The sequence below is a fragment of the Canis lupus genome, chromosome 17 (assembly GCF_003254725.2).
Source record: "Canis lupus dingo isolate Sandy chromosome 17, ASM325472v2, whole genome shotgun sequence".
In the NCBI taxonomy this organism is placed as follows: domain Eukaryota; kingdom Metazoa; phylum Chordata; class Mammalia; order Carnivora; family Canidae; genus Canis; species Canis lupus.
Genome location: NC_064259.1, coordinates 25,000,540 through 25,106,017, shown reverse-complemented (window position 1 = coordinate 25,106,017; position 105,478 = coordinate 25,000,540). Strand labels below are relative to the sequence as shown.

At 39.2% G+C, this 105,478-nt stretch overlaps 1 protein-coding gene and 1 long non-coding RNA gene across 3 annotated transcripts; one reads left to right on the top strand and one right to left on the bottom strand.

Annotated features, from left to right (window-relative positions):
- The first annotated feature begins 19,792 nt into the window (after window positions 1–19,792).
- On the top strand, window positions 19,793–60,143 carry SRD5A2 (steroid 5 alpha-reductase 2). Of its 2 annotated transcripts, none has more exons than XM_035700776.2 (5): window positions 19,793–20,136; window positions 48,460–48,623; window positions 53,218–53,319; window positions 55,691–55,729; window positions 58,319–60,143. In XM_035700776.2, exons 1-5 carry the CDS (start codon window positions 19,856–19,858, stop codon window positions 58,396–58,398), a joined length of 666 nt encoding a protein of 221 aa, XP_035556669.1. In that variant the 5' UTR covers window positions 19,793–19,855; the 3' UTR covers window positions 58,399–60,143. The 2 variants fall into 2 exon arrangements, with proteins under 2 accessions (XP_035556669.1, XP_025310034.1); XM_025454249.3 differs by having other exon boundaries at window positions 55,691–55,841.
- LOC118351207 (uncharacterized) lies at window positions 26,297–33,111 on the bottom strand. Its single transcript, XR_004806268.2, has 3 exons — window positions 31,591–33,111; window positions 27,495–27,531; window positions 26,297–26,517 (listed from the first exon to the last, which is right to left on the bottom strand). It is a non-coding gene; the product is annotated as an uncharacterized LOC118351207 (long non-coding RNA).
- Window positions 60,144–105,478: the final 45,335 nt, after the last annotated feature.

Here is a 105,478-nt window from a genome sequence, read left to right as displayed (position 1 = left end):
TGAAATTGAGGCACCTGTTTATTTAGAGGGCTGTGAATTCCAGTTCCTGGTGAAAGTGGAAAACCCGAGAAAGAAAAGTATATCTAAGAGAACCTTCAAGGGCATTTCATTTTCTACTAGTCTTTCCTAAGAATGTAGGTGCCATGTCAACTGACACATGTAAAACTGTATTAAAAAATTACAAATAAATGTTCAATAATGCTACCCAGAGAGTGAAGCATATTTTCATATTGTAAATTATAAGTTCCAAATAGAATTGAAGCTCAGGAAAGTTTATATGAGGACAGGAAGGAATAGGAAAGGAGTGTATATTCCTAATGATGTTTAGGTTCAAGTTCATACATGTTCAAACCAAAAATGGCTGTAAAGCATCCAGTTGTTAAGCTGCCCTCTTTTGAGGAAAGTGAACTGGAGCAGTCTTTTTCTTTTTTAAAAAAAAATTTATTTATTTATTCATAAGAGACAGAGAGAGAGAGAAGCAGAGACACAGGCAGAGGAAGAAGCAGGCTCCATGCAGGGAGCCTGATACGGGACTTGATCCCAAGTCTCCAGGATCACACCCTGGGCTGAAGGTGGCGTTAAACCACTGAACTACCCAGGCTGCCCAGTCTTTTTCTTTTTAAGAAGGTGTGACTCTGGACTCACTGTTGGTCCAACGACAAATATATGTTTTATTTTTATTTTTTTATTTTTTTATTTTTTTATTTTTATTTTTATTTTTTTTTATTTTTTTTTTCAAATATATGTTTTAAAGAGAACTCACATAATGGGTTGAAACTAATGGAGTCTGACTACCTTTAATGTGGCCTGGCATGAAATTTAGGTCCATAACGAGCAACAGAAACCAATTCTGGCTAGCTCAATCTTCAAACTGTAGATGTTATTGCTATATTAAAATGTGGTTTCTGGGTTGCTTACTAGGGTCACTTACTTACTAAGGGAATCACCCACACATACATGGTTAAACTGACCTTTACTGGCTTAACCATTGAAATATATTATGCCTCCTCATACATGTAATTCAAATAGAAAACCGTCCTAAATCACAAAATCAGTAAGGTTTTTATTTTTTCCAAGATGACTATTTTAATTCTTCTTTTGAAAATCCACATAGCAAATTTCTAAAACATTCTTTCTCACCTTTAAATGCCTTTACTATGCTGGTGCATTTGGCACATGCTGAATTTACATATTGGGCAATTCAGCCATCCTTACATGGTAGTTTCACAGTGAACAATCCTCCTATGTTGCTGAGAATGGGATGTAAATTGTTAAAAACCTGTAACATGTATGATTTGGTACTGTTAGCAAAACAAAATAGGCATGCACTCTTTGGCTGAATTCTACTTCTGGGAATTTATCCTACAAACACACTCATACTTCTGCAAGATAATATGTACACATTAATACACAATGTTATTTATAATAGCAAAATGGCAAAAATGGTCTTCATGTACATAAAAAATTAGGCACATCCATAAAATAAACCCTTATGTATTTGTTAGAAAGAATGAACTAATCCTAGAGTGACATTAGTAGGATGGCCAAGTAAGATGTCCCTTACTCATATTCTCCCTCAACAAAATAATTTAGCATCCATCCATCGACAAGTATGCCTTTGTGGGAGCTTTGGGTTCCAGGTAGGAGATCACAAAACCACAGGGCAGTCTAAGGCTAAGGAGAGTAATTTTGAGAAGCCAGGCACATACCCAAGTGACTGACTTGGCAACGATGGTGCTGGCTGCAGATTCAGAACACCTCTATACCCCCTGAGAACTCAGCTACGGCCACATTTGGCTTTGGTTCTGGCACCAGCACCATGATCTAGGGACTTGGGAGGAGTCATGCCCAACTGTGTATCAGGTAATATAGGTATGGGCCTTGGTGCCAGCTATGAATCCTGAAATGGCCCATGAACCAGCTTTAGTCCTCTTGGCCATAGTCTGGGAAACCCTGGAGGTCAGTCGGCCAAACTTGGTCAGACTGTAGATTCTGGAAGAGCCCTATACTTAGCTCTAGCCGCTCCTAGCCACAGTCCATGAGCAGTCCTGCTGGCATGGACCTAGTGGGAGACACTTGCGTCTGTACCTCATGAGATCCTGTAACATCTCTATACATAGCTCCATCCAAGTCAACCACTTCACCCATGATCAGGGAGCAAGCAGTCAAGTCTTTCCAGGGACCTGGTGGGAGACACACCTATCCATGCCTCCAGAGTTGGGTTTTGCAGACCTCAGTTTTGGCTATGAGATCTGAACCATCCCTAAGGCTTGATTCCAGCTCCTCTCAGCCTTGATTTAGAGTCAGTCTTTCCCATCCAGGGACTCATCCATTGACCAGGTAATAGCTATTCTAGGGACCTGGTTGCAAACACACTTGTCTGCACCTAAAAATAGGCCCACTGTGTGAGGATCCAATTGTGGACCTTTATCCCAATACGACTCTACTGAACAAGGTACTGGAGGCAGTCTCATTCACCCAGGGACAGACAGAGTCCATGCTTCCCCAAGCCCCTTGTAATGATCGTATCACCCATAGACCTCATTGCAGATCCAGTGAAAGCCTCAAAACTGGCTCCACCCTAGCATGACTGTGATTCTGGAGGCAATCCCATTGGCCTAGGGAATAGAAAGGAGACAGTAAATAAAGACTGGAAGAGGTGTTTGCTCCTTCAAATATAGACATCAATGCAAGTCTACATGGATCATGATGAATCAGATAAATATGACACCAACAGAAGAAATTAATAAAACTCCAATAACTTACTCCAAAGAAATGGAGATATATGATTTTCCTGACAAATAGTTAAAAATAAAAATCTTAAAGAAGTCAGTGAAATACAAGACAACAGATAATGAAATGAAATAGGAAAACAATGCATGAACAAAATTAGAAATTTAATGAAGCAGAAACCATAAAAATGAATCAAATGGAAATCCTGGAGCTGAAGAATACAATGATAGGACTGAAGAATTTAATAGATTGCTTCAGTGACAGACTTGATCATGCAGAAGAAAAAGTTCACAAGCTCAAAGCCAGATCATTTGAAAATAGCCACTTAAAGGAACAAAAAGAAAAAGGAATGAAAAAGAGTGAAGAAGGCCTATGTTAATTATGGGACATCATTAAGCAAATGAACATTTGCATCATGAAAACCCCAGTAAGAGAAGAGAAATCATAAATCTTAGAAGAGTTACCCAGGTACAGGAAATGCAAAGGACTCTGAGCAAGATCAACCCAAAGATGATTACTCTGAGACACATTATAATAAAAAAATGTTAAAAGTCGAAGCACACAGGGGTGCTTGGGTGGCTCAGTTGGTTGAGCATCCGACTCTTGATTTCAGCTGATTGTGATCTGAGCCCTGAGTTGGGGAGTTGGAGTCTGCTTGGGATTCTGTCTCTCCCTTTGTTCCTCCCTCTACTCACACACACTCTCTTCTCTCAAAGAAATAAATAAAAAAATAAAATAAGTAAATAAATAAATAAATAAAATCTAAAAAAAAAACATGTATCAAAGACAGAGAATTTTGAAAAAGGAGAAAAATGTCTCATCACATACAGGGAACCCCTATAAGGCTATTTATGAATTTCTCTGCAGAAACCTTGCAGGCCATGTGGGAAGGAATGATATATTCAAAGTGCTGAAAGTAAAAAACCTGCCAGCCAAGAATACTGTACCTGATAGAATGGTGCTTCACAAATAATGGAAGAATAAAGACATTCCCAAACAAACTAAGGGAGTCCATTGCCACTACACCTGCCTTACAAGAAATGCTACAAGGATTTCTTCAATTTGGAGCAAAAGGACACTAAGTGACAACATGAAAACATATAAAAGTGTAAAATTCTTTGACTGGTAAAGGTAAATATATAGTCAAATTTGGAATACTTTAATACTGTACTGATGGTATGTAAATCACTTTTATCTCTAGATATTTGTTTTTCTAGTATTATTTATCTCTAATATATATATTATAGTATAAAAAGTAACTATAACTGCAGTAACTTGTGAATGGATGCACAATATAAAAAGACAAAGTGTGACATCAGGAGCATAAAGTGTGGGAGGAGGAGAAGTAACAGTGTATGTATGTTTTGTATGTGATGGAAGAAAAATTGTTATCAGCTTAAAATAGGCTGTTAAAACTATGTTTATGTAAGCCTATCTCCAAGCTCAATAATTTTTTTTCTTGGAATCCAGTCTACAAATAAGCCTATCAAAATAGTTCTTCATTTCTATTTTCATATGTTTTATTTGTAGCATTCCATTTAACTTCTTGTAGTTTCCATGACTCTTCTGAAAATTTCCTGTTCATTTGTACTGTTCACCTTTTCCACTATAGACTAGCATATTAATTATACTTACACTAACTTGTCTGCCTGATACAGTCAACATCTGAGTTATCCCTGTGTCTGTCTCTGTTGATTGCACTATGTCTTCTCAGGGGTTGTTTATTTCTTCCTTTTTTTGTATCTCAGATTTCTTGGTTGAATGTTTGACATTATATGGAGAACACTAGAATCTGAGGTAAATAACATTTATGCCTGGAAATGAGAACATATCTTATTCTGCTTGGCTGTTCATGTTTGTGAGTTGAGTCATTTTATTCAGAAAATGAGGCTTGGCTATTGTTGCTGCTATGGTTACCTTTACTGTATCACTGTTTTCAAATTCCTCTGTGTTACCCTGTGTGTTGGGTGAGGGCTAAGATGTGGGTAAGTTTATACCAATGCTTCTGATCCAGTCTCAGATTCTTGCTTTTTCTATATGTCTACACTGTTGCCCTTTCCCCATTTGGTAGACTGCTATTACTTATAATTCAGTGTTTGCTAGATTGGCGTTGAGGTAGTGTTTTCTGTTGTCCTGCCCCCAAACCAGTCTAGTGTAAATAGTTTCACCAGTAAGGCTTATATTTTTTATTTTTATCTATTTATTTTTAAAGATTTTATTTATTTGAGAGAGAGAAAGAGAGAATGTGTGTGTGGAGGAGGAGGGAGGAGAGCACAAAGCAGGGGGGAGGGGCAGAGGGAGAGGGACAAGTAGACTCCCTGCTGAGCAGGGACCTGACTCAGGGCTCCATCCCAGGACCCTGGGATCATGACATGAGTGGAAGGCAGATGCTTGACCAACTGAGTTAGCAGGCGCCTCCACCAGTAAGGCTTTTAATTTGGATTTTTCAAGGATAGACTTAGCTTACACAATTTTCATTTAAGGACCTTGGGATACTGTTGAAAACACAGACTACTTTTTGGATAATTTTTTGTATACATTTCCATCATGAGGCACACTAAGTAAATGCTGAGAAGTAATATTTCAATATTATGATTTTAGGCAAAGATTCATCAATGTACTTGACGACAGTTTCTAGTCAGGAAATAGAATGCAGAACAGATTTGAATTTTACATGTTTGGATGAGCCCCAGACATTTTGCTTTTAGTGTATATGCTAAGCAAGAAGGGTGAAGAAATGGTGTGGTTTTTCAGTCTCATGTATGTGTACATGACTCCATGCATTTCAAAATGTGCTTATGTTTAGCTTTTATTTTGTTCTATTTGTTTTTCTTTACATGAAGTGCATTTTGAATATAAGATAACCATAGCCTCCAAAGGTTGAAATATTTATGAACAAAATGATGCAGATAGAAAAATGTGCCTTCCAAAAAATTCCTCTGTTGTAGCCCCCTCCTACATCGATTACCATCTCTTATCAGGTTTACTTTCTTTACTGAGTACAATAAACTTTCCTTAAATTTCACTTTATGTCCGAACTTTACTTATTCATTTAAAAATTGCGGTGTATTATGTATATGAAGTTACTTCAGTGTTCACTTGACTTTTTTGGTGAATCTTGGTTTGGAATTCATCTTGATTTTTCTTGTTGAAATTAATGGAATTTTTACCCATTTAACATCTTGTTACATAGCGCATTTTTCATGAATGAATTAAAGTTGTTAGGTGACAAACAGAGATTCTGATATTTTCATTTATAACCATTTTTAGTGACTATATAACTATAATCACAGGAACTAAGATGTGAACTCTTCCCCCAAATTGAAAGAAAACACAGTATTTAGAATTACACATGGAAAAAATTTAGCAATTATAGTTCATATGTGTCAATTGCTCCTCTGTAAAACTGTGAGGTGTGCATTAAAAGAAATATTGAAAACTAGTTATCTTTACTTTTGGTTGCCAGTATTCAGTGTTGCTTATTGGTAGTCAGTATCTATGACCCTCCCTCCTGTGATCTGGATGTATTAGAAGGAGTAGTCTGACTAACACTCCCTTTCAGTTGGGTTCTAGACGTGATTTAGTTCCTGCTAATGAATGTACTCCCACGAGGCTTAGAATGTGAAAGGGAGGTGAAGGTCAGCCTATTTGTCCTGATGGTGGCTTTCAGAATGTTTTACACAAGTGAGTCTTTGCAGTTGCCAGACCGCACTTTCCAGTATATGTCCCTCAAATTCATGGGACACATTAAGAATGACCTCTGAACATCAATGGTAATAGTGTGACTATGAAGTCCATGGTGAGGTGAATTTGAAGCCCAGCAGCAGTGTCTTGACTTTAGCTCTTGGAGCCCTGTCCAACAATTCTGTAATCCCTTGCAAGACAGGCCTTTCTGCGTTGAAGCAGTTTGAGTACTGTTGGTTTTTGCACTAAACTGTGACTAACTCCCACCCCTGGGTGTGTGTACATATATGTACACACACATATACACATGAACACATATCTTATATACACAACCATGTGAATTTTAGGTTTCATGGGATTATCAATAGAGGCCTCCTGGCCATAAGATAGGCACAAAATGTACCCCATTAAGAGTGGCCTGTACCTCTTCCAGGAATATGACCTAAGCAGGGGTAGAACCCTCCCAGGGGAATGATTTCTTCATAGAGGAATCTACTTAGATTGCAAGAACTAAGGCCTGGCTGATTCTGGAGCTGCTAGAAAACCCTTCCTGAAAAAGAAGCAGAAGAAATTAGAGTTAATAGATGATGGGTAGGAGAGTCTAGTGACAATGTTTGGATCCCTGGGCCCAGTCTTTCCTTGTAGCCCCTTCCTGAACTTTCTACTTATGAATACACACACACAGAGTTCTGTTTTGTTTTTTGGCTAAGATATTTTGAGTTAGATTTCTGTCACTTTATATCTTAAAAACTACTGTTCATTATAGTATTATTATACCCATTTTATTGATGTAGAAAGTCAGTGTCAGAGAGTTTAAGTCTGATGCTTAGGGTTTTACAGCTCTTTATAGTAGACAAAAGAGTCAAAATTTGAGTTCAAGCTGATTATCTTAACACTTATGCAATACTGCCCTCAAGGGGCTCACATTCTTCAGGGGAAACAGCCATGTAAACAGAAACTTGTGAAAACTCTTGCATGTTGCTATACAGTTTTCCCAAATCATTTGTTGAAGAGATTTTTTAAAAAAGATTTATTTATTTACTTGAGAGAGAGGGAGAGGGAGAGGGAGAGAGAGAGAGAGAGAGAGAGAGAGAGAGAGAGGAGGGAGGGGCAGAGGGAGAGAATCTCCAAGCTGACTTCCCTCTGAGCAGGGAGCCTGGTGCTGGGCTCCATCTCATGACCATGAGATCATGACCTAAGCTGAAACCAAGAGTTGGATGCTCAACTGACTGAGCCACCCAGGCACCCCAAGACTATCTTTTTTTCCATTCAATATTCTTTCCTGTTTTTGTCAAAGATTAGTTACCATATAGTTGTGGATTCATTTCTGGGTTTTCTGTTCTGTTCCATTGATCTTTGTGTCTGTTTTTATGCCAATACCATACTGTCTTGATCCTTATAGCTTTGTAATATAACTTAAAGTCCAGAATTGTGATGCCTCCAGCTTTGCTTCTCTTTTTCAAGATTGCTTGGGCTATTCAGGATCTTTTGTGGTTCTATACAAATTTTAGGATTATTTGTTCTACCTTTGTGAAAAATGCTGGTGGTATTTTCATAGGGATTGCAGTAGATGTGTAGATTGGCTTGCAAAAGAGTGAAACTGGACCACTTTTTTACACCATACACAAAAATAAATTCAAAATGGGTGAAAGACCTAAATGTGAGATAGGAAACCATCAAAATCCTAGAGGAGAACACAGGCAGCAACCTCTTTGACGTCAGCTGTAGCACCTTCTTACTAGATACTCTCCTGAGGCAAGGGAAACAAAAGCAAAAATAAACTATTGGGACTACATCAAATACAAAGCTTCTGCACAGTGGAGGAAACAATCAACAAAACTAAAAGGCAACCTTCAGAATGGGAGAGGATAGAGGCTTAGTATCCAAAATATATAAAGAACTTATCAAACTCATCATTCCCCAAAACAATTAATCCAGTTTAAAAATGGGTAGAAGACATGAATAGACATTTTTCAATGAAGACATCCAGATGGCTAACAGACACAAGAAAAGATGCTCAACATCATTCATCATGGGGGAAATACAAATCAAAACTATAATGAGATATCACCTCACACCTGTCAGAGTGGCTAAAATTAACACAGGAAACAACAGGTGTTGGTGAGGATGCAGAGAAGGGGAAACCTCTTAACACTGTCGATGGGAATGCAAACTGGTGCAGCCACTCTGGGGAACAGTTTGGAGGTTCCTCAAAAAAGTTAAAAATAGAATTACCCTACAATCCAGCAACTGCACTACTACGTATTTACTCCAAGAATACAAAAATACCAATTCAAAGGGGTACATGTACCTTGATGTTTATAGCAGCATTATCAACAATAGCCAATTATGGAAAGAGCCCAAATGCCCATCGACTGATGAATGGATAAAGAAGATGTGGTATAAATATACAATGGGATATTACTCAGCCATCAAAAAGAATGAATCTCGCCACTTGCAAAAACGTGGATGGAGCTAGAGACTATTAAGCTAAGTGAAAAAAAGTCAGAAAAGGACAAAGACCATATGTTTTCACTCCTATATGGAATTTAAGAAACAAAACAGATGAACAAAAAAACCAGGATAGGACTCTTAACTATAGAGACAAACTGAAGGTTGCTTGAGGGGAGGTGGGCAGGGGAATGGGCTATCTGGGTGATGGATATTAAGGAGTGCACTTGTGATGAACGTTGAGTGTTGTATATAAATGATGAATCACTAAATTCTACATCTGAAACTACTATTACACTGGTAGCTAGTTATTAACTGTTAACTAACTAGAATTTAAATAAAAATTTGGAGAAAGAAAAGAAAATAAATCTTCTTTCAAGTAAAAAAAAAGAAATTTGTGAAAACTGTGACAAGTGATATAGTAAGACATGCAAAAAGTACCATGAAACTATAGAACAGGGAATAATTAAGTCTTCCTGGAAAAGCTTTATAGGAGTGGTAAATTTGAGCTGGGTTTTGAAGATGATTAGGAGTTTTCCAAGCAGGTAAGCAGATAAGTTTTGGTGTTATATAATAAGAGCCTTTGAATCTAAAATTTTATTTATTTATTTTTAAAGATTTTATTTATTTATTCACGAGAGACACAGAGAGAGCGAGGCAGAGACACAGGCAGAGGGAGAAGCAGGCTCCATGCAGGGAGCCCGATGTGAGACTCGATCCTGGGACTCCAGGATCACACCCTGGGCCAAAGGCAGACGCTCAACTGCTGAGCCACCCAGGGATACCCGAATCTAAAAATTTAAATATTTATAGCATTCATCTATCAGTGGAATTTTTTTCTTTATTTATTTGGAATCAACCTTTAAAAAGTTGTTCTCAGACAAAACAAAACAAAAAAAACAATAACAACAACATCAAAATATCAGTTCTATTTGTAAAGTTGCTTTGGAGAAGACAGCTTTTTTTTTTTAAAGATTTTATTTATTTATTCATAAGAAACACAGAGAGAGGCACAAACATAGGCAGAGGGAGAAGCAGGCTCCCTGCATGGGAGCCCCATGTGGAAGAGATCCTGGAACCCCAGGATCATGCCCTGAGCCAAAGGCAGATAGATGCTCAACCACTGAGCCACCCAGGCATCCTTGGAGAACACAGCTTTGACCCATGGCTCTGATTATACTTCCTAGGATTTTTCTCTTGTATTAGTTTACCCAAACTGAGGTGGAGGAACTAAGACAACTCAGGGCTTTTCTCCCAACCACCTGGCCAGAGGCCATTTCTATAAGCAACAGTTGGAAGAAAGAAGACTACTTGTGTCACAAGGAGTGCTGCTCAGAAAACAAGAGAGAGGGGAGCCTGGCTTATGTATACAGTCACCTTTCTCCACATCTCCTCATCAGATATATCAGCCCCACCCCCTTTATGCACCTCTTATTTAGGGAGAATGAGTGAAAGGAGAGGAATGGAGGTCTCTATACTTCCTAGATTTTTCTATTTTATGGAGTGAAACAAAGAAACACTCTCCTTCCCTCCCTCCCTCCCTCACTCCTTCTTTCTTTCTTTCTTTCTTTCTTTCTTTCTTTCTTTCTTTCTTTCTTTCTTTCTTTCTTTTTCTTTCTTTCTTTCTCTTTCTTTCTTTCTCTTTCTTTTTCTTTCTTCTTTCTTTCTTTCTTTCTTTCTTTCTTTCTTTCTTTCTTCTTTCTTTTCTCTCTCTTTTTATATTTTTCTTCCATCTGAAAATAAATTGGTATAAATTTTCTCTCAGCAAAGGGAATTAAATAGTCAGATTTCATTGTTAATGAAACCCTAACTTCCTAGTTAAATGGAGCAAGCTTATAGAACAATATTAGGTGTTTATATATATGTTAAGTACAAGAAACTCAAATATGTGATCTTCAGCTAGGGAAATTTTGCCTCCCTGGGGGACATTTGGCACTCTCTGGACATATTTTTGTTGTTACAACTGGGAGTGTGTATGTTGATATGTATTGCCTAATATTTTGACTTCATAGCATAGCATAATATTTTTAAGATTCATCCATGTTATTGCATGTGTATTCTGTTTCTTTGTATTGCTGAGTAGTGGTCCATTACTTGGTTATACTATATATATGTTTTTTTACCTATTCACCTGTTTATTGAACACTTGGGATGCTTCCAACTTCTGGCTATTATGAATAATGTTGCTTTGAACATTCAGATACATGCTTTATGTGGATATAAGTTTCTTTGCTTTTTGAGTAAATACTCAAATGAGTGGAACTACTGAGTCACATGGTAAATGTTTACAAATTAGTGCATACTGTTTTTCAAACTCACTGTACTATTTTGCATCCCTATTAGCAATATATGAGATTTTAAGTTGTTAATTTTAATCACTGTTGTGGGTATGTAGTAGTATCTCATTGTGCTCTAATTTGCATTTTTCTGATGACTATGTTGAACATATCTTCATGTGTCTTTGGCTGTTGTAGATCTTTGTGAAATAGCTGTTAAAATATTTTGCTCATTTTAATTGGGTTGCTTGTCTTCTATTTATTGAATTATGAGAGTTATTTGTATATTCCAGATATAATTCTTTTGTTGAATATATGTATGGCAAAAATTTAAAGATTTTGTTTATTTGTTTTGAGAGAGAGAAAGAGAGAGAGAGAGCATGAGGAAGGGGGAGGGGCAGAGGAAGAGGGAGAAGTAGATTCCTTGCTGAGCAGGGAGCCTGATGTGGGGCTCAATACTAGAACCCTGGGATCATGACCGAAGTGGAAGACACCTAACCGACTGAGCCACCCAGGTGCCCTGATATTTATCAATATTTTTATACCTTCTTCTTTGGAGTGTCTTTTTAAAGAAATCTTGACCTACCCCAATGTCACAAAGATTTTATGCTATGTTTCCTTCTAGAATTTTAATAGTTTTAATTCATACAATTAAATCTATAATGTATTTTCAGTTAATTTTGTATGTGATGTGAAGGAAGAGTTGAAGTTCATTTTTTACAAAGACAGATCCAATTGTTCTAGCACCGTTTTTCTCCATTGGATAGCTTTGGTAACTTGTTGAAAATCAAATTACACTACACATTTATAGCGATTAAAATGGTATGGTACTGGCATTAAAATAGACAAATAGATCAATGGAACAGAATATAAAGACCAGAAATAAACCCCTGTATACACAGTTATCTAATATTTGACAAGGGAACCAGAACACTCAATGTGGAAAGGATAGTCTCTTCAATAAATGGTGCTGGGAAAACTGAATAACCGCATGCAGAAGAATAAAGTTGGAACCGTATGATATCACTCACAAAAATTAACTTGCAATTGATTAAAGACTTAAACATAAGATCTGATGGCATCAAATATCTAGAAGAAAACATAGGGAAAAATCTTAGCATCAGTCTTGGTAATGATTTTTTCTTTTTTCTTTTTTTTGCTATGACATCAAAGCACAAGCAACAAAAGAAAAATAAACAAGTAGGACTACACCAAAAGTAGAAGCTGTTACACAGCAAAAGAGGCAATCAACAAAATGAAGGCAACCCATGGAATGGAAGGAAATGTTTGCAAACCATATATCAGATAAGAGGTTAATGTTCAAAATATATAAAGAACCTATATATTCTAGGTTCTTAAATAGCAAAAATTTTAAAAATCTGATGAAAAGTGGGCAAAGGAACTGAATAGACATTTTTCCAAGGAAGACATGCAAATAGCTAATAGTACATGGGAAAATGCTCAATATCATTAACCACATGGAATTTCAAATCCCAACCACAAAGAGATATCATCTCATCAGAACGGCCATCATCAAGAAGATAAGAGATAACAAGTGTCAGTGAGTATGTGGAGAAAAAGGAAATCCTACGTACTGTTGGTTGGAATATAAGTTAGTTCAGCCACTATGGAAAACTATGGAGGTTCCTCAAAAAATTAAAAATAGAACTACCATATGATCCAGCAATCCCACTAATATTATTCTATTATGAGAAAGAAGGAAATCCCGACATTTGTACAATATGGATGGACCTTGAAGATATTATGCTAAGTGAGCTGAGCCAGACAGGGAAAGACAAATATTGTATGGTATTACTTATATGTGAAATTGAAAAAGCCAAACTCAGGAACAAAGAGTAGAATTGTGGTGACCAGGAGCTGGGAGGTAGTACAACTGGAGAGATGGTGTTAAAAGGTACAAAGTTGCAACTACTAGATAAGTAAGTTCTGGAAATCTAATAGGGATTTTTCACTTTCTTGATGGTATTACTTGGAGAAAAGTTTTTAGTATTAATGAAGACTAATTTATCTTTTTTCCCCTTTTGTTACTTGTGTTATATCTAGTAAACCATTGCCTCACTTACAGCCATAAAGATTTACACCTCTGTTTTCTTCTAAGAGTTTTATAGTTCTAACTCACATTTATGTGTTTGATCTATTTTGAGTGAATTAGGGGTCAGATTTCATTCCTTTGCATGGGACTGTTCATTTATACAAACATAATTTTTTATGTATAAATTTATTTTTTATTGGTGTTCAATTTGGCAACATATAGAATAACACCCAGTGCTCATCCCGTCAAGTGCCCACTTCAGTGCCCATCACCCAGTCACCCCCACCCCTTGCCCACCTCCCCTTCCACCACCCCTAGTTCGTTTCCCAGAGTTAGGAGTCTTTCATGTTCTGTCTCCCTTTCTGATATTTCCCACTCGTTTTTTTTCCTTTCCCCTTTATTCCCTTTCACTATTTTTTATATTCCCAAAATAATGAGACCATATAATGTTTGTCCTTCTCCGACTAACTTATTTCACTCAGCATAATACCCTCCAGTTCCATCCACGTTGAAGCAAATGGTGGGTATTTGTCATTTCTAATGGCTGAGGAATATTCCATTGTATACATAGACCACATCTTCTTTATCCATTCATCTTTTGATGGACTCCGAGGCTCCTTCCACAGTTTGGCTATTGTGGACATTGCTGCTATAAACATCGGGGTGCAGGTGTCCCGGCATTTCATTGCATCTGTATCTTTGGGGTAAATCCCCAGCAGTGCAATGGCTGGGTCTAGGGCAGATTTATTTTTAACTCTTTGAGGAACCTCCATACAGTTTTCCAGAGTGGCTGCACCAGTTCACATTCCCACCAACAGTGTAAGAGGGTTCCCCTTTCTCCACATCCTCTCCAACATTTGTGGTTTCCTGCTTTGTTAATTTTCCCCATTCTCACTGGTGTGAGGTGGTATCTCATTGTGGTTTTGATTTGTATTTCCCTAATGGCAAGTGATGCGGAGCACTTTCTCATGTGCATGTTGGCCATGTCTATGTCTTCCTCTGTGAGATTTCTCTTCATGTCTTTTGCCCATTTCATGATTGGATTGTTTGTTTCTTTGGTGTTGAGTTTAAGAAGTTCTTTATAGATCTGGGAAACTAGCCCTTTATCTGATACGTCATTTGCAAATATCTTCTCCCATTCTGTAGGTTGTCTTTTAGTTTTGTTGACTCTATCCTTTACTGTGCAAAAGCTTCTTATCTTGATGAAATCCCAATAGATCATTTTTGCTTTTTTTTCTTTTGCCTTCGTGGATGTATCTTGCAAGAAGTTACTGTGGCCAAGTTCAAAAAGGGTGTTGCCTGTGTTCTCCTCTAGGATTTTGATGGAATCTTGTCTCACATTTAGATCTTTCATCCATTTTGAGTTTATCTTTGTGTCTGGTGCAAGAGAGTGGTCTAGTTTCATTCTTCTGCATGTGGATGTCCAATTTTCCCAGCACCATTTATTGAAGAGACTGTCTTTTTTCCAGTGGATAGTCTTTCCTGCTTTGTCGAATATTAGTTCACCATAAAGTTGAGGGCCCACTTCTGGATTCTCTATTCTGTTCCATTGATCTATGTGTCTGTTTTTGTGCCAGTACCACACTGTCTTGATGACCACAGCTTGGTAGTACAACCTGAAATCTGACATTGTGATGCCCCCAGCTATGGTACAAACATCATTTTTTGAAAAGGCTATTCTTTCTCCATTGAATGATCTTGGTACTCTTGTTGAAAATCAGTTTACCAGAGATGTATGAATTTTTATCTGAACTCTAAGTTCTATTCCATCTATATGTATATTCTTAGCTGGTACCACACTGTCTTGATTAGTGTTTCTTTGTAGTAAGTTTGGAAATCAAGATGTATATATAAGTCCTACAATTTTTCCTTCTTTTAAAAGATTGTTTCGTCTATTCTTGGCCCTTTGCGTTTGCATGTGAATTTTACGATCAGCTTTTCCATTTTTGAAAAGTCAGCTGGGATTCTGATCTGATAGGAATTGAATTGACTATGGAAACCAGTTTGGCATGTCTTAGACTACCATAACAAAATACCATAGATTGAATGGCCTAAACTTAAATTTATTTTCACAATTCTGGAGACTAGAAATCCAAGATCACAGTACTAGCAGAGTTGGTATCTGGTAAGAGTTTTCTTCTTGGGCTTCAGATGGCTGCCTTCTCACTGTTTCTACACATGGGGGAGAGAGAGACAGAGAGATAGATCTTTTTCTTCTCATAAGACCACAGTTCTACATCTAATTAGAGCCCCATGCTTATGATCTCATTTGACCTTAATTATGTCCTGAAGACCCTATTTTCAGATACAGATACAGTCACATTAGGGGTTCGGGCTTCAACATATGAATTTTAGGGGAACACAATTGAGTCTATAGCAGGAAGTATGACATCTTAACAATATTAAGGCTTCTAATCCATGAACATGGGATATCTTCCCATTTATTTAACTGTTCATTAATTTCTTTCAACAATGTTTTGTAGTTTTCAGTATATAAGTCTCATTCCTTTTTTGTTAAACTTATCCCTAAGTATTTTGGTGCTATTATTTTTATTTATTTGTTTGTTTATTTGATTCAATTAACATATAGTGTATTATTAGTTTTAGAGGTAGAGTGTAATGATTCATCAGTCTTATATATAATACCCAATGCTCATTACATCACATGCCCTCCATCACCCAGTTATTCCATCCCCCCACTCCATTCCCCTCCAGCAACCCTCAGTTTCCTGTGATTAAGAGTCTCTTATGACTTTTGATACTATTGTAAATGGATCGTTTCTGTAATTTCACGTCAGATCCTCATTGCTAGTTTCAATGGATATTTGATCCTATATCTTGTAACCTTGGTGCACTTCCTTATTTGTGCTAGTAGTTTTTTAGTAGATTCCTTAGTGCTTTACATATAAAATCATATCATTTGTGAAGATATAATTTCACTTCTTCCTTTCCAAGCTGTTCCAACCATTTATCTCTTCTGTGTTTTGTTCTTATTGTTCTCTTCCTGTCCCCTCATTCTGATTATTTGATTTTTAAAATATTTTTATTTTAATTTTACTATTGAATTTGTAATTATTCTTTTTTTTTAATTGAGGTATAATTTACATATTATATTAGTTTTAGGTGTACAACATAATGATTCAATGTTTGTATATATTGTGAAATGATCACAATAAGTCTAGTTAACATTGAACCTTACACATAGTAGTTATCTTTTACTAAATTTTTTAGGGGCAGCCCGGGTGGCTCAGCGGTTTAGCGCCGCCTTCAGCCCAGGGCCTGATCCTGGAGACCCGGGATCGAGTCCCACATCGGGCTCCCTGCGTGGAGCCTGCTTCTCCCTCTGCCTGTGTCTCTCTGCCTCTCCTTCTCTCTGTGTCCCTCATGAATAAATAAATAAATAAAATCTTTAAAAAATAAAAAAAATAAAAAAATAAATAAATAAATTTTTTATAGGGTTGTCCTATAGATTTCAACATCCATCGTAACTGTCACAATGCAGTTACAGTTGCGATATACTGCTTCACTTAAAAAAAAATAGAAATCTTGCAACCTTATAAACTTGTATCTCACCATCCTTTATATATTTTTTAAAGATTTATTTATTTATTTATTCACGATAGACATAGAGAGAGAGAGAGAGGCAGAGACACAGGAGGAGGGAGAAGTAGGCTCCACGCCGGGAGCCCAATGTGGGACTCGATCCCGGGACTCGATCCCGGGACTCCAGGATGGCGCCCCGAGCCAAAGGCAAGCGCCAAACCACTGAGCCACCCAGGGATCCCCCCATCCTTTATATTTTTTATCTTTTCCCTTCAGTCACAAGAACTTTACTGCTTATTGTACTGAGGTTATGAATACTCATAGTTTTTGTTTAACTGAAAATATTCATATTTCACCTTCATTATTGAATAATACTTTTTCTGGATATAGGTAGAATTCTGGGTAGAGAGTTTTTTTCTTTCAGCATTTTAAAGATGTTCCACTCTCTTCTGATTTACATTCTCTTCTGATAAGAAGTTAGCTTTTTCTTTATTTTCTTAAAATTTTTTTAGAAGTTAGCTGTTAATCAGATTATTGTCCTCCTAAATATAATATGTTGTTTTTCTATTGCTGTCTTTAAGATTTGTCCTTTATCTTTGACCTTCAATAACTTAAATAGGGCTTGCTTCAGCATGGACTTTGTATTTTTCTGCTTATTTCTCACTGAATAATTTGAATTTGTAAATTTCTGCCTTTTATCAAATTATCTTGAAGTTCACTTTCTTCCATATTCTTTGGTCAGTTGTATGTCTATCCCATAAATTTTTATTTCACAAATTGGATTTTTTGGTTCTAGAACTTTCTTTCTTTTCTTTCTCTCTCTCTCTTTCCTTCTTCCTTTCTTTCATTTAAAAATTAATTAACATATAGTGTATTATTAGTTAGAATTTCCATCTTAAAAAAATCACTTTGATATCTCACCATTTCCCATTTCTATACTGTGATTTCAGGCATTGAAAGCATATTTTGTTTTATAGTTTACTGAGGTTAATCATTGCTGCTGATTAAATTGTGTCTCCCTCAAAATTTCTTCTTCTTCTTCTTCTTCTTCTTCTTCTTCTTCTTCTTCTTCTTTCTTCTTCTTCTTTCTTTTTCTTCTTCTTCCTCTTCTTTTTGGAGAGAGAACATGAGTGGGGGTGCAGAGGGAGAGGGAGAGGGAGAATCCTAAACAAGCTCCACACTCAGCATGGAACCCAATGGGGAGCTTCATCCCAGAACCCCGAGATCATGACCTGAGCTAAAACCAAGAGTACAACTTGTAGCCGACTGAGCCACTCAGGTGTCCCTCTCCCTCAAAACTTCTATGTTGAAGTTCTAACCCCAAACATGTAAGAATGTGATCTTATTTGGATATAGGATTATGGAAGATATAGTTAGTTAAGAGGAGATCATACTGGAGCAGAGTGGGCCCTTAATCCAATATGACTGATGTCCTTATAAAAAGGAAAAATTTGGACACAGATATATACACACAGATTAAAGGCTATGTGAAGATTCAGACAAAATGGTAATGAAGCTTCTACATGCCAAGGAATGCCAAAGATTTCAAGCAAATTACCAGAAGCTAGAGGAGAGTCATGGAACAGATTATCCTCCAATGCCCTCAGAAGAACTCACTTTTCTGAAACCTTGATCTTAGACTTCTGGCCTCCAGAACTGTGTGGCAATAAACTTCTGCTTTTCAAGCCATCAAATTTGTGATTGCTGAGTGTGTTAGGGGTGTGTGTTTATTTTGCTTGGGGTTTACCAAGGTTCTTAGATCTGTAAGATGGGATTCTCAGGAAATTCGGAAAATGTCACAGGTATCAGGAAGCACCCTCAAACTGGGCAGATGGGAGAGTGTGCCTTTCCTTGGTACAGCCAGTAGGACAGGGCAGGGGTGATGGGGAGATACTGAGCGGTGCTCCTGAGAGGTAGTGAGTTGGAGTTAAGAGAAAAGGATAAAGAAAGAGCCAAGGAAAGAGGGAGGGCTAGAGTGGAGCCTGAAGTAGGGACCAGAGGAGAACAATAATAGGGATAAAGTAATGCCTATTAGAGATGGGACGAGAAGATGAAGAGTGATGTGAGCAGCACTCGGGAAGAGAAGGCCAACGTAGAGGAGGAAACCAGGTCAAAGTGAGACGCAAGAGATTAAAAGGGGCATGAAACATAGCAGGAGGGCAGCCAAGGGCGTCTGCGTAGTGAATCGGAGGAGGGAGGAAGAAATAGATAGTGAACAAGGGGGTGAGGGATGAGAAGAGGGTGGGAAATAGATGGAAGAACCACGTCTGGATGTTCAGAGCACAGTAGCATCTCCAGCCACCACGGTGTGGGACCCGACTCACTCACGCGACGAGCGCGGAGAGGGCGTCCTGCGGCCGGAGCCGTGGACGTTAGCCTGGGTCCTGCGGCTGCAGGGATCCGGGGGCGGCGGGGAGGCCAGGGCGGACCGACGCCTCACTACTCGGGGCCGCAAGCTTGGCTGGTGCCCCCGCGCTGGGGACGCGCCTCGTGGACGGAGGCGGGCGGCCCAGGGCGCACCCAGCACGACAGAGGCCGACCGCGGAGGATGGGGCAGAGGGGCCACCGACTGAGCGTGGCGAAGGAGCACCGAGCCCCTGGGCAGCCCCTCGGCGCTGCAGGCCGAGCCCGGGGTCGGGTGGGAGCGGGGGGCAGGGAGGGCTCGGAGGGGACCTGGAGGCTGCGGGGCGGCGGCACAGACAGCGGCCCAGGGCTCAATCGCCCCGTGGCTTTCTCTCCTGAGTTCCTAGTCCTAGGAGCTGCAGCCGCAGGGGGCGAGGGGTGAGGAGCGGGTCTTCGAGGGGCAGCTCAAGGGGGCGCCGGCGCAAGGCGGTGGCGAGGTGGGCGCGCCGGCGGGGGCCCCCAGGACCCTCGGTCCTGCCCTGGCGCCAGCGCTGCGACAGGGGCATCGACGCTGAGCCGAGCGAGGGCTGGCCGCGCGGGGCCGCGGGCAGGATGGAAGGGCGGGAGCCAAGGCCGAAGGGGCGGACGCAGGGTGGCGTCTAGCGCCCCATAAAGGGGCCGTGAAGACCGCGCTCGCCTGTGCGCGGGCGGCGGCACCGGCACCGGCACCTGCACCTGCACCGGCACCGGCACCGGCGGGGAGCGCGGCGCGATGCCCATTCGCTGCCAGCAGAGCCCGGTGCTGGCAGGCAGCGCCGCTTTGGCGGCCATGGGGGCACTGTTCCTGTACCTGGCCAAGCCCTCGGGCTACGGGAAGTACTCGGAGGGCCTGACGCCCGCCGCCCCCCGCCTGCCCGCGCGCGCCGCCTGGTTGCTGCAGGAGCTGCCCTCCTTCGCGGTGCCCGCGGGGATCCTCGCCCGGCAGCCGCGCGCTCTCCTCGGCCAGCCTGCGACGGTGCTCCTGGGCCTCTTCTGCGCGCATTACTTCCACAGGTAGCGGTTGCCCCCTGCGGGCGCGGCGGCGGCCCGGCGCTCGGCGTCCAGGAGCGAGCAGCCGTCGCGGGGCAGATCCGCCGGCTGCGGCGGGGCGGGAGCTCGAGCCGCTGGCGCCGACTGCTCCCTCCGCAGCCGCGCGGGCCGCCGTCGCCCGGGGCGCCTCGGCCCCTCTCCCCGCTCCAGCTTCCGACACCTCTCCTTGGCGGGGCGGGGGCGGGGGCGGGCTGCGGCTGGGATCCGGAGGGAGTCTACGGGGCCGCATCTCCCGAAGGAAACCCGGCCCCGAGGGCGGCCGACTGGGTGTTCGCGGGCCTGGGCCGGTGCGAGGGGGGATGCGATGGGGGCCCGCCGGCCGCAGCGAGAGCGCCACCCGCCCCTCTACCTGGACAGCTCCCCGGGACGCAGGCGAGGAAGAGTCGCGGTGCTGCGCGGCCCAAACGGTCTTCCGAGTTAGGAATCCCAGAATTGGGGGCGATTTTGCCTCCTGGTCTATAAGGAGAGCCTGGAGAAGGCCTGCGGACCCCGGGGGCGGGGAGGGGGAGCCCCGAGCAAGGTGCCCGGCGCGCACACTCCTTCCCTCTCCGTGGTCCCCAGCGGCCACTGTCCCCTTGCGAGCTCCGCGTTTGGCGTGCCCGCTTGCGAGACCCAGAAGCCGGGGCTGAGCGGGGCGAGGGGCTTCCTGGAGACGATGCAGCCGGCGCCCCGCGAGGTTGGGTCTCCCCCGGGGCTCTCCGCCGCGCAGGACGTTCCCTCCGCGTTACGCAGACAAGCCCCGCGCGAGAAGACTCCACGACGGGGAAGTTGCCAACCAAACCAAGAACGACCAGACGCACGGCCTTATTTTTGAATTGAGAATTTCTAGGGTCAAAGATCAAGGAAGTCTAGATTGGAAATTAGGGTAAAGAATGCGGGAAGCTGAAAGGCACAACTCTTTTTTTTTTTTTTCATAAGGATGCCTCATTTCGAGACGAGGAGTTGTAAAGAAACGCATTTTAACCTGTCTTATCCTCTGGATCTCTTTTATCGGTCAGGATTTAATATTTCTGCGATCTTTTTTTGGTTTGTTTTGTTATTTCATTATTTTATTGGGCCGGTGCACATTTCACCATTGCTGAGATGTAAAGCTAACATAGAACTAAGAAGGTAGGATAGTAAAGGGGGTGAAGCCATCCACAAATTTACTGAGTAAGTTAGAAAGGTAGTTGGAATAGAGGGAAAAACTTGTTTAGGGGCTGAAGGGAGGTCTCTGGTTTCTAACAAAAATCTCCTAAAGGCTCTAATAATACAAAGGTCAGTTTATGGAAAAACTCTGAGTTGCACAAATGCCCTTTAGGCAGGAGAATGAGCTGTGGGGCAGCCTGTCTGCAGCAGAGATGACTGGGCTGGAGGCCACGGCTCAGGCCCAGGACCTGGACCTGTAGGTAGCAGTAGGCTGGAAGAAGTCTAGAGGCAGAGGTTACTGCTTTCACCCAGAGCCTTGGCTTTCCAGTTGGTCTGTAGGATGCAGATGCTTTCCTCAGACAAGGAACATTTATGCAATCTGAACTGAGTTCTCATTCTTTTAAAAAGATGAGTATTAGCCATAAGATTAGCCATAAGAACTAAAATTTCAGAAATGGGTGTCCTTTCGGCAAATATTTACTAAAAGTCTGTTGTGGACAAGGTGCAGGTTTAATGAACAACCACATTATCTTACTCATATTTAAATGGTTTAATTTGTACAGAAAAAAAAAAGGACGTTGAGTGCAGGAGTTAAGAGGCTAGCTTTTCACTTCACTGTTTTTGGAACCAACATTTGACAAAAAATATGATTCAATCAGACAATTGCTTTTATCTTGAAATTAACAACTGTCAGCACCATAAACAGTATTTTTATGAGGTCATTTCATCTTAAAGTAATGATTAGTATTTTCTGATAGTCCTATTAACATAATTTCAGACTTGTTTTTTAATTTTTAATTTAATTTTGTTTTTATTTATTTTTATTTTCAGACTTTTTTTTGAAAATAAAAGTTACTGTGCACAATAAATGATGACCAGTACATTAAAAAAGAAACAAAGACCAAGGAAGTAATTACCCACAAAATAAGTATGGACATACTGTCCATCTTCTTCAAGAGAAAATTTAAACTATACGTCAAGGATTTGGGGATTGATTCTGACTGAGGGAGAATTATCCACTGAAAACACAGCTCTGGGTTAGTTGTTCCTGATGTGAAAATGTAATGTGTGTCCACCTTCTCTCTTGTGTGAGCTCTTTCTTTGAGGCCACTGGAGTCTTGAATCTGTTATTTAGAGTGCTTATGAGATGTTATACTCTGCTGAGCACTCTTCATGAATTATCTACTAATCCTCACACCAACCTGTGTAGAGAGGCACTATTTTCACCTCCATTTTGCAGGTGAAAAACTAAGGAGGAGAAAAGTTTAAATAATTTGCCCAAGGTCTCACAGTAATTTGAGGAGCCACACATAGTTCAGATACAGGGAGTCTGAATCAGATCTCAGGCTCTTAGCTACCATGATAAGCTGTTCTATACTTGAATTATTATTTTTAAAATTCTGATGATAAGAAATATTCACCAAAGAACAAAAGGAAAATACAAAAAAAGTAGAAAACACCCATAATTTCAACACCTAAGTACATCAATAGTTAATGTTTTGGAACATTTCCATCAAGCCTTTTATTTTTCTTAGTTGATTTTTACACATGCTTGTTGTATTGAAGATATATAGTTTTGTTCTGCTTGGTTACTTAATATTTTATAATAAGTGTTTTCCCACATTATCATAGGATCTTTGTAAATATAATCTTAATGGCTGCATGTGATGTCATCTTATGTAAAAGCAATAATTTACCTATCCATTAATTTATAGTTGGGCATTTAATCCACCCCATTATTTTGCAGGAGGGAAGGTAGTTTAAAGTGATGCACATTTTTGCAACCTGAATTCTTTTCAGAAGCTGGGTGTGTTTTCTCAGCCAAGATTTCCAGAAGTGGTTCAAGGCCTATGAACATTTTTGTTTTGAGGCTTTAGGAGTCATGTGGCTTGATAATGAGGGTGCGTTAAGAAAAAAGCATCAGACTGCCTTGACTTTACTGTATTCTGTAAATTGCTGTGACACAGAGACTGAGATGAAGGGACAAGGGATCAGGAGGAAGGCTGGCTCACGGGTAGCTTGGACTCTTTTACAAAATGTTCCTTTAGGACTGTGCAGAACAGCAATACGTCTTTTTGGTTAGAAGTTAAAACTCTTTGTACGTTTCTCCATCCAAAAATCACACACTAGAATTTAACTTCCACAAGGGCAAGGGTTTTTGTCTCATCTGTTCATGACTATGTCCCTAGTGTATAGAAAAGTGCTGGTATTACATAGTTGGTACTCACTAAATTTGTTGAATGCATGAATGAGTTCTACCTCTGACATTGGTGCAGGTGATGAGGATTGTGGGAGAGCCAGTGACTACTTAGAAATCACTGCTGAGATTGCATGGCTAGGTCAACTGAGATAATTCTCCTCCTTTCAGAATCTATTGTTGTGAATGTTTGGATGGTCTAGCCACATGAAAATGATTGCTGTGTAAGCATATTGTCTAATCCACTGCCAAAATTGTGTGAAGTCAGTTATCTTTCGTTGACCTTGTCTATAGCCCTGGAATGATCCTTTCTTTGCTCATACTCTCTGATTGATCTTCATTTTCCCAAGAAGCCTTTGTATCCCATGCAATGATCATCATACCACCTATGTCTGTGGCAGTTGATATCTTTTTCAAGATTTGATATTTAGCTGAAGAAGGAAAAGAAATATCTTTTCACAAAAAAGAGGACTACATTGTGAAAAGTTGCTTGCAGAGTGACTTTTCATGATGAGTATCCAGAAACAAGGTGTAACAGACTCATTAGAGTCTGTTTGAACTTCGATCATTCCTGAGGCTTAGATGTTGAAACAGATGACATTTCCTAGTTAGCCAAATAAAATGATGGCTTCTATAAGATGCATTTTTGCTTTATTTGTCAGTTCATTCTTCCAACAGCATGAATTCTTTCCTGTTCTTCAAAACTCAAATCAGGATTGCTTCCTCTAAGAAGCCTTCTCTGAGTCCCTTCCCTGTAAATCCAGGTGTGGTACCATTCCTTGGGTTTTCATAGCAGCCAGTGTGGCCTTCTATGATGCACTACACACACCTGACCATAATTATCTGCTTTAAGGAAACTTCATCCTCATCTGTCCAGCATCCTCATTTTATAGAAGTAAAGCACCAAGAGGTTTAGTCAATGAGCGGCAGAGGAGGCTGGAATTTGAGTCTCCTGATGAACCTTGCCAATACTTCTCCAATCTTGTAAGAGATGCAGATGTCTCAAATATTCAGAAGTAATCAAACCTCATGAAGGAAACAAACTGATGACTGCCCAAGAAGAGGGGGGTGGAGAATGAGCAAAATGAGTGAAGGGGAATGGGAAATACAGGCTTTCCGTAATGGAATGAATGAGTCACTGGGATGAGAGGTACAACACATGGAATACAGTCAGTGGTATTATAATAGTGTTGTATGGTGACAGACTGTAGCTCTACTAGTGATGAACATAGCATAATATATAAAGTAGTCAAAGCACAATGTTGTACACCTGAAACTAATGTAACATAGTGTGTCAACATTTCAATTAAAAAAAAAGAGAAATATGTCTTTTTTAAAAAAAGATTTTAGTTATTTATTTGAGAGAGAGAGAGGCAGAGAGGGAGCATGAGGTGGGGGGCAGGGGACAGAGGAAGAAGGAACCAGGCTCCCAGCTGAGCAGGGAGCATGTGTGAGGCTTGATCCCAGGACTCCAAGATCACAACCAGAGCTCAAAGCAGACACTTACCTGACTGAGCCACCCAGGTGCCTGAGAAATGTGTCTTTAAATATAAAACAAAATAATAAAAACTCAAGAAAACTCTCCAAAAACCTCATGAAGGAAATTACTCATTGGCTGAGAGTCAGAGTATTGATTGATGCCCACACTGGAAACCACCTAGACAAATTTCTTCTCTTGCAGATTGAGAAGAAAGGCCCATGCAGGGCAAGCCATATTCTTGTAGTCACTTAATCATGTGTTAAGGACATTCCTGAGACATAATTTGATCAAGTAAGATTAGCTGAAAGATTTTTTGGGGGGGGACTTTATATATATATATATATTTAAACGTGTGTATATATTTAAAATGTATATATGTACATATACATAAAATCTATATATATAGATTTGGGGGGATTTTTATGTATACACACACACGCACATATATATATATATATTTTTTTTTTTTAATTTAAAGAAAGATTCTTTAGAATGAGGGTTAGCAAACTTTTTCTGTAGAAAAGCCAGATTGTAACTCTTTTAGGCTTCACAAGCATACAGTTTCTGTTATAACTATTGTATGCTGCTGTTGTAGCATGAAAGCAGCCACAGATAATATGTACACAAATGAGTGTGGTTGTGTACCAATAAAACTTTATTTACAAAACCAAGGAGTGGGCAGTATTTGGCCTGTGGGCCCCAGTTCTTGCCAGCTCCTCCTTAAGAAAACCATGAATGGCATAGCTTTACAATCAGTTAATTGATTGTATTCCTGGTAATACTATGATTAAATTTTGTTAAATCCTGTAGCAAAGCAGTGGGCAAATTTTAGAACATTTCTGGTACATTTAAATAGGAATTTGGTAGTAATATCTTTTTCTAAGAATTCCTAGGTTCCAAGTCCTTTATCTGAACACTTGTGGGAAATAGTAGGAGTCTTGGGGTTTACATTTTAAATGAGATGACGTCATAAGCACATCTGAAAAATGCAGAGCTGTTTGCCAAAAATGTAAACCAGCTTTAAAGATCTTGACTGTTTCATTTTTGCCACATTGAAGAAAAGCTCATTCTAACGTAATGTCACTTAAAAAGAACATATACAATGAGCAAACAGTGATCCAAATTGGTTAAGTAATGTATATAAAATCACATGGCTAGGAAGGGGTGAAGTGTGGCTTGAACCCAGTGTTCTGATTCTTTATCAGAGCTCCACATGCTCAGAACCATGCTAGGTCTTGTGAGAGACACAGAAATACTACATCTGGTGCTTGCCCTCTGGAAGGAATGCAAGAAAGAGTCGTATATGTCTATCATTTTTTAAAAATTCCTTTATTCATGAGAGACAGAGAGAGACAGAGACATAGGCAGAGGGAGAAGCAGACTCTCTGCGAGGAGCCTGATGCGGGACTTGATCCCAGGATCCTGAGATCAAGACCCGAGCCGAAGGCAGACACGTGACCGCTGAGCCACCCAGGTATCCCATGTGTCTATCATTCTTTCTGGTGTGAAAGTGGGTGATGGTGATGTCAGTCTGAGAGGCCTAGAGCAGGTGGGAAAATGCAAATTGAGGGAGACCTAGGGGAGACCCAGTCATGCCACTGAATGTGCTGTCTCTGGTGTTTGTGCTTGAGTTTGCACAGAATAGAGGGTTCTCTCCCCCACCCAAGTTCAGAACCAACTGGGAGATAAACCTAGGAACTAAGAAAAAATGACCACCCTTATTAGAGTTAATTAAAGCTGATTTGGGGCAATATGGCTTGCATTTTAGATCATGTGGGCCTGCTAACACTGTACCTCAAAAAATATCCAGCAATGCTCACAGCTGAACAACCACAGGACTTTTCCCAGTGGAGCCTGTTCTGAAAAGACATTAGAGTGAGAGATGGGCTGAGCTGTACACACCTCTGGAGAGGTGCTGCTTTTAAGTTCACCAAGCAGGCAATTCACTTTTTCGCTAAGAAGGAGTAAGCGAGGGACAGTGGAAAGGCCAGGAGGGATAATCTCATGATGGGCCCTCAGCCAGCGTGGGGGGTGGGGGGTGGTCATGAATGCTTTTCTGTTTCTAGATAGAATAGAAAAGTTGTCTACCTATTGATTTTTGCCAGAGCCTGGCAACTTGGTTCTGGAGCCTGCAGCACCTCTCATTCTGCTTTTTCACTCCCTGCCACATATGGCAATGAGGCCATCAAAATCTGGAATCAAGTTGTTTAAAAAGTCTCCGTGCTTAACCCAGGATCCTTTAATAAGAGCTCAGCCTAGGAGCTCTAAATTTAAAAACCCTATGAACTGGGGCCAGCAGTGCAATTTGCCTTCCATTTGGTTAGAGATGAGGGAAATGGAAGGGGGAACCAATATTTATTGAGCTCTGGGTGTTCCAGGAATTATGTTACATGATTTACATTGGTTATCTCATTTTGTCTTTGAGACAATCACTAACATTAATGCTATTTCGCAAATGACTGCGCTCCATCTGATTGCAGTGACTGGTGAGGGTGAGTGGGAGTGATGGGCACGCACCTGAGCTGGTCCTGCAAAGGATGGTCTCTTCCCAGATCTGTGGGTGAGAAGGTGATGCTCAGTCAGGAAAAGGGACCTGAGGATCTATGACTTAAAATTGCCCAGGGCTTCATATACTCTGACTTGGAATGCCTCTCTTCTTTTTGATACCAAATATCATTTGAATATATGCCATAATATCTAGTTCTACTATCCAAACCTTAATCAGGCTCCAAGCTCTTTTCAAAACCCTTCTATTATACTTGGGCCATGTTGTCAAGGCTGATCCTAGAAGTTGCTGTGAAGAAAACAGGCAACAAGCTTTTGACATTTTTTCCTATCTGACTATGAAACATCCCTTGATCCTTTTCTGTGTTTGGTGTCTATTTCTGTCTCCTGCCCCTGTCTGCTCTCTGTAACAACAGTATAAGGCCTCCCTCAGTCTCCCAGTAAATGTTCTTTACTTGCCCAAATCTGATAAATCTAAATATTAGAGTATTGGGTCCTTTCTTTCACATTATCAAGTTTTGAAAGTTCCTTATATATTCCAGATACAAATCTTTTACCAGATACATGCTTTGCAAGTATTTTCTCCCAGTCTGTGTAGCTTTTATTTTTCATTCTCTTGACCATGTCTTTTGGAAATCAGAAGTTTAAAATTTAAATGCCATCCAATTTTTCTGTTTTTTTTTTTTTTTTTTTTTTGTGTGTGTGTGTGTGTGTGTTTGTGCTTTTAATGTCATAGCTAAGCAATTTTTGCCTAATCTCAGGTCACAGAGTTTTCTCTTATGTTTCCTTATAAAAGGTTTATAGTTTAGGGTTTTACATTTAAGTATATGATCCATCTAGAGTTAATTTTTTAATTTTTTTAAATTTTTATTATTTTTTTATTTTTTTAAATTTTTATTTATTTATGATAGTCACACACATAGAGAGAGAGAGAGAGAGAGAGAGAGGCAGAGACATAGGCAGAGGGAGAAGCAGGCTCCATGCACCGGGAACCCGACGTGGGATTCAATCCCGGGTCTCCAGGATCGCGCCCTGGGCCAAAGGCAGGTGCCAAACCACTGCTTCACCCAGGGATCCCTAGAGTTAATTTTTTTAGATGGAGGAGGGGCAAAGGGAAAGGGAGAGAATCTTAAGCAGGCTCCGTGCCGAGTGCTGAGCCTGATGTGGGGCTCAATCTCACAATCCTGAGATCATGACCTGAGCTGAAATCAAGAGTTCGATGCCTAACCAACTGAGCCACCCAGGTGCCCTGAGTTAAATTTTTTTTTTTTTTTTTTTTTTTTTGTTAATGTAAGAAGTATGAATCAAAGTTCTTTCTTTGTGTATGTGTATCCAATTGTTTCGGCATCATTCATTGAAAATACTGTTCTTTCCTTAACGAATTGCATTTGCATTGTGTGATATGAGCAGATACTTTGCTAAAGAAAACATAAAGGCAAATAAAAACATGAAAAGATGGGCAGCCCGGGTGGCTAAGTGGTTTAGCGCCACCTTCAGCCCAGGGCCTGATCCTGGGGACCCAGGATCGAGTCCCATGTCAGGCTCCCTGCATGGAGCCTGCTTCTCCCTCTGCCTGTGTCTCTGCCTCCCTCCCTCCCTTCCTCTCTCTCTCTATAATAAATAAATAAATAAATAAATAAATAAATAAATAAATAACAATCTTTAAAAAAAAACATGAAAAGATGCTCAACATCATTAGTTGGTAGGGAAACGTAAGTTAAAGCAAAATGGGATACCACTATGCATCCACTAGAATGGCTAAAAACTAAAGACTGACCATACTAATTCATCTACATTGTTGATGGGAATTACAACAGCAGTCATTTTGAGTAACATTTTGGCAGTCTTTTAAGAAGCTAAACATAAACCTACCATATGACCTAGCCATTCCATTGCTAGCTATTTTCCCAATAAAAATAAAAGCACATTTTTTTAAAGCACATATTTATACAAAGATTTGTATGCAAATATTTGTAGCAACTTTAGTTGTGGTAGCCAAAACCTGGAAACAACCCACATGTCCATCAACCGGCGAAAAAGCAAATAAACTGTGTTGTATCCATAAAATAGACTACTCACAATAAAAATAAAAGGAATGAACTATTTGATAAGAGCTACAACATGGGATGAAATGCAAAATAATTATTCTGGGTAAAAGAAACCAAGCGAAAAAAAGTGTCTTATGAGTCCATACGTATAAAATTCTATGAGATTGAAACTAATCTAGAGTATATAAAGTATCAGTGGTTTCCTAGGGAAAAAAGAGGGATAGGAGGTGGGATTATGAGCAAGGGTATGAGCAAACTTTTGGTGGTGATGGATGCGTTTAGGATTTGATATCATGATAGTTTCTGAATTTATCAGATTACATACTTTAAATATGTGCAGTTGGTTCTTAATTATACCTCAATAAAGATTTTTAAAAAAACTGTAGATGGACCCATGAGAAAATTATATATATGTGTGACCCTGAGAATTGCTCTAAGTTTCTGTGAGGCTAATCTGACAATGTTTAATAATAGCTGAAAAACTGTTCACTTTTTTTCATTTTTTTGTGTGTTTTTCCCCCCCAGGAATTTCATTTAGGGGAAATATTGAAGGGACATAATTGAAAAGAAAGAAATCGATTTATATAAAGTTACGGTGTTACTATTCACAACTGTGAAACACTAAAATTTACTTAAATGCTCTATAATTGAGTGCTGATTATAATCAATAGGATTGAATATCATGTATACTTAAAAATATTAGTTTTTGGATTACACGATGAAAATAAATATATAACTCATTTAGTAAAAAAAAATAGACCTGCATTCTGAAAAATCTACATCAACATATATGAATTAAAATTGATAAGGATTGGAGTACAAAATGATGTAAATAGCTGATACTTCAGGTTTGCATTTTTTCTTTTTTTAAAGGATTTATTTATTTATTAGAGAGAGAGAGAGTGGGGGGAGAGGCAGAGGGAGAAAGAATCTCAAGCAACTCCTCACTTGACCTCATTACCGTGAAATCATGACCTGAGCAGAGATCATGACCTGAACTGAAATAAAGAGTCAGATGTCATCCAACTGAGCCACCCAGGCACCCTGCATTTGCATTTTTCTTATAATATTTTCAGTGTTTAGTGGTTTAAGTCCTACTAAACTTAATAGAAGAAGTAAGACTGATATTATAAGATTTTAAGAAGTACCTTCCAAACTGACCAGGGAATTAAATGTCCATAGAGATCAAGACACTCCTACAAGTAAGCACTGCTTTGAGGAAAGTCACCATTTATGTGTAAATTCTGTTTTACTGAGCCACTATGACATCACTAGCTCCTGACATTGCCACCTCTCCTAATGATACTTTGAGTTAGGATGTTGAAGATCCCTTAGAATGTAATCATGTTACTTGGCAAATTGTCAACACACAAATATCCTTTTAATATCTGTAGAATCTAGAGGGATGTCACCACTCTCATTCTTAATAATAGTAATTTATGTCTCCTCACTACCTCCCCATCTTCTAGTTAGAGCTTTATCAGTTTTATTAATCTTCTCAAAAAACCAGATTTTAGTTTCATTGAGTTTCTATGTTAACTTTTCTGTTTTCATTTGTTTGCTGTTTTGATATTTATATTTAGCTTCCTTCTGCTTTGGGTTTAATTGTTCTCCTTTTTCTAGTTTCTTAAGGCAGATTGAGACCTCCTTTTTCTAATATAGGCATTTATTGCTATGAATTTCTTTTTTTTAATATTTATTTATTTATTTATTCATGAGAGACACACAGAGAGAGGCAGAGACATAGGCAGAGGAAGAAGCAGGCTCCTGGTGCGGAGCTTGATGTGGGACTCTGGGATCATAACCTGAGAGCTGAAGGCAGATACTTAAGCAACTGAGCCACCCAGGCATCCTGTCTTCAAGTATTATTATACCACTTCATGTACAGTATAAGAATATGAAATAAATACTTCCATTTTTTTCTCTTGAAATGTATGTGATTGTCATTATTTGTTTTACTTATATACATGCTTTAAAAAGCTCCACCATATTGCTATTATTTTTTAAGTAGTCAGTTATCTTTTAAAGGGATTTAAATAATAAAAAACTTATATATTTACCTGCATAGTTGCCACTTCTGATGTTCTTCACTTTTGGGGATTGGTCCATATTTATATCTGGGATTATTTTTTATTTCACCTAAAGAACTTTATTTCTTTTAGAACAGTTCTTTTAGATTGAATATTTGAAAATATCTTTATGTCTCCTTTTTTTCCTGAAGATATATATTTCTAGGATATAGCATTCTAGAATGACAGCTGTCCTTTCAGTACTTTAAAGATGTTACTCCTCTGTCATCTTGCTTGCAATCTTATAAAAAGAAATTGGCTGTCCTTCATATCTTTGTTCCTCTATACCTGTGTCTTTTTATCTCTGTCTACATTTATTGTTTTTTCCTTATCATTGGTTTAGAGCAATTAAATTCTTTGGTGTAGTTTTCTTCATGACATTTTTTTTTGTTTTGTTTTGTTTTGTTTTGTTTTCTTCATGACTTAATGTTCGGTTTCTTTAAACTCCTTAAATCCATAGACAAGGTTTTCATCAAATTTGGACCATTTTTATGCATTATTCTTCATCTCCCTGCTTCTTTCTCCTGTTGCTCAGAAACTGCAATTACATATCTATGAGACCTATGCATGTATAAAACCATCCCAGAGCTCACTGATACTCCTTTCTTTTTTTTTTTTTATTCTTTTTTTTTTCAGTTATTTCATTTTGAGTAGTTTCCATTGGTATGTCTTCAATTCATAGTCTCTTCTTTTGCGTTGTCTTATCTTCTTAATCCCATCTGGGATATTTTCAACTCAGACATGGTAGTTTTAATCACTAGAAGTGTGATTTTCGTCTTTCTGCTATCTTCTATGCTTCTACTTAATCTTGTGAACATGTGGAATGCAGTTATAATAGCTGTTTTTTTTAAAAAATTGAAGTACAGTTGGCACACAATGTTATATTAGTTTCAGGTGTACAACATAGTGATTTAACCAGTTTATACATTATGCTGTGCTCACCATAGTGCAGCTACCATCTGTCACCATACAATGCTTTACAATACCATTGACTATATACCTTTTATCCCCATGACTTATTCATTCCATAACTGGGACAATTATAATAGCTATTTTAATGTCATTGTCTGCTAATTCTAACATCTGAGTCATTTCTATGTCAGTTTTGATTGATTATTCTTCAAAATATGGGTGTTTTCCTGTGTCTTTGCATACCTGGCAGTCTTCAGTCTTTGATTGGATGGTCAGATGTAGCTTCTTGGGTGTTAAATACTTTTGTATTCCTATAAATATTCTTGAGCTCTACTCTGGGATGCAGTTGAATTACTTGGAAATAATTTGATCCTTTCAGGTCTTGATCTAATTTTTTTTCAGTGGTTCTAGAAGAGTGCTAGTGACAAGGCTAATTAATTCTCTCCTCTGAGGTAAGGCCTTTATGAACACTCTACCCAATGTTCCATGTATTATGACTTTCTCTGTCTGTCTGGTTGATCATGTGTGAGCACTGGGCATTGTTCCCTTTAGTCCTTTTGAGTGATCCTTTCCTTACATAAGTATGTTAATTAAGGCTTTGCTGAATACTTAAATATTCTCTGCAGGTCTCTTTGTATCTCTTGCATCTTCATTACTTTGTCCTGCGACTTCTAGATGTATTGATCTGGAATCTCAGTTGTGTTTCCTCAGTGCAGCAAGTCTTCAAACCTCTGTCTGAGATTCCCTTCTCAGAGAAGGAAAATTCTCTCGAAGAAATAACCTGGATCAATTATAAGGCTCACATCATCTTTGTGTGTGTCTCTCAGGGATCCTTGTCTTTCATTGCCTGATGTTCAACGTTTTGTAAATCATTATTTCATATAATTTGTCTTGTTGTTTTGTATTTTTGTTATTCAGCCTGGAGGGTAAGTCTAATCCTTGTCACTTCATCTTGACTGGAAGCAGAAGTCCTTCCAATGGGGTTTAACATTTATCTTTGCTAATTTGATCATTTTCAGTGCTTGTTGACTTGCTGGTTTTAATGGCTTCTGCTTGCACTCAGTGTTATTATACCAAAGCTCATTGGTTTGTGTTTCTAAACTTTCCACCAATTTGTTCAGAGTGTTTCTGTCTCAGTTCAGGTTGCTATAGCAAAACACCATAACCTGGGGGTGGTTAAAAACAGATCTGATCAAATTTCTGATCAAAAACAGAAATTTATTTCTCACAATTCTGGAAGCTGGAAGTCTAAGATCATGGTGCTAGCAAGGTCCAGTTTAGGTGATAGTTCTTTTCTGGGTTGAAGGTGGCTGACTTCTTGTTGTATCCTCACATGGTGGGAATAGGGTGAGTTAGCTCTCTGGCCTCATTTTATAAGGGCACTAATCCTGTTCACAAAAGTTCAACCTTTATTACCTAATTACCTCCAAAGGCCCCACCTCCAAATACCATCACATTGTATTAGATTTAGGTTAGATTTCAAGATATGAAATTTTGAGGGACACAAATATTCAGTGCATAACAGTTTCCTTTTTTTCATTATGACCCTATTGCTTTTACCATTCTCAGGCTTAATGTGCAATGACCTTTAGGTCCCATGTTATAAATTCTTGAACTTGTGGAGAGCTCAGCATGATAGGAGAATGGTGGTTTCTTTTGTTTGTTTGTTTGTTTGTTTTAATTTTTTATTTATTTATGATAGTCACACAGAGAGAGAGAGAGAGAGAGAGAGAGAGGCAGAGACATAGGCAGAGGGAGAAGCAGGCTCCATGCACAGGGAGCCCGATGTGGGATTCGATCCCGGGTCTCCAGGATCACGCCCTGGGCCAAAGGCAGGCGCCAAACCGCTGCGCCACCCAGGGATCCCTGGTGGTTTCTTTTGTAGGAGTTGTGTGGCTCCATGTAGCTATTGCTGGCAAGGTGGCCTTAAAAGTATAAGATGGAGAATAGTGTGGGAGATATCAGCAGATGCTTACGAGTGACATATCTGAAACTTTCACATGGTAAATTCTGCCACAGAGACCTCAGAAAAGGCTTTTTCTTTTTTCATCGGCATGAACGATGGAATGAAGATGTAGGAGGGAGATGCACTGAGGCAGATCTATCTTTGAAAGTTGTGCCCTTTGATCAGGGCTACTGAGTCCCAGGACAATATTTAAAAGAAGGTAGAAACCTCTCAGAGATTCTCAGAATGATGGCACTATATAGGCCTCATTGCCACATGGCTATATAAAACAGTTTGCAAACCACATGAGAAGCCCTATAAATCTAAGCTGCAGTATGAAGCCGAACAGCTGGAATTAGAAAACGAGAAATTTCTTTTTGAAAACAATGACAAATAAAGGATGCAAAATTGCGCTTACAGAAATGATGTGTTTGTGTCCAACAGTGAACATGTCTTGTCCTGAGCCTACAATAATAGGCTTGCTGAACTTTGTGCTTCAAGCTGGAAACCACCCCATGTTTCCATTTACAATTTATTTATTTGGTCATGAGCAGTAAGCATGAGTGGCTGAGCAGGCATGCCTACACAATGCCAAAATCCACCTCAAATTTATCAACTTAAAGAAAAAGAAAAGTTAGACTAGTTACTTGAATTAATCGATTAATTACTCATACCAAGAGTTTGATCTGATTCTCTTTGTATACTCAGATTCTCACCTTTGAGGGCATAAATAGTGGTCAGTAGTAATATGTCTCTTGTAAGAGGTTGTGCCGCAGTAATGGTTATCTTTCTATCACTCAGAGGCAACTCTCAAAGTTCCTCAAAAGTTTGGCAATTCAGTATATGTTCAGATTGAACTTCTATATTGACATAGTAGTGGAAAGAAAGAGAAGTGAGTGAGTGAGCAGTTTCAGGGTTTCCCAGAACTACCAGGACATAAATATGAAGATATAAAAACACATATATAGAAAACTTAAAAATGGCTTACTGCATTTTAGGTTTTCATGAGCTAATCATCTCAATGTTTTTCATAATTAAAAAGGATCTACTGGATCTTGACCACTAGACAATTCAAACCAGATGACATCTGCTGGGGGTTGACCATGGGACCTGACTATCCTCACTTGTAGGATGTTGGAGCAAGATGAGAAGAAGTTGCAGGATCCCAGGGGGAAACCTCACATCGAATTGTTCCCCTGGTGCAGCCCTTGATAGGAAATGGTCAGCTACTCCATGCAGGAAAAAACAATGTGGTCTTATTGAACTGGGCGTTTTACTAGGTTTGGCAATCTAATTTCTCTGCGTAGACATCGCCTTTGGAGAAGCCAAACATCTGGTCGATGCCAACTTGAAAAAATTAGTTAAATCTGCAACTGGAGATTATTGTATCAGTGTTTTTTAGTCCTGGCTGCACATTAGCATCATCTGAGGGAACTCTTAAGAACTGCTGGTGTTCAAGATTCTATACTGAAGATTCCGAATAATTTGTCTTCAGTGTGCTTCTTCTTTATAGTGTTCCTAAAGCCCCTCGGGTGATTTGAAAGTGCAACCAGAAGTGAGAATCTCAGATGTTCTCACAAATGCCCATGTGACTGATTCTTTTTCCACATAGTAACTGCTATAGAGCAGAGTGCTCAAGAGCATAAACTCTGGAACTAGCTCCACCTAGTGGAGCTAGCTCCACCAAATCCCACCTCTGATGCTTCATAGCTGTGTGACCTTGGGCTAGCTTAACCTCACTGTGCCTGTTTCCTAATGTATAAAATGGGATAATTATAATAATACCTATCTCCTCGGGTAACTATAATAATAGCTATCTCCAGGGATTAAATGAGTTCATGTGTGCGAAGAACAGAGTAAGCACTATATAAATATTAGCTGTCTGTCGACCTTCACTGGTATTTCTCTACCAAATGTCTGAACTGAAATTAAATTCAATGGCCTAATAGTACTCTAGCAAGGTGTTCCCTGTAGCTGCTACAGGGAATACCACAAAGTGGGTGGCTTGAATAACGTAAATTTTTTCTCTCACCATTCTGGAGGCCAGAAGTCTGAAATCATGGTGTCAGCAGGGCTATGCTCCCTGAATAAACTCTAAAGGAAAATCCATTCCTTGCCTCTTCCATCTTCTGGTGGCTGTCAGCATTCCCTGGCTTGTGGTCACAACTCTGTTCTCTGTCTTCACATTGCCTTTTGTCTGTGTATCTGTCTTCTCTTTTTCTGCCCTTTTTTATATGAGGATAAATGTGATTGCATTTAGGGTACATCCAGGATAATCTCCTCTTCTCAAGATGCTTAATTTATGGGGCATCTGGGTGGCTCAGTTGTTAAAACATCTGCCTTGGGCTCAGATCATAATCTGAGAATCCCGGGATCAAGTCCTACCTCAGGCTCCCTGCTCAGCGGGAAGTCTGCTTCTCCCTCTCCCTCTGCTTCTGTTCTCTCTCTCTCTCTCAAATAAATAAATAAAATCATTTCAAAAAGCTTAATTAAGCACATATTTTGTCATATAACACAATATTCACTCTTTTGCTATAAAGTAATATTCACAAATTCTAGGGATTTAGGGCATGGATATGTCTTTTCTAGGGGGCCACCATTCAACACACTACACAAGGTCCATAAAAAATGTAAGCTTGGATGGGATGTATTACTGACTCATTCTGTGTTTAGTTGTCTTTGCGTTTGGCCTTCACATCCCACTCTCTGATATATCCAAAACTATTATTTACAATAACAGGTATCATCTTTGTATATACGGACAAGTGACTATTCATTGTCAGTGTTTGTTATTTCTTGGGAAGGACAGAGGAAAGTGAGCCAAGGGCTCAGAGGACCAGTTGGCCCCATGCCTTTGGTATACAGAGAGGCTCCAACAAGGAAAGAACCTCTTGGTGGGTTCTGTTCCAAAGAGAATAATTTGGGGGAAACTCTATTTTATTATTAAATGCAACCCAAAACCCTCACCAATTCTGGCTTTATATTTGGAAAAGTTTGATGCTTATTTCAAAAGAGAACAGTGTGGTGGTGCTTTAATCAGGACTCTTTCAGTTCCAAGTGACAGAGAAGTCAATTCAAATATGCTGAAGTTAGGACCTGAATTTATTAACTCTTATGACTGAACAATTGCTGCATCAGATCCAGATTGATGCAGTGGTTCCAACGATCCCATTAGGACTCAGTTTCTCTCTCCAGCTCTTGGCTCTTCCTTTATGGGTTCTGTTCTCAGAAAGGCTGTCCATAAGTGGTGGCAAGACAACTGTAGGATCTAAGAGCTTATATCCTCTTTGACCCAGGATACATGGAGAACAGTTCTCAAAAAAATGTAAGCAAAACCTTATTGGGGTTTATTGGGTCACATGCTGATCTCTGAAACAACCAGTGTGATAAGGCTATCCCAGTTTTGATTGGCCCAGGAGCCTGACAAGGATGCACCCTCTCACAGGCTAGGATAGGAAGCTGATCCAAGCTAGGTACTCTAAGAAGGAAGAATGAGTATTGGGGGCAAATACAACAGATGCAATAGATCTTTGGGTTAACATGTCTAAAAACCAAACCTGGATTCTTTAGAAGGGCATGTGGGATTTTTTTTCCAATTGTATATGTCGATTACAATTTGTTTTTCCAATTGGAAATGAGTGAGTCTCAGGATCTTGAGAACCTGAGATAAAAGGGAATCAGTAGGAGAGAGGCTCATAGATGTGATGTGAACAGGCACAATGACTAGGGCACAAAGACCAGCTTCACTGTTGGTCTTGTGCTGGCCCTCAGCTTTATAAAGGATATATTCCCTTGGCTGGGGAAAGAAAGAGTTGTTAAGTTATAATATGTACCAGTTATATTCAATTATACCATTTAATCCTTTTAATTACCTTCTGAGGGTGGCATCCTTATTATCCTCTGTTCATCAATGGAAAACTGAGGTTTGGAGGAGTTAAGTTACCAAGGTCATTGTGGTAGCTTAAAAATATGCCCATGAATTATTTTGACACAATTTCCTTGAAAATATGGTACTCAATTACCATCTTCTTGAATGGGGGCCAGAATTTGTGACTTGCTTCTGACCAATACAACGTGGCAAAGTGATAGTATGTGACTTTTGAGACTAGGTCCAAAAAGGGAGCTACTATTGGCCCTATATCTTAGATTGCTCGTTCTGGGGGAAGCCTGCCACAATGTCATGAGTGAAAACACATGTTTGTTGATGTTTTTAACCATTAAGTTTTAGGGTGGTGTATTGTGCAGTAATAAAAAAATAATGAACACAGTCATGTATTTTGGAAGTGGTGTATCCACCATCCATTTTCACTTTGCCACAGCTACCCAAATAGAAACAACCAAATACAAAGATGATGGATAAAACTTGAAGTAATCTATACTCATTTACTGAGTACTTTTTATATTTCTTGAGTACTTATTTACTGAGTAATTTTTTTTCCTGAAGAATTATTCTAGGTTCTGGGTTACCTTTCATACAACTGAGCTCTTAGAACTGATCTGTGGGTGAGTGCATGACTGGTGGCATCAAAATCTTCCAGAGAGCTTTCATAAATCTCTAAAAGAGTTTAATTTAGTAGGTAAGGTAGCTTTAATACTCAACCATATCTGCCACTGACCAACAGAAGTTAAGGGCTGTCTTTTAAACCAAAGAAAGTATCTCTATAGACATCCATGGTTAAAAACTGATTCTCCAAGTCAGCCACCATTCATCATGGCATATATACATAGGATATTACGTATTTATTAAGATAATTATAGATGCACATGTAATTGTTAGAAATAATACATAGATATCCTGTGTCACCTTTACTCCAGTTATCTCCAAATACTATACTGTAGTATCACAACCAGAATATTGGCATTTTTGTATAGTCAAGAGACAGAACACTTCCATCACCAGGGTGATTCCTAGTGTTTAAACATTCACTTTTCCTCCTATTCCCACCACCACCTAAATCCCTGGCAACCATTAATTTGTTCTTCATTTTTATATTTTATGACTTCAACAATGTCATATAAATGGCAGAATATAGCATGTAACCTTTTGAAATTAGCTTTTTCTTTTTCACTTGGTGTAACTATCTGGAGATTCATCGAGGTTCTCATGTGTATTGTTAATTCTTTCTGTTACTGCTGAGTAGTATTCCATGGTATGGATGTACTTGTTTAATAATCCACAAATTGAAGGACATCTGAGTTTCCTGTCTTTGATTGTTATGAATAAAGTTGCTATAAACATTTGTATATGAATTTTGGAAAACATGTTTTAATTTCTCTGTGATAAATGCCCAGAAAAGCAATTTCTGGGTAATATGGCAGATTCACGTTTAGGTTTTGAAGAAACTGTATAGAGTGGCTATACATTCACACCAGCAATGTACAAAATGATCCAATTTTTTTCATATCTTTGCCAATATTTGGTGTTGTCAGTTTTGAGTTTAGCCATTCTGATAGGTGTGCAATAATATCTATTATGGTTTTAATGTGTATTTCCTAAAGGCTAACAACGTTGGACATTGTTTCATGTGCATTTTTGAAATCTTTATGTACTTATAGGTAAAGTGACTCATCGTGTTTTTTGCCCACTTTCTAATTGAATTTTTTTGCTTTTAATGTTGAGTTTGGAGAGTTCTTCTAAATTCTAGTGTTGTAAATTCTAGTCTTTTGTAAAATACGTGGTTTGCAAATATTTTTCCCATCATGTAGCTTTCCTTTTCATCCTTTTTCGCTCTTATGAAGAGCAAAAGTTTAACAAGGTTTGATAAAGTCCAATTTATGATTTTTCTCCTCTTATGGGTGATGCTTTTGTGTCAAACCTAAGACCTCATTGCTTAGCCTTATATTCTGAGAATTTTCTGGTTGGAAGGCTATGTTTTGTTCATTTAATTGCTTTTGTACCTTTATAAAAAATAAGTTGGGCCTATTTGTTTAGGTGTGTTTCTGTGTTCTCTGTTACATTGATTTATGTGTATATCCTTTCACCAATACCATTGCAGTTTCATGTAGTTATATAATAGATCTTAAAATCTGGTAGATAAATTCCTCCCACTTTATTCTTCTTTTCAGAATAGTTTTAGCTATCAAAACTCTTTTGCTTTTCAATATAAATTTTTAAATTATGTTGTCTATATTTATAAAAAAATCTTGTTAGAATTTAATAGGAATTTCATTATCAATTTGGGGAGAATTGACATCTTAACTATGGTGAATCTTTCAACCCATAAACATAGTATGTCTCCATTTATTTAAATCTTTGATTTCTGTCATTAATGCTTTGTAGTTTTCATCATATAAGTCCTGTACATATTTGTTTGGATTTGCACCTAAGTATTTTATTTTTGAACTATTGTAAATGTTACTTTATATTTCTAATTTCAGTGTCCATATGTTCATTAAAAGCATGTAGAAATATAATTGAACATGGTGTATCCTGCAAACTTGCTGAATTCACTTATTAGGAGGTTGGGGTATTTTTGGTATATTCTTTAGGATTTTTCTATAGAGACAATCATGTCATTTGCAAAGAGGGACAGTATTGTTTCTTCCCTTCTGTTATGTTTGCTTCTTTTTTTCTTGTCTTACTGCACTGACTAGAATTTTCAACACTTTGTTGAGTAAGAATGGTGAGATTAGACATCTTTGTCTTGTTCATGATCTCAGAGGGAAAGCATTCAGTCATTGACCATTCAGTGTAATGTTACCTGTAGATATGCTTTATCAAGTTCAGGAAGAAGATTTACTGTATTCTTATTTTCTGCATTTTTATCATTACTAGGTGTTAAAATTCATCAAATGTTTGTTTGTTTTACAGTGACTGATATGACCACAATATTTCTTTTTTAATTTTGCTAATGTGGTTGATTTCATTGATTGGTTTTTGAATTTTGAACCAGTCTTGCATCCCTGGAATAAACCCTATTTACTAGTGCTATATAATTGTTTATATATACGGCTGAATTCTGTTTGTTAACAACTTGTTAAATATTTCTGTGTTCATATTTATGAGAATTAATGGTCTGTAGTTTGGCGTCTTGTTTGTACTGTCTTGGTCTGGTTTTTGTATCAGGGTAATACTAGCTTTATAAAATGAAGTGATTATGTAAAATTGGTGTTAATTCTTTAAATATTTGTAGAATTCTCCAGTGAAGTCATCTGGACCTAGAGATTTTTTGAGGGGGGAGTTTTAAAATTATGACTTAAATAGTTCCAGGGCTTTTCTCAATAGTTACAGGGCTGTTCATTAAAGTGAGCTATGATCGCTGTGTTTTTCAAGGATTTGGTTCATTTTATCTAAATTGGCAAATTTGTGCATGTAGAGTTGTTCCTAGTATTTCTTTATTATCCTTGTGTTTGCAGGTTCTGTAATAATAGTCCTTGTTTCATTCCTGATGGTGTCTCTTATTCTTTTTTTTCTTTTTCTTTATTAGTCTTTCAGAGGTATGTTAATTCCATTGATCTTTTCAAAGAATAGCTCTTTGTCTTATTCATTTTAGTTAGTTTTAATGTTTTGGATTTCAACAATTTCTGCTTTTATCTTTATTATTGCCATTCTTCTGCCTTCTTTGGATTTTTATGCTCTTTTTTCTCCCCTGGTTTCTTAAGGTGGGATCTTTGAAACCTTTCCTATTTTCTATTGTTGCACTTAGTGGAACAAACGTCCCTCTCAGCACTGATTTAGCTGTGTCCCACAAATTTTAAAATATTGTAATTTTCATTTTAATTGAGTTCAATATAGTTTTTGATTTCATTTGAAGCTTCCTCTTTGAACCATAAATTATTTAGAAGTATGCTGTTAAGTTCCCAAGTTTTGGAACTTTGTTATCTTTCTGTCTTGTTACCTTTCTGTTGGATAGAGTTGGGAGAGAAGCAGTCAAATCCTGGAAATATTTTGAGGGTAGAGCTGACAAGATCTGTTAATAGATTTAATGTGGAGTATGAGAGAGAGACAGAGACAGAGAGAGCCGGAGAGAGGAGAGAGAGAGAGAGAGAGAGAGAGAGAGAGAGAGAGAGAGAAGTCAACTGTGGTTCAAGGTCCTCAGTCTGAGCAATTGGAAGAATGAACTTGCCATTTACTGAGATTAGAGAGGTGCAGGTTTGGGGAAGGATGGGGGATCAGGGGTTTGGGTTTGGATATTTTAAGTTTTTAAAATAAAATTTTATAAATTTTATAAATAAAATCTAGTTTTAAACTAGATGTCTAGGGGGACATTGACTATATAAGTCTGAGTTCAAGGACTGCAGATATCCTGTCTGGAGACATAGATTTGGGAGTTGTCATTCTGGATATGATTTTTAAAGATATGAGGCTAGTATGGTCACATCTACAATGGATTGTAAATAAAGAAAAGAGTCCCGAGCAATGGTGTACTTCAATATTTAGAGGCTCGGGAGATAAAGAGAAATCAGCAAAGGAAAATGACAAGAAATCAGTAAAGTAGAAGAAGAACCAAGAGAAAGTGGTGTGCTAGGAGCTGAGAGAAGGAGGTGTTTCCAGAAGAATGGAGTGATTAACTTGTTAAATAAGAAGAGAACTGAAAATTGACTCTCAGATCTAGAAGTGTAGAGATTTCTGGTGGTCTCACCAAGATCAGTTTCTATGGTAGGAAAGGGAAGAAAGGGGAGAAGACAAAGAGTTGGCAAGTATAGATAACTCTTGGGAGGAGTTTTGCTGTAAAGAAAAGCAAAACAATGGGGTGGTGGGTGAAGGGGGACATGGGTAGAGGAAGGAGTCGTTACTACACATAACAAGTAAATATACGCATGAGAACCTTGTATTTATATATAGAGTTTGAATTTATTTTGATTGACAATGAAATCTAAAATTTCATTTAGTGAAAAGTCTTCAATAGGCTTGATAATCTTAGCAATAGCATTTATATTTGAAGAAGACTTAGTTAAATATGAGTTGGCCTGTGGAAGATGTGTAATTTTAAAGGTTGTTTCTTTAGTTTAATTTGGATTTGCAATTTCAGTTAACCCTTTCCAATAAGAGTCCCCCCAAATGAATATTTACTTAGCAGTGATAGAAAACTTTGTATTTACAGAGTACTTATCAGTCTCTGTATCAGAACAAACACAGAAGAATGAAAACGTTGTTAGCAGTGGAGGAGGGAATTAAAGCAAAGTGTCCCAAACCAAGGAAACTGAGTCTTAGGGCTTTTGTGCGATCTGAAAGTGAGACTCACCAGCAACCCTCCATGGCACTGTTCGTCAACCTCTTGGGCCATTTGACTCTCTTTTCTTTTCTCTTCATTGTTCTTATCACTTTCTACATTGAATTTTTTTTTTTTTGAGATGTTTCCAGCTTTCTAGCAGCATAGTCATTCCGATCAGAAGGATTTTATTTGTTCTCCAGGGCTCCTGGCTTTCCAGAGCCTATTGCATGTGCTGTTTCACCAACTCTCTTTTCCTTTTCCTGCTGGAAAATCCAGCGAGGCTATGTTTCCCAGCCTCCCTTGCAGCTGGTGGTGGGTGGGTGGGGTGGGTGGGTAGAGGAGTGAGGGTGGAAGTAATATATTCAATTTCCAGCCTGTGGCCTGGCCCTTGGGAAAACCTGCACACACTTCTCCACACTCTCTCTGTCTGCAGATCAGAGGAGGAAGTTGCCCTGGAAGAGTCTGGGTCCTGCATGATTGTGGAGCAGAGCACCTCTCCTGAACAGCATTGCTCTGTGGCATGAGCAAGAAATGAACTTTTATTTTTTGAAAACTCTGATACTTTAGAGATGTTTATTGTAGCCGTGAGCCTATTCTGATTATTACACACTCTTTTGGATTAGCCTGTGCCTTAGACTTGAAAAGTCCAGAAGTTAGGGGTAGGGCAGATACACAATTTGATTTGGAATTGTGGTTTCATGTAAGGACCAGTTTGGGGGCATTGTTGGCACTGACAAGGCCACACTGGGACGCAAACACCATTTTAAAAATAGCCTTTCTGTAGCCTTCCAGGACCCTTTCCCTATAGGAACTTAAGCCACCTTCCATTCCTCAAGGTTTCATAGGTTGTGAATGGAAAGAGAAACAAATTATCTAGCAACTATCCTGTGTCTGGCACTTTTCCTTGCATAATCATATTTAATTTTTACAGGAATCTAATGAGATATTAAAGGTTAACCTTTACCAGCAGTTTACAGATGTTTACAATCAACTGTTGTCATGATTCTTTTTGATACCCAGTTTGTCACAAATTTGATACCCAGTTGGCACCTATGTAATTTTGACAACCTCCATCCTCCCTTTTTATTATTTACTTATTTATTTTTAAAGATTTTATTTATTTATGAGAGAGAGAGTGCAGGGGTGGATAGGGAGAGAAAAGGAGGGAGAGAGACAAGCAGACTCCACACTGAGCACGGTGCCTGATGTGGGGCTCAATCCCAGGACTCTGAGATCATGACCTGAGCCAAAAGCAAGAGTCAGTCGCTTAACTTACTGAGCCACCTGGGGGCCCCTCCCTATCCCCCCCTTTTAATCTTGGATTATTTCCTTACTTTCCAACACCACAAAATGTCTCACCTTGTACTTTTCCTGCCTCTGACATGGATTGAGCTATTTCTCCTTGGTGGCCTGCTTCCTTTGGAGAAGACTACTTACAAATGAAGACCTGGTGCTTATTGCTACTGGTGTGTCATTACTCCTAGGTCTTTGAGTGGGTCCGTATTAAAAGTCATGAATTCATATTCCTATTTCCAATTCAAATTTAACATTACATTTTCTTTGATTTTATATTTGTATCCTTTTCTTTTACACTGAAAATCTTAATCTTTTTTTTTTTTTTTTTTTTACTTTATTGATCTATTTTAGAGAAAGAGAGAGAGAAAGAGCACAAGCCAGGAGAAGGCCAGAGGGAGAGAATTTCAAGCAGACTCTGCACTGAGCACAGAGCCTGATGCGGGACTTGACCTCACAACCCTGAGATCATGACCTGAGCCAAAATCAATAGTTAGAGTTGGAAGCTTAACTGAGCCACGCAAGTGCTCCCCACCTTTTTGAGGAGGAGGAGGAGGAGGAGGAGAGAGAGAGAGAGAGAAAAGGCTTCCAGGGTCCTTTAAAGACAGGAATCTAACATTATTTGCAGATGCTGATATACCTGGGAAATCTTGGAAAATAAACTGAAAAACTATTATAAATAGTAAGGAATTTGGGATGTGGTTGGGAACAAAATTAACATATTAATATTAGAAAAATCGAAGGCTTTCTTCTATATGTAAAACAACCAGTTAGTAGAGGTAAGTGGAAAATACCATTTATAGTCACACAAAAAGAGATTTAAAAAATTGGGGATGAAACATAGCAAAAACTGTACAAAATCTATGTGAAGAAACTTAAAAATGTACTGAGAGTACAAAAAAAGACCTGAGTGAGTACAAAGGGACCACTCGTACCTGAATAGAAAGGTAATGTCTAATAAACATATTATTATCAAAAACAGTACATTTACTGAGCCCTTATTATTTATTCCATTCTAAGAACTTTGCATATTTTGGCTCACTTCATCCTCACAACCGTACGAGACGGGTGGATGAAGAGATAGACATAGTGAGTGAGGTTAGGTGCCAGGGCCATACAGCTAGTCAGGGGAAGAAGCCCCACAACTTAACCACAGAGTGCACCATGGCTGGAATTTTCTTTTAATTAACTTAAATATTGAGGTATAAGTCACATACCGTAAAACTCATACCATTCTAAAGAGTAGAATTAAGTGGTTTTTAGTAGATCCAGAAAATTGTGCAACCTTCACTGTTATCGGATTCTGGAAAACTTTCATCAGCCTGGAAAGAGATCCTGTGCCTGGTAGCAGTCAGTTTCCCATCCCTCAACCCTCAGCCCCTCGCAGCCACCTTCCACTTTCTGCCTCTAAGGATTTGCCTATTCAGGACACTTTATATGGATGGAGTCATATAAGACATAGACTTTTGTGACTGGCTTCTTTTGTGTACGGTGTTGTTTTTAAGATTCATCCATGTTGTTGCATATGTCACTACTTTATTCCTTCTTGTGGTGTAATAATATGTGTGTGTACAGATATTCAACATTTTGTTTATCCATTCATCAACCGAGGAACGTTTGGGTTGTTTCATTTTTTGGGTTGTTTCATTTTTTGGGTTGTTTCATATATATCAGATGCATACATATATAGTATACTATATATATGTATATATGCACACAATATATATGTGTATACATATATATACATGTATATGTATATTCTGATACACATATATATATTTCTGATAGATATATATATTTTTTGCCAGTTTTTTCTTTGCTTTTATGGAGGTGTGAGCTCTTGGAGGTCCTCTTGCTATTTCACTACTTTAATTAACTTTTACATTTAAGAGTATTTCTAAAATTTGGGAGGGGGCGTTCCATGAGTTAGTTTTAAAGTTCACATGAAGAGATAAATAATTAAGACTAAGTTGAAAATCCTGAAAAACAGTAATTACATAAGAATAGCCCCTTCCCCACCCTCCCAGGTCTGGCTGGCTCAGTCAGTAGGGCATGCAGCTCTTGATCTTGGGGTCATGAGTTAGAACCCGACGTTGGGAGTAAAATTTGCTTAAAAAAGTAGCCCCACCTAGTATTGACATATATTAAAAGTATAATTATTAAAACAGTCTAGTATTGGCAATAAACAGATCAATGGAACAGAATCAAATGTCCAGAAAAAGAATCAATTTTTATGATGATGTAGTATATAATACCAATGGGAGTGCATGTCAATGAAAGAAAAGAATTTAATAAATTTACAAGCATTAGGAAAGACATTGAGTTTGATTCCTGTCTAACTTCTTGCAACAAAAGAAATTCCAGATGTATCAAAGGTTTAAACAGAAAATGTAAAATCATTAAATAATGGGAAAACAGCTCTGAGTGCTTATAAGACTTTGGAAGCAACCCAAAATCCATTAAAATAAAATAGATAAACACATGGGTATATTCATACATAACAATGAAAATATATGAACTATAGCTTATATACAACAACATGCTTAAGTCTGAGAAATAGGATAAATTATAGAAGTAAGACATTAATAGATACTCTAAGAATCAGAATATGACTCCATTAATATGGAATTAAAAATAAACAAAATACATTTTTAGGGATGCATCCAAATGTGGTAAAATTGTAAAGAAGCAAAAGGAAGAGATTATTACAAAAATCAGGATGGTGGTTACTTCTTGGGTGTTGGTGGTGTGGTGAATAGGGAGGGAGGCTTCAGGGTGAAGGGATGTTCTATTTCTTAACTTGTTTAGTGACTATGTAGGTGCTTAATTAATGGTTATGCATTCAACTATTCACATAGGTTTATGAACTCACCTGTATGATTATTATATTGTACCATAAAAGAAGAAAAATGATAAAGAAGATGTAGTTGATGTCTAGTATTTAGCATTATATCTTGAGCAAATTCTTATTTTGAGGCGGTTTATATATTTTTAATCCCATTTTCCTGGATTCCTTTAGATTCATGCTTCCTAACAATTAGAGGAATCTCTTTTCTCGAGAGATTCTGTGGTCCACTTCCTAGGAAATGCTACAATATTGGTAATTAAATCATATCAGCGCAACAAATAGAAAGCCGTATGATTGAATGGCTGCTATCAAAATGTCATCTCACTGCTGCAGGGGCAAGCCAGGCGCTCTCTTTCTCCTTTGTCATCTGGGTTTCGTTTGTAGATTGATATAAAGCCGAGCTCCAATCCTGGGCTCATAGGATTGAATTTATTAACTAGTGAATGGAGATGAAATTTACCTTTCAAGGCTGGTTGGAGAATAAAATAAGGTAATAAATGGTGACTACTAAGGATTTTAATGAAGCAAGACAAATAATAGCATAAGTGCTCTAGAATGGAATAATAATGTTCTTTTTTGCATAAGTTCAAGGGAAAATTATTTTTTAAAATGGGTTTGATGCAATTGTCTGTTGTTTCATCTCATTGTTTGATTTTTTTTTTTTTTTTTTTAAACTCTGTATCCTGACCGTTCTTTCCTGTCTCCAGGACATTTATTTACTCATTGCTCACTAGAGGGAGGCCTTTTCCAGTTGTGTTCGTGGTCAGAGGATTTATCTTCTGCGCAGGAAATGGACTTCTCCAAGGCTACTATCTGATTTACTGCGCTGAGTACCCTGCTGAGTGGTACATGGACGTACGGTTTAGCCTGGGTAAGTAAACCTGGCCACTTCTTACCCACACCGCAGTGAATACCACTTCCCACAGCCTAAATCCCCATCACCTTTCCTCACCCTACTGCAATAACCCCCTAGTGAATTCCATTCTCCTCTTTCCTCCTGCCACCTGGGTCTTTGTTCTATAAAGCAGCCAGAGAGCTCTTTGAAAAACATGTCATTCCGCACCTGAGAATCCTTTAGAGCACTTCTGTTACTCTTGGAACAAAATACAAATTCCTTATACTGCCTGAGCCTGTGACGCCCAAATGTTGTTGGTCCCACTTTGATTTCCCGACCGCATTTCCTACCTTCATCCAATTACTATGCTGGAGCCTCAGTGGCTTTCCTGCTAGGCCTGAAACAGTCAAGCTGGTCCTGCCTCAGAGCTTTTACACAGACTGTTCCCTCTGTCTAGAATGTTCTGTCCACATATACTCATGGAGGTTGGTCCCTCACTTTATTTAGGTCTCTATCAATTTGTACCTCCTCAAAGAGACTTTTCCTGACCATTTTATCTAAAATAGTAGAAAACACTGTTGAATTTTCTTTTTTATTATCTGCAAGAGGAACTCAAGTCAGAAAGGTTCAATTGTTTGCACATTATTTTGGCTTAAACCAAAATGCAGGGATTAGCCTTAATTCTTAACTCTTTTACATCACACATCAAGTTTTATCTATCAGCTTAGTACAGCTGCATCTAGCTCCATAACATGTGCCGACTGAATTCCCTTCTTCCTTCTCCCTTATTGCTCTGACATCGTCCTGGTCTGAACCATCATGGGACTGCTGGGACTTGCTGGGACTGCCACAGTGACCTTTGCAGCTTCCTGCCACTGGCCCTGGCCTTTGATATAGTCCTTGCTCCATACAGCAGTCCCAGTGAATGTCTGAAAATACAAACGACTGGAGGATTGGTTGTATGAATGCTGATCCATGCACACACAGAGTGTTCTGGAGCCACAGAAACAAACCAAACCAAACCAAACCAAACCAAGGAAGATCTTTGTGTGCTCCTATGAGACATCTCTAGACTATGTGGTTAAATAAAAAAAAAAAGTGTGAACAGTGTATCTAGTATGCTACTTTTCATGTAAAAATGAGGAAAGGAAGTGTGTGTGTGTGTGTGTGTGTGTAAAACTGGAAAAAGGAATATTGGGTTGATAAAAAAAAGAAACTAATTGGAGTGCTTGGGGGGCTCAGGTCATGCTCCCAGGGTTCTGGAGTCGAGCCCCTCATCGGGCTCCCTGCTCAGGTCGGAACCTGTTTCTCTCTCTCCCTCTGCCACTCCCCCTGCTTGTGTTCTCTCTCTCTCTGTCAAATAAATAAATAAAATCTTTTTTTAAAATATAGAAACTAATTTTAAAAAGGTGACATGTAGGGTCTGGGGGAAAAAGAATGGGATGGGAGGCAGAGCTTTTCTTTCAATATAGTTTTGCCCTTTAAATCATGAAAATTTATAATTTAGTTAGAAAAAAAAATCTAAATGGGGGACCCTGGCTGGCTCAGTTGGTGGAGTGAGCAACTCTTGCTCTTGGGATCCTGAGTTTGAGCCCCAGGTTGGGTGTAGAGATGAAATAAATAAAACTTTAAAAAAAATCTAAATAGAAGAAACTTCCCTAACATTGAGAACAAACAAAGAAATGTACCTAACTGTATGTTGAATCATTTCAACATCATTTCAACATCATTTCCTGTTGGAAATGATTTATGGGAAATGATTTATGCCAGTTTACAGGAAATAAAGACAATGAAGAAATAAATTGAATGCCACTCTCAGAAAGTGAGCCAGTCTTATCTAGAAAGGGGGACATTCTGAGGTACAACTGTCTGGTCTTTTCAAGAAGTCAGTGCTCTGAACAATTTTTTAAAAGGTAAGGATTGGACGCCTGGGTGGCTCAGTTGGTTGAGCATATGACTCTTGGTTTTGGCTCAGGTCATGATTGCACAGGTCATGAGATGTAGCCCAGCGTTGGGCTCTACACTCAGTGAGGAGTCTGCTCGAAGATTCTCTCCCTCTGCCCCCCTACCCTGTGTACACACGTGCATCCCCCACCCCCAAAATAAGTAAATAAATCTTAAAAAAAAAAGGGTTTGGGCAAGATTAAAATGGCCTGAAAAGAGATAATGACCAGATGCCAGGTGTGGTCCTATCCTGGACTTTGGTTTTCACAAATTAGCTGTAAGAAGCATTTTTAGGCTATCTGGGGAATTTGAAATATGGCCTAGATAATTACATAGAATGAAAATCTGGAAGAGTATGCATTAAGGTGCTTAATGGTTGTGATTTCTGGGTGTTGGGTATAAGCTGTCTTGGTTTCCTTATTTTTTCTAATCCACATAACATATTTCTTTCATAACAATCATAAATGGAAATCAGTTCCTATTTCTCTCCTGCTTCAGACATGCCAGTAGCTTTTTCTTGCACTTACCAATCCAAATTTCTCACCAAGGCTTATAATGCTTAGTGTGTTTTTGTAGTTATCATTCTGTCCACATTTTCTCACTTTTCCCTCAAAGTTTCAACTGCACCAGCCTTCCTTCCATTTTTAGATGTAGTAAACCTATTCTAGCCTTAGGGCCTTTGCACCTGCTAATTCCTATACCAGATTGCTCTCCCTCAGATCTGTGAGTTCTTATTATTCAAATCACAGGACAAAATGCCAAATCTTCAGAAAAGTTTTCCCTATCCACCTCATCTAAAGTAGAGACACCTCCTCTCCTCCCCAGCTCACTCTCTATCTCATGATCCTATGATTTTCTGCTTTGCAGTGACATTCGATGATTTAAAATGTTTTAATTATTTGAATTCATCTCTGTCTTCTTCTGCTAAAATATAAGGTCTAAAAAATAAATAAATAAATAAATAAATAAATAAAATAAAATATAAGGTCTATGAGGACAGACCTTGACTGTTTTCCCATAACTGTATCCTTGGTGTTTAGGATATTGCTTGGTCTATTGTAAGCTCTCCATAAATGTTAGTTGAATGAATGAATGAATGAACACATGAGTGAGTCTTGTCTCATCCTTGTGAAATAGGTATTATTCAAATCCACATTTTACAGATGAGAAAACTGAGGCTGAGGGAAGGCCAGTGACTTGCTGAGGACACACAGACAATGAATCCAAGGTTTCCACTTTGTCCACATCGGTGCACGCTCTCTCTCCTCCTTCTTTCAACCTCCTGCCATTGGGGTCTTTCTCCAGTTTCCCTTTCTTCCAGAACAATAATTTTTAAAAATTTACTATTGAAGTATGGTTGAATATTAATTTCAGATGCATAACGTAGTGATTCAACAATTCTATATATTATTCAGTGCAGACCAAGATAAGTGTAGTCAGCATCTGTCACCATAAATGGCCAATGATCTTTGGACTAGACAAGATTGCAAATCATTGTTTTTTTCCTATTACAGCAAATGATGTGAGAGTAGATCTGTTTTTAATTCAAGTTTTCTTGCTTTTTGCCTCCTGTATTTTGATCAGCACAAACAACATTGTTGAGAGGTGAAGTTGGGCATCTATGCAGAACAGTGAGGGTTTCTGGACTATAAGGTGCCCGTTGAGGTACAAGCCCTAGCATCCCTAATCCTGGCTCTCCTCACTTCAGACCAGGGCTTCTTTCTGAACCAATGAATGGAAGAACAAGAATGTGTGTATGAACTGGCAGTGGTGGAAACCAGTTTGCGAGGTGCCAAGCTCCCCAATCTGGCTCATGTTACTTTCATGAGAATGAGTATATTAATTGGGAATGCTCTCAGCAGTGAGTCACAGAAAACCAGTTCATGGAGACTTAAATAAGAATTTTATATTTCTTATATAACAAGATGTCCAAAGGTAGACAGCTTCTGCATTCCTTTAATTGCTTATAGATATTAAGTTCCCAGGAACTTTCTATACTTTCTGTTCCACTGTTCTTAACATGTTTACCTGTCATCCTAATCAAATCCACTTCGTGATTACAAGCAAGACCATTACTATAGCTCAAGGCATCACATCTGGCGATGAAAGAGGAGGGAGGAAGTGGAGACACTGGTCCCATCCGCCCTTTTATCAGAAAAGCAAAACAATTTCCAAGGAAACCCCAAGAACATTCATTTCCCTTTATATCCTTGTGGCAGAAATAGGTCACATGACCACTTTTCAGACTTCCAGCCTCTTTAGTGGGGAAAGCAAAGGAGAAGGGTTTAGAATTAGCAGTTGAGTTTGCCAACCACAATTATTTATGAATGAGCCAAAAGTTTGCTATTTATTTATTCATTCGTTCATTCATTCGTTCATTCATTCATTCATTCATTCAAGTATTGGACAATGGTGTTAGTCCCTTTCTCTTTTCTCCCACCTACCTCCATCATGTGACACTGTATATTGTCAGTCTTTTGGTCTATGAAACACTGTGGCCTCTCTACCCAAATTTGGGACAATGGCTAATTGGTCTCCCTTTGTCATATCTTCGTAGCATTCTCAGAATTTGAAATAAAATGCGTTTCTCTTTATTTTTAGAAAAAAAAAAAAACTTAGCTTGTGAGAAAAAAGCACCAAAACCCGGATATATTTTTAACTTCTTCCCTCTGTCTTCTTTGCCAAGGTATCTTCTTATTTATTTTGGGAATGGGAATCAACATTCATAGTGACTATATATTGCGCCAGCTCAGGAAGCCTGGAGAAGTCATCTATAGGATTCCACAAGGTAATATCTCCCCTGCCCTTCAGATTTCCACTCTTCCTTGAGAGCCTGTCCTAGATTATGTTATAAATAGTAAATGGAGAAGGGGCAAAAATGACACAGTATATCCCAATTTGCCCCTGACTTCTCCTTCATATCCCTTCTCACCCCACAATACCTTTGCGTTCCTGATCTGAACCTAGAAGTTCAAGGAAGATAGAGCCACCCTCAGGAGATTGTGACATCATAATGCCTTAAAGATGGGGGAGTGCGAGGTTTGGGGTAAGGTGGAAATAGACTGCCACCTCGTTACAGTAGGTAAGGTTATCATGTGCTGTATTAGGCTTCTCTAGAGAAACAGAACCAATAGGCTATAGATACAGACACAGATACGGATTCATAAAGAGATTTATTCTGAGGAGTTGGCTCACATGATTATGGAAGCTGAGAAATCCCATGGTCTGTCATCAGCAAGACCCAGGGGAGTGAGTGGGTGGTATAAGTTCTAGTCTGTGTGCAAGAGAGGACTGATGTCCTAGCTTAAAGACAGTCCGGCAGAGAGTGTGAATTATCCTTTACCTGGCCTCTTTGTTCTATCTAGGCCTTTAGTGGATTGGATGAGGCCCACCCACTTCAGGGAGGGTAATCTGTCTTAGTCAGTGAGTAGATTCACATATTAATCTTATCCTGGAACATCTTCAGGGACATACCCAGAAATAATGTTTCATCAAATATCTAAGGCATACTATAGCCCAGTCAGGTTAACAAAGAAAATTGCATCATGTGTGCAGAGTGTTGGTCCTTCTCGAGTTATCCAATAAAGCTGATTTGTGTATGACTTGTCTTCTCCAGTTGACCTGGATTTCTCTAGTGAGCACTCAGGCAGTTCTGTGTATATTTCCTGCCATAACTACATATTTGAAACCCTAACTGTTCCCAGGAAACCAGGGTGTGAAGTTGACAAACATGAGGTGAGAGTGAATTAGTCCAAGTAATCCTTTGCTATTTTAGGTGGTATTTGTGTAGGCTAATGGCTCTCATCCTTTTTGATGTAAATGGAACCTATTATTTGCATCAAAATTGTTTCTAAATTACAATATGGTATTAGTATTTATTTATTAATAAAGCAGAGCTACAATGAACTCAGTAACACATTTAAATGAATTTAAATGTTGCTGACATCCTCTTGGTGTCTACATCAACCAAAAATAATAGCATATATTAAGATATACCATTTGCAATTATAGACCTATATACCACAGGCAATTTATAGACCCTCTGCAGGAGTTCAGGCCCTGGTTTCTCCCAGGGCCTGGCAAATCACAGGTCTAGAACTGCTGAGGCAGTGTCATCTTTAAGGAATATAACTTTAAGGGGCTTTGGGATTTTAAATATTCACTCAATAACTAGCTAAACAAAAAGAGTGGAGAATTCTCTTAAAAGCTAGATTGTCAAAGCTAATTTCCAACTATTAAGATAGGTTACAGAATGATTTAAAAACAACATATTCGGGATCCCTGGGTGGCGCAGCGGTTTGGCGCCTGCCTTTGGCCCAGGGCGCGATCCTGGGGACCCGGGATCGAATCCCACATCGGGCTCCCGGTGCATGGAGCCTGCTTCTCCCTCTGCCTGTGTCTCTGCCTCTCTCTCTCTGTCTCTCTGTGACTATCATAAATAAATAAAAATTAAAAAAAAATTTAAAAACAACATATTCTTTATATAAGTATGGAAAGAAATAATTTAGTTGAGTGTGGGGCAGAAAGTGGATATATTTACTATCATTGGATATATGTTGATTTCTACTTATAGGTTTGATATCAGACATATATGTTTCGATAGAAAAGTAAATCTTGAAAATCAGCAGAAGCAGATCTCACCAGCTCTCACAGCTCCCACTCACTTCTTTAAAGTTGAACAGAGTATACACACTCCTTTGCAGGTGTGGGAGGGCAAATGGCAAAGGAAAATCTTATAACTTCTATCATCAACTCAGATATTTATTATTGCTACATAGTGTGTTTTTTATTTTGTCTGAGTGCCAACATGAAATAGGCTGTATGGGTGTTCCAGGGGAGAAATGAGGAGGTGAGGGATGGCTTGGAAACATTATTTAATAGAACGAAACCAAAACCAGGTCTACTGCCCCTCATCTTGGACTTGTCCGGAGCCAGTGGTACAGCAGTTGCTAGAGATTGGCTGGAGCCTGTCAAGCAGCAGTGGGTGCTACTCATGATTCCAGGATGTTCTGAGGGCAACAGGCTGTTGTCACTTTTCCCCTTTTCCTTAACAGTTATTTGTCATAACTGCCTTTATGTATTTTGGAACAAAACAGAGGAGTTTTAATGTGGCAGTGATCCAGTTCCGAAAATTGACTTTTTCATTCTTCTGCACACAGGTGGCTTGTTTACGTATGTTTCTGGAGCCAATTTCCTTGGTGAGATCATTGAATGGATCGGCTATGCCCTGGCTACTTGGTCCCTCCCAGCACTTGCATTTGCGTTTTTCTCACTTTGCTTCCTGGGGCTGCGAGCTTTTCACCACCATAGGTAAACTTTCCAATTAGGATGGCAGCAGTCAAGTAGCTTTTTTCTTCAAACAGTTTTTTAGCTCTTGGAGTCAGATATGGAAACCTAAGACATGTATTTTTATAAGGGAAGGTTGATACAGTAATCCACACTGGTAAATTCTGACTTCCTGGGCTTTCACTGAACTTGGGATTTAGCTGGGTATAGGTATTATAGACATTTTTTTTTCCTATGAGCAAAACAAAACCCATGTAGGGAGAGGCGTGCCTGAGGTGACTTGGGAAGCCACCTGCCACCTTACCAAAGAAGGCTTTCACTGAACTTGGAATTTAGCTGGGTGACACTTCTGCCAGATTTCTCAAAGTGTGTTCCATGGGGAGCACTTTCCACTGCTTCACAGATAATCCTGAGGTCAGCCAGGAGACAGTACAACGAGGGAAAAGCCTAGCCCCTGGTCTAGTCTAGTATGGCTATTATCTCTAATTCTAGGTTTGGTGCTAATAGTTCAGGTAATCGGAGAGCCCTGGACACTCCAGGATTATTTTCCTAGAATCTGTGTACTACCAGGGCTTATTTTGGTACTCCCCTTTGTCCCCTACTCCTCCATAAATCATAGCCAAGGTCATTGCTGGCTTCTTGGGAAGGTAGGATGAGTGAATCCTAATGTGGTGTGATTTCAGGACTGTCCCCTCACCTGGGGAATGCCAGGAATTGTAGGGGTTTAGAGCCTCTCCTCTGTAGGTCTAGCCTAAAGCCTTACTAACTTCCACCTCCCTCCCAAACCCTGTCGCTGGGTTGGGTGGGGACAAAAGCAGTAACTACAGGTATCCCTGCAAGGGGAACTGTTCTAAGTTGTTATTGGGCTTTGAACTTGAACTTCAGATCCTTTCTCTAAAATGGCATTTGCAGCTGGAGAGACACAGAGAGAGGGAGGGATAACTAAAGGGGGAACAGCCTTGGAACCGGGACCTGGGGGACCCCATTAGCTCCTGCATGGGTGTTTTATTTGGGCTAATGATTAATTTCGTAGTTTTGAAGGTTAAACCGAGAATGGGTTATTTTCCACAGTGTGGAATTCATGCAGATGTGTCAGAGGTGAATGAAACCGTTGCTGTCCTCGTGACTGCCTAGACTTGGTGGGGACGGACTGCAGAGTCTCCAGCCTGTAAGACAGTCCACGTTCTCCTTCCTGTCTTGAGGCCCAGTCTGTCGCCCACTGGGGGCGGAAAGAGAGAGAGGCAGAGAGGGCATCAACTAGTGCTCAGGGGAGGGGTAGCATCTCCACCAGAGGTTTCCAGCTGGTGTGACAACAAAATCCGGAGCCTGGCCCTGTCCTGTTGGGTCAGACTGCTCCCGAGGGAGGGCCAGAGGGCAGCTTTCCACAGGCCTAACTGGGCTCTGTGAGAAGCTACTCATCAGACCTCTCTAATCATAGCACGCAAACCCGGCCACCTCTTGTCACGTACTATTACTGTTTGTCCCCCAGTTCAAATTAAGGTACTTTAACAGAAACTTGAGAGCTACTAGCTTCAACTAGCTAGGGCAGCCTGGCCACTGAAGGCGAAAGCCATTTCACAACACATATGAATCTTCCAGGCCTGCCAAAGCAGATGACCACAAACTGAGTGGCTTAAACAATAGAAGTATATTCTCTCACGGGTCCTGAGGCAGAAGTGTGAAATCAAAGTGTATGTAGGGCCACGTTCTCTCTGAAGGTTCTTGGTGAGGATCGTTCCTTTGCCTCTTCTCGGCTTCTGATTGCACCTGCAATCCGAGGTGTTCCATGGTCTGTAGCTCCGTCCCCAATGTCTGCCTTCCTCTCCACATGGCCTCTTCCCCTGTCTGTCTCAGTCCTGGGGGCTCCTGTCCCCTTCAGCCAAATTGGATTAAGGGCCTTTCCTACTCCTTGTCTTGCCTTAAATTATATCTGCCATGACCCTGTATCCAGGTAAGTCCTCCAGATTAAGACTCCAATCATATATTGGGGGTGGGGGGATCATAATTCAACCCAGAATATGAGGTTATATTTTCTTGGCATTCCCAGGCCTCATGAGGGGACATTTTCCTGGGAACATTACCAGTTCTCTAGGATTAACTTTGCCCACGGTCTTTGGGGTCTCTGGTCCCTTATTTCCCAATTGAATTCATTGAGCAGTTTTTTCTGGCTTTTCCCCTTTTATATTGTGGTAAAATACACATAACTTAAAATCTTCTGTCTCGGCCATTTTCGGTCTACCATTCAGTGGCATTAGGTACATCCATAAAGCTGTGCAACCACCGCCAGTGTCCTCTGCTATTATTTGTTATTTCCCATCATAAGAAGCTTCAACATTTATAGGAGAGGATGCGGGAGGGAGAAAGGAGGTGGGCAAATGGGCATCTTCTGCGAGAGTGAGGCCCTGAGTAACTGTAGGTTGGTTTGGAACAAGAATTTCAGACCCAGCAAACCACAACTGTTGACTGCTGCTTGTTCTAATTATTCCTGTCTTGTCTTTTAGGTTCTACCTCAAGATGTTTGAGGACTACCCCAAATCTCGGAAGGCCCTCATTCCATTTCTCTTTTAAAGAAACCAGATAAAAAGGGAGCAAAGCTCCCACATGACTGTTGAACACCATCAAGCTGCTGAGCCTGTAACTTTTAAAGTTCCACCGTGTATATGTAACTGGAGACCACTTGTGTTTTGACAGCTGGCCTGGAGATGCTGTGAGGCAGCTACTTATTTTGTACTCTACCCTCCCAGAGTCTCTTTCCTGATCTCCTGTTGAAGCTTCCACAAGGCTCTTCTCCATACAGAGGCATCTGTCTGCAACTTATCTATTCCTTCTAGAAAGTGCAGAAATTCCCTATATATTTTCTTCTTTGGGTGATCAATGTCCGACAGCTCTGCAGTTGGGAAAGTTTTCAGTCGAGGGCAGTGCTTAGAGAATTTATTAAAGGTACGTGTTTTACTTAGGTCCATACAAATCATACAGATCAGCAGATCTTGAAATTCTGAAGCTGCATGGACCCCGAGTAAGTCTACTCCTTAAAACCCAGTCACACTTTTCTTTTCCTCTGTTAATTATGAAAGATATGAGATGATCAAGTGGACTTTTAATAGAGGAGCCCTCTCTTCATATTACCGAAGTCACAAGGAGGCATTAATCCCATATCATATTTGTGCACTGTCTCAGCTCCTCTGGCTTCCTGAAAGTTCCAGAATCCCTGTCAGATATCCCAGAAAACTGGTGTGGGGTTTACTGAAGGTTGGGTTTTCATGACCACAAAGAGAAAGACATGACTCTGGTTGGCTACTGAGAGAGTAAAAAAGTGTTTTACAGTAGACGCTGCCCACTCTGATATTCTCAGAAACCTGTGGAAATAGCCGAATAACGAGAGAGTATCAAAGGGAAATAACTGAGCAAGATCATAAGTTGCTCGCCTGGACACAACATTTGCAATGACACTGAAGCATTTCTGGAAGCACTTGGCAACTTTTCTGGAATTTCTTCGTGGCGGTCCTCGGGATCTGCTCAGAAAGACACTTCCTAGGGGCAACCTGAACATCAGTCCTCCAAGTTCCTGAGGGCACAGGCTGAAAGCTGCCACCAGGGTGTGGGCTGAGCAGAAAACCTGTTTTGTTTGGCTCAGACAGGGATTCACACATAGTTTGACTTTCTTTTCTTTCTTTCTTTCTTTCTTTCTTTCTTTCTTTCTTTCTTTCTTTCTTTCTTTCTTTCTCTTTCTTTCTCCCTTCCTTCCTTCCTTCCTTCCTTCCTTCCTTCCTTCCTTCCTTCCTTTCTTTCTTTCTTTCTTTCTTTCTTTCTTTCTTTCTTTCTTTCTTTCTTCTTTCTTTCACATTGGATGTTTCCAAAATTTCAAAATTAGGTCTCTACATTCCAGTTTCCTTGCAACAGTAGGAGGCTGTGGGCCCACAGAGCCTGCTAAGAATGGGGACTGATCAGCGAGTATGCGTTAGAATTTGCAGCCTCAGTGGAAGGGTCATCCTAGTGTGGATGCTTAGACACTGGGCTGAGGGAGGGGCTGAATACTCATAATTAGAATGTAGGAAAATATTTGTTTCCTCGGGTCCAGGTTGGTGGCAAGTCTTAGGAAAATTTAGCAAGCCCTTTTGAGAAATGAACATCAATTTTATCAGGTGAGGTGCTAAGTAGAGGAATTTACTGTATAAGAAATAGTATACTAGAAAGGTCCGAGGATGATGTATATTACTGAAAAATACAAATTGTAATCATATAAATGTTTTTATGTTTATTAAATGCCTCTCAAATCATGGATGTTAAATAATTTTGTTTGAATTAAAAGATTCCTGAGCTCATGAAGATGCTTATAAGGTGTTGAAGTATGTGATTTTTTTTTTCTGTTGTTGTTCACCCTTCTTTTTACTTTTTTTCTTCTTTAAAAAAGTATAGCTTCCTTTTTTGCTTATCTCTCTTCATTTATCAACTTGAAGTCAAGGGCTCTGAGTTGAAAACAAAAGAGAAATATAACTCATAGGGTTTTTCAGCCACGGTTCAGAACTGTAAGAAGGTGCAGGAAAGGTACTGGAGGATGTGCTAAGGCTAGATGCCACCCCCGATGTTCAGGAAAGATGGGAAAAAATTCTGAGTGAAATAAATCTTGGGCAACCCTGGTGGCACAGCAGTTTAGCGCCGCCTGCAGCCTGGGGTGTGATCCTGGGGACCCTGGATCGAGTCCCACATCGGGCTCCCTGCATGGAGCCTGCTTCTCCCTCTGCCTGTTCCTCTGCCCCCCTCTCTCTGTGTGTCTCTATGAATAAATAAATAAAATCTTTAAAAATAAAAGAAATAAATCTTAAGGTATAGCTTGGGCTCTGTGAAATAAGAGGCTTTCAGTTCTCTCCATGGCATTGAAAATTGACTATTAAAACCTTTATTTTACTATTATATAGAACAGTTGGGCCAGTCCTTGAAATGTGATAAGTGCTCAATGAATGGCAGCTCCTTTTTTTTCCCCAGTAGGTACAATCTCTGGGCAAGGGATCCCTGGGTGGCACAGCGGTTTGGCGCCTGCCTTTGGCCCAGGGCGCGATCCTGAAGACCCAGGATCGAATCCCATGTCGGGCTCCCGGTGCATGGAGCCTGCTTCTCCCTCTGCCTGTGTCTCTGCCTCTCTCTCTCTCTCTCTCTGTGACTATCATAAATAAATAAAAATTTATTAAAAAAAAACAATCTCTGGGCAAAACTGACATTCAGCATACTTATTTGGGGGGGTAGGGGACATAAGAGAATGCTCTCTAGAACTTTTAGGCCAACTCTGATGTAACAAGTTAATTTACATATTTGGAAATTGTCGTTTCAAGTTAACATGATTATGAACTTTAAAAAAATGTATGAAAAAAAATAAAAATAAAAATAAAAATAAATTATGTTTTAGTAATCTCTATACCCAAGGTGGGGCTCAAACTCACAACCCCAAGATTAAGACTACCATGTTCTACCAAATGAGCCAGCAAGGTGCCCTGAATGTGGACCTCTTAATTTAAACATAGTGTGGAATCAACTTCACATAATCTTAACTCTCCCCTTGATAGCTGAAGTATTCTTAGTGCTCTAGGACCATTTCTTTCAACCAATTTTCTCTGTCTAGGGCTGGAATATGTATGCAGATTGAATACAATAAAAGGGAAGCTGTGCTCATCCCTAAATGTATTTCCCCTTTTTCCTAAAACTAGAGTGCTACAAAAATATGGTTAATTTAGGTTTCTGTGGAGTGGGTTTTGAAACCAGGGGATAAAATATGATGGTGGCTTAGCTAAATAGATAGTCGATCTCGCTCTTGCTGAAACTGTCACGGAAGGATGTTTTCCTACTGACCTTGTAGAAGACGTTGTAGTGTTCTGTTTTTAGAATTAAAGAGCTGAAGCACATCTAAGACATCCACTAGTCCCACCCCTTCACGTAAGAGATGGAGACACTGAGACCTGTAGTATTAAAAAGCTTCCCAGGGCCACATAGCTGATCAGAGCGGTCATCTTCTCTTGTCCCTTTAAGGATCAGAAGTCAGTCTTTCTTCTTAGGGCATGGCAGGCTTTTATAAGACAGACCCAGCACAACCTACATAAATGGGTGTGAATTTAAGGCCTGAACACACTCATTCACACTGCAATCATTTATTATTTAAAATATGGAAAATGGTAATAGGTGGGAGGATATCATTGAGTCAGACATGATTTTTGCCCTTTAAGAACTGCCATTTAGATTTCTGAGGCACTCAGGCAGGAGAAAATTAGCCAGAGCTTCAGAGGGGTGCAATGATTCAGGAATGTACAGATTGTCACATCCATTTTGTGGAATCTGCACTCCACTCTGGAGAGGATCGGGCTACGCCTTATCACGAACCTATTTCATAAAATGAAGGTGTAGTAAAGATCGTGGTGTAGAACAGATGGCATTTGTGTTCAATCTGGAAAAACAAGTCACAAATTCCCCTGACCCCCAACGTTTGTCTTCCTAAGGATCATTGGCTGTCCTGAATTTGAAAAGGAAAAAAAGAGACCTCTGATGCAAAATTTGCAATTAAATAGTGATTTAGGTGGTCTAACCCTTTCAGGAACAAATAAATAAACCTATGATTTTACTGCCTTGCAGTTTTCCAATAACTGTCATGACTTTTTGTGGTAACCTTATGGTAATCTCACCAAGAATCAAAGGATAAAGCTCTTGGCACATGAAGGAATGGACTCATGAAAAGTCATTTCCTTTCTTGCCTGGCCTTTTGATTCTCTAATAGACAGTGGGCTGAGGTCCAGGCATGGCAAATAGGCGAGGGTAGCAATAAATGTTAAGCAAAACCTTCTAGAAAAGGCTGCTGATTGTTTTATAGCATCTATACTATCCCATGATAAAAGAAAGAGGCATGGTGCCAGATGGTAATGTGGGTGCTTGGATGATTTAATAGCCACTGAGTGGATTTAATTTCTGAGTAAGAGATTTGGTCATTCTCTCTGTAAGTCCATTAAGCTGTGATCTTAAAAGGTTCCATGTTATTTGTACTGTGTCTCATTTTTTCTCACCAACCACAGCTTAAGATTTGGATGAGTGAAATACATTGTTGAAGAAGGTTAAATATGTACTAACCTCAGTTCCTTTTGTCCCAACCTCCGTGGCTTCAGGGTTTGGCTTTGCTCAACGTAGACAGAGGCTAAGTGAGGGACATCCAAGACCTGTCCCATATGGCAGGCTGGCTGGAAGCAGAGGGAGAATAGAGAAGTAGAGGAGGGTGGGGAGTTATGCAGAAGCAGGGCTGGAGGCATTTGAAGGGTAGCAATGAGGTCAGGAAAAGGGCCTTGGAAGAGTGGGCCTCTCCTGATAGGGAGCTTCTTTCTCTTCCCTGTCTTCCCTCTGCATAAGTCGGATCCCTTCTTTATCCTCCCAGGGAAAGAATCCCCCTGGAAGAGAGAATAAGCTCTTCTTAGAGTTCCTTTTTCACAAGGAAAGATGCTGAGTTTCTTTAAACACAAGCCATATGGTTGTGCCTCACAGTAAAGAATTTAGTTGTATTTCTGTCCACTCACCTCATAAAGATGGTTTTAAGTCTGAGCAGCAGTGACACTTGTGAGAAAGAGGTGAAGGAATTGTTCTGAGAAGTGTGTGGCTGCATTCAAGTTCGGTGAGGCCGGTAGGGAGATGAGAGCCTCCAGAGGAGTAAGCACCCAGAGGTTTTGCCCTTTTTATCATCTTTATTTTCCCTTTAAAAAAAAAAAAGATTTTACTTATTTATTTGAGAGAGAGAGGGGAGGGTCAGAAGGAGAGGGAGAGGACTGAGCTGACCCCCTGCTGAGTAGTGAGCTGGATGGAGGGCAGGGCTCCATCCCAGGATCCTGAGATCATAACCTGAGGTGCAGGTAGATGCTTAATCGACTGAGCCACCCAGGTGCCCCATGGTCTTTGTTTTCCTTTACTCTAGAGGCCCCAAAGAAAGGATCCTTCCTTATGAGGATGCACTTTTTTTCAGCATTGACTAGAAAGCAAATGTTATCAAATCAATTAAATTTCATTAATTGATTCATTAATGCACTTAATGCATTCATTAATGTAAGATTCCTATACTATGTATAGAGAGGTATAAATCTGAATGTAAACTGTGTTAAGTTAAAGATGTATATTGTATAGACTCTGGAGCAATGACTCAAAAAAGAGATAGTAGGTAATAAACTAATAGTGGAAAAGGAAAACATTATTCCAAAATAATGTACGGAAAGCAGAAAATAAATGAACATAAAACAGATGGAGAAAGTAGAAAACAGTGAGATGGTAAATTTAAACTTAATCATATCAGTAATTACATGAAATGTAAATGGTATAAACATTCCAATTAAAAGGTAGAAATTTAAAAAAAAAAAAAAAAAAAAAAAAAAAAAAAAAAAAAAAAAAAAAAAAAAAAATAAAAGGTAGAAATTTTCAGACTAGATAAAAAAGCAAGGTCCAACTATATACCAGATACAAGAAACCTGCTAGAAATACAAATATTCAGGTTAAAAGTAAGTGGATGGAAAAATATATACTCTGAAAACATTAATTAAAATAAATCTGGAGTGGCTATTTTAATATCAGATCAAATAGATTTTAGAGAAAGGAATGTATTTTTTTAAAAATTTAAAATTAAGGAGGGCACTTGACAAGATGAACACTGGGTGTTGGCCAAGACTAAACGTTTGCAAATTGAATTTAGATAAAATATTGTAAAAATTTAATTCTAGCATACTTTACAGTGTTATATTACTTTCAGGTGTACAGTATAGTGATTCAACAGTTCTATACATGACTTTGTGCTCATGATAAGTGTACTTTTAATCTCCTTAATCTATTTCACCTATCCCTCCACTCTGGTAACCATTAGTTTGTTCTCTTCTATTTTTTTTTTTTTTTACTTTATCTCTTTCTTTCCTTGTTTTTTTGTTTTATTTCTTAAATTCCACATATGAGTGAAATCATATGGTATTTGTCTTTATCTGATTGATGAATTTTACTTAGCATTATACCCTCTAGATCCATACATGTGCAAATGGCAAGATTTTATTCTTTTTTTAATGGCTGAGTAATGTTACACACACACACACACACACACACACACACCATGTTCTTTATCCATTCAATTCATATCTATCAATGGACATTTGGGCTTTAGAGCAAGGAATATTATAAGTGACAAAGAAAGACGTTGCATCATGATAAAGAAATCAATTTATTAAAAAGACAAGCCTAAACTTGTATGCATCAAATAACAGCTTCAAAATATATAGGCAAAAACTTATATAACTGGAGGGAGAAATAAATCCATAATTGCAGTCAAATTTCAACACACCTCTCTGTGGACATTATCCATACTCTTTCAAATAACCTATATGTCAAAGGAGAAATTGCACAATAAATTAAAAGTTTTGAATCAGCAATGCCTGGCTAGCTCAGTCCATAGAGCATGTAACTCTTGATCTCAGAGTTGTGAGTTTGAGCCCCATGTTGGGTGTAGAAATTACTTTAAAAATAAAATCTTAAAAAAAGAATATTCTGAATAAAAATGAAAATGAGAAAGAAAAGAAAAAAGAAAAAAAAATGAAAATGAAAAATATGACATGTTGAAATTTGTGACACATGACATCCACAAATGATCATGACATCAAAATCAGGACTGTATTTATAACTAGAATACTAGAAAAATATATGAAACAATGTTCAAATGTTGAACAATAGTGCATGACAGTGGTTACTGAGCAAAGGGAAACAAACAAGGTGAGCCCACAATTTCCTTGATTATTGATTAAAGAAAGCTTCCAAGCCACAGCACAGGGAAGGAAATCCAAACAGAGGCTGATGGTCTCAGTGAGTTGGAGGACAGAGTTGAGGATTTGGGAAAGCCAGGGTAGATGGAATAATGAGGGCAGAGTTATCTAGAAGAGTCTGGGAAGCATTCACAGAAAATGCACACAGACTAGGTCCTCCTTATGGCCGTAATGAAACTAGAAATGAATTTTAAAGATGGATAAATATCCCAGGGCACCTGGGGGGCTCAGTGGTTGAGATCTGCCTTTGGCTCAGGTTATGATCCCTGGGCCCTGGGATTGAGTCCCGCACTGGGGTCCCCTCAGGGATCCTGCTCCTCCCTCTGCCTATGTCTCTGCCTCTCTCTCTCTGTGTCTCTCATGAATAAACAAATAAAATCTTTTTAAAAAAAGATGGATAAAATTCCCCATATATTTAATTGAAAATTGGGATAGAAAATTTTAAGGATGAAAATAAGGCCTGTTGTCTTATATACAGTAGTCATTTGGACTCTAGGGGCTCCATGTAATCTTTATCTGGTCTTCTCAACTGAGCTGAGGTCTACTTTTCCCCCATAAACAAGGCATTTGTCTTCCCAAATTCACAAGTGCTATAAATACTCTAACCCTTTCCATTCCCAACTTGGCTACTAGCAGAATTATCAGCAGAGCCTAAGGTGGCTGAAGTGCCATCACATCTTATCAATAGTTCTCATGCACTCTCTTCTTCATTCTAAAAGCCCTAGAAATATGTTAGGGAGATTTGTTCCATCCGGCACCAGTTTACTAGATTCATTATTTTCCCTTAGCCTATAAGAACTATAGTAAAAACCTAGAAGCTTGGTGATCTCTAAAGACAAGTCATATCAAACTTTTCATTCATTCATTCAACAAATCTATATTGAGACAACTGGATATCCACATGCAGGAGCATGGACTTGAACCCCTATCTCAAACAATAAACAAAAAAAATTAAGTCAAAGTGAATTATGAAGGTAAATGTAAGAGCGAAAATATAAAAAGGTATAGAAACAAACATAGGAATAATCTTTATGATGTTGGGCGAGGCAATGATTTCTTAGATATGCCACCCAAAGCACAAGCAATAAAAGAGAAGATTGGCAAGTGGGATTTTATCCAAATCAAAAACTTTTACTTCAAAGGACACCACCAAGAAAGTAAACCAACAGACTGAGAAGAAATATTTGCAAATCATATATCTGATAAGGGACTTTTATCCAGAATATATAAAGAACGCTTACAACTTAATAATAAATAAATAACTCTATTAAAAAGGATAAAAGATTTGAATAGACATTTCTTCACAGGAGGCATAGAAATGAATAAGGACATAAAGTATGTTCGACATCATTAATCATCAAGGAAATGCAAATCAAAACCACAATAAGGGCAGCCCCGGCGGCGCAGCGGTTTAGCGCTGCGGTCAGCTCAGGGAATGATCCTGGAGACCCGGAATCAAGTCCCACGTCAGGCTTCCTGCATGGAGCCTGCTGCTCCCTCTGCCTCTCTCTCTCTCTCTCTCTCTGTGTGTGTGTCTCTATGAATAAATAAATTAAAAAAAAACCCACAGTAAGATATCATTTCACTTATCAGTGAGGGTGGCAAAACATGAGAGACACCTAACTCTGGGAAATGAACAGGGGGTAGTGGAAGGGGAGGTGTTGGGGGGGTTAGGGTAACTGGGTGATGGGCTCTTAGGGGGGCACTTGGCGGGATGAGCACTGGGTGTTATGCTAAATGTTGGCAAATTGAACTCCAATAAAAAATTTAAAAAAACAATAAAAATAATTGCTTCATAAACCCCCCCCCAAAAAACAAGTGTTATGTAAACATAGGAATCTTAAAATACCCACACTAGAGACTGTAAAATAGAATGATTTTAGAAAAGCTGCAACTCTGACTGGTTGTCTATTTAACAATTTACTACTCAAGTAACAATATTTAAGTTGACATCTGTTTTCTGAAATGAATAAATATAGTACCTGTGAGATTTCTTGGTAAAACCAAAAAAAAAAAAAATAAAAAAAAAAGATACCATTTCACACTTACCAGAATAGCTACAATTTAAAAAGACAGACAATCACAAGGGTTGAGGAGGATAGGAAGAAATCAGAACCCCATACATTGTTAGTGGGAGTATAAAATGGTGCAATGCCTTTGGAAAACAGTTTGGTAGTCCTGAAAATGTTAAAATATAGGGTTACCATATAATCCAGCAATTCTACTTTTAGGTATCTGTCTACTTTTTCTTGGTTTTAAAGCACTAAGTAATCTGAAATGACAACTAAGTATCTCTTGGCAGGGATGAGTTGGGCTGACACCTTGTCACAGGGCAGAGGATAAAGAAATGGAAACAGAGGCAGAGTCTGCAGAGGAGGTAACGAGCAGTGCTTGGAGTGCCCTCTGCTGGGAACTGCCTAGATGTGCAGAAGGGGCTCTGGGCAATTGGAAGGTGAGATGAGAACTCTGCGCACCCCAGAAAGTGGGGAGAAAGGCCAGAAAGGAAACAAGGAATAAACTTTAAGGAGAGAGACTTGATTAATCATAAGGAAGACAATAAACCTGGCTGTGAGCTCCTCATCACCGGAGTGTTCAAGAAAAGGCTAGAAGATGCCTTGGTGGTGAGGGTCAGGTGGAATGGAAGCCAGGGACTGGACTAGTGTTCTCCAAGCCCCTGTCTGAGTTTGTGGACTCTGAGAGCTAGGCACTGAAGACACCATTCCTGGTTGACAAGTTTTTCTGAGCCAATCTGGCTTCTATATAAGAATTGGAATAGGATCTCCCCAGGCAACCATAATTCAGTTGCACTGAGCTCTGAGACTGAGCCTGGTCATGAGTAGATGGAAAAATGCAGAATCGAAGAAGTTTAGTTCAATTCAAGGGAAAACAAAATCATTCTGAGCACCAAATTCTGGGGAAAAGAATTTAGCTACAGAACTTCTGTCTAGAGAAGTGGGATTAGTGCTCCAGAACATGTATGCTACTTGAGCTCAAGGAAGCTGGTGAAGAAAAAAAGATGGGAAAACTGTGATAGATGAGAAGAGACTCTAGAAAGATGGTATATTAGTGACTTGATTATGCAAATCACTTTACTAGAAAAAAATTTTTATGTGTTATTCATTTTTAGGAGAAAGAAGAACAATACAAGAAGGTAAAATGACTATTAGAGATGTCTTTTCCATATCAACTTGATGGTAAATAATTTATTTACAATAAACTGTATCTATTTTAAGCGTAAATTCTGTAAGTTTGACAGTTACATATACCTGTGAAACCAGCCCACCAATCAAGATACAGAATATTGCCTCATTCCCAGAAGATTCCTTATGCTTCTTTGCAGTGCATTCTTCCCTCCGCTCCTCATCACAGACAATCATTGATAGGCCTTTTTTTCACTGTGGGTTAGTTTGCATTTTACCTAAATGGAATCATACAGACGTACTCTATTGTATGGGGTTCAGCATAACAGTCCTGGGATACATCTGTGTGATCACTCCATTCCTTATTATTGCCAAGTAATTGCATTAAATTTGCCGAGTACGTCACATTTTATTTACCATTTCACACAGTGACAGATATTTAGGCTGTTTCTAGTTTTTGACAATTATAAATAAAGCAGCTATAAACAGTTGTGTACAGATTTATGTGTGAACGTAAGTTTCCTTTCCCTTGGGTAAATACCTAAGAGTGGGGTGCTGGATTATGCTCTGTAGATGTTTATAAGAAACTGCCAAACTGGTTTTTTTCAAAGTGGCTACATCATTTTACAACAACGTATTACAAGTTCCAGTTCTGCATCTTCCCCAGCACTTGATATTGTTAAAGAAACCAATTCTAATAGGTATATAACTAGTAATTTTTAAAATGTTTTTATAATTGCATTTTCTTAATGACTAATGGTGTTATCTTTTCATATGCTTGTCATCTGTATTCTTTATTGGTGAAGTTTTTGAATCGTTTGCATTTATTTTATTTTTTTATTGGTGTTCAATTTACCAACATACAGAATAACCCCAGTGCCCAGTCACCCAATCACTCCCACCCCCCGCCCTCCTCCCCTTCTACCACCCCTAGTTCGTTTCCCAGAGTTAGCAGTCTTTACGTTCTGTCTCCCTTTCTGATATTTCCCACACATTTCTTCTCCCTTCCCTTATATTCCCTTTTACTGTTATTTATATTCCCCACATGAATGAGAACATATAATGTTTGTCCTTCACCGACTGACTTACTTCACTCAGCATAATACCCTCCAGTTCCATCCACGTTGAAGCAAATGGTGGGTATTTGTCGTTTCTAATAGGCTGAGGAATATTCCATTGTATACATAGACCACATCTTCTTTATCCATTCATCTTTCGATGGACACCGAGGCTCCTTCCACAGTTTGGCTATCGTGGCCATTGCTGCTATAAACATCGGGGTGCAGGTGTCCCGGCGTTTCACTGCATCTGTATCTTTGGGGTAAATCCCCAACAGTGCAATTGCTGGGTCATAGGGTAGCTCTATTTTTAACTCTTTGAGGAACCTCCACACAGTTTTCCAGAGTGGCTGCACCAGTTCACATTCCCACCAACAGGGTAAGAGGGTTCCCTTTTCTCCGCATCCTCTCCAACATTTGTGGTTTCCTGCCTTGTTAATTTTCCCCATTCTCACTGGTGTGAGGTGGTATCTCATTGTGGTTTTGATTTGTATTTCCCTGATGGCAAGTGATGCAGAGCATTTTCTCATATGCATATTGGCCATGTCTATGTCTTCCTCTGTGAGATTTCTCTTCATGTCTTTTGCCCATTTCGTGATTGGATTGTTTGTTTCTTTGGTGTTGAGTTTAATAAGTTCTTTATAGATCTTGGAAACTAGCCCTTTATCTGATATGTCATTTGCAAATATCCTCTCCCATTCTGTAGGTTGTCTTTTAGTTTTGTTGACTGTATCCTTTGCTGTGCAAAAGCTTCTTATCTTGATGAAGTCCCAATAGTTCATTTTTGCTTTTGTTTCTTTTGCTTTCGTGGATGTATCTTGCAAGAAGTTACTGTGGCTGAGTTTAAAAAGGGTGTTGCCTGTGTTCTCCTCTAGGATTTTGATGGAATCTTGTCTCACATTTAGATCTTTCATCCATTTTGAGTTTATCTTTGTGTATGGTGAAAGAGAGTGGTCTGGTTTCATTCTTCTGCATGTGGATGTCCAATTGTCCCAGCACCATTTATTGAAGAGACTGTCTTTCTTCCAATGGATAGTCTTTCCTCCTTTATCGAATATTAGTTGACCATAAAGTTGAGGGTCCACTTCTGGGATCTCTATTCTGTTCCATTGATCTATGTGTCTGTTTTTGTGCCAGTACCACACTGTCTTGATGACCACAGCTTTGTAGTACAACCTGAAATCTGGCATTGTGATGCCCCCAGATATGGTTTTCTTTTTTAAAATTCCCCTGGCTATTCGGGGTCTTTTCTGATTCCACACAAATCTTAAAATAATTTGTTCTAACTCTCTGAAAAAAGTCCATGGTATTTTGATAGGGATTGCATTAAACGAGTATATTGCCCTGGGTAACATTGACATTTTCACAATATTAATTCTGCCAATCCATGAGCATGGAATATTTTTCCATCTCTTTGTGTCTTCCTCAATTTCTTTCAGAAGTGTTCTATAGTTTTGAGGTTATAGATCCTTTACCTCTTTGGTTAGGTTTATTCCTAGGTATCTTATGCTTTTGGGTGCAATTGTAAATGGGATTGACTCCTTAATTTCTCTTTCTTCAGTCTCATTGTTAGTGTATAGAAATGCCACTGATTTCTGGGCACTGATTTTGTATCCTGCCACGCTACCGAATTGCTGTATGAGTTCTAGCAATCTTGGGGTGGAGACTTTTGGGTTTTCTATGTAGAGTATCATGTCATCGGTGAAGAGAGAGAGTTTGACTTCTTCTTTGCCAATTTGAATGCCTGAATCGTTTGCATTTAAAAGAATTTGGGTTGTTCTAGCTTGAGAGTTTTTGAGAGTTATTTATATATTTAGAATACAAATGTTTGTCAAATATATGTATTGAAAATACTTTCTCACAGTTTGTGACTTGTCGTTTTATCCTTTTTAAAGTGCCTTTAATAGATAAAAAATTTTAGCTTTGATAGATTTGATTTATGGAGCATACTTCTGGCATATGGTATACTGGTATACTAAAGAACTTAAACCAAGGTTACAAAGACTTTTTTTTCTCTATGTTTTCTTTTAGACAGATATTTTTATAGCTTTATGTTTTTTAGTTTTGGTCTACAATCCATCCTGAGTTGTTATTATTATTATTATTATTTATTTTTTTTTGTAAAATGTGAGATATGAGTTAAGGTTGACTCTTTGGGTATGAATATTTAGAAAATTTCTAGATATCTTTCTGTTATTGGTTTCTAATTTGATTCCATTGTGGTAAGAGAACATACTTTGTATGGATTGAATCCTTTTAAATTTATTGAAACTGTTGCTATAACCTAACATACAGTCTTTGCTTATGAAAGATCCATGAGCACTTGAAGAGAATGTATATCTTACCATTGTTGGTTATAATGATTTACAAGTAGAAATTAGGGGTGATTAATAGCAGATTCTCTATTTTTTTACTTTTTAAAAATCTAGTTGTTCTTGTTCCATCAATTTCTGAGAAACGAATGTTAACTCCTCCTACTATGATTATGTAGTAGGATTATGTATTATATCCATTTGTTTTATTTATATTTTTATTTATTTTTATTTTTTTAAGATTTTATTTATTTATTCATGAGAGACACAGAAAGAGAGACAGAGACACAGGCAGAGAGAGAAGCAGACTCCCTGCAGGGAGCCTGAAGTGGAACTTGATCCTAGGACTCCAAGATCATGATCTGGGCCCAAAGCAGGCGCTCAACTGCTGAGCCACCCAGGTATCCCTATATTTTTATTTTTTTTAAGATTTTATTTATTTATACATGAGAGACACACAGAGAGAGGCAGAGACATAGGCAGAGGAGGAAGCAGGCTCCCAGTGGGGAGCCCGATGCAGGACTTGATCGTAGGACCCCAGGATCACCACCTGAACTGAAGGCAGATGCTCAACCACTGAGCCACCCAGGTGCCCCTCCATTTCTGTTTTAATTCTATCAATTTCCTCTTCTATTTTGAGGTTCTTAGATATATATATAGTATATATATATATATATATAGTATATATAAATATATTATATAATATACTTAATATATATTATTAATATACTATACTAGTACATGGTACAGTGTTATTAATATATAATTATTAATTATAATATTAATAATATATCATATAAAGTATATATAAATATTATATGTAAGATATATACCAAATATACCGAATATATTATATAGTATTATTGATATATAATAATTGCATTATTAATATATTGTATAGTATTAATATATATTTGATTGTAATATATAATATATATTTGATTATCATAGTCTCTTGATTGAGCTAAAAATCAATAGATAACATTACATTATGAAAGGCCTCTTTTATTCTTGGCAAAATTCTACTTTTTATCTAAGAGTTTGTTTTATCTGATATTAATATATCCATTGTAGTCGTCTTGTGCTATTTATATGATCTGTATTTATCCATGTATTTACTTTCAATCTTTATGTTTCAGTCTTTATGTTTAAATATGACTATATGATAAATAAAGCTACATTTTGTTACAAAAATATGTCTCTTATAGACAACATAAGTTTAATCTTGGCTTTAAAAATTATTTTGATCATTTTTGGCATGTTTAGTCCATCAATATTTAATATTATTAATATGATTAGATTTAGGTCTACTAATTTATCACTTAGTTTGTTCCCTCTCTTTACTATTCATTTATTGTCTTTTTTCCTGTCTTTTTCTGAATTATTTATATTCTCTATATTTTAGAATTCCATTTTAATATTATCTATTGGATTTTTGGTGATACTTCTTTGTGTTATATTTTTAGTTTTAAGAATTATAATATAAAAAAAGAACTATAATATATATACTTAGTTTTTCAGAGTCTTAGAGTTAATCTTAGAGTTAATAACTTGAAGTTAATTCTACATGCCTTTACACATATATAATCCTTGCAATAATATAAGTCCATCCATTTATGCCCCCACCATGCTTTATGTTGTAGTTGTCATATGTATTACATCTACATATTAGCAAACTCTATAAGACAATGTTAAAAGTTTGTCTTTAAATAGCATTAGAAAGAAATTAAGAGAAGAAACAGTTTTATTAAAGAGTATGCTTGTGACAAAAAAAAATGATAAAAAAATATAATACTTAGGGGCACCTGAGTGGCTCAGTGGTTGAGTGACTGTCTTCGGCTCAAGTCTTGATTCAGGGTCCAGGGATCAAGTTCTGCATCAATCAGGCCCCCTGTATGGAGCCTGCTTCTCCCTCTGCCTATGTCTCTGCCTTTCTTTCTCTCTGTGTCTCTCATGAATAAATAAATAAAATCTTAAAAATATATATATAATACTTAGATTTTGCTGTATTTCTGCACCTTTAACAAATCATCTTTTCATTTCTCAAAATGTTAATTTTGGCATGTGATAATCATAAGGTAAATTTTTAACTACTGCACATGTAAATACTTTAAAAAATCATTTAAAAATTAAGATTATATACTTATATATCATATATAATTTTAACCACATATATACAGAATATAAATACATATACAGACTATACAGAATCTATATATACACATATGTATAAACCATTCCTATATATGTCTTTCTTTTTTAATAAAGAGGAGAGAAAACATACATGAACACTTTTTGTTTGCCTTAAATGTTAGGCTTAGCTGTTTGTTATGCTTGTTCATTAAGTAGGAATAAGTAGGAACCTAGTACATCCTATGCATCATTCTCTTTCCTCTAAAAGCCTACAATCTAGTTGGGAAGGGATAAGCAAACAAAAAGCCGTGAACAACAATTTCATTTCTTACTGGGGTTCACTTTATGTATGCAGTGTGAGCATATGAAGAGGAACACTAAAGCTTGGCTGACTGCATCACAGAAGGCGTCATTAATGATATCATACATTTCAAGATAAAATTGAAAAGAGGTACAGAAGTTTTCTAGGTGAACAGATTGGTTAAGAGCATTCCAGGCAGAAAGGACAACATGTGCGAAGCCATGGAAACCTGATGAACATCAGAACATCATAACTTCCTAGAATATTTGCCATTTAAAAGAATAGAACAAAATAAATATACAGACTCAAAAAAAAAAAAAGAATAAAGAAAAAACAAACCACCCTCTTCCCTCCAAACAATCTAGTATATAAATCTTTGTACTGACTCATTTCTGAATTTCCTTGTGCTGCTCTTTCCCTTCAGCCTAGAGAACTCACTGTAACATTTCTTGCAGAGCCAAGTGTGGTGGCAACCCATACCCTTAATTTTCCATTATTTGAAAATACCTTTATTTTGCTTTCATCCATGGAAGATATTTTTGGGGGATACAAAATTCTAAGTTAACACGTTTTGTTCCCCCCTTTCAGTGCTTTAAAGATATCTCATGGTATGCTGCCTCCTTGGTTTCTGATGAGAATTTGTAATCATTCAAATAGTTGTGGAAAGTAATGGGCCATTTTCTCAGAAAGAATGATTCCCTGATTGTCCCTTTACCTTTAAGCATGGTGGCCAAGGTATGATTTTCTTTCAGCTTATTCTGTTTGGGGTTCATGAAACTATGGAATTTATAAATTTAACTCAGTAACCAATTGGAAGCTTTTGGCCATTATTTCTTGAGATACTTTTTCTGTCCTTGTCTCTTTCTCTTCTCCATCTTTAATTACATTTACACACGTTAGACCTTTTGGAATGGTTCCATATATCCCTGGAGCTCTGTTTGTTTGTTTGTTTGTTTTCCTGTCATTCAGATCATTTACTTTTTCTATTGATCCATCTTCAAGTTCCTGCTTTCAGAGGAAAGCCACAAGAAACAGAAGCTTCCTTGTGCAGATTTCACTGCTCCTCCAAATCCTGCCTGCTTTTTTATTCTGTCTCCAGAGCGTCAGGCAGTTGTGTTCTATTTTGTCCAGATTTTCTAGCACTTACTTTTCAATGACATCAGGCTCTTAGGTCTTAATTTCCTCATACAGTAAGCAGAAGCAAAGAATATTATTTTACCTTGCAGTCAGCACAGGTTTAACTCAATCCCCTACTATTTATACAATTGTATTCACAGTCCTCAATGAATTAATAATCATAATGACTTAAAGTCTGAAAAATCAATTAAAGGAAGATTAAAAACTATTCATTATACCACACTTACTGGTGAAGAAAAGAACTCATACATTTACATTTTTTATTAATTTACGTAAATAATTTTAACTGTTAATTTACAGTTAACTAGAAAGATTTTTTGGGGGGCACCTGGGTGGCTCAATCGGTTAAGCAGCTGCCTTTGGCTCAGGTCATGATCCCAGGGTCCTGGGATCGAGCCCCACGTTGGGCTTTGTGTTCAGTAGGGAGCCTGCTTGAGGATTCTCTCCCTTTCCCTCTGTCCCTCCTCTCTTTCTCTGTCTCTCAAATAATAAATAAATCTTAAAAAAACAAACAAAACAAAACAAAAACACAAGCATGATACAAAGCAGTCTCAGAATAATGTCTCTGGGAATGGAAGGAGGGAAATGAGAATAGGAAGTTATATTAGAGACTTCAACTGTATGATTCGTGTGTTTTAAACAAGAGATTGGGAGCAAAATGGCAAATTGTCAGGATTTGTTAAGTTTGCCAGTGGACACCTACATATATCACGTGTTATTATTTCCTATAGTTTTCTCTATGTCAGAAGTAATTCACCATAACAAGTAAATGAAAAAAAAAATACATTGTGTGAGAGAGTTTTTAAAAAGTTTAAGTTTCAAAAACTTGGTGCTACTGTTGCAAATTAATAGAAGTACAGGGAAGGTTCTATTCACTCCCACCAGCTGGAACTGCAGCCTGGTGTAATGGCAATAGCTAAAGCTTTGGAGAGGGATGAAATCCTAACGTGGCTGCTTTTTTAGCTGTGTAAGCTTAGGTGATGTCTGTAAATTTTTATTTTCATGTCTCTGAAATAAGGATCACGATATTTGTCTCATGGGGCTGTGATGAGGGTCACAGTGACAACCCGTCAAGGGTTTGGCAGAGCTGACATTCTATAAACTGCAGGCTTATGTACATTAGTGTGGACTTCCATTCCCTTCCTTTATACTCAGACCCCTCAGACCCCCCGTGTACTTCCTGCTTTTGTCCCTACTTCAAAGCCAAGGGAAGAGGAACACTGCTCAAATAAAATAAAAACCGCAAGCATGCCTGACAAGTTCCCGAGAAAAGCAAATGTTCACTAACACAGTGAACATATATGTTTTGGCAGGATAAAATTTAATCAAAACTTTACTGCACGACGGCACCAACACTTGCCCAACTGATCTCACAGAGAAGCTGTGAAAACTAATTCTGTGATGAGTAAGAAAGCCTTCCCAGAACTCTAATGGATTCTCACAGCTTCTGCAGTAGTTGATCTGGGGGGATTCCCCTCATTTTGACAGGTTTGAAGTAGAAAATTCAATACCATCGGGGCCTCTGCAACCAAGAGTTGGGACTGCAGAGATACTGGGTATTCATTATCAGGATGTCCTTAAACCAGATCCCGGTGAATAACAGCTAGCTATCAGAGTTGAAAATGATCTTCAATGGGATCGTCTCAAGTATTTCCAACAGATATGAAAAAATGAGGAAAGATATTCCTAAAGTATACAGCATTCTTATTGGGGTGCTCTGAGGACAGATAGGATTGCCAGAGTTCCTTCCTTCCTTGGTCAGTCCATTTAGCCACCTGGACATTAACCTTTCCATCCAGTGAATAGGGAAGGCAAACCGTAAAGAACCTACTATGTGTCAAGGATCATGTTAGAAGCATTTTACATACAGTGTTCCACGTAACCAGATTATTATGTGACAGGTGCTATACGTAAGAGTATTCAGGTGAGTGTGGCATAGTCTCTGAGTCATACAGAAGTGTGATAGCGTAACTGGGGCACTCTTTTAAGTATGCAAAGAACGAATAGGAGGTACAAGGCACAAAAACACAACGTTCAAAGAAAATGCTACAAGAATCAGAGGAAGAGATGTCAAACGGGCCAGCATTAGGAAACAAACAAGGAAGTCTTGAACTGGTTAGGAGTGATCATGCAAAGCCTGAACACAGGACAGGATGAAGAACACACCAGGTGAAAGAAAAAAGGTGAACACAAGCATGAGAGAAGGAAAGAATTGTCATAAAACCTAAACCGGTGGGATTGGAATAATGCACCCATTCCTTTTATGGAATGACTTCATTATGGTCTGGAGAGGATTGTTCTATCATCAGTATCCAATCATTCCAAAACAGTGGGTCTCCTCCACTCTTAGACACTTCTAGCTCTGATTATATGAAATAACATACCTAGAACAGAGCAGAAACTGTTCATATTGTGAGTTTATTCCTTTCTTACAGTTTGATATTAGGGCCCCTAGTTTTCTCCTTGGGTGGAGACTTGGGAGCATATAAAATTTTTGGAACCTGGAAAGACTAGGCAACTTAGATATGGCATATTTTTTTAGCAGTGGTCTAGAACCAGCAAGAGGTAGAGTCAAACATGGCAGGGCCATTAAGATGTCCCACGTCTTCCCTCTCCTGGCCTCAGTTCTCTGTGCCCTCACTGTCCTCCTGTCACTAGGAGAATGTGTCCCCTTTCCTCTACCTCCACGAAAACACTGATGCATCCTCATTGCCCCCCTCCCATGATCTTTATCATCCAAACTCTTCTCTATTGGTTTTTCCTTCTCAAAACAAAAACATGATCAAGCCTCTCCCATTAAAGTATAAAAATCATCAAACTTTTTCCTGATGCCAAATCCGTGCTATTTTTGTCAATCACCCATCCTTTCCTTACATTCAAGTTCTTGAAAGAGTTCATCTGCCTTTCCCCTTTCCATTTTCCTTTGTCTAAAACACTATTTAGCCTACTGTGTCTTGGATGCTACCTCATGCCTCCACCAAAATGTTTCTCCCAGTGTTCTCTATTGCTGTGTAGCAAATTACTTAAATACATAACAGTTTACAACACCAAATATTTGCTATCTTACAGGAATCAGGACTTTGGACGTGGCTGGATGGTTCTGGCTCAGGATTTCTCACAAGTTTGCTTTTCTCACAAGCTGCCAAAAGAGCTATAGTCATCTTAAGGTTTCACGGAGACTGGAGACTTCTACATTCCCTCACATGGTCTTGGCAGGCCTTGGATCTTTCTGGCTGTCTTTCCGAGGCTTCTGTTCTCACCCTGTGAGCCTTCTCCATGGGGCTTCTCACCACATGGAAGCTTGCTTCTCCTGGAGCAAGAGACTGGAGAGAGAAAGAGAGAGAGAATGCTCCTAAGAAGGAGCCACAGTCCTCTATAGCTCAAACTTAGAAGTGCACATCATCACCTCCGTTATCTGTCACAAACCAACCTTGGCATGACGTGAGAGGGAACACACAGGGTGTGAATAGCAGCAGGTAGGGTCAGTTGGATTGATCTTCAGTCTGTTCACATTGTTCACCACGGTCACCACTGAGCACTTCTGAATGGCCAAATCCAGCAGACATGTTCCTGTCCTCACCAAGTGTTATGGACTGCATGTTTGTGTCCTTCCCTTTCCTTCTTCCCAAATGTTGAAACCCTAATGCCCACTGTGATGGGATTAGGAGGTGGGTCCTTTGTAAGGTGATTAGGTCATGAAGGTGGAGCACTTATGATGGGATAAGAAGAGACATGAGAGAACATCTCTCTCTCTCTCTCTGCCTCCATCATATGAAGACATAACAGGAAGAGGGTCCTCACCAGAAACTGAATGGGCTCTGAATGGGCTGCCCTTGATCTTAGGATTTCTCAGTCTCCAGAACTGTGAGAAATACATTTTTGCATTTAAACCACCAGACTATTGTAGTTTTGTTATGGCAGCCCAAACTAAGATATCAGGTCAAAGATTTTGACTCAGGGTAGCACTTCACTCCACCTGACTGCTCCCTCCTTAACCTCATCTTCTCTCTTGGCATTTGTGACGTCCCCCTCTTGGTTTTCCTCCTACTTCTTGGGCTGATAATTCTGTCTCCCCCTCCTCTTTAGTTTGCCTTCTAGGTATGAGTATACTCCCCAGGAGAATGCCTTCAGGTCCCTGATTGCCTTCCCCAAAGCCAGTGGTTCTAAGCTGAACTCACGGTGCCCTTTTCATACCTTGTCTTCCTGTGGTCACCACGTCAGTGACAGGTCTGGGACTGCACCTGTTCCCCAACATCAGGAGTCTCAGCAATGTCAGAATGTTTGGCCTAATTGGAAGTGGCAAACTATGAAGCCCCAGGAATATTTTGCTTGTTTAAACTAGATCGTATCTACAATGAGTGAAAAATTTTTTAAAAAACAGATTATCATCTCTTCTTGAAACCTGACGTTTTATATGACAACACTAAATGGGAGCTGAATGGCGTTACCCTGCTTATTCTAGGCATGTGCATCCTATCTGCCATGTGGTTTGCCATGGTCCCCACTGCTGCCTATTGATCTCCAAGAAAGTCCCTGAAGTGCTTGCTTTCTTTTCTTTGCTCTCTCTCTTTTAATTGCTGTACAGACTTGTAGCAATGTGTTATAGAATTGTCTGGAAACATGCTGGTGCTTTTCTTTGAATGTTGCAGAATTATTCATTGCCGGTACAAAAATATAGATACTATTGCAATAGTATGGGAAATGTGAGCTTTACATTGCTCCACCTCAACCTCGAAATAAAGGGAAATGAAGTCAAGTTCCCTGTGAGTGAAGACTGGTTCCTTTTTAGTATCTGCAGTAGCTCCTTTTCACCCCTGCTGTTGTTAATTGTAAACACATGGCAAATAAGCTGCCTGATTTGCTTGTATTTATACAGCATTTAGAAAGAGAACTTAGAGCACATTTGGTCCAAAGACTATGAAAGGACCCACCCAAGCTCAATGATCAAATCACCCAAGTTTGCTCCGTGACTTTTTTTGCTCTTGGTCAGACACATTTATTTCAGTGGATGGATTATTTCTGCTTAAACCTCTCCAGGTCATCAGGTTTGGAGGAGGTAGGTGTTACTTTTCTACACCACAGAATTATTCCAGTCAGGTAGAGTCAAGCTTCCTGAGCCGTCACCTACCTTTCTTGCAGATTCAGCTCCTTCCTGAGCTGTGCCTCCAGGTAAGGGTTGGTACCAGACTTTGCAAACACGGGGTTTGGTAGCCTCAGCTCCATGTAACTGGATACCAAGGACATATACCTGAGTCTGAACAATTGCTTCTTTATAAATGAAACAGAAAATGATGTTTTTGAAAACTCCAAACAAAAATTTTACTATATTATTAAATCAGAGATGAATAACATGTAGGGACAATTATAAACAAAGAAAAGTAACTAGATGGTTTGTTCAATGTTTCAGTTCCCTGTTAACATTTTGCAGGTGTAATCAGGGCTCTGCTCTGCTAAAGCTAGGCCACAAATTACCTTGTCTGCCAGAAGGTGGCTGGCTGGATTTATGACTATATTTTTCCACATATAAAGATCTAATTTTTTCAGGGGTCTTCATCTCCTTACAAAAGTTTATGTACTGCTTTCCACGTTTCTTTCATAAAATGAGGGAGTACATTTTAAAACTAGGGTACTTTTAAAAGGTCTATATATAATTTTTTTTTCTTTTTCTCTATACTAAGCTATATTTTATAGATAAAAATATGGTGTGAGCCAAATACATTCATATTTCAACACAATAGGGTTTCTCTACAAGCAATGAAATTTAAGTATCCTATTGAATGAGTTCAGTTCCGCATTGAATTCCCCTGTCTGAGCCACCCTGTTTCTGAGATATTATTACTTCTGGCAACAGGAGAAACTGGTCACTCCTACAGTAATTCACACTGGACAGTTCGGGAGGTAAAATCTGTTTTCTTCAAGTCAAGTGAAGCCAAAAAACTAAGTTAGTCCCAAATGGTACTATTTGCTGTTTTAACCTCAAAATCTTATTTCCCAGCATTAAAAGTAGGCTTCGAGAGTGTCAAAACTTGGCCATTTGCTTCAATTTCCATTTTATTTTGGCAGGATCTCCTTTGGCTGAATGAGTACAAAATCAACTCTTGATTAAATAAGAAAATGGGATAAAAGAAGAAGAAAGGAAAAGTAAGCAGATACTGGGGTACGGGAGAGGGAAAGGAAACATTTATTGAGAACAGACTATAACCAGGCATTTTGTATATTTTATCCTATTTACTGTCATAAAGCCCCGAGAAATAGGTATTATGTCCACACTATGGATGAAAGATATAAGACGCTGAATGACTGGTGGGCTATCTCCCAGACCCATGTTCTTTCCATTACCACCTGGGGAATAAGGAAAAGTGAGAAAAAACAGGTTTGATGGATTATGACCTGTTCACTTTAGGGATTTCTTGGGAAATTGGTGCCAGGGAGGTGTAGGGCTTGAGGGGTTGGAGTGAAGGTAGTGGGCTGAGAGGTATTACTTTTAAAGGCTAAGAATCAAATGCAAACTCTGAAGAGATCTAGCAATTCTCTTAAAGACCTAGACTTATCTCTTGCTGGTTTGCGAGTATTTGAAAGGATTTTGTGGTTCCTTGACTCAGCCTGATGATGGATTTAGCCTGGTGATTTAGTGAGTGATGAAAAAGGCGGTATGTTTTATTCATTGAGGAATAGGAAGTGGACAGATGCCAGACATGATTTGACTTAGATGTTAAAAGAATGGCTCTGCAGAGCACCTAGGTAGTTGATTTAGTGTCTGACTCTTGGTTTTGGCTCAGGTCATATCAAGCTCCATGTTGGGCTCTGTACTCAGCTAAGAGTCTGCTCGAGATTCTCTTGCCCTCTCTCTACCCTTCCCACTTGTGCTCTCTTTCTCTCTCAAATAAACAAATAAGTCTTAAAAAAAAAGAAAATAATGGCTTTGCTTGCTTTGTGGACAATAGACTATATGGGCCCAAATATAGAACAAAGCCAATCAGCCAGGGATTAGGGTGGTGGCTTAGGTAAGGTAGGGTGGTGGCAAGAACCAGAATGGTAGGATGGAAAGAATGAGGAGTGGTTGGACTTATATTGTCTTTCGAAAGTAGAGCTAATTTCTGGCTGATGTATTGGATGTCAGGTGTGAGACAAAGAAGCAAAATCAAGGATGACACCACGGTGTTTATTTGGCTTGAGAAATGGCTTGAAACTGTGATGGGAGGCTATCAATAAAAATATCCGAAGCAGAGCTCCTGGCTGGCTCATTTGGTTGAGAGTCTGCCATTGTCTCAGGTCATGATCCTGGGGTCCTGGGATCAAGCCCCATGTCAGGCCCCCTGCTCAGGGAGAGTCTGCTTCTTCCACTCCCTTTGCCTTTCCTCCCTGCTTGTGTTCTCTCTCTCTCATAAATAAATAAATCTTAAAAAACAAAACAAAACAAAACATCAGAAGCATTTTTTTTCTTTTTTTTTTTTTCAGAAGCATTTTTGAAAAGATATAGAAAGAATTAATTCCAGTTTGGTATATAATAACTTTGAAAAATCTGTTAGTCATTTAAGTGAAAATTTTGGGAAGACAATTGGATGTACAAGTCTGAGAATATTATATATGAGTTAGATATCAGGGCTGGAGGTCTATATAGAAATGTATAGTGTTTAAATCCATGAGGTTAGGCTATGGGAGTGAGTGTGGAGAGAGAAGAGAGATTCATGAATCAAGGGCCATTCTGGCCTTAGGGTTAAGAATCGCCCCACAGCCATCTTGGAGCCATCCGCAGCTTTCTCTTATACCCCATATCCAATTCATCAAGCAAATGCCTCTTCTTCCATGCTATCACCCCAATCCCAGCTGCCATGAGCACTCTTTTTTTTTTATGAGCACTCCTTTTGATGGTGGCAGTCACTCTCTTTGTTATGGTGCCCAGGTAGATACAGAGGGTAGTGACTTCTTGCAAGATTGATCTCTAGGTAACAGTACCTGTCTCTTCTTCCCACTTTGGGCCTCTAGTCTTTTTAACAGTTTTAAACAATATCTCCTATATTAAATCCCTTTCTGCTGAAAATAGCTAAGGCAATTTCAGTTTTTCTGACTAAATCTGCACCGATAGAGCATTTATTACCAAGAATGATAATGGTACATCATGTTGGGTCGAACTGCATTTATTGATGTAGGTGCCATTGCCAGAGATTTTGAAACCTCTGCATCTTGAGCAGCTGGTGTGGTTACTATCCATTTGCTTGTTTAGTTGACTGAAGCCTAGACTCAGCAGTGGCCTAATTCAATGAAACTGAGGTGCTGTAACTTCCTTGGTATAATGGGAAAGAAGTAATCCAAAGACTTAGGGAGATGAAGGTTGGAATGAACTTTTCAGGTGTGACGCTCCCCACTTCCACTATATTCCCAAGTGATCCTAAAGCACTGAAAAAAAAAATGCATTGGTGAGTGAGACACCATAATTTTGTAATGCTCTGTACTGTCTGTCTCTTGCTAGCTGGGGATGAAGGTGAAAGATACCACTATTACTATGCACCCTCAGAGTGGCTGAGACCAAGCCGGCAGCATTTAAGTGTCTGTGACAACATGGCCCAGTTCCTGAAATGGTCAGTAGAGGTGGGACAGCAATCTGAATGTTATGACTCTTTGTGGCTATGTGATCAGTGTCCTTGGGACTGGTGGATGGGCAGCCAACTAAAGTAGCAAATACATTGACCTGGAGCCCTCTTGAATGAAGGAGAGACTGAGTCTCTGTGAAGAAGGAGCTATGGCACTGTCACAAATACATAGTGGAAATGTTCCTCTGAAATTTTCCCCAAAGGACCTGCATCCATAAATCAGGATGACAGTGAATTGAAGAAAGAGAAATAACAGTATCTTTAGGAATTACAGTTAGTAAATCAGAATTAGTGTCAATTCCTGGGGACCTGCAATGCATCCAGAGTCTCTGAGAGTTGAGGCTTGTGGAATCCATAGAATATGGACTTAAAGCCATTTTACAGTGGGCTTAGCAAGTCTGAATTTCCCTTGGGTTCTCTCCCAAGGTCCTGAATGCATGACTGGAATAGACCCACTGGAAACTGGCAAAATCACCATGTTGGCTCTCTGACTTATGGACCAAGGGCTGTTAAGATAGGAAAATCCAAGCAGAAGTTGCTGGGATTTCATCTCCTACCAATGCCTGAGTGAATTGCAATAGTGCTACAGCCAAAGACTTGAAAGGTCTAGAGACAGTGATTCCTTCTACATCCTCACTTAACTTCCTGTTGGCCTGGCTGGGAGGGAGCAGAGTCTTGGAGAATGACTGTGCATTTTTGCAAACTTAATTAGAGGTGAATCCAATGATAGCAGCAAAATAGCTGGAGTAGGTGTCATGGGAGACTGAGTGACCTGTTCATCCAACTTATTTACGCTTCAGAACCATTTCACTCAATTTGGCATGCTGCTGCACATGGCCAGCGCTGTAAACTGGAATTCAGATAATACCTAGCTTGTAATGGGCAACTGTGTTTGAATTGTACCTCAGGCTCCACGCTCCGGCTTTCAGTGTCAGCCAGGGCTTGGTAGTAAGGCAAAAGCAGTTTATCAAAGAATAGACATTTGAAGAGGGGGACATGGCTTTGCTCCAAAACCTTAGGGGTCTCTATCACTACTGAGGCTTGCCAGAGAGTCCATGCAGTGTCCTTATCTGCTATAGACACTGAGCATCATGGGATCTTCAGGATTATAAGGCCCAAGTGGCTGAGCAGCTTTTACTAATTGGACTAATTGCAGAGGATTATCTTACTCTCAGCCTGATTCAAATCTGTCAATCCTGTGGGTTTGTTGGTAAATGAGTCAGAATAGCTGATGCACTTATATGTAGTGTGTGCGTAGTGTGATCTCACATTCCAATTTGCCCAGGACAGTCCCAGGCAGTTTTAAAGATAGAATCTCACTCAACTGAAATAAGTCAATTGGAAAAGGACAAACATTATATGGTCTCATTCATTTGGGGAATATAAAAATTAGTGAAAGGGAATAAATGGAAAGGAGAGAAAATGAGTGAAAATATCAGTGAGGGTGACAAAACATGAGAGACACCTAACTCTGGGAAATGAACAAAGGGTAGAAGAAAGGGAGGTGGGCGGGGGGTTGGGGTGACTGGGTGATGGGCACTGAGGGGAGCACTTGGCGGGATGAGCACTGGGTATTATGCTAAATGTTGGCAAATTGAACTCCAATAAAAATAAATAAATTAATTAAATTAAAAAAAAAAGAATCTCACTCAATGCCGAGTCATTAAGTGTTTTATTCTGCTAGACAGTTACTTTCACTCTTACATAGATCTCCACCACTTTATTCTCCTGGAAAAAGACTTTGACTCCTTTTTCTAGTTTTATTGAGACATAATTGACATACATCAGTGTGTAAGGTTAAGTTGTACAGCATGATGATTTGAGTTACATCAACAGTAGTCCCCTTTATCCAGGGAGGGTATGTTTCAAGACCTCCAGTGATGTCTGAAACTGGGGATAGTACTGAACCCTATATATGCTATATTGTTTCCTATACATATATACCTATGATAAAACTTAATTTACAAATTAGGCAAGAAAAGATTATAATAATATTATTACTGTATAGTAATAACAGTAATATAATAATAAAAGAGAACAATGATGACAATATACTATAATAGAAATTAGGTGAATGTGGCCTCTCTCTCTCTCAAAATATCTTACTGTCCTGTACTCACCCTACTTCTTTTTTTAAAATTTTATTTATTATTTATTTATTTATTCATGAGAGACAGAGAGAGGCAGAGATATAGGCAGAGGGGGAAGCAGGCTCCCTCTGGGGAGCCCCATATGGGACTGGATCTTGGGATCCTGGGATCTCGACCTGAGTTGATTGAAGGCAGACACTCAACCACCTAGGTGCCCCTCACCTTACTTCTTGTGATGATGTGAGATGATAAAATGCCTATGTGAGGAGATGAAGTGAGCCCAGTGACACAGGCGATGGGACCTAAAGTTGGACTATTATTAACCTCCCGATTGTATGTCAGAAGGAGGATCATCTGTCTCTAGACTGCGAACAACTGAAACCAGGGAAAGAGAAACTGTGGATGAAGGGGGCCCCCTGTACTAAGTGTTTACTCTGCCCAGTGCTGAGGACATAAGTCATAGTCTCTCTCACCCTGGCATACAGTTTAGTGGAAGAAACAGACACACAGACACCTGAGTGTAGAACAGTACATACAGTGATGCACGTAAGTACAAAGCTCAGTGACATGGACGGGGGGCTGAGGTCCAGGAAGAGTTTCCCAGACAGGGGCTGGGGGTTGCTGAGTAGTAAGGAGCTCTCTAGAAGATGAGAGTGAAAATTGCAGATAAAGGGGGAATACCATATAGTAAATTGCTTACCACAGTAGGCTCAGCTAACATCCATCTTCTCATATAGATACAATAAAAAGAAATGAAAAAAAAAAAAAAAAAAGGAAAACAGTGTTTTCCTTGTGATGAGAACTCTCAGAATTTATTCTCTTAGCAACTTTTATATATAAATATATATCACAACTTCTTCATCCATTCAACCATTGATGGACACGTAGAGTTTTTTTTTTTTTTCCTATATTTTGGCTGTTATAAGTAATGTTGCTATGAACATGGGGCAGGGGAGGATTCAGATATCTTTTCAAGTTAATGTTTTCATTTTCTTTGGACATATTCCCAGAAGTAGAATTACTGAGTCATATGGTAGCTCTATTTTTAATTTTTTGAACATCCTCCATACTGTTTTCCATGATGGCTGCACCAACTTAGAATCCCAGCAAAAGTGCACAAGGGTTGGTTCATTTTTCTCCACATCCTCACCAGCATTTGTTATCTCTTGTCATTTTGATGATGGCCATCCTAGGTGGTGTGAGGTGAGATCTCATTGTGGTTTTAATTTGCATTTCCCTGAGGATTAGTGATGTTGAGCACTTTTTCACGTATCCATTGGCTTTTCATATCTCTTCTTTGGAGAAATAACCTGTTCAGTTCCGTTGCCCATTTTTAAATGGGTTATTATTATTATTATTATTATTATTGCTATTGAGTTGTAAGAGTTCTTTGTATGTTTTGGATATAAACTCCTTATCAGCTATATGATTTACAAATAAACTTTCCCATTCCAAAAATTGTCTTTTCACTTTGTTGGCGATTTCTTTTGCTATATGAAAGCTTTTTAGCTTGATGAAGTTTAACGTGTTTATTTTTTATTTTGTTGCTTATGCTTTAAGTGTCATGTCCAAAAAAATCTTTACTAAGACCCATGTCAAGGAGCTTTGTTCCTATGTTTTCTTCTAGGAGTTTTTCATGATTTCAGGTGTTATATTTAAGTCTTTAATACATTGTAAACTAACTTTTGTGAATGGTATAAGATATGGGTCCAGTTTCATTCTTTTACATGTGAATATTCAATTATCCCAGAACGATTTATTGAAGAAACTTTTTCTCCTTTGAGTATTCTTGGCTCCCTTGTCAAATATTAGCTGACTGCATAGGCGTGGGTTCTTTTTAGGCTCTCAATTCTCTGCTATTGGTCTATTAGTCTATGTTTATGCCAGTACTATACTGTTTTGGTGACTATAGCTTTATAGGACAGCTTGAAATCAGGAAATGTGATACCTCCTGCTTTGTTCTTTTTTTTTTTTTTTTAAGATTTCTTTGGCTATTCAGGGTCTTTCAAGATTTTATATAAATTTTAGGAGTGTTTTTTTCCCACTTCTGTAGAAATGCTATTGGAATCTTGATAGGGATTATACTGAATCTATAGATGGCTTTTGGTAGTATTGATATTTTAATAATATTAATTCTTTTAATCTATAAGCATGGAACACCTTTCCATTTATTTGTATCTTTTTCAATTTCTTTCATCAGTGTCTTGTAATTTTCAGAATAGAAATCTTTCATCTCTTTAGTTAAATTTATTCCTAAGTATTTTATTGTTTTTGATTGATTTCTTTATTTCTTTTTCAGAAAGCTTGTTAATGTACAGAAATGCTACTGATTTTTATGTTAATTTTGTATCCTGCAACTTTACTGAATTCATTGATTAGCTCTAACAGGTTTTGTTTTTGTTTTGTTTTGTTTTTGAGAAAGAGAGAGAGAGCATATGCTCTTAAGCATGAGGCAGGAAGAGGGGCAAAAGGAGAAAGAATCCTAAGCAGGTTCCACAATCAGCATGGAGCCTATTGTGGGGCTCAATCTCATGACATGACTTGGCCTAAAATCAAGAGTTGGACACTTAACCAAATGATCCACCCAGGCACTCAGATCTAACAGTTTTTTGGTTGAGTCTTTAGGATTTTCTATACATAAAATAAATCATGTCATCTGCAAATAGAGACAATTTTGCTTCTTCCTTTCCAATTCTGATACTTTTTATTTCTTTTTCATGCCTGATTACTTTAGCAGGATGTTTAGTACTATGTTGAACAGGAGTGGTAAGAGTGGGCACCCCAGCTTTATCATTGATCTTAAGGAAGGGAACACTGATGTGTTAAGGGTGTGGTAGTCAATGCCATAAGTGGATAAATACTCACCATCTGCCTTTCTGCAGAGGTTTTGCAAATAAGAGTTGTTGTTTTTTTGTTTTGTTTTGTTTTGTTTTGTTTTGTTTTGTTTGTTTTTAACTCCAAGTCTGGGGATTTATATTTCCACATCAGTCTCTACCTGCCATTTCCATGCAGATGCTTTTCTAAACTTTGAGCTTGGCAAGTCTTGATTAAAGAATTAAGCATAAAGATCCAACTTACTGGCATTTTTATTAAGGCTGCACAATGGCAGCATTCATTGGCCCCCACTTTATTGGCATTTTTCCACAGATAGAACAAAGAATGGAGGTACCGAAGAGGCTGGAGAAGGATTATCATGAGAGAAGAGAAGGAATCTGGGGTGGTGGGAATTTGTAAGAAAGGAAAGTGACAGAGAAAGGGTGGGGAGACAAAGCTGCTTAGACTAAACCAATGCAGAGTCAGGCATTTAAAAAGAAAATGAATGACTTGTTTGGAAGGTAACACACCACCTATATCTGGCAGGAAACCAGACCCAGACTAGATGGTGTGGCCCTGTTTTACTTGCTACCTACCATGTTAAATTGATTTTCTCATCAGTGTGAAACCTAATCTTGCCAGCTTCTCACTTCCCATCACGGACCATTGGCCTCCTGGAAGCACCTACTCCATCTCTACAGGTGTCTTACCTATCCATTCTGTTACTCTGTGGTTTTTATTCTGTCTTCCTATCCTCCAGTTTCACTCAGGGCTGGGTGAAGAAGCACAGCCGCAGCTTCTGAAGTCTTCTGAGCTGTTTCTATCTCCACCATCCCCAGGACCTGAGGGCCAAAGCTGAGTTACATCCTTCCTTATTAACCAAAGCCAGCACCAGACTGAGCCATATCAGTGCCAGGGGCCCAAGGAAAAATGTGCACCCCACAAATATGTTTTTACCTATCTTTTAATGTAGTTTTTTCTAGAACATTGAAGAAGTTGAAGGAATGCTAAAAAAATTCATAAGCAAGAACACTAAAACTCACATTAAGTTTAAATATTTTACTTATATTCCCCAAAAGAACGTATTACAACTTTATTTGCCTGACTTTGATGGAAACAAAGTCATCAATAGCATCTCCAAAATCTACTTCTGGAGAAAACTCACTATTAAAAATTATACCTCAGCATGGCACTATTGGATTGTCATTATTTAAATTTTTCATATTTTGTTCATCATTTGGGATTAATTTTAAGATATTGCACTCAAGTAGTTTTAATGTCGATTGCTGAGGTTTTGTTTTTTTTGGTGTTGTTGTTGTTTGGCACCATAGTATTAAATGTGCCCAGGTGGAGTGCCTCATTTGCCTCACTCTAATCCCAGCACTGACAAAGCTACACCATGTTCTAGGTTGGAAGGGGCAGAAGACCAGTCTGGTGCTGCTGGCAGACACCTGGATAGATTACTGAAACAGGCAGATTAAATATGTGCTCAGGAAACCTGCAAAGTAGGCACACCAAAACCAAAACTGAAACCAAACAGAAAAGATCACAGTTGGAATACGCTTTTCCTTTTAACAATTGTTCCCTTTGTTTTCTCCCCTCCCCCCAAATTATTATTTTTCTGAACCATTCGAGAATATGCTGTTCATATCATGTGCTTTTACTCTTAAATATTTCAATGTGAGTTTCCTAAGAACAAGGATATTCTCTTTTCTGCACTATCCCAGTACAATGATCCAAATCAGGAAATTTAACATCGATATCATCCACAATCCATATTCATTCATGACAGTTGTCCTGATAATGTCAGATTATGGCTGCTTTTCTCTCCCATCCCAGGATCTGATCTAGGATCACAGGTTGCGTGTAGTTGAACTGCCTCCTTAGTCTCCTTTAATTTGGATTCGCTCCTCAGCCTTTCTTTGTCTTTCATGACCTTGACATATTTGAAGGGTACAGACCAGTTGTTTTGAAGGACATCTCTCAGTTTGGGTTTGTCTGTTGTGTCCTTATGCTTATAGTCAGATGAGGCATTTCTGCTGCGAACACCACTGAAATGATGTTGTGTCCTTCTTGGTGCATTGTGTCAGGAGGCACAGGATGCTGGTTTGTCCAGTGTCACTGATGTTTCATTTGATCACTGGCTTAAGGTGGTGTCCACCAGGTTTCTCTGTTGTAAAGTTGTTTATTTTTTTCCTTTGTAATTAGGAAATAATTTGTGGGAAGGGATTTTGAGACCATGCAAATATCTTTCTCCTCATCAAACATTCCCCAGCAGGTAGAACATCCACAGAAATAAGTGTTTTAAAGATTCAGCAGACATGCACACTTAGCATTTGGAAAGGAGAAGGGAGGGCAGGGACAGCTCTGCCATCTTCTCAGCACTGGAGGCTCTCAGAATTTGCCTGGCCTGGTCACACCCTAAAACCACAAGGTCACTGTTGACAAGTAAAGCCGAAATCCTCCTGGAACAGAAGCTATTTTCTTTCTAGCTCTATATATGCTGCCTGCCAATCAGGTGGAGTGTTTACCATGAAAATGTGAAGAACTGCAGGGGAGCTCAAATGAATCAATAAGAAAATTCTTTTGGAAATTACCCCATGGGGGCACCTGGGTGGCTCAGTGATTGAGCATCTGCCTTTTGGAAATTACCCCATGGGGGCACCTGGGTGGCTCAGTGATTGAGCATCTGCCTTTGGCTCAGGTCATGATCTTGGGGTTCTGGGATCGAGTGCAGCACCTGCTCCCCACAGGGAGCCTGCTTGTGACCTCTGCCCATGTCTCTGCCTCTCAATCTGTGTCTCTCATGAATAAATAAGTAAAATAATGAAAAGAAAAGAAATTACCCCACAAGATTTTAATTCTATAGCCTATAACAAAAGAATGGAATTTCTCTTTGCAATTTCCCACTTGGTTGTTGGCACTGCATATCTTTTTGAAGCCAATCCTGTGTGTTATCAAGATATAAATATTAGCACTTTCTCTGGCATCTTAACCTTGCCTTAGGGACAGGGCAGGGGCCCAAATCAGCAGCCCTTATAGTCTATGCTTGTTGGAAAAATGTCACTGGGCTTCTTCTTTTTTAAAAGAAGTTATTTATTTATTTATTTATTTATTTATTTATTTATTTATTTATAACACACACAGAGAGACAGAGACATAGGCAGAGGGAGAAACAGGCTTCCCACAGGGTGCCTGATGTGGCACTTGATCCCAGGACCCCAGGATCACAACCTGAGCCAAAGGCAGACACTTAACCATTGAGCCACCCAGGTGTCCCTGTCATTGGGCTTCTAAGAGCAATTTGGGAAGTGTTGGCACAGAGATAAGACACAGAGGTGCAGGCAGACAAGGTGGAAATTGCATTGTGAACCTAGATTACAACTGCCTAGGCAATCTACCAGCAAGAGACTTACCCAGCACTTAGTGCTAATTTCTGTCCAACCCTCACTATCTTTAGAAGAGTGTGCAACATTTGAACAAAGATCAGCTCTTATCAGGAAAAGTAGGCTTATTATTAATGCTGAAGAGTAAACTCTGGCTCTTACTGAATAGACTACATTTAGCAAAACATCTCAATGTGCAATTGATTTATTTTATATAAAGTAGTATCTCTTGGAGAATTTCCTAGATTGGCTGGCATCAATCAAAGAAGGCTAACCATTCTGCACAAATAATGAAAGCAGAATTTTGAGTGTCCAAAGGCAACCTCAGAAAGGACAAGGCAAGGACATCCTGCATCCCCTCCATCATCCTCCTTCTACCAAAGACACAAGGAATAATCTAAGGAAAAGAGAGGAGTTTTGTTGAGGAAGAAGACCTAGCAAGATGCACATGGCTGAGAAGTGGAGACAGGTGAAAAGTTTTGTGTCCAATCTTGGGGAATTTGTGGGGCCTCTGAGCTCTCTGCCAGTGTCCTAAGATCTTCAACAAAACCCTCTTCTTCACAACTACCTATATGGTGGTGCTTGGGAAAAACAAGGGAAAGCGACTGATCTCCAGGTTTGGATGGTTGCAAAATGGAGAAGAAAAAAGCTGCAGGAAGGAACATGTCACAGAGTGCAGGACTTCTGTGAGATGAGGAGATGGGTCAAGCAAAGACCAGGAGAAATCAAGTCTTTAAGGATTCCTAGCAACAGCAATGGTAGGAGAGTGTCGAGTGCTCTTCTATGCAGGATCAAGCTCAACCCACTTTTACCTAAATCTCAAGAGTGCCAGCTGGATGGGCTGGAGAGCATGGGGCACCCAGGATCAGGGCAGCCAGAGCTGCACAGTTGGGCTTACAGCAAAGGAGGGTGACAAGAACAAGACAGTCGATTAGACCCTTGTGTCCTGCATTTGGAACAGACACTTTAACTTCTGAATATTCCCTTTGCCTCTTGGAAAGTGCTTATTTAACTTCCCAGAAGCCGGAGAGGGAAGCTTTCCTCCCCCCAATATTTCTTAGATTCCTTCACTCCCACAGTGGGTTGTCTGACTGGGCAATGTAGTTTCCTCTATTTCCTAAAAGCAGCCCTGTACTTTCTCCCCCCATGACAGGAAATCGTGCCAATTCATGCTTCTCTGACTTTAAAAAGCACATGGCACCTCCTCTTTGTTCTTTAAGGTCTTAAAAGAGCTTTGATGGAGAGCAATAAAATTCTATCCCACTAAAGAAGCTAATTGCAGGGTTTTAAATACTTGATGAAAGAATATCTTCTTCCAACTAGGAAAAACCCCAAATCCTCAGGGTGAAGTCACACAGCTGGCTGTCTGGTGCCCACAGGAGGCTTCTGAGGACTCTCCACCTGGGGTTGAAGCCATGCATCATGGGCAGTTTCTTGTTGTGGAACAGGGGAGTAGGGATAGTGAGACAGCCATGTGTGCTCTCTGGAAGGTTCTATGTGGCTGCCAAAGGCTCCCCCTGAAAGAGCCGGACAGAGTTCCTAGGAGAAATCTTATCAGCAGGTTTTCTATGGCTTTTAAGAGCCTTAGTCAGAGCCCCAAGTCCTAATTCATCAGGAAGAATTTTGTGGGTGAAAAAGATAGTTTTGCACTAATTTTTTTCAACTGCATGAATAGAATCAGACAAAATGTATGGTAAATAAATCTTCCCGAGTCATGGCAAGATTATTCAGGGCAGCCCAGAGGTTGCAACCCCAGTGTCTGTCAACAGCGGGGGGTGGTATATGCATACAATGGAACAATGGAATACAGGTTGGCCTTATAAAGGAGGGAAAGTTGGCCACATGCTACAACACAGATGAACCTTGAAGACATTATGCTAAGTGAAATAAGCCAGTCACAAACATACTACACAATCCTACTTATATGAGGCGCTTAGACTAGTCAACTTCACAGAGACAGAAATGGCAGTTGCTAGGGCTTGGGGGTGAGGCATGGGGAGCTGTTTGATGGGTCCACAGTTTTAGTTTTGCCAGATAAAAAGAGTTCTGTGAATGGATGGTGGAAGTGAAGTGATTGCACAAAAACATGAATGTACTTAATGCCACTCAACTATGCAGCTAAAAATAGTGAAGATGGTAAGTTTTATTTGTATTTTCCACAATAACAAGAAAAGCTTAGTGAGGGGCACCTGGGTGGCTCAGTGGCTAAGCATCTGCCTTTGGCTCAGGTCATGATTCCAGGGTCCTGGGACTAAGTCCCTCACTGGGCTCCCTGCTCCACGAGGAGTCTGCTTCTCCCTCTCCCTCTGCCTTTCTCTCTTTCTCTTTTGTGAATAAATAAGGAAAATCTTAAAAAAAAAAAAAAAAAGCTTAATGAAAAAGATACTGTGCTGTTTGCAAAAGTTTGCAGTTCTTTAAAGCATGGTTTTCAGCATATGTTCCGTGAAAGCACTTGTGAGAGAAGATTCTGTTGTTCAAATCAGCTTAGAAAACCCTCTGTACATAAAGCATGCTAAGCACTGTAGAGTCTCTGATAAGGCCTGCATTGAAAATTATTAAGCTTTGTTTAATCCAGCATTTCACATGTGTATTTGATCCTAAAACACGTTTTCTCAGAGGCCTCCCTAAACACCTTTTAGAACTGATAGTCTGCAAAATACTGGTTTGGAAAGCACTATTTTAATCTTCCTCCCATCTGTATAGGACATGCGTCTAGAAAGCAATAGCTAGTTTTCTTCACGGACTTTGGAAGTTAAATTTGTTATAGATATATCTAATGACCTTTATGATTAACAACTAGAGATTAATATGTGTTTTGTTAGTTCAATAAAGAGGCCATAAAAGCTCTCAGGGTATAGACAGGTCCTCTGACCTCTCTTCCTGAGAACAAGTCATTTGAATTTTGTTGATAATGGAGGGCACCACTGCCACCCTGGCAGCAGGCACCTAGATTGCAGACCTCTGACTTGCAAATAAAAATCAGTCAGGTGGCAGTAGGTCCTCAGGTTGCCTTTTTTTATCTGCCAGAGGCTTCCCTTTACCCTGACTCAGGGTTGTAAGTGACCTATGACTCCTACTTGGGTGAAGAGGCTAATGTAAGAAAAAATCTTGCTTTCTTAGTTTTTATTTCATGCTTGGATTTTCTCCTGCATCTCCATCCAGGAACGCTGCAGAAAAAGAAATTATTTCACCGTGTATCTTAGGCCCACGAATGGACATTTTGGGTAAATTATTTCTACATTCTGGAATTCATATTCACCATCTCTAAATCAAGGAGCTTGGGTTAGATTGCAAACATTCTTTCTGGTTTACAAAGCACTCTTTTTTTCCAGATAAAGGGAGTAATTTTCTTTTTTTTCTTGGTAAATCAACATTTCTATCTTTACCTTATGAAGGTTTTTTTTTTTTGTTTCTATCTTTACCTTATGAAGATTTTGAAGTCTTGATAGTTCCTGTTTTATAAGTATCTTCAATTTGCATACAGTGTATTTCACACTTAAGGAACAATTTTCTTAACAGTTCTGTTGTTCTCCTGCTACTTTTATTGCTAGGCTTTTGACAGATAGTTCTTAGAAAAGGTGGAAGTTTTAAAACTTCAGCTATTTTGAAAGAGAACATTTAAAAGTGAAAGAAGGCAGAGTTTTAAAAACACCGATCAATGGCAACATTTGAGGACAACCATTAAAAGCATTGAAATGGAGTATAAAACTTTCAAACCAGAAAAGAGGAAGAAATGGAATAAGAAAACAAACAGACCAGAAACAGAATATTAAAAAAAAAAAAAAAAAATGGAGGAAAAATATACAAAAGAAAGCACAAAGTAAAATGGTAGGAACAAACCCAAATATTTACACAATTAATCAAGTGTAAATACCTTAAATATACTAGCTAAAAAAGACTTAGAATGGTTTTGAAACAGTAACACAAAATTCAGCCATGTGCTTTTTACAAAAGATAGGCCCCAAACTTAAAGATACAGGAAGGTTAAAAGTAAAAAGGATAGAAAAAGATAAAGCCCACAAATCTTAAACAAAAGGAGGCTGGAGACAAGATATTAATTTAAAAAAAAAACCCCATTAACAACAAAACAGACAAAAAGCATCTTCAAGAGTAAAGTGGTCTCTAGAGAGCTTTTAAAATGCTTAAATTTCTAGAAAACTGCTTCAACAGAATTTCATAACATAAAACAAAAATTGATAAGCTACCTGGAATTCCCAGGAGAAATGGATGAATTCAGCATTAGAGTAGATTTTTTCAATAAAAAAAAAATTTCAGGGCAGCCCAGCGTCACCTGCAGCCCAGGGTGTGATCCTAGAGATCCAGGATCGAGTCTCATGTCGGGCTCCCTTTGTGGAGCCTGCTTCTCCCTCTGCCTGTGTCTCTGCCTCTCTCTCTCTCTCTCTGTGTGTGTGTGTGTGGGTGTGTGTCTCTCATGAATAAATAAATAAAATCTTTTTAAAAAAATTTCAATTACTAAGAAGTGAAACAGACAAATATCATGGTCATGTTTGGGATTCACAAGGAAAGCATGTCATTTCACTTATAAAATTTGGCTGAATGCCAATTTAGTGTGAAGCGCTAGTCTAGATTTTGGATGACAGTAGTGACACACTGGTGTGGTCCTTGATCTCATTACTCAGAGCCCAGTTTCCAGGGCAGTCTGGAGAAGAGTGGCCAGGATGCCCCCTCACCATGACATGGGATTTGGAGGTAGAGTTCACATATTATGGACTTAGAATCTGTTTTGAGTCTTGCCTCTAGCACTGAGGAGCTGTGTGTTGGGAAACAGTAATTTAATCTCAATCTACTCATCTGTAAAATGGGTGCAATGCCTACTACCAGGTGTAGGTAGATGACATGACATAAGGTATTTTGTCTCTTAGCACAGTGTTTGGCATAAGTTCTCAATAATTGGTAGACCTTATTATTACTTAATATTTTGCCAAAAGTTTTGAATCAACAGTTGCTGCTGAACCTGATGACAAAGCTTTAATTGTGGAGGCCGAGAAAATTAAGGCCATTCCACTTTAAGTTCAGCGTTAGCACAAGTACAGCCATCCCAGGCCCCTGTGAATAAGAGCTGAACTTCACCTTACTTCAGTTACTGGAAGAAAACAGCTTACAGCTTAACGTCCTAGAAAGCCCCTATTAAAATAAAAACAGAGCCCAAGCCGAGGGCAGGAAGCCCCTATTAGAATAAGAACAGAGCTCAATGCCCTTGAAGGCCCCATATCAAAATGTAAACTGAACTTGAGGAATTGCTCCACCCCTTCTAGAGGTCCCCTAGACCAGTCCTTAAAACTAAGCTGAAACCCACCTCGGGGTCCAAGTCCCTGCTCCGCTGTGTCGGGTACACTTGGACCCAAGCTTGAGCTTGTAAATAAACCCTCGTGTGTTTGCATCGGTGTCGGCTCCTTGGTGGTTTCTTGGATTCGCGATCTTGGGCACAACATAATAACACTCTGATAACAGTACTTAGTGGATAAGTGTAAGCTGGATGAATCTATTCTCCCACAAATTCTAGTTTTCCAGTTTTTATTCTTTTTTGCATATTTGGGGCTCACAGTTGGTGAACCTGAACATTCTGACTACTTTCAACAGTTCTTTGTGTGCTTAGAATTTCAGAGTCAGAGTAATGCTGATGAGAGTGGAGGGCAAAACGCACCTGACACCCTGCAGACCCCTTGTCCCTACTATATATCTATATACATATGATAGATAACATTCTTCAGGCACTGGTAGCTGCCTAAGAACAAAGGCAGGGGAAAAACAAATGGTCAGCTAATAAAGATCGAAGTCATGTAGGATATGAAACTCGACTATAGTTTGTCACCGTCTTAATGATTTATAAGAAAAACACAATCTTAATAATAATCAGGTCTCCACGAGCCTATAGACTCAATTTCCTTGTCCCTAACGTCACATTCACCGCCATAGGATAGAAAACCCCATATAATCAGTCACAGGGACAGCTTTTTCTGCCAATGGGTCCTGTCCCCATGCAATAATAAAAACACCTTTTGGCACCATAAAATGTCTCAAGAATTCTTTCTGGACCATTGGGTTCAACGATCCTGCCTCAATGCAATGTGTCTTACTTTGCCTCCTGGTCAAAATGATCACTTTACCCAGGATGTATCTAGATATTCTAACAAGATATTTGCATAAAACTCACAATATGAAGCTATTAACTCTTTAAAAAAATTTTTTTATCAGTGGCTGTCTATAAGCTGCCACTTCATTTTAAGAGATCAGCACCAAATGTGGCCGGATTCAAAACAGAGGTCCTGAGGCATTTCCACCATCCGTCATTCAGGTAATATATCAATAAATGTTTATTAAATTCTTCTTACATGCCAGAAACTTTTCTATGTCAAGCATGGTGGAGACACGACTATGGATAAGTCATGATTCCTACTCTGGATGATCTTACTGTTAAGTAGGAGAAGTAAGACAGATCTAAAAACTGACTCTTATCTCCCTAAGAATAGGAGCAAGGTGGGATGTCTACTCTCGCCCCTGCTATTCAACATTGTTCTAGAGATAAGAATCAATGTAATAAGGCAAAAATTAAAGAAGAGAAATGAAAGGCATAAATATTGAGGTGAATAATTAAAATGCTCTATCCTCAGACAAACAAAAGATACTAGAATAAGTGAATTTACCAATGTCATAGGATATAAGGTCATAATACAAAATTGTCTCTATGTATCAGTAATGAGACATTGGAAAATGAATTTTTAAGAGCGTTACCAATTACAGTAACATCAAAAATATAAAATACTTTGGAATAAATTTAACGAAAGACATTCAAGTCCTCTACCTTGACTTACAGTATTGTGAGGAGAAATTAAAGATCTAAGTAAATGGGGAGATATGCCATGTTCATGGTCCAAAGCCTCAGCATCGTTAAGATGTGAATCCTCTCCAAATTGTTCTATAGAAATATAACCCCAAACAAAATCTCAGATTTTTTTTGTAGAAATTGATAAGCTGGTTTTAATACTTACATAAAAATAGAAAAAGCACTTAGAATAGCCAAAGCAATCTAGAAAAAGAACAGTTTTTGCTTCCTAACTTTAAGATATTATAAAACTAGCATAATTAAGATAAAGTGGCATGGGCATAAGAACAGACAAAGAGATAAATGGAAAGAATAGAAAATCCAGAAATAGGCCCACACATGTACAGTTAATTGATTTTTAACAAGTTGCCAAAGGAATTCAATGGGATATGAGTTATTTTACAAAAGGTGCTGAAACAACCAGATTACTATATGGAAAAAATGAACCCCAGCCCTAGCTCATAGCAGGCCCCCAAATTAATTTAATATACATCATATACAGAAACACAAAAGCTAAAATCAGAAAGCTTCTATAAGAAAACAATAGTTTTGTGACCTTGGAATGGGCAGAGTTTTCGTAAATGGAACAAAATTCATTAACCAAAAAAAAAAAAAAAAAAAAATAGAATCAATAAATTACACTGAAACACAATTTAAAAATTTATCAGGGTCGCCTGGGTGGGTCAGTCGGTTAAGCATCTGGCTCTTGATTTCAGCTCAAGTTGTGGTCTCAGGGTCATGAGATTGAGCCCAGTGGCTGGATGTGGAGCCTGCTTAAGGTTCTCTCTCCCTCTCTGCCCTCTGCCCACCAACCCCCTCACACATGCTCTCTCTCTTAAAAAAAAAAAAAAAATTAAAAAAATAAAAAGAAAGAAAGGACTCTATTGCATGGTAACCACCAGAAATTGCACCAATTCCTAAATCACAAATTCAAACATCCTACTCTGGGATTATGTTCCCCTTGACCTTGTCAAGCTCTCCACTTCGATGGCCTCGCCATTTCTTCTGTATCGATCAGCTCCTATTTCTTCACTTCCCTCTATCCAGGATAAAGTCTGCAATACTATTATTGCTTCCTTGTAGACAACCTCAGCTCTTTTGCCTCTTTTCCTTCTATTCCCTTTGCCCGTTGCAGCTCAACCCCGCATAAAGCAAGCCGCTGCTTGTTCTGTGCCTACCTGCATGCAGCTGAGCGTCTCTGGGCCAAAATCCCACAGTCGAGTAGACTGATGTGACTCTAGTTCTGTGATGACCAATCTTATTCTAAGCTTGTGACTTCCAGCCTCACTGCTGACATAAGCTTATTTCGCTCTCCTCAAGGACTATTCTCTGGTTTCTAGCTGCACTCATTCCATACTGTGTTCCTCCTTGCTAAACACTTTGCTCATAGTATTTTTTTAAGAAAACCCAAATAGCACGTAATCCAAGCCTTCCCACTACCAAACCCAAACACCTGGTGGCATTACCACACCACTTTCCTTCTCTCCTTTGTCTGGGAGGAAGTGTCCACTTCTCCGGGTCTTTTTAAAAGCCAGGCTCCCCATTGGCACCCTCAGATCCTACCCTATTATTTGCTTTTTTGTTAGGGTTTCTGCCCTTGCTCTTTTTAACCCTTCATTCTCTTCTGGATCCATCCAATAAAAATTCAAACATTTGTGTACCTACTCTTGTTGTTCTGCTCTCCTCCAGCTATTGGCATGACTCGTGCTTCCCTATGTAGCTGCCCTTCTAAGAGTTGTCTGCATCACATCCTCATGTTTTATTCTTTCTTCAGTGTATTCAGTTTTGCTTCTGCCCTCTCCACTCCTTAGAAACTGACCTTCATGCAGCCAAAGCCAGTGGTGATTTCTCCTTCCTTTTTTTACTGGAACTTTTTATGGCTATCAACCACCACCTTTTTCCCTGAAATGCTAAGCTTCTTCTCTTGGCTTCAATGACACACACTTCTTTGATTGGTCTTCTCAGACACCTTTGCCAACACCCCCATACTTCCTCCCCTGTCTGAATTCTGACACTTGAGTTCCTCAGGGAGCAGTCCACGGCCCTCTTCTTCTCCCCTTAAATCCTCATCCCGTGTATTCATATTTTACATATTATGACCCTTAAATGATTATCTGTAACCTTGCTCTTTCTTCTGGTCCCCAGACTCTTGTATTCAATGACTTATTTGGTGTTTCTGACTTGGATGGCTCACAGAAGGCTCCGCATGAATATGCCTTAAGTAAACAACTAATTTCCCCATTTCCACCTCTCCATCAGTTTTCCACATTTGGGTAAACTGCACCGAAGCAGTTTGAGCTATGAACTCTAGCTCCATATTTCCTGCTACCTTCTCCTTTTGCCCCCCTCCTCCAACACATATTCTAATTCATCACAAACTCCTATGGATTTTGTCCTTAAAACATGTCTTGAAATTATTACTGACATGTCTATATCCTTCTTCATAGATCTAACCCAGGCCACCATCACCTCTTGTCTGACTCCTGCCTAACTACCAATTGGTCTTCTTGCTTCACTTTTTGCCGTTCTTTAATCCATTCCCCATGTAGCAGCCAGAATGATTAGATAAATGAGTATAGGATAATGTCTCCCACTCACCCATAAACTGCCACCTCCATGGTGTATTTCACTTAAAACCTAAGGGATGCCTGAGTGGCTCAGTCAGTTAAGCATCTGCCTTCAGCTCAGGTCACGGTCTCAGGGTCCTGGGATTGAGCCCCACATCAAGGGGGGTGGTCCCTGCTCAGCACAGGGCCTGCTTTTCCCTCTCCCTCTGCCCCTGCTTGTGCTCTCTCTCTCTCAAATAAATAATTAAAAATCATTTTAAAAAATCCCACAACCTAAACCCCTTGTGTGGCCTCAAAGCCCCACATAATGTAGCTTTCCTTGCCAAACTCCTCCTGAAATGTGTTTCCACTTATTCACTATACTGATTTCCCACTTCACATCTAGTACCTAGAGTAACCAGTCTCTCCTATTTCAGGGAGTTTGTACAACCTGTTCACTCAGCATGGGACATTCTCTCCACCATTCTTTGCCCAGCTACCTCCAAGTCAGTACATTTAGTTCCAATATCACCTTCTGTCTGTTTTTTTGTCTCTTGACAGCCCGGTATTTTCTACTGTAACAGCCCAACTTGTAAATATGTGTTTATTTGTGTGTGTGTTCACTTAATGCCAGTTTTCTCCAAAGATGTTTAATATTCATGAAGGTAGAGACCACACTTGTTTTGTTCGCCACTGTGTATCAGTAATTACAGTTCCTGACCCATTGCAGACACTCCATAAATATTTGTTGAATGAATTTACTGTTTATAATATAAATAATGATAATGTTTCCATCCCTGGACTGGTTTCAATTGTCTGTTTTTCTGTAATTATTCCTTGTCCCCTAATCCCTAATACAGGCAAGATATATCATTCCCTCCTACAAAGTGCTAGTTTACAGCCCTCTGTATTTATATTCACCATGCCACTAATGATGGATATTTCTGATATTCAGTAATATTCCATTCTCCTCCACTGTTGAGTTATAGGTAAGATTGTATTTTCCCTACTGTGTTAGATTAGGTTACGGCTCCTGATGTCTTGTGCGCCTCTGTGTGATGAGATGATTATACCTCCTGACCCTTTGGCTTCCTCATCTGGCTTCCTCATCTGATCTGTGTTGCCTCTCTGTTTGAAGGATTAAATTTCTCTGATATCAGATATAGGCCATGGGATTCACTTTGGTCTGAGTGGAAGGGCGGTGTGCCACTTCTGAGAAGCATTAATGCCACAGCCTCAATCCACAAACTTTCTTTTCCATATCTCATGAGAATGGCAATGTCTGATGTAAGGGCTGCTCCTTTAGCATAGGCCCCAGGGACTTAGGTGATCTTCAGGGAGCATGTCACATGAGCAAGAAATAAATTGCCTGTAAACCACTGAGATTTGGGGAATTTATTGTGGCCACAGTTTAACCCAATCTCAGCTGCCTGGGAGACTCACTTCCCTGAAGTTAGATGTGGCTAGTGTGACAGCTTCAGCTGACTGAGTATGAACAGAAGTGACATGCATCACTTCCGAGAGAGTTTAGCTTGGTCATGTCTCTCCAGGCTTCAGAAGTCATGCCTTCAGATCCAAATGCAGTGGAGCAGGAATGAATCAGGAACAAAATGTAAAGAAGATTAGATTATGTATGACTTGGTAAAGAGAGAGAAACTGAAATTTCCTGGAAGAATATCTGTGCCTGATACAAAGGTACCTTGACTCTCATCCAAATCCTTACTGCTGCCTTTGCATTTTTTGGGCTAGGACCTGGCTACAAGGAAGTCCTAGAAGTCAGAGACCCCTTAGTATCATTTCTGTTTGGTTCCCCACCAACTAGGTGAAGGGTCTTTGTGTACTTACTAAGGTAGTATGGCCCAAGGCAAGCTCCAGGAGGAGTCCTTGCTCTGTCCCTGTCTGCAGAGAGTCAATAGTGTGGGACTCAGGGCCTTTCTCCTAGGCAGTACTTAACTGATGTCACTGGTTTATTGATAGTTGCCTGTGGCCAGGAGGTTCTTGGGAAAGTGGCTAAAATACCCTATGAGGGACGCCTGGGTGGCTCAGCAGTTGAGCATCTGCCTTTGGCTCAGGGCGTGATCCCCGAGTCCCGGGATTGAGTCCCACATTGGGCTTCCTCCATGGAGTCTGCTTCTCCCTCTGCCTATGTCTCTGACTCTCTCTCCATGTCTCTCATGAATAAATAAATACAATCTTAAAAAAATACCCTATGAAATAGTGCCAAGCTCCAACTTCTGGTTGAAGAGACATTTCCTGAATACCTGCTCTCTTCCTGGCAATTGAGATTATTTCCTTATAACCACCAGCTAAGGAAAATATGATCTCCATTAGGCAGATGGTGACTCTGGCTCAGAGAGTATAGGGATCTTGCCCTTGAATGGAGAGTGTGCATGGAGAGCCTGCAATTTGAACACAAATATTTGAATTCTGTTCTCTCAGTCTCTCTGTCTCTCCCTCACTGTATGTTAGAGATGCTGCATATACCACTACTATGCTCTTAATATTTCCTTCTCTAAATCTCATCCCTAGAATCTCTTCCCTTTGAAGCTCTTCTTACTGGCCTGGTGTTAAAGGCTATTTTTCAATCTCCTGGAAGGAGTTCCTATGTAATAAAAATTAGTTCCTAGAAGTGTAATAGAAAAAACCAGGGGTCAAGCTTTGAGAATCAAAATAGCAAAACCTTCCTCTACTTCTATTGGTTGATTCTAGCATGAGCAGTGATGGGCTTACATGGGACACTGGGAATTCAGAACTCCCAGCCCAGGACAGTCCTTTCAGGGATGCTTCAGATGTCTGAGGCATTGCCTAGTGGCCATGAGAGCACAGTAGGGTGCTCCAGAGGAGAAGGCCAGCTGTGAGATCTCTCCCCAGAATGCTTCCGAGAACTAACTGTGGACTTCTTTTGTTGGAGGACACATCATAACTAGGGCATAACTGGGGCATCCGCAGGCACCTGCAGCTCAGACAGACACCCATTGCTCCACTTGCTGCTTCCACGTCTGTTCTGAAGTTGATCTGCAGCTCTTAGGGGTGACTAATTGCTATGTGGTGGCTCTGCCAGGTGTTTCAGGGCCTGCAGTCACTCAGGCTTCCGGAAAGTTCTTGGTGGGGATTTGAATAACCTGTCTGTGCTGTGTTAAGCTTTGTTCAGCAACAAAACTTCCAGTCCTCCTCATCCATGATTCCCTTCCTTTCCTTTTTTTTAATTTATAAATTTATTTTTTATTGGTGTTCAATTTGCCAACATATAGAATAACACCCAGTGCTCATCCCATCAAGTGCCCCCCTCAGTGCCTGTCACCCAGTCACCCCCCCCCCCACCCACCTCCCCTTCCACCACCCCTAGTTTGTTTCCCAGAGTTAGGAGTCTCTCATGTTCTGTCTCCCTCTCTGATATTTCCCACTCATTTTTTCTCCTTTCCCCTTTATTCCTTCCTTCTCACTATTTTTTATATTCCCCAAATGAATGAGACCATATAGTGTTTGTCCTTCTCCGATTGACT

Coding starts and splice junctions, on each gene's coding strand:
- SRD5A2 (XM_025454249.3), top strand. CDS start 19,856: ATGCCCATTCGCTGCCAGCAGAGCCCGGTGCTGGCAGGCAGCGCCGCT. Junction 20,137..48,459: donor TGCGCGCATTACTTCCACAG/GTAGCGGTTGCC, acceptor TCCTGTCTCCAG/GACATTTATTTACTCATTGC. Junction 48,624..53,217: donor GGACGTACGGTTTAGCCTGG/GTAAGTAAACCT, acceptor TTCTTTGCCAAG/GTATCTTCTTATTTATTTTG.